The following is a 140,832-nucleotide window of genomic DNA, read 5'->3' on the forward strand; positions in this document are numbered from 1 at the left end:
GGGGCTCTGAGAACACACTGAGCCTTGGGCACTGCAGGAGATCGGCTCCAGGGCTTTATTATTATTAAAGGGGAATTCCACCCTCGAAAGTTAGTGGACATGGAGAGTCTTGGGTAATGAAGGGATAGATGGAGAGAAAGAAAAAGAAACAGCCCATTTCCTCGGCTTCAGCTTTCTCGTGGCCGAGTCACAGCTGTGCAGTCACCTGAAGGAACCCACGTGTGGACTTTGTCTTAGCAAGAGAAGCGTCCCCTCGGAAGGTGGCGAGGTCAAATAGGTTTCAGACCAGTGGACCCCCATTTCCCTCTCCCCACCTCTCCTTCATTTACTCTCTAGCCTGTGAAGTTTCCTGTCGCCCCGAGCAGCGTAACCGTGAGCTGCAACTCCACGGCCTCCTCCACCATGCGGGATGTAAGGTCACCGATAGGCAAATCACAAAGCTGCTTATTGTGTCAACAGTGTCCTCGATATCCGAAAGAGAACTTAGACCTTGAAGACCGGGAGCGAATGGGGTGCTGGCTCTGAAAATGGATCCAAGGGAATCGTAGAGCCTTTAGGGCAGTGGTTCTCAACCTTTCTAATCCCGTGACCCCGCAATACAGTTCCTCATGTTGCGGTGACCCCAAGCCAAAAAATAATTTTGGTAGCTACTTCATAACTGTAATTTTGCTACAGTTATGATTCGGAATGTAAATACCTGATATGCGTTATGTATTTTCCAATGGCTTTGGGCGACCCCATCGGGGTCGCGACCCACAGGTTGAGAACCGCTGCTTTAGGGGGCAGGATATTTAATGACCCCATGGGACTGAGAGGGGTGAATGAAAGCAGTAACCACCACTGCCCAGTCCAGTGTCTGGCTACAAGAATACCAGGATGTCGCTCAGCGATTGGCCAGGAAAAATTTAGGAGCTGGTGTTTCCAATTGGAATTGACATGTTACTTGGGACTGCCACCTACGAAACTCCCCAGGCTCAGTGGCAAATGAAACAGAGCTGCATTTCCTATGGTTTTTACCAAGCTGCTTACAGGGCGTGGGGGGTAAAGTTCTGGACACCAAAGTCCCCACGGGCTCCTCTGCTATCTTCAGACTAGGGGCGAATGAACCTTATATATATATAGATCTTGTTAATCGTCTACAAAATGCCATCTCCAGACAAAGAGACAGTACTCAATGTCCTCGTGCTCCAACTGGCACGAGAAACTGCCAATGAAGATTGTCAGAAAGTCTTCGCCCCTTTGCGACGACAAAACCCTAACCCAGCGCAGATGACTCACACTTGTCAAAATGTAGGGACTGAATGACATCGAGCCCAGGTCCCTGCTGCCAGAAACTTGTTATTGCTGTGGCCAAGAAGGACGTTTTCAGGAAGATTGCAGGCGGAGCCTCATGGCCCCTGTGTAGTGTGCCTTTTGTGTGTGCCCCGAGGGGCTAACTAACACTTAACCTGAAAATTCCTTCTAAAGCCGATTGTAAAAAATCATGATGATCAGTTGCTATTTCTTGTTGTGTTCAGAATAATTGTGTTAATACAAACGACCAGGACCAGTTAAAACTGGACTTAATACTCTAACTAGGATAATATTAATTTGGCTTATAAACAAACAAACCAAAGGGTACGTTTAGGAAGAAAAAAAAATATTTTGGTAAAATCCATTAACACACAGTTGTGAATATCAGAAATTAGACTGGATCTTGAATTTTTTTCTGATTTTCTTGAATATTTTGGGCAGAAGGCTCCTGTTATCACTGTTACATCTTTTGAAAGTATAAGTTTATTTCACTGTTTTGTTTGATGACAAAATTGCAACATACCCTTACCCCTAGGTTAGCAATTTGACTGGATCCTGCCACTCAGGGCCAACTAACACATCCCGGGACAACACAGGAGAGAGGGTTAGGCCGTTGCTTGGCTGCTATAAAATGCCTCTGGGCTGCAGTAAGTCCAGATGAGGAAATGTTCAAACAAAACAGTTGTTCTTTCAAAACAGTGAAAAAACCTGTTTCTAAAGGTCATGAAATATGTTCATAAAAGTATAAATCTGAAATTGCTAATTATTGATATTAACTTAGTCCTCACTGAAAGTTAAGGTTTTTGGAAATCGAGAATTCTGATTAATTGGAAAGAAATTGGATGTTTTTTTTTTGTTTGTTTGTTTTTTTGTATTTTTCTGAAGATGGAAACGGGGAGAGACAGTCAGACAGACTCCCGCATGAGCTCGACCGGCATCCACGTGGCACGCCCACCAGGGGCGGTGCTCTGCCCACCAGGGGGAGATGCTCTGCCCCTCCTGGGCATCGCTCTGCTGTGACCAGAGCCACTCTAGCACCTGGGGCAGAGGCCAAGGAGCCATCCCCAGCGCCCGGGCCATCTTTGCTCCAATGGAGCCTTGGCTGCAGGAGGGGAAGAGAGAGACAGAGAGGAAGGAGAGGGGGAGGGGTGAAGAAGCAGATGGGCGCTTCTCCTGTGTGCCCTGGCCGGGAATCGAACCCGGGACTTCTGCACGCCAGGCCGACGCTCTACCACTGAGCCAACCGGCCAGGGCTTTGGATGTTTTTTAAATGGTAAATGGTATAAGGTATGGAGGCATTTTTGAAAGGAGAAGGAAGAAAGTAAATCGTTCTGAAAGCTGGTTATTTCTGAATAGAGAAGAAGGGTTGTGCGGGTTGCAGAAGGTTTGTGCAGAGGGAAGAAACAGAAAGAGAAGGAACTGGGAAAGTGAACAGAGGTGAGAAAAGGAGAGGAAGGAAAGGACTTTAGAAGAAGGATTGTCCTGATAGGAAAACAAAAAGGAACTTGGGACATTTTTGAGGGTCTCAGGAGCTTGAGGGATTCACCCAAACTTACAGGTACCGTAGAAAGAGCCTTTTAAAGCATCAACAGCACAAACAGAAAAGGGGGAGTCAGGAGGAGACTTGCCCCACAAGAACAATTGTATAAGGCTTTTTGTACTCTTAATTTTTTTTTTCTGTGTGGCAGAGACAGAGAGAGTCAGAGAGAGGGACAGATAGGGACAGACAGACAGGAAGGGAGAGAGATGAGAAACATCAATTCTTCGTTGCGGTTCCTTAGTTGTTCATTGATTGCTTTCTCATATGTGCCTTGACCATGGGGCTACAGCAGACTGAGTGACCCCTTGCTCGAGCCAGCGACCTTAGGTCCAAGCTGGTGAGCCTTGATCAAACCAGATGAGCCTGCGCTCAAGCTGGCGACCTTGGGGTCTCGAACCTGGGTCCTCTGCATCCCAGTCCTATGTTCTATCCACTGTGCCACCACCTGGTCAGGCTGTACTCTTAATTGTTTGAACATTTTTCTCATCTGGACTTACTGCAGCCCAGAGGCATTTTATACCAGCCAAGCCTCTCTCTTGTGTTGTACCGGGATGTGTTAGTTGGCCCTGGGTGGCAGGATCCAGTCAAATTGCTAACCTGGGGGTGAGGGTATGTTGCAATTTTCTCATCAACAGCTCCTCTTTGGATACCAGCAGGGAACATAAAACCTCATCATAAGTTGGCATCAGCCCCTAGGAAGAACTGGGTTCTAGAGATCCAGAAACTGATAGAGAGTCCACCTCCGGGAATGACCTGAAAAAGAGGAGGAGACCTAACTGGCTCCCAAGCACTCAGGGAGCGCCTGACATCACCCGGGGCACTTGGAAGCATCTGACCAGGCCTGCTGAGGAACCGCAGAACACAGGCACGCCTGTGACCGCCGAAAACCCTTTTCCACGTGTGCCCTTCACCTTCCACGGCAACCTCTGCCACCTGTAGAAGAAATGTCCTCCCGGACGTATTGAAGATTTGAATCGTTAGTAGACAGCTCAGACAAAAACCAGGGTGATGTAGAGGCCCTGAGTAGGAACACGGAACAGGCTCAGAGCTCAGTATACGCCATGCGGTCTCTGATGAGTCACTGTCTCGGCGACAAGTGCCTCATGCGAGGAACGAGAGCAAAATGACCGTGACAGGGCAATATATATAGTTTTTTTAAAAAAGAAACGTAAGGTTGGTTTGGCCTACAAAAATAAATCAGTGCAATTCATCACAAGAGAGAAAAATCAAATGGTTCGCTTGATAGATGCCAAATTCAACATTCACTTATGTTAAAAATGAGAATTGAAGGGAAATTCCTTAATTTATAATTATTTAATGGGTGAAATGTTGAAAGCTTTCCAACTGGGATGTCTTGATGGCCCCATCCAGTCAACATTGTGCCCAAAGTCTCTTCCATGCAAAACGATGGGAAAAAAGTAATGAAGCTCTCAGTATTGTGTTTGTGGAAATTTCCAAATAATTAGAATTAATCAGTGAATTTAACAAGATTGCTAGCTATAAGGACAATATACAAAAATAGATTTTAATACTATATATTAATAGAAAATGAAATGAAAATAAAATATAGATGCCTTGATGACCATGTTGAATGAAGAAATCAGATACAAAGAATACATGTTGAATAATTCCATCTATATAACGTTCAGATAGATGCAGAAATAAACGATAGCTTTAGAAATTAGGATAGTAGTTCATCTTGGGGGATGGGGAGAGGTTGGAAGTGTGAGTGGAGGTCTAAGGGGACATGGGCAATGTTTCATTTTTTTGACCTTGGCTGTGGTTCCCTGAGTGTTTCTTTGGGATAAGTTGTTGAGTTGTACCTGTCTGTTTCTACAGTTTTCTGTATGAGAATCATTTAAAAAGTTTCTGAAGGGAATCATTTGGCCAGCTTGAGTGAAGTGATCCACAGAGGTCCGTTGTCAGTAGCCAGATCACAAGAGCCATGTGGTTCACGGGTGGCCTTCTGCAGGGCAGCGGAGTGGGAAGAGGAGGAGAGAGAGCAAGAAGTGTGGGAGAAAGAACAAGAAGTGTGGGAGAGAGAACAAGAAGTGTGGGAGAGAGAACAAGAAGCGTGGGAAAGAGAACAAGAAGTGTGGGAGAGAGAACAAGAAGAAAGCGATCTCTTCTCGCAGGGAGTTTACCCGAAGAATAATGGAGTGCTCTCGCTCCTCTCTCCTCCATACACACACTGAACATCTGCATTTCTCAAAAACATTGGCCTGGCCTACCTGGGCACTCACTCAAAGTCAGGGTTCCAAAGGCTTGGGAGGAACTTGGCCTCTTTTCTTTTTTCTCCCCTTCCCTTCCCTTCCCTTCCCTTCCCTTCCCTTCCCTTCCCTTCCCTTCCCTTCCCTTCCCTTCCCTTCCCTTCCCTTCCCTTCCTTGGTTCCTTCCTTCCTTCCTTTCATAAACAATAGTTTAACTGAACAGTATTTCCCCTGCATGAACACAGGATATGATAAAATAAAACAGAAGCCCGACCAGAGGGTACAGTGGTTGGTGTGTGGACCTGGCTTGCTGGGAAGGCCTTGGATGATTCCAGAGGAGGAAGGATGAGCTGCCTTGAGGAGAGAATGTAGTGAGAGGAGAGGAGGGGCCAGCGAGGTGTGTTGGAAGCAGTGTTAGCTCTGCGGTCTTGAAACATTTCTGAGGGACGGACCGCAGTGGGGGAGACAGGAGTCAAGGAGAGGGATCAGGAGCCCAGGGCCCTCCCGTGGCCATGGGATGAAAAGAATGCGTGAGCACAGAGGCAGGATGAAGGAACACAGTATGTTTGGGCACCGGATTGCACGTCGTGAATGAAGCAGAAGAGGTAATTGGAAAGGACACACAGATACCGACCAAGAGCAGTTGAGAGCCTGGGCCCGCCCCCGCCAGACACGGGGGCGAGAGGAGCACCACAGGGAGGGGCCTTCAGAGAGGAAGGGGAAGACATGAAGGAGGGGCGGGACAGACAAGCGGAGAGAAGCTCTTTGATTGCCGAGTTTCCCTGGCAAGGGGGGCAACATGGGCAACAGTGCTGTTGGTTCAGAGCTATGCCCCCCCCAAAGCTTCTCCCTAATCCCCCACAAACACCACAGAGCTCCAGGGACTTCAAGTCTCTTTTTAAGAGGGTCAACCAGGTGACCAGACATTAAAAGTCTCTTCCCAAATGTCTTTTTTTTTTTTTCCTGGAAATGAATACTCTTTGCTCAGGATAAAGATCTGCCTGGGGATCAAGAAAAGGGGGTGCCTGCCCCCCAACCTTCCTCTCCCTCTCAACGTGAACACACAAGAGGTTGGGGATGAGGGGCCCTTGCCCTGGACAGAACCCTGGGCCCGTTCTCGCCCGCTGTGCAGCCCGGGAGTGTAGCTTCAGGAATAACACACACTTCAGGAGTAAATGTGTGTAAGAAAGTAATCTGACTTTGGGTGAGGGGTATGCAACACAATCAATGTCAAAATACCCTGGAGATATTTTCTCTGAACCTCTGTACCCTGATTGATTTGTGTCACCCCATTAAAATGAATAAAATAAAATAGCCTGACCTGTGGTGGCGCAGTGGATAAAGCGTCGACCTGGAATGCTGAGGTCGCTGGTTCGAAACCTGCACTTGTCTGGTCAAGGCACATATGGGAGTTGATGCTTCCTGCTCCTCCCCCCTTTCTCTCTCTCTCTCTCTCTCTCTCTCTCTCTCTCTCCTCTCTAAAAAAAATATGAATAAATGAAATAAAATAAAAAGGAGTAAATGGCACAGCCACGAGCAAGCACCTTCTAAAGGGGCCGGAGCTGGTGCTACCTTCACTTGTGGTTTGGGTCGAACCCAAGTAGAGGGAGGGGGAGCAGGAGAGGATCCAGAGCTGGGAGGGGCGGGGGAGGGAAGTGAAGGGGGCGTCCCTGGACAGGCCCGGGCTGCTAAGGACCCCTGTAGAGACACTCACGACCTGGGCTGGCCACTAGTCCACTAAGATGAGAGCATCTCTGGCCTTGAGAGGGGGGTGCTCTAGGGCTTGGGGGGCCCTGGCTCCTGTGCTCGCAGCTCAGCACAGGGGTTTCCCTGGTGGGCTCTCTCCTTATCTTCGCAAGCTGATGAGGGCTCCAGGGAGGAGAGAGGCCTTTCTGTGGAAGTCGGTTCCCACGTCCTCGCAGCAGAGTGCTGGGGGCTGGGGGTGATCAGGGAGCCCCCACCTCAGCCTTTCCCACCCACTCCCTGCTGCTGTCCTCACGTCGTCTCTCCTCAGGCCGCTGGACAGGCAGGTGCTGCTGTGCAGGGCGGGGCAAGGCAGGGCGGGGGCCACTTCTCAACTCTCCCTGGGCTCTGGGTTTCCTCTCTTCCAGGTGCCAAGCCCTACCCAGGCACCTCTCCTCCCCCCTCCCCCCCCACTGTCCCGCCCCCACCCCAGGGTTCTTCGGGCCTGCAGGAACTGGTGTGTGTGTGTGTGTGTGTGTGTGTGTGTGTGTGTGTGTGTTTAGGGGTGCTGCCAGGAGCGCCTATTGGTCCACAGGGTGGGGCAAGCCCCGTGAGGCCATCAAGCCCTAGATAAAGGGATGCAGAGCAGGCGCAGGTGGCAGAGGCTTCGTTTGCTGAAGTCACCGCAGGACCCCAGACATGAAGCTTATCTTCCCTGCTCTGCTGTCCCTCTTGGCCATTGGTGAGTGCACGTACCCTGGGATGCGCCTCACCAACTGGGCGACATGGTCCTTGCGCCCAACGGGGCAGGGGCCCCCTGTCACTGGGCCCCACGGTGGTCGACACTGTCCCTGAGCTCTGCGGACACCCAGCCCCCAGCCGAGGCCGTAGCTGGTCGGCCCCGCCCACCCGTTGGGGGAGGAGCGGGAGCCAGCGCTTCTAAGCTAGTTGGGGAAGCCCAGAGCTGCGCGGACCTTCCCAGACTAACAATTGTGAATTCTGGGGTCAGACTCTGGACAGCCTCTGTTCTGTCTCCAACTGTCCCAGGCTGCGGCTGACCTCAGGTGAGGGAGGCCGTGTGTCCTCTTGGGAGCTCTGGGCTGGCTGCTGCCCGAGGTGGAGGCGGACCCAGCCGCCCTACCTGGCTAAACAATTGTGAATTCTGTACCCAAACATCTGAAGTAATTTCTGGGGTCTCTGAGGGCGCTCCGCAGTGATGGCCATTAGTAATGTAAGGGAATGAGGGCGGGGCTTGCTCAGAGCAGGGCGGGTCCCAGGAGCCAGCAGCCAAATGGGCAGTGGCAGGCAGTTCTGCTGCAGCCAGGTGCCGTCTCCTCCTGTCCTGGGACATCTGCTGGGAGAGGTGGTTAGAGAGCAGCAGTGAGCTTATGTCCCCAAGCCTAGGAAGCATGGTGCCGCCCCTGTCCCTGTCTCCTGGTCCCCTTCTCCACATTCCTTTCTGTGGGTGCTGGCATCCCTCTCCTCCCTAAGGCGGGATTGATCATGGCCTGGACCGACAGCTCCGGACCAGCTTCCCTCTGCTCCCTGATGTGTGGCCTGCCGGGCCCACAGCACAGGGCTGGGGCCACCTGGGAGAGGCCAAGAGGCCGGAAGCCTTGCTTTCCCGGAGGTGGTCATGGATGGAGGTCCAGGGGTCTGACTCAGAGTTGCACCCATTTTCACTTGATAGGGAGTGTGTTGATTCTTTATATTAATTTAGGGAGAGTTACCATCTTAACAATATTAAGTCTTATAAAGCTTGAGCATAAATGCCTCCCCGTTTATTTAGGTCTTTAATTTCCTTTAACAAGCGTTTAGAGTTTTCAGTGTGTAAGTCTTGCATTTTTTTCTGTTAAATATTTTTCTATTATTATGTATAGAATTATATTTTCATTTTGTTTTCAGACCATGCCATGCTTGTTTGCAAAAATATACTTAGCTTTTATACATTAATCTTGTATCCCATTAGCTTGTTGAACTTATTAGTTCTAACAGCATTTTGTGGACTCCCTAGGATTTTCTACTGAGAGGATCCTGTTGTCTGCAAGTCAAGACCATTTAACTTCTTCTTTTTCTGTCCGAATGTCATCTTTTTGTTTTTGGTTTTCCCTTATTGTTGTGGTTAGGCCCTCCAGTACTGTGTTGACTAGAAGAAGTAAGAGTGAACGTCCTCGCATTGTTCGTAATCTTGGGAGAGAACATTCAGTCTTTCACCATTTTAATATCATGTTCGCCATAGGTTTTTCTTAAATACCCTTTACCAGGCGTCTAAGTGGTCTGTAAGAGCTGTGAGCAAATGGGGTCCAGCCTTCTCCCTAACGGCACAGATTCTAGCAACAGAGGCAGGCTTGGCAGGAGAATCAGTCTTTCTGATACAGTGAGTGGTGGTTACGCAGGCACACGGACCCGCCTGGTACACCAGCTCCTGCAGCTACTGACAAGGAGCCAGGTGTGTTCTCCTCCGTTCCTGAGGCATCCCCTGGGAGGAGGCTTGTAGACACAGCAATCTGGAGGGACCCGGGTTCTAGGCTGGACTTCCCCGCTGCTGCGCAGTCAATCACTCAGCCTCCTCAAGAGCCAGTGTCCACACGAGGAGCAAGAATCCTTTCTTTCTTGCCTACCTTCCAAGTTCAAGTGGGACAAGACAGGTGAAAGAACTCCATAAACGGACGCAAGGAGTCGTCATTTTTCTAGTGTCAGTCACAGGAAGGAAAAGAAGCCAGAGGTTCCGAACGGCTCCTCTAATTTATTGAGAATCACAGCCCTCTGGCCAGGTCAGAGCGCTTATCAGGCCGGGGAGACACCTCCGCCTGCAGAGAGAGGCCTGCCTTGGCCACACAGTGGGGAGGGCCGGCGAGGAGCAGACAGAGACGGAGTCTGGAAGACTGCGTCCGAGGATGAGGCAGTCTCCTCCGTGCCCAGTGGTCGAACATTTACTTCTTGGCGTTTCTCCCAGGACTATGTCTGGCTGCCCCTAGGAATAGTGTTCGGTGGTGCACCGTATCAGAAGCAGAGTCAAGGAAATGCTCCAAATTCCAAAGAAACCTGCGAAAAGTGCGTGGCCCTCCTATCTCCTGCGTAAGAAGGAACTCCTACACTGAATGTATCCAGGCCGTCGCGGTAAGTCAGCGCCATAGGTTGAGTAAGACCAAACTGAGTGAAAGGGAAGGGAAGGGAAGGGAAGGGAAGGGGAGGGGAGGGGAAGGAAGGGGAGGGGAGGGGAAGGGAAGGGAAGGGGAGGGGAGGGGAGGGAAGGGGAGGAAGGAAAGGGGAAGGAAAGGGAAGGGAAAGGGAGGGGAGGGGAGGGAGGGGAAGGTAAGGTAAGGGAAGGGGAGGGGAGGGGAGGGAAGGGGAGGGGAGGGGAGGGGAAGGAAGGGGAGGAAAGAAAGGGAAGTGAGGGAAGGGAAGGTAAGGGAAAGGAAGGAAAGGAAGGAAAGGGAAAGGAGGGAAGGGTAGGGAAGGGGAGGGAGGGAAAAGAAGGGAAAGGAAAGGAAAGGAGGGGAGGGGAGGGGAGGGGAAGGGAAGGGGAGGGGAGGGGAGGGAAGGAAGGAAAGGGGAAGGAAGGGAAGGGGAAGGGAGGGGAGGGGATGGGAGGGAGGGGAGGGGAAGGGAAGGGAAGGGAGGGGAGGGGAAGGAAGGGGAGGAAAGAAAGGGAAGTGAGGGAAGGGAAGGGAAGGGAAAAGAGGGAAGGGAAGGGAAGGGGAGGGGAGGGGAGGGAGGGAAAAGAAGGGAAGGGAAAGGAAGGGAGGGGAGGGGAGGGGAGGGAAAGGAAGGGTGTAGAATAAAACAAACAAAAAGCGTGCTCTCCCCTCCTCCCTCTGCTTTCCCTCCTGAGCACTGGCCAGGCAGGGCAGTCCTCTCTCACAGGACACCATGCTATGTGGAATGCAGAAATTAACATTCCAAAGTGGAGAGACCATGTGTGGGGAAACTGGGATCTCAACATACATTGTTGATAACGACTGTGCAAAAATGACACAGGCACAGTCATGTTGGGTGGATATGTAACACTGGCAAATGTCAAGGTTGCTCTGAAAGGTCAAGTCTCCAGAAGATCATGACCTCTAAGCCCGGAGAGAAGTTAGCTCAGCCGGTCAGAGGCACCACATCGCATTGTGGGGACGTGCCAGGGCGGCGGGCGTGAGAAAGACGTCTGTTTGAGAAACTTTCAGAGAGAGAAAAGAGAATCATGACTTTTGGATGATTTCAGATTCTCTTTGTTTGTTGGGATATAAAAGCTACTGAAATAATTTTTACTGATTCACCCAACAACTCTGTTCTCTGTGTCACAGTTGTGTGTACTTGACTCTAGCACAGAGCGGGTAATCTGTGTGCACATTTTCAGTAAGATCTAGGTTATTGGAACAGTACTTAGGGGGAAAAGTCTAGTTTGAGCAATGTTTTAGGATATTATTTTAGAACTATGGCCTGTGGACAAACAGCACCAGCAGTTCTTGCTGGTTTAAAACAGTGATTCCAGGCAGTAGTTGGTTGGCTCAGTGGATAGATTGTCAGCCTGGCGTATGGATGTCCCAGGTTTGATTCTCGGTCAGGGCACACAGGAGAAGTGACCACCTGCTTCTCTCCTCCTCTCCCCCTTCTCTCCCTCTTCCCTCAGCCAGTGACTCGATTGGCTCAATCGTCTACCCTGGGTACTGAGGATAGCTCATTGGTGCCAGCATCAGCCTCAGGCATTAAAAATAGCTCCGTATTCAAGCATCAGCCTCAGACAAGGGTTGCCAGGTGGATCCTGGTCCGGGCACATGCAGGAATCTGTCTCACTATCTCCCCTCCTCTCATTTAAAAAATGCTGATTCCTGAGTCCTTGTCTGACCTATTCAACCCAAATATCTGTGAATGAGGTCACAAGATCTGCCTTTTTAACCACAGTCCCATTTGAAATCAGTTTCACATACCATGCATCAAAATAAAATTGGGGTTGATTAAATGGTTAAAAGGCAAGCATGTATTATTGAAAAACTAGAAGAGAGATTAATTAGCTGAACTATAGCACAAAGAAATCTCTCAGCCTTTAAGCAACGAACTAAATGAAGTAAACTGGCAGATCTAAAGACACAAAAAAACTAATTCATAACCACTAGAAACATTTAAACAAAAATTTAGAAAGCACCAGAGTGACTATGCACCAGTTCTAACAAGAGATTACAATTCACCTTCTATTTAGAACTAATTCAAATGGGTAAGACATGTAGGATCAAGCAAGAAAAATGATGTCAATGGCGTAGTCATAAGCAGAATCCAAAATTAATAAAAATATTTTCCCTGGATAGTCAGAGAAAACCAAACCTAAGAAATTTGTTAGCACTTAACACTTTCTCTCTTTTTTTTTTTTTTTTTTTCATTTTTCTGAAGCTGGAAACAGGGAGAGACAGTCAGACAGACTCCCGCATGCGCCCGACCGGGATCCACCCGGCACGCCCACCATGGGGCGACGCTCTGCCCACCAGGGGGCGATGCTCTGCCCATCCTGGGCGTCGCCATATTGCGACCAGAGCCACTCTAGCGCCTGGGGCAGAGGCCAAGGAGCCATCCCCAGCGCCCGGGCCATCTTTGCTCCAATGGAGCCTTGGCTGCGGGAGGGGAAGAGAGAGACAGAGAGGAAAGCGCGGCGGAGGGGTGGAGAAGCAAATGGGCGCTTCTCCTGTGTGCCCTGGCCGGGAATCGAACCCGGGTCCTCCGCACGCTAGGCCGACGCTCTACCGCTGAGCCAACCGGCCAGGGCAACACTTTCTAAAGTAATAACTCCATAACGTGGAAGCCGCTCCTGCTGGCGAGCCTATAGTGAAATGACCACCACGTTCACTAGCTTTCTAAATGAGCATCAGAACCTTCTGGAAAGCCGAGCGTCAGCAGCAGCCAGGGCCATGAACATGCTCCCTGTCTAGGTGATCGCATCCTCTGATGCCCATCCCATGGCGACAGGCCATCAGAAGGGAAAAAAAGCTACAAGGACACAGCTACCCACAAAAGCACAGTTTTAACAGCAAAAGTGTCAGAAATAACCCAAGTGCTGAACATTTGGGGGAATTCTTTAATAGCTTATAGAACAGCCACATAATAAGAAGATATTATGACGTCCGTAAAATCCATAAAAGGCGCTACTGCAGTAAGGGCACGAACAGGTGTAAGGTTTAGATGACAAAACCGTCCACAGGGTACTATCCGTACTAGACCGCAAATACAAGAGTTACGTGAGCACGTGAGGATACATGATAGGCAGAAGAGGACGACCGTGGGCTTGTTACTTAGAGATAGCTGAATAATGAAAACGTCTATCCAGTAAAAAAGAGCTTAAAAGAGATCAATACAGAGCAAGAGCAGTGAAGAAAGCAGATAACTTTAAATTCAGATTGCGTGAAGGGTGTGTGCTCAGCAGAGTTCTACAGGGTGGTGTAAAAGAAGGCTTCAAGTTGTTCCGTATGAGAAATAATTCAATAGCTCATAAACCATAATAGAAGAGTAAACTCCGTGTTTCACGCACTCACAGCTTGTAAAAAGAAGTCACACGAGAAAGAGTCAGAGACCCAACCTCAAGAGTTAAAGCAGTTGGGCTGGTGGCTGTGGTCCCAAAAGAGGGACCCTTGGCTTGTGCCATTTGTCACAGGACATGAGCGGACACAATCAGAAACGGGCCCTTTTGAAGATCCTCCCAGCCGCAGACCCTTCTGCCGTCCTGAAATCCGCTTGCCTGGGTTAGGGCGGGGTTCCTTCTGAAGCTGATCTGGCCGCTTTGCTTGCAGTCGAAGAGGGCAGACGCCGTGACCCTGGATGGCGGCCAAGTGTATGAGGCCGGCCTAGACCCGTACAGACTGAGACCCGTAGCGGCAGAGATCTACGGGACCAACGCACGTGAGTTCTCCCTGGGGACCCAGAGCTGGGGTGGCCGTGGCCTGGGCCCTGGGCTCCGTGGAGTCAGAGTGGATGAGTCGCAGAGGTGGGGGTCTCGGACGTCATGGCACTTGAAGGGGACGGAGTCCTTGGTGCTTTGGGGCCAGAGGCTGACCCACTGGGGGAGAGGAATCAGGACAGCTCTGCGCCAGAAGAAACTGCAGCACGTAGGTCCGCCTCCCACCAGGGGCTGTCTTTCTCTCCTGGGTCCAGGCCAAGAGCATCTGATTCCGTCTGCCCCTTTGCAGAGCCCCAGACCCAGTATTATGCTGTGGCCGTAGTGAGGAAGGACAGCAACTTCCAGCTGAACGAGACACGAGGCGTGAGGTCCTGCCACACGGGCTTGAACAGGTCCGCCGGGTGGAACATGCCGATAGGCACACTTCGTCCGTACCTGAACTGGGCGGGGCCGCCCGAGCCCCTTCAGGAAGGTGAGTGGGCGGGGGGAGTGTAGGGAGGGGTCTCAGACAGGGCTTTCCACTCCTGTTCACACACAGCTGCCGCGGGATCACACAGGGCAATGTGCAGGTGACGTCCAGGTGGAGACGAGGTTAACCTGCGTGGTTCGCTGTGCCACGGGCCCTCGGGAGCTGGTCTCTGAGCTCCGAACCTCCCCACCAAGGCGACACACCTGGCAGGGGTGGAGAGAGGGGCTGCCCACGGGAGGCGTGCGGCTGTGGCCGGGGCTGCCTCACACTCTGGTCCGTTTCTCTGCATCCCATAGCTGTGGCCAACTACTTCTCTGCGAGCTGTGTCCCCTGTGTGGATGGGACACAGTACCCCAACCTGTGTCACCTGTGTGCGGGGACAGGGGAAGATAAGTGCGCCTGCTCCTCCGCGGAACCCTACTTTGGCCTCTCCGGTGCCCTCAAGTGAGTGACACTGTCCTCCTCTCCCTGGTGGCCAAGCGCCAAAGGTCCTCCGGCCAGGGGGCTTTTTCTCTGGTCCCAAATAGAGCTCAGCCAGGAGGGACCAGAGAGGAGGCCCAGTCCTCCTACTGCCAGGTGGACAGAGAGACTGGGTATAAGGAGGGTGGTGGCTTTGCCCAGCGCGTGCTCCCGTCACCTCTACCCCAGCCTGATCAGCAGTCCCTTTGCAGCGTACCCTGTGTCTCCCCAGAAAACCCTGGATCTGGCTTTACCCTTGTGTTGTCCTGATTCCACCTGCTGACCTCTGTCCCCTCCCTTATTACAGATGAGTGGGGTGTCCAGGCTGACGTTGGTCTGGGCTACCAGGGCCTCCGATCTCCCTCCCCCACCCCCACACCACAGCTGGGAGACAGCGAGCCCCGCCTGGTTGGCCCCCTGTGTCCCCTCTGCCCCTAAGCTGAGGCTGATTCTGCTCCCCTACCCCATCTGCCTCCTGGACTCAGGCATTTTTGCAGAGGGAGGCCTCCCCGCTTCTCTGCCAGCCCAGGGCATTTGTCCACTCAGTCCTGAAGGGAAGAGCCACACGGTCGAGACTGCTGTAGAGTCTTCCAAACTTTTTTTTTTTTTTTTTTTGTATTTTTCCTGAAGTTAGAAGCTGGGAGGCAGTCAGACAGACTCCCACATGCGCCCGACTGGGATCCACCTGGCACGCCCACCAGGGGGCGATGCTCTGTCCATCTGGGGTCTTGCTCCATTGCCGCTGGAGCCACTCTAGCGCCTGAGGCGGAGGCCATGGAGCTGTCCTCAGCACCCGGGCCAACGTTGCTTCAATGGAGCCTTGGCTGCAGGAGGGGAAGAGAGAGACAGAGAGGAAGGAGAGGGGGAGGGGTGGAGAAGCAGATGGGCGCTTCTCCTGTGTGCCCTGGTGGGAATTGAACCCAGGACTTCCACACATCAGGCCGACGCTCTACCGCTGAGCCAACTGGTCAGGGCAAGTCTTCCAAGCTCTTTTTTACATCAGATTTTGCCCTTTCAGCTCTTAAAGCAAAAGGTGGCGGCCTCTGGCCAACATCCTCCTCAGAATCTGCCTAGGGGTGGCCCCTGCCGCCTTCTCAGCCGGGGTGTCCCAAAGCCTCTGAGCCCTGCCCTCCGCGCAGCGGACGCCCCCGGGAGACAAGCCCTGCTCCATGGGGACGCGCTGGGGAGAGGCTGCGCTGTGCTGACCCTCCGCTCCTTCTCGTTTCACAGGTGTCTGAGGGACGGGGCCGGAGACGTGGCCTTTGTCAAGGGGGCGATGGTGTTTGGTAAGAGCCCAGAGAAAAGCCACGAGATTGCCTCCTTTCATTCTATTTTCTCCTAATTCTGAAGATTAAGCTAATTAGATTCCTCGGTTCCTGGCACACTATTATCAAGGTTCCCTACAGGGTACACCTCTTGTTTTATGTAATTTCATGGTTTAAATCGTTTTCGTTAAAGCTCCTGTGCCTGCTCTGCCTTTCTCTTCCCCCTCACAGACGCCGTGCCAAGGTACCTGACACGTGTCCTCCGAGATGTATGTGGTCTTGTAAACGTCCAGTGCTGGTTCTAAGCTCACAGAACGTTTGCTGAGCACTGGAGACTGCATTACTGAGCACCAGAAACCTTGCTGGGGCCACGGTTTTCCACCCAGCATGTTGTGTTAGAGATTTCTCTGCTGTTGCACAAAGGTCTAGCTCACTGGTTCTAACGGCCGAGGATGCTCCGTGGAACAGGTGCACCAGATTCTACTTATCTGTCGCCCTAGTGATGGGCCAGGTCATCCTGTCTGTCCCTCTACCCCACACAGCTCCGTGACTCACGCCTTTATGTGTGTCCTCTTACTGTCTGGCTGGAGGAGGACAGCAAGAGGGACAACATACTGAAGCACAGTAGCTGGGTATGCACAGGCTGAACACATTCTACCCAGGACCACTGGGGACAGACCCACGCCATTCCCTGCAAGACCTCCAGGGCCGGGCCCACCACGCTCAGCCAGGGCCTCCAGGGCCTCCAGGGCCTCCAGGGCCGGGCCCACTGCGCTCAGCCAGGGCCTCCAGGGCCTCCAGGGCCTCCAGGGCCTCCAGGGCCGGGCCCACTGCGCTCAGCCAGGGCCTCCAGGGCCTCCAGGGCCTCCAGGGCCAGGCCCACCACGCTCAGCCAGGGCCTCCAGGGCCAGGCCCACCACTCTCAGCCAGGGCCTCCAGGGCCTCCAGGGCCGGGCCCACTGCGCTCAGCCAGGGCCTCCAGGGCCTCCAGGGCCTCCAGGGCCTCCAGGGCCGGGCCCACCACATTCCATCCATTTTTATTCTTTTTAGGGATGGGTTAAGGCAGTATCCCCTGGCTGGTCTCTGGGTTTGTCTCCACCATGTGACCCTTTTCTAAGTGGGGTTTCCATGGAAACACATGGGGTCTGGCTGAGCTTCCTTGGCTCACCAGCACCAGGGCAGGTGTACGATCTAGTTAGAACATCCCTGGGCTGGGCCCCAAGGCTTTCTGGGCACTGTCTACCTTTCCGAGTGTCTGGAGCAATCCACTGTCTTTCTTTCTGACTCTCCAGGTGTGCCAGCTGTGTAAGATGTCTCCTCCGTCTCAGATTCCGGGGGGAGGGGACCTCCAGTGCATGTTTACTGGCTGGAGTGGGCTCATCTGGTTCCTGCGACCCTCTCTTCTCTTCTCTCCTCTTCTCTTCTCTTCTCTTCTCTTCTCTTCTCTTCTCTTCTCTTTTCTTCCCCAGAGGACCTGCCAGACAAGGCTGAGAGGGACCAGTTTGAGCTGCTCTGCCCAGACAATACTCGGAGGCCAGTGGATGAGTTCAAGGATTGCCACCTGGTCCGGATCCCTTCTCATGCTGTTATGGCCCGAAGTGTAGACGGCATGGAGGACTTGATCTGGAAGCTTCTCAGCAGGGCGCAGGTATCTGCCCACAGTCCTCCCAGCTGCTTGCATTTGGGGCTGGAGGTTCCTTCCTCCCTTAACTTCCCGCCTCTCCAGAGGCCTCCCTGTAGTCCCATCGCTCAGGCGTGTCTGGGCTCAGTGGACTGATGCCCAGGCTGTCCTCTAGACAGCAGGAGCTAGGAAGGCCCTCCGGTATACTGACTGATGGTGTCTCACGGGCTGGAGAGGAGCAGGGTGGACAGGGCAGTATTCTCGGGGCTCTAGGGTGCTTGGACCCCAGCAGTACTCTACAGATGAAGCCATGACTGAGCTGTGTCACAGAAATGGCTTGAGTCCCTTGCGGGAGGAAGTCAGCCAACGTTCCCGCTCTCAGAACCAGCCCTCAGTTCCTGATACTCCTTTTCAACGTTGTGTGTTTGTTTCTTCCTTATTTTCCACCGACACCGTCAATTCTATCTTTCCTCAATTAGGAGCACTTTGGAAGAGGCAAGTCATCATCATTCCAGCTCTTCAGCTCCCCTCCCGGGCAGAAGGACCTGCTGTTCAAAGATAATACCCTCGGGTTTTTGAGGGTCCCCTCGCAGGTAGATGCTGGGATGTACCTCGGTGCCAACTTCGTTACTGCTGTCAAGAACCTGGAGAGAAGTGAGTGAGGGCTGGCCGGTGAGGGTGGGGGGCCGTGGCTGGGTCTACTGGGGGGAGCCGTGGCTGGGTGGCCGGTGAGGATGGGGAGCTGTGGTGGGTTCACTGGGGAGGGCGCCACACACCCCCTCCAGCGCAGGCCGCGGGGCCCTGCCCGGTAGTGGCCACTTCCTCACGTCCCAGCCATTGGAAGTCTTTGCTGGGGTAGGTTTGATGCAGGTGCAAGTGTTCTCTGTCAACCAAGTGAGGGCATTCTAACACGTGGGAGGGATTCCAAAGGAATGTATCAGCTAAGTGATTAATGCTGCCACATGTCCCTGTGTATACCGGGCTCCCAGCCCTGACGGAAAAATCAATTTGCCTCCTATGAAGTGAGAAATATGACCACGAGCCCAGAGAGCCAGGCCCCTCCCGGGTAAAGCCAGAGGCCTGGTGGCACACTGCCCCATGCCTGGGCTCGGGTCTTGGCTGCGGATGCCTCAGTGTGTCCGCTCAGCCGCGGGTCTTCCTCTGGGCTTGCGCTGGGGTCTGGGCGAACCCAGAGGTTGCACTGCTGTTCCTGGTGGTGACTGCTGGCCTTACGGAAGGTCAGAGCTGCGTTCAGGGTCCCCTGGGGCCATCTCCTGGGGGTTGTCACTGTCTCTGTGTTCTGGAGCTTTTATCCCGCGGGGCTGAGATATTAGACAAGTCATTACACTAAGGACTGAAGGGTGGATTAGAAGCCAGGAGAAGAATGTGACTGAGAAACAACGGGCGGCACCCCCGTCTGGGACGGGGTTGAGCGCTGGCACTGGAGGGGACGAGGCGCAGGTGCCAGACGGAACTCTTCCATCTAGAAGTAGGTCCGGTCGGTATCCACGGGAGGGAGCGCGCTGGCCGCGGAGCCGGCGAAGCCCCGGGGTGTCCTTGGCCGGGCTCAGTGCCCCTGCTGACTGCTGTGTCCCCCTGCGCAGCCGCAGTGGAAGTGGAGGAGCGGCGCTCGCGGGTCGTGTGGTGCGCGGTGGGCCCAGACGAGCAGCGCAAGTGCCAGCAATGGAGCAGCCAGAGCCCCGAGACAGTGGCCTGTGCCGCCGCCGCCACCCCCGAGGAGTGCATCACCCTGGTCATGGTAGGGAGCCTGTGCCGCGTGCGGGTGGGGCAGCAGCCTCCATAGAAGACCCCAGGTCGTGGGCACCTGCTTAGAAGTGATTGGGTGCTAAGAGGCCCTTTGGTGACATCAGGCAGGGTGGGTTCCGGGCGGGATCCCTGGAGGCCGGCGCACAGTGTGCAAACAGGCCACAGCTTTCTGTTAAAGAATTGTTCATCGTGGGCTTGCAACTCCTCTGGTTATAAGAAAAACTCACGATTTTTGCAGGCCATTTGGAAATATAGAAAGGAATGTTGTAAAATAAATAATAAAAACCAGTTGTGACCTCACACGGGAGAAACGACAGCTAAAGTTTGGGGAATTCCCGGCCCCAGAATGTCTGGGTGCATCCAGGCATGGGCTGGCCAGTTAGGTGGGTTGAGTCCTTTTTACTTAATAGTATATCATGGCCATTTCCCCAGGTGAATACATAGTCTTTGAAAACACTTGTGAAACAATAATATCAAGGTATCTTTTTATGGGGCTGTGGCTTGGTCATGACCCTGTTCTTTTTGTGCCCTGATTTTGTTATTATCAATAACCCTGTGATGCACACTCTTGCACGGAAACCTTCCTACACAGCTCCAGTTATTTTTAATACTGTTGTAAAGTAATTATTTCTGGGCCAAAGAAAGAGCTTGGGGTCTGGGTGAAGGCGTGTTCCCGTGCTGGAGCCTGGGCTCGCTCATCCTGATGGTGAGCCAGTTTAATTAGAATTGTTTTGCTCGTTTGTTGACCAACTTCTGTGTAGCCCTTCCAGTGTAGTCAGCTGGCCCCATCTGTCTCCCAAGTGAGTGAGGCCCGTGCAGGAGGGTGGTCCTGAGAGTGCTCGGAGTGCAGGGAGGGTTTTGCTCAGAGGACAGAGGGTGAGCGTAGCCCGGGCCTGGCCTTTGCAACGGATGGGACAGCGGGAAAGGCACGTGGCGCTGGCGGCAGATGAATCACGCATGTGGTGGTGCTTCCTTTGGGTGTTCAGTTCAAACCCTCCCTGCCTCTTTCTGCTACGTCCCTGGGGCAACTGGCATACAGCCATGCTCGCAGAGAGCTGTGAGGACAGGCGGGACATGAAACGTCCTCGCTGGGGTGCAGGAGAATTGCTTTGTCTTTGCAGAAAGGAGAAGCCGACGCCCTGAGTTTGGACGGAGGATTAGTCTACATTGCGGGTGAATGTGGTTTGGTGCCTGTCCTGGCAGAGAGCCAGAGTAAGTGAGGGGAGCGTCCTCTGTGGTCTGTACCGCTGGGCTACGGGGTGGGGGTATGGAGGAGTCACCCACTTGGTGGGTCAGGGTGGGGACACTGAGAAGGATGGATACATTCAAACAGGAGAATCGGAATGGGCTGCGTGCTGAGACCAGACAAAGCACACAGTGGTTTCCTCTGCCAGTATCTGATTTCTGCCCTCTGTTCGCCACTTGCAATATTACACTTAGGTGCCTTCTGAGCCCATGGAAAACAAATATCTAATGTTCACAACTACCAATAACAGGAAGAAGAAAATTTTTTTTAAAAGGATGAAATAGTGGATTCTTTTTGTTTTGATATGAGAGAGGTGGGAAGAGAGAGAGAGAGAGAGAGAGAGAGAGTAGGAAGAGAGAGACTAGAAGCATCAACTCATAGTTGCAGCGCCTTAATTGTTCATTGATTGCTTCTCATATGAGTCTTGACCTGGGGCTCCAGCTGAGCCAGTGACCCCTTGCTCAATCCTGCAACCTTGGGCTCAAGCCCGCGATGTTGGAATCCTGTCAGTGATCCCGTGCTCAAGCTGGTGACCCTGCGTTCAAGCCAGCGAGCTTGGAGTCTCAAATCTGGGACCTCAGCATCCCGAGTGGATGCTCTATCTACTGTGCTACCCCGGTCAGGCCATAGTGGATTCATAAACACATTCTCCACATATGCAGCATGTTAGTCCGATGCTTTTGGCATAATTGTTATATGTTTGGCATGGACAGCACACAGGGTGGTGTCTTCAAAGAGGCCAACCAGACAGGCCTCCCTGGCCTCCTGGGAAGCACCAAGAGCTACACTCTGGAAGCACACAGCTATTTTGGACTCCTGAGCGATTTTTTTTTTGTACCAGGTGTTGGAAGGGAAGTTTGCGAATCGGAAGGTCAGGGGACTCCTGATGACTTCTCATTTCACAAAGGGCCGCTGTACCAGGCCTGTAAGGATGGGGTTTCTTCACCCCTCCAGCAGAGGGCGCACTCTTGGGAGCCGCTTTGGTAGCCAGTTCCTTCCTGCCAGTTTGTGGGCAGTCGCTTTGTACGAGTGCCATGGTACAGAGACCTCTTTACTTCTCCCCCTTCTCCTCTGGCCGGACCTCGGGCAGCTAGAGGAGGCGCTGGCGTCGGAGAGCGACGGCGGCTCTGCACACAATCGTTCCTCTGAATTTTATAAAAGATTCTGTAACGTATAATATACATACAGAAAAGTGCACATATAAGTGTACGACTCAGTGACATTTCACAAACTGGAGTATCCCCAGGCACCAGTGCCCAGATGACGACACAATACGTGTCACACGTTCCTTTGTGTCCTCCCTTCGCCGGCCCCCTTCCTCCAGCAAGGGCAATAATGACTCCTGACTTCCAAGGGCGCCACTGAGCAGTCCTGCCTGTTTTTGAGCTTTTATGTAAAAGCAGCTGCCCACCCCGTGCTGTTTCATGCGTCTTGCTCAGTGTTATATGTTCGCTGTTCCTCCATACAGGGCGTGGTTGTAGAACACGGTCTTGTGGTATGGTTTCGGTTGCGTGGCTGGACCACTGGTATTTATCCGTTCTATTGTGCTGGGCACCTGGGTAATTTCCAGGTGGCGGCTGTTGTTGTGGACAGTGCTGCTATGAACATCTGTGTCTGTGCTTTTTGGTGAACACACGGATGTGTCACTGTTGTCTGGAGCTGCTGGGACAGTCTCTTCAAGTTTGATTCTGCATTGTAGAGATTTAAAAGTTTGTGACTTCTCAGTGAATCTGAGTGTTTCGTGACGTTTTGATTGTTTTTACTGTTTCAGAATCCAAAGAAAACAGTAACTCAGATTGTGTGGACAGACCGGTGGAAGGTGAGTTGGAATCGGTCGGGTTCAGGGTCAAGGGTCAGCCCTTGTTGCTGGAGGATGAGGTGGCAGGAACTTAAAAACAGCAACTCACAGAAAGCGGTGCAGCCAAAGTTCTTCTGAAGCTGTGGATCATTCATAGGTCATTACAACTGATGTTTAGATGGATCTTCACGCTTGGCAGCGAGAGAGAGCTTTCAGAGTTCCTCAATGCGTCCTGGCCACGTGGAAGGAGGGGTGTTACATCCCCGTCTCCTATGGAAACAGCAGCTCAGAGTCTCCCAAAGTGTCCCGGGTCTCCCCCACAGGTGTAGACAGCGATGATGTGCAGCTTCTGTTGCTTGTGCAAACCCCGTGCTCTGCACGCCAGCCCCCCTGCCCCCCCCCCCCCGAGTCTGTCTGTGCCACCCCAGTGAGCCTCTCCCAGCGCAGGACCCAGCCCGGGGCAGGTCTTGGAGACACCCTTGCATCCAGACAGCCCTTAGCCCGGTGGCCGCCATTGCTCTGTCTGACCCAGTGCGTACTGCAGTTGGTGATTGATACACTGTTGGGGTCACGTGAGATGTTCAGCGTTTGTGGCTTTAGTAGCTCACATCTAAAGATGAATTGCTGGTTTATAACTCAGAAACAGTGTGTGGCTGGTCAAGGACAGTCCCCAGCAATCGCTTAAAGGGCCAGCTTTTCTTCCTGTCTCATTTCATAGCCCAAGTTAATCTCACCTTCACATAGGACAGCAGCTTTTCTGGTCTGTCTAAGAGCACGGTGCCTGGGGAAGTCGTTGCCGATGGTGCTTCTTGACCTCTGGGCTGAGGTGCAGACAGCTGCACTAGAGTCCTTACGCCAGGCCTGCTGGAGACTAAGACCGGCTCTTCTGTCACCCAAGGGTATCGTGCTGTGGCGGTGGTCAAGACATCCAATACGGGTTTCACCTGGAATTCTGTGCTAGGCAAGAAGTCCTGCCACACTGGTGTGGACAGGACTGCCGGCTGGAACATCCCCATGGGCCTGCTCCTCAACCGGACAGGTTCCTGCAAATTTGGTAAGGAGCCCTAAGGGAGGAGGGCGGCCATCTTGGGGGGTGGACAGATAAGGTTCCACGGGGCGGGGTGGGGCGGCACCCACGGCCTTTGTTGGTGTAAGCAAGTTCTCCCCCTGGCTGCCCCTCAGTGTTGGTGCCTGAAGCGATTCTCTGCACTGTTGCCCATGTCCTGTCCAGCCCGCTCGGCGGAAAAACACAGGACTGTCAGTCTGTTTCTTCACTCTAAGAATGGACGCGGGCTCTGAGAAGTACACATGGTATTTATTGCCTCCTGGAGCTCCAAATAGAAATTCCACACAGGTGCGGGCTTCCTAATTTGGGAAAAGGCACCTGCCTGTCTCATGAAAGGTGACTTCTGTTACTCAGCAGAACTGACTTCTCAGTCCGCCCTGCACAGGAAGCAGAATAAGCCCTCAAGGCTTCTGGCTTCACCTGCTCTGGGGCCTTCTCTCCCCGCTACATCCCATGCTCACCCCCGTGCATAAGCCACGCCCTGCCTGCCGTGGGCCTGGAGGCGCGGAGGTGTGTGGCGTGTCCTCACCCTGGCTCACCCCCGTGCATAAGCCACGCCCTGCCTGCCGTGGGCCTGGTGGCGCGGAGGTGTGTGGCGTGTCCTCACCGTGGCTCACCAGCTGTGCAGGCGTCCCCTCGGGATGCCTCTCACGGGCTCTGCTCGTCACCGCAGTGCACCCCATTGTCTCTCCCTCCAACCCCGTGGGCTGACTCGGAGCCGTGGGGAGGCTGCCAGGCCCACAGTGGGACGCCCCCCAGTCCCCGTCCACCCCGAGGTGGCCTGTGGCGCGGCTCACCCGGGGCAGGTGCTGCGCGAATCTGTCTGATTACGGGGCTCCTGGCTCATCGAGGTGGGGCTTTCTTGTCACCTCCGCTTCTTCTCTCCTGAACACATACGGACCCGGGTTCACTCCTTACTGTGGGCTACGTCACACGACGGGGTAGTTCAGATTTGGTTCAACGACGAGGACAGACACCCCCAAGTAGTGGAGGTTTGAACAAGACAGACGTTGATTTCTGTCGCCTGTGAGTGAAGCGCAGAGGTGGGTCGTGCAGAGCTGGCAGGAGGACTACCTGGTGTCAGCCACCCAGGCTTCAGCCATCTGGCTGCCCTGACCTAGGCGGCTTCCACGCTCACAGTCGCCTCAGAGGCTCGTGTCATGGGGGTCAGCGCCCGTGCCTGCATTCCATGTGCAGAATGAAGGAAGAGAAGGGGCAAAGGGCACGTGCCACCTGCCTTTTAGGGATGTTCCCAAGATGCTGGCACCCAACACTCCCACTCAGCTTTCCCTGGCCAGTACCTCGCCACACGGCTGCGCTCGCCACAGGGCATCAGCGAGGCTGGGGACCCGGTGCCCAGGTACAAAGCCGGAGTCCTCTCACTGAGGGAAAGGGGAAGTCAGGTCCTGGAGTGGACAGCCGTCAGGTCGTGCTGCAGGTGGCCTAGTGCATCAGTGTGGCCCCTCAGCTCGAGGCTGTGACGATAGGACCCTCTGGCAGGCAGACTCTCTCCCTCAACCCCAGCCAGCCTTCCTGCCAACGCCCACAGTCTGAAGCCTTTCCTGATTTCTGGTGGGCCCGGGATTGGTCCTAACACCTCACTACTTGTGACAGTGACTGTGTTCTCTCTATCCTGGGCAAGAGAATGAAACTAAACCAGGCTGTGTCCCGTGCTGAGTGAAGGCCGCTTATGATAACTCAGGTGAGAAGAGCTGACTCCCTATGGTCCTTCCCTACAGACGAATACTTCAGTGAAAGCTGTGCTCCCGGGTCAGACCCGAGCTCCAGTCTCTGCGCTCTGTGTATTGGCGATGACTCGGGCCAAGACAAGTGTGTCCCCAACAATAATGAGAGATACTTCGGCTATACTGGGGCGTTCAGGTGAGTGCTGCAGTCATAGGATAGGGCCTGGTGGCTCACCCTCCACCATCCTGGCACTGCGTTCCTAAGGGGAATGTGGCCGGCCACAGCAGAGCCGGGGGTTCCCTTGGGGGTCTGCCAATGGACGGCTCCGTCGAGGGCTCCACTCACCACACTCACCACCCCAGAAAGTGGAGGCTCACAGTGGCTGTCTGACCTCAGCTCTGCTGGGCTCCTTGTCGCCGGGAGCCAAAGTCACCTCCGTGTGCCTCACTGTCTTCGTCCTCAAAACCAAATGGATAGGGCATGGGGTCTTCAGTCCTCTCTACAATGCATTTTTATGGGGAAGAACCTTTTTCATAACTACTGCCCTCTCCCCCACTCTAGGTCATGGCGTTTTACATTTCACTTTTTGATGTTGGCCTTAGAAATAGCAAAGAGAAAGAGCAGCGTTGTGGTTTTACTCTCCACTGGTGAAGTGAGAAATAACCACAAAATAGGTTTCCAGCATTATAACCACTTAGTTATTTGCAGTGATTACTCACAACTGCGCGTTGCAATCTCATTCATTAGAACTGATTTTCTGTGATACTTACTATACACTAGGGGTTTGACAGGCACCGAGTCCTCTCTCCCCATCCCTTTTTCTCCATTCACCAAGGATACGTTTCACCACCAGATGGCATCATGGAACTGAGACAGATGATAGAGCAAATATAAAGCATCACTGTCTTCTGATTTTTAGAATTTGTCCCTATTTTTGATTCTTGGTATGTGACTTACATTTCTCGAAAGCTTCATATTTGAGCTTTCAACAATTTATTTTTGGCTACTTTTTTATTCATTGAGAGGAGGGGAGGCAGAAACAGACACCCATATGCGCTCTGACTGGGATCCACCCGGCATGCCCACTAGGGGGTGATGCTTTGCCCATCTAGCGGGGGTTGCTTCGTTGCTCATCAATGAAGCTCTTCTTTGTGCCTGAGGCGGAGGCCATGGAGCCATCCTGAGTGCCTGGGGCCAAATTGCTCCAATGGAGCCATGACTGCAAAAGTTGGAGAGAGAGAGAGAGAGAGAGAGAGAAGAGAGAAAGGAAGAGGGGGGGCACGAGGGGAGGGGTGGAGAAGCAGATGGGCACTTCTCCTGTGTGCCCTGACTGGGAATTGAACCCAGGACATCCATACCCTGGGCCAATGCTCTACCACTGAGCCAACGGGCCAGGGCCATTATTGGCTTCTTAATTCTGAGATAATAAGCTCTAGAAGTTTTATAAGGTGTCTTAGACTAACAGATTGACACAAAGAATATTTTGTGAAAGGTAAATAAATCAGATATTTCTCTCTAAATTTACAGAGATTTAACAGTGAATGAAAAAAAAAAAACTCTTTAGGAAAAATTAGTCTTGGGTTTTGTCAAATGCAAAATGCTTTGAGCCCTGACTGGGTAGCTCAGTTGGTTAAAATGTCACTGTGATATGCTAAGGTTGCAGGTTCAACCCCAGGTCAGGGCACAGACAAGAAACAACCAATGAGTACATGAATGAGTGAAGCAACAAGTTAGTGTTTCTTTCTCTCCCTCTCCCTCTCTAAAAATCAATTAAAAAATGCCTTGAACACTAGTTTCTCGAAACCTTTTTAAGTTAAAGAAACCAAAAATAATATTATAAAGCTATTTTATTATTATTTTATTTATTTTTTTACAGGGAAAGAGAGAAAGTCAGAGAGAGGGATAGACAGGGACAGACAGACAGACAGGAACGGAGAGAGATGAGAAGCATCGATCATCATCAGTTTTTCGTTGCGACCCCTTAGTTGTTCATTGATTGCTTTCTCATATGTGCCTTGACCATGGGCCTTCAGCAGACCAAGTAACCCCTTGCTCGATCCAGCAACCTTGGGTTCAAGCTAGTGAGCTTTTTCTCAAACCAGATGAGCCTGTGCTCAAGCTGGCAACTTCAGGGTCTTGAACCTGGGTCCTCTGCATCCCAGTCCGATGCTCTATCCACTGCGCCACCGCCTGGTCAGGTTTATAAAGCTATTTTAAAAAAATCTCCAGTGTTCTGAAGCTTCATAGTGATATTTCTTTATGTGAGTTTTCTTTTTCATTTATTGGCGTGGACACCTGGGGGTCCCTTTTGTCTGGAAACTCAAGTTGTTCAGTTCTGGGAAATTTTACTTCATTATTTCTTTGATGATTCCCATACTGTGTCCCCCCCCCCCCCCCCGATTTCTCTTTAAACTTGAATTATTTTTTTTTTTTTTTTTTTTTTCTTTGAAGCTGGAAACAGAGAGAGACAGTCAGACAGACTCCCGCATGCGCCCAACCGGGATCCACCCGGCACGCCCACCATGGGCGACGCTCTGCCCACCAGGGGGCGATGCTCTGCCCATCCTGGGCGTCGCCATGTTGCGACCAGAGCCACTCTAGCGCCTGGGGCAGAGGCCACAGAGCCATCCCCAGCGCCCGGGCCATCTCTGCTCCAATGGAGCCTCGGCTGTGGGAGGGGACGAGAGAGACAGAGAGGAAAGCGCGGCGGAGGGGTGGAGAAGCAAATGGGCGCTTCTCCTGTGTGCCCTGGCCAGGAATCGAACCCGGGTCCTCCGCACGCTAGGCCGACGCTCTACTGCTGAGCCAACCGGCCAGGGCCTTGAATTCTTAAATTATAGCCTCTCCTGAATTATCACATAATTTTCTAACTATTTATTTATTTTTTATTATTTGCTTCTCTTTACTTTTTAGTGTCTCGGATATTTGCTCAAATATTATAGACCTTATGTTATTTTAAAGAATCTTGGTAATTATTATTTTTTACTTTCTAAAAATTCTTTTCTGTAGTCTGGCTGTTCCTTTTCAGATCTGCTTGTTTCGTGAATGCAGCACCCTCTTTTAGCTCTTTAATGATATTCATCGTAGCTTAAACGAAAGTTTTCTTCTCTCTCCTCTATTGTCTCTGCACCCTCTGAACGTCATTGCTCTGGTTTCTATGCCTTCTGATATTTCCCCAACTACCCACGCTCTCTGGCTGCTGGTCCACATGGAAGAGAGAAGCACCAGAGTTGACTGTTCGCTCTGCATCAGGTGACGTGTCGTGGAGAGTATGGGTCTCAGGCTGGGGCGATCGGTTTGTGTCGTTGCACTGTGGGGCATCTAACTATTGGAACTTCTGCGCATTTTCTCTGGGTTGATCAGATTCTCCTCTCTACTTCTTGGGAGCCTGAGAGAGAGAGAGGTAAGGGGCTATGATTTAACCTTCCAAGATAAAGGTTTTTCACTCCTTTCCTTGATTTCTGTGTTGAGCCTTTGCCCTCAGCTGTGATTGTTTCTCTCGCCCATAAGGTTGTCCAGGGTCAATCTCCCTGCATGGGCTTGGAGGGCACCCTGATCGCATCCAGTCTTCCTGGTCTCAGTCACTTTCACTGGTGTTTCCGGCTTTTGAGCCTGTTTGGAGTTTGCAGTGCTCACGGGCTTGCCTCCGGGTCCCCCCACTTCCAGCTGTGTTACAGCTTTTGATTGCCCTGCTGGGTCCATCACTGCTCACCATTTTCTCTCTCACATCCAGATGTTCTCATTTTTTCTCTTCTCTCTTTCTCTCTGTGCGTCCCTCTCTCTCACGGGTTTATAGCTTAAAAAAAAAATCTCATAGGCATCATTGTATTGGGATTTTAGAAGGAAAGAAGCTACACATATGTGTTCAGTCTTCTATTTTAAATCCCAAATTCCTGGAAATATTTGTCTTTATCAATTTTTCATGTTTACTTCAACGCTTCAGATTTTGGAATGTATATTGCAAATATTTACGAAAACGCTCCTAGTTTCTCTTCCCAGGCAACGTTTATTTTCTGGAATATTTTAGGTGCATGGCTGAGAATGCTGGAGACGTTGCGTTTGTGAAAGATTCCATTGTCCTGGAGAACACTGACGGTGAGTGACGATGCTCCCCTGACCCTTCAGGGCAGAGTCTCTGGCATCATAACACTTCCTAGTATTTATAAGAGCAGCTGGGAAGATACATGGTCTTCCAGACATTTGATTAAGTTAATTTTTGTTATTTTTTTCTCCTTCTTTTGCAAGGGAGAGAAGGAGAGAAGAGAGACAGAGTCCCACATGTGCCCCAACCGGGCTCCACCTGGCAACCCCATATCGTGCCAATGCTCTGCCCATCTGGGGCCGTGCTTGCAACCAAGCTATTTTTAGTGCCTGAGGTGGAAGCTCCATGGAGCCATCCTCAGCACCTGGGACTGATGTGCTCAAACCAATTGAGCTGTGGGTGCGGGAGGGAAGAGAAAGAGAGAGAGAGAGAAGGGAGAAGGGAAGGGGGAGAGAAGCAGATGGTTGCTTCTCCTGTGTGCCCCTGACTGGGAATTGAACCAGGGACATCTATATGCTGGGCCAACACTCTACCACTGAGCCAACCGGTCAGGGCCAATTTCTGTTAATTTTTTTACTTTGGTATGCATACATGGTAATGTCTATAGGTGTCACATTGCTTTTGAAACCAACCTCTCTCTCTCTCTCTCTATCTAACACACACACACACACACACACACACACACACACACACACACTTCTGCAATACTCAGTAGCAAATGTTCCCTCATTTTGTCTAGACAACCACAGAAGCAGACCATCTGCCCAGGCCAGCCTATGGGAGACTGAATGTAGATGATACTACAAAAAAAACCCAAATCAAACATATGCAAATAAAATTTCCCTTTAGAAAAGGAACTAAGGGCCTTCTTCTAGCCCCATGTGAGTCCCTGTCTGGAAACTCGTTGGGAGTAAAGGGGTACAAAAATCAGAGGCAGATGCAAATGGCGGAGCTAAACAATCAGTCGATGTTGAATAGTCACTCTCGCCTCTGATCTCTAGGTGAAAACCATAACGACTAAATTGAAGACTCCCAGCTGCGCCCCTCAGCCCCCCAGGCCTCCCCCTCAGCAGGCGCCTTGCCATCTCGTGCCCTGAGAACTGCCCCCTCCCCCCGCCTCCCTCCTTCAGAGATATCAACAGTCACAGCCGCTCCTGCCTCCTCCCGTCCAGGGAGAGGGGCTGAGGTCAGACATGGAAATTTGGAATGACCTCAACATCAGATGGACAAAGCCAGGAGAACGGAGGGAGGGCGGGGAGGGGACAGGAGAGAGGGGGGGGCCTGAGCACTGAGCCTGCATTTGCACGCACGCCGACGTGCATAGAATTCCATTTGGAAATTGACGAACCATTCATCTAAGAGCTTTCCAGAGACCAGATGTCAAATTTGATTTTAAACGGCCGTAGGATTTCACAACTGTATTTTATTGGAACTGACCGAATATCTTTGAGAAACCCATCGAAGTTTCTTCTTTTCTCTGGTTACACAAAGAACATTTGAATATGAAAGGGAAGAGGAAACAATTTCGTTTGGAACATAAACCAGCTATTCTTTTTATGGCACAGATGGGGGCGTTTTCTTCTTAGAAACTAAAAAATGTAACAGCTTTATTGAGAGACAGTTCACATATTATAAATTCATCCATTCAGAGTGTAAAATTCAGCGGTCTCTTCTACAACTGCCAGCACAGTCCAGTCTCAGCAGGCTCACACACCTGCATAAAGAAACCCCGCAGCCAGACAAGCACTCAGCCTGGCCAACACCTTGACAGGCACACAGTAAAAAACACCACCCCCCCATCCCCAAAACAGAAAAACAGCCTTTGTAGCTGGGAGCGGTCACTCCCCCACTCCCCGGAGCTGGCTGTCGTCCATCCACTCTCTGTCTCCCTACATCTGCCTATGCTGGACATTTCACATGAGTGGAATCCTCCACTGTGTGGCCTTTTGTGACCAGCTTTTTTCTCTGAGCATCACGTTTCCAGGGTCCATCCTCAGCCCAGCATGTATCCGGGCTTCGCTCCTTTCTGTGGCTGGATTCTGTTTCGCTGTATGGATGCGGCGGTGACGTGGGCTAGGCCTGAAGCTCGCGTGGCTTGTGCGGTGACAATGTTTTCTGCTCTCTCCTTCACGTCACCGCAACCCCAGCGCGCGCATTTCAGGAGGCCAGTGGATGGTGACGCCCACCCAGAAGGACCCTTTGACCGACGCCACCTCCTTCTCTCCCCAGGAAGGGGCACTGCAGAGTGGACGCGGGACCTGAAGCTGGAGGACTTCGAGCTGCTGTGCCCTGACGGCACCCGGAAGCCTGTGACTGAGGCTGCCAGCTGCCACCTGTCTGTGGCCCCAAACCACGCGGTGGTGTCTCGGAATGACAAGGCAGGGCACCTGGAGCGAGTGCTGCTTGATCAACAGGTACAGACCACCGGGGCCTCCTCTCCTTTCCCAGCTGCACGGGCTTCTGCCCTGCGGGGCAACCACAGAGCCCGGTCAGCCGGCCTATCCCAGACCTTTCTTCCAGTCCCTCTGCTCGAAGCTGATGGTGACAGGATTAGCTTCATGCTGCAAGGCTGCCCAGAGTCTCGATAAGGACAACAGAGGTTTCAGTCCTGGGATTTCTGGGACTGACCTAACTTCTGCCCTGAGTCTCCTGCTCCGGGCTTGTGCTCACTGGCCAGCTCGCACGTGGCTATTCTTCTTGTCCCTTCTTTTGTTCTTCAGGCCAATGAGGGCGCCCGTTGAGCCTTCCTCCCACAACTAGGTAGAGTGGCGTACACAGTGCTCCCCGCGTCTGGGCCAGCCACCGGGCAGCGTCCTACACAAGGCCGCTGTCCTCGCCATCTCTACAAACAGCACACTCAGACCTGTAGCTTTAAGGCTGTTTCTGAGCTGTGGAACGAAGGAAGTCCTACCATTTCCTTAAAGTCTGTGGCCCTCTGTTAGTAAGCACTTCCAGTTTTGTGTTGAAACCTCACGTTTCCAGGTGTGCTGCAAAGATAGGGGCCCCGGGATGGTACCGACGGGCGCTGTACGTGGCATTTACGGAGCCCTCACTGTGGCACACGCCCCCTGGTGCTGGTAGGAGGCCTGCCCTCACCGAGGTGTTTGGTGGAGCAGCTCAGCCCTGCAGGAGCTCTGGGCACGGAGGAGGAGCTACGGCCAGCGGAGCCGGCAGGGACGAGTTTCGAGGCGCACTGCCCCCCTGGGACAGCTGGCTGGTTGGCATGCTGCTAGCGATCAGCTTTGGGGCAGATCATAAAACTCCTCAGCTGTCCCTTAGTCACCGCTAACACATTCAAAAGAAGGAGGCCGCAGACTAAGAAGGAAGGAGAGATGGTGGGAGGTGAGGTCAGAGTGACCAAGGGCCTGGGCACTGCCACCTGGGTGGAGCCCGGGCACCAGGAGGGCGTGGCACCGGGGACAGTCGGCCAAGTCAGTGGAACGACTCCAGAACTTAGCTCCTTTTGACTCATGTTTGTCACAGGACTGACCCTGGAGGGAAAAAGAAATATCCTTAGCCCCCCTGATCCATAAACCCTCCTGCCTCCCTCGGATCCTCACTTGCTGTCTGTCCCTCCGACACAGGCTAGGTTTGGGAGAAACGGACGTGAGTGCCCAGGCACCTTTTGCTTGTTCCAGTCCGACACCAAAAACCTCCTGTTCAACGACAACACTGAGTGTCTGGCCAGACTCCACGGCAAAAACAGTTACAAGTCATATCTGGGAGCAGAGTATGTCACGGCCGTGTCTAACCTGCAGAAGTGCTCCAGCTCCCGTAAGTGGTCCGTGGGTAGCATCTCTGAGAAACCACCATGGCTGAGGGTCCAGGTGGGAGGGCCAAGCAGCATTCTAGGAAGGCACAGGGGGATACAAATAATAAGGTAATGTAATAGCTCTGTGCCTCAGGAAATGACAACCGCCTTGATGAGGTGAAAGGTTAGAGAATAAAATAGGGCAGTACAGAATATGCTGAATTTTATCGTTCTGATGGAGTTTTTAGAAACTGATCATTTTATTCAGTAAAATGAAATATGTGTTTATGTATGTATGTATACACATGTATATACATACATTTATTCACATACAGACATATATATACATGTATTGAGAAATGACCAATTCTGGTTTCTAGACAGTTACCTTAAATATCAACTATAGAAAATACAAATGCTCAAAAAACACTTCAGGCCTGACCAGGCAGTGGCGCAGTGGATGGAGCGTCGGACTGGGATGAGGAGGACCCAGGTTCGAGACCCTGAGGTCGCCAGCTTGAGCACTGGCTCATCTGGTTTGAGCAAGGCTCACCAGCTTGGACCCAAGTTCGCTGGCTTCAGCAAGGGGTTACTCATTCTGCTGAAGGGCCACAGTCAAGGCACATATGAGAAAGCAATCAATGAACCACTAAGATGTTGCAACGAAAAACTGATGATTGATGCTTCTCATCTCTCTCTGTTCCTGTCTGTCTGTCCCTACCTATCCCTCTCTCTGACTCTATGTCTCTGTAAAAAGAAAAACCAAAAAACACTTCAGCCAGAAAAATATGCTGACAATAACTCAATCCTTTACAAATATTTGGAAGACATCGCAGGGTATTGTAAGGCTCGAGGTGGTGGTTCTGAGAGGCTAGCATGCACGACCTCCCCAGTGTCCCCGGGTCATCCGGACATTGGATATGGGGGCAGTGGTCCAGGGATGGGGGTAAGGCCAAGAATCTCCATCCCTGAACTCTGGCAATTTTGCCCTCGGGGGGGGGGACACTTGGCAATGCCTGGAGAGATTTCTGATTCTCATAAGTTAGGGGGGGAGGGTGCTGCTGGTGCCTGTGGGCAGAAGCCAGAGATTCTACTAGAGACAGCACGGAACAGCTCTCACAATAGGGAATTTCCTGGCCGCACACGCGGTGCCGAGGCAGGGAAGCCTTCTCTCTATCAGCTGAAGTCTCGGAGGACCGTGCTGTTGGCGCTTTTCGGACGACACTTGGAGAAACCAGCTGTCGGGTGGTTCTTGCAAGCTGCCAGCCCACGATGGCATAGACTTGCATATCCCTGGCGGGCAGGGCCTGTCTGCCCGGGCTGAGCCCTCGGCATTTAACACAGTGACTCATTTGTGAAGGCACAAAGTGAACACTATTGCACACAGAGCTGCATGAAGATGACATGTTCATTGTTCACGTTCCAGAAGTCAGGGGACCATCACTGTCAGTCGGAGACAGTCTGGGTGGGGGGGCTGGTCACTCAGGCCGGAGCAGAGTCACCCAGGTTGGAGGGGGCCAGGGCTGCCAGGTGCTTCCTGGGGCCGTGGGGAAACGTGAGTGGAGCCAGCAGGAACTTACGGTGCTGGGAGAGTGGGGGAAGAGTCTGTGTTAGTATCCTCCTTGATTGATGTATTGATGAGACAAGAAGTCACTGTCTGACCCTCCTGCTTTGTTGTGTCCCACAGCCCTTCTGGAAGCCTGCGCCTTCCTGAGGAGGTAAACCCAGAAGATGGCCCGGGTGCCCCCAGCGACCCTCAGCCCCCACTGTCCCCCACCCAGCGCCCGGCCCGCCGGGGCCTCCTTCTTCCTTCCTGAGGGGGCAGTTTGCTAGTCACACCTGTTGTCACAATTCCCCGCTGTCACCTTAGCAAGAAATAAAGCCGGAAGTGCTGTTGATTTCCATGCCTCGTGAAGCATCGTTCATCCTCTCTAGAATTTTATGCTGAAATCTCGTGTCTGACCACATACCTGTGCAGCTGGGCCTCTCCGCCCCCGTGTTTAGCTCCAAACCCTCCTCTCTCCTGCAGTCTCGGGTGTGAGGCCAGATGTTCTGGAGTCTGCGGACTGGCCAGTAACCGTTCTCCCCACGGACAGGTGGTTCGAAGACATAGCTGCGTGTCTGTGTGGGCCAGTGTGAGAGTGTGTGCGTGTGTGCGCATGTGCGTGCGTGTGTGCATGTGCGTGAGTGAGTGCATGTGCGTGAGTGAGTGCATGTGCGTGAGTGCATGTGTGTGTTCCCAGGGAAGGGGGAGGGGACAGAGAATAGGAATCAAGGGGTCAGCGAGAGAAACCGACGTGGAGAAGACCAGCGAGCATTGGGACTTTAAGGGAGCAGCAGCAGCACTGTAAATGTGCACACACAGGCACCACAGGACCTGAAACACCTTCGTCCCTTCTGGGCTCTCATCCTCTGCTTAACCTCCAGTCACTAGTGCCCTCTGCCCCCTTCTCAGCCACATCCTCACCCGCGGTCTAAGCAGCTGCCCTCACTGTCTTCAGCGGGTGGGAGGGTGGGGGGGGGTCACTCTTGCACTCTCTCCTCCCCCACTGTAACTGGAGTCAAACCGCTGCTCTCCTGGCCGGCGGTGCGGTTCTGGAGGACACCCCTGCCTGCCCCCGCACTGCCACGCCCCGCGGGGCCTTCAGATCTCTCCACTCCGAGCCCTTTGCCGCTTGCTCTGGGGGGGGGAGGGTGCGGTTCTGGAGGACACCCCTGCCTGCCCCCGCACTGCCACGCCCCGGGTGCCTTCAGATCTCTCCACTCCGAGCCCTTTGCTGCTCGCTCTGGGGGGGGGGGGCGGTGCGGTTCTGGAGGACACCCCTGCCAGCCAGCACTGCCACGCCCCGGGGGCCTTCAGATCTCTCCACTCCGAGCCCTTTGCCGATTCTCCTGTTGACCACACAGTCCTTCTTGAAACCCTGTTCTCTCAGCGTCCAAACCTCCCCCCCTCTCACCTCCTTTCTCTGCATTATTGGGGGTCCTTTAAGGTGTCGCCGTGCTCTTCTGCTCCAGGTTAGCCTGTTCTCTAACCCTGGGAGGAACACCGGGGCAGGGTCTGCGCGCGCGCGGGGAGGCGCGTGGAGAGAGGACCGCAGCCCCGGGAAGGAGAGGCTGGTAGAGGGCAGTCATGGGGAGCAGCCGGGACTGGGGGGGAGACGTCAGGGGAGACTGGGCCCCGGACCCAGGGGCTCTGAGAACACACTGAGCCTTGGGCACTGCAGGAGATCGGCTCCAGGGCTTTATTATCTGAATTTTAAAGGGGAATTCCACCCTCGAAAGTTAGTGGACATGGAGACTCTTGGGTAATGAAGGGATAGATGGAGAGAAAGAAAAAGAAAAAGCCCATTTCCTCGGCTTCAGCTTTCTCGTGGCCACAGTCACAGCTGTGCAGTAACCTGAAGGAACCCACGTGTGGACTTTGTCTTAGCAAGAGAAGCGTCCCCTCGGAAGGCGGCGAGGTCAAATAGGTTTCAGACCAGTGGACCCCCCATTTCCCTCTCCCCACCTCACCTTCATTTACTCTCCAGCCTGTGAAGTTTCCTGTCGCCCCGAGCAGCGTAACCGTGAGCTGCAACTCCACGGCCTCCTCCACCATGCGGGATGTAAGGTCACCGATAGGCAAATCACAAAGCTGCTTATTGTGTCAACAGTGTCCTCGATATCCGAAAGAGAACTTAGACCTTGAAGACCCGGAGCAAATGGGGTGCTGGCTCTGAAAATGGATCCAAGGGAATCGTAGAGCCTTTAGGGCAGTGGTTCTCAACCTTTCTAACCCCATGACCCCGCAATACAGTTCCTCATGTTGCGGTGACCCCAAGCCAAAAAATAATTTTGGTAGCTACTTCATAACTGTAATTTGCTATAGTTATGATTCGGAATGTAAATACCTGATATGCGTTATGTATTTTCGGATGGCTTTAGGCGACCCCACCGGGGTCGCAACCCACAGGTTGAGAACTGCTGCTTTAGGGGCGGGATATTTAATGACCCCATGGGACTGAGAGGGGTGAATGAAAGCAGTAACCACCACTGCCCAGTCCAGTGTCTGGCTACAAGAATACCAGGATGCCGCTCAGCGATTGGCCAGGAAAAATTTAGGAGCTGGTGTTTCCAATTGGAATTGACATGTTACTTGGGACTGCCACCTACGAAACTCCCCAGGCTCAGTGGCAAATGAAACAGAGCTGCATTTCCTATGGTTTTTACCAAGCTGCTTACAGGGCGTGGGGGGTAAAGTTCTGGACACCAAAGTCCCCACGGGCTCCTCTGCTATCTTCAGACAAGGGGCGAATGAACCTTATATATATATAGATCTTGTTAATTGTCTACAAAATGCCATCTCCAGACAAAGAGACAGTACTCAATGTCCTCGCGTTCCAACTGGCACGAGAAAATGCCAATGAAGATTGTCAGAAAGTCTTCGCCCTTTGCGACGACAAAACCCTAACCTAGCAAAGATGACTCACACTTGTCAAAATGTAGGGACTGAATGACATCGAGCCCAGGTCCCTGCTGCCAGAAACTTGTTATCGCTGTGGCCAAGAAGGACGTTTTCAGGAAGATTGCAGGCGGAGCCTTATGGCCCCTGTGTAGTGTGCCTTTTGTGTGTGCCCCGAGGGGCTAACTAACACTTAACCTGAAAATTCCTTATAAAGCCGATTGTAAGAAATCATGATGATCAGTTGCTATTTCTGGTTGTGTTCAGAATAATTGTGTTAATACAAACGACCAGGACCAGTTAAAACTGGACTTAATACTCTAACTAGGATAATATTAATTTGGCTTAAAAACAAACAAACCAAAGGGTACGTTTAGGAAGAAAAAAAAATATTTTGGTAAAATCCATTAACACACAGTTGTGAATATCAGAAATTAGACTGGATCTTGAATTTTTTTCTGATTTTCTTGAATGTTTTGGGCAGAAGGCTCCTGTTATCACTGTTACATCTTTTGAAAGTATAAGTTTATTTCACTGTTTTGTTTGATGACAAAATTGCAACATACCCTTACCCCTAGGTTAGCAATTTGACTGGATCCTGCCACTCAGGGCCAACTAACACATCCCGGGACAACACAGGAGAGAGGGTTAGGCCGTTGCTTGGCGTGTATAAAATGCCTCTGGGCTGCAGTAAGTCCAGATGAGGAAATGTTCAAACAAAACAGTTGTTCTTTCAAAACAGTGAAAAAACCTGTTTCTAAAGGTCATGAAATATGTTCATAAAAGTATAAATCTGAAATTGCTAATTATTGATATTAACTTAGTCCTCACTGAAAGTTAAGGTTTCTGGAAATCGAGAATTCTGATTAATTGGAAAGAAATTGGATGTTTTTTTTTTTGTTTGTTTGTTTTTTTGTATTTTTCTGAAGATGGAAACGGGGAGAGACAGTCAGACAGACTCCCGCATGCGCCCGACCGGCATCCACGTGGCACGCCCACCAGGGGCGGTGCTCTGCCCACCAGGGGGAGATGCTCTGCCCCTCCTGGGCATCGCTCTGCTGTGACCAGAGCCACTCTAGCGCCTGGGGCAGAGGCCAAGGAGCCATCCCCAGCGCCCGGGCCATCTTTGCTCCAATGGAGCCTTGGCTGCAGGAGGGGAAGAGAGAGACAGAGAGGAAGGAGAGGGGAGGGGTGAAGAAGCAGATGGGCGCTTCCCCTGTGTGCCCTGGCCGGGAATCGAACCCGGGACTTCTGCACGCCAGGCCGACGCTCTACCACTGAGCCAACCGGCCAGGGCCTTGGATGTTTTTTTAATGGTAAATGGTATAAGGTATGGAGGCATTTTTGAAAGGAAAAGGAAGAAAGTAAATCGTTCTGAAAGCTGGTTATTTCTGAATAGAGAAGAAGGGTTGTGCGGGTTGCAGAAGGTTTGTGCAGAGGGAAGAAACAAAAAGAGAAGGAACTGGGAAAGTGAACAGAGGTGAGAAAAGGAGAGGAAGGAAAGGACTTTAGAAGAAGGATTGTCCTGATAGGAAAACAAAAAGGAACTTAGGACATTTTTGAGGGTCTCAGGAGCTTGAGGGATTCACCCAAACTTACAGGTACCGTAGAAAGAGCCTTTTAAAGCATCAACAGCACAAACAGAAAAGGGGGAGTCAGGAGGAGACTTGCCCCACAAGAACAACTGTATAAGGCTTTTTGTACTCTTAATTTTTTTTTTCTGTGTGGCAGAGACAGAGCGAGTCAGAAAGCGGGACAGATAGGGACAGACAGACAGGAAGGGAGAGAGATGAGAAACATCAATTCTTCGTTGCGGTTCCTTAGTTGTTCATTGATTGCTTTCTCATATGTGCCTTGACCATGGGGCTCCAGCAGACTGAGTGACCCCTTGCTCGAGCCAGTGACCCTGGGTCCAAGCTGGTGAGCCTTGATCAAACCAGATGAGCCTGCGCTCAAGCTGGTGACCTTGGGGTCTCGAACCTCGGTCCTCTGCGTCCCAGTCCTATGTTCTATCCACTGTGCCACCACCTGGTCAGGCTGTACTCTTAATTGTTTGAACATTTTTCTCATCTGGACTTACTGCAGCCCAGAGGCATTTTATACCAGCCAAGCCTCTCTCTTGTGTTGTACCGGGATGTGTTAGTTGGCCCTGAGTGGCAGGATCCAGTCAAATTGCTAACCTGGGGGTGAGGGTATGTTGCAATTTTCTCACCAACAGCTCCTCTTTGGATACCAGCAGGGAACATAAAACCTCATCATAAGTTGGCATCAGCCCCTAGGAAGAACTCGGTTCTAGAGATCCAGAAACTGATAGAGAGTCCACCTCCGGGAATGACCTGAAAAAGAGGAGGAGACCTAACTGGCTCCCAAGCACTCAGGGAGCGCCTGACATCACCCGGGGCACTTGGAAGCATCTGACCAGGCCTGCTGAGGAACCGCAGAACACAGGCACGCCTGTGACCGCCGAAAACCCTTTTCCACGTGTGCCCTTCACCTTCCACTGCAACCTCTGCCGCCTGTAGAAGAAATGTCCTCCCGGACCTATTGAAGATTTGAATCGTTAGTAGACAGCTCAGACAAAAACGAGGGTGATGTAGAGGCCCTGAGTAGGAACACGGAACAGGCTCAGAGCTCAGTGTACGCCATGCGGTCTCTGATGAGTCACTGTCTCGGCGACAAGTGCCTCATGCGAGGAACGAGAGCAAAATGACCGTGACAGGGCAATATATATAGTTTTTTTAAAAAAGAAACGTAAGGTTGGTTTGGCCTACAAAAATAAATCAGTGCAATTCATCACAAGAGAGAAAAATCAAATGGTTCGCTTGATAGATGCCAAATTCAACATTCACTTATGTTAAAAATGAGAATTGAAGGGAAATTCCTTAATTTATAATTATTTAATGGGTGAAATGTTGAAAGCTTTCCAACTGGGATGTCTTGATCCAGCCAACATTGTGCCCAAAGTCTCTTCCATGCAAAACGATGGGAAAAAAGTAATGAAGCTCTCTGTATTGTCTTTGTGGAAATATCCAAATAATTAGAATTAATCAGCGAATTTAACAAGATTGCTAGCTATAAGGACAATATACAAAAATAGATTTTAATACTATATATTAATAGAAAATGAAATGAAAATAAAATATAGATGCCTTGATGACCATGTTGAATGAAGAAATCAGATACAAAGAATACATGTTGAATAATTCCATCTATATAACGTTCAGATAGATGCAGAAATAAACGATAGCTTTAGAAATTAGGATAGTAGTTCATCTTGTGGGATGGGGAGAGGTTGGAAGTGTGAGTGGAGGTCTAAGGGGACATGGGCAATGTTTTATTTTTTTGACCTTGGCTGTGGTTCCCTGAGTGTTTCTTTGGGAGAAGTTGTTGAGTTGTACCTGTCTGTTTCTACAGTTTTCTGTATGAGAATCATTTAAAAAGTTTCTGAAGAGAATTATTTGGCCAGCTTGAGTGAAGTGATCCACAGAGGTCTGTTGTCAGTAGCCAGATCACAAGAGCCATGTGGTTCACGGGTGGCCTTCTGCAGGGCAGCGGAGTGGGAAGAGGAGGAGAGAGAACAAGAAGTGTGGGAGAGAGAACAAGAAGTGTGGGAGAGAGAACAAGAAGTGTGGGAGAGAGAACAAGAAGTGTGGGAGAGAGAACAAGAAGTGTGGGAGAGAGAACAAGAAGAAAGCGATCTCATCTCTCAGGGAGTTTACCCGAAGAATAATGGAGTGCTCTCTCTCCTCTCTCCTCCATACACACACTTAACATCTCCATTTCTCAAAAACATTGGCCTGGCCTACCTGGGCACTCACTCAAAGTCACGGTTCCAAAGGCTTGGGAGGAACTTGGCCTCTTTTCTTTTTTCTCCCCTTCCCTTCCCTTCCTTGGTTCCTTCCTTCCTTCCTTTCATAAACAATAGTTTAACTGAACAGTATTTCCCCTGCATGAACACAGGATATGATAAAATAAAACAGAAGCCCGACCAGAGGGTACAGTGGTTGGTGTGTGGACCTGGCTTGCTGGGAAGGCCTTGGATGATTCCAGAGGAAGGATGAGCTGCCTCGAGGACAGAATGTAGTGAGAGGAGAGGAGGGGCCAGCGAGGTGTGTTGGAAGCAGTGTTAGCTCTGCGGTCTTGAAACATTTCTGAGGGACGGACCGCAGTGGGGGAGACAGGAGTCAAGGAGAGGGATCAGGAGCCCAGGGCCCTCCCGTGGCCTTGGGATGAAAAGAATGCGTGAGCACAGAGGCAGGATGAAGGAACACAGTATGTTTGGGCACCGGATTGCACGTCGTGAGTGAAGCAGAAGAGGTAATTGGAAAGGACACACAGATACCGACCGAGAGCAGCCGAGAGCCTGGGCCCGCCCCGGCCAGACACGGGGGCGAGAGGAGCACCACAGGGAGGGGCCTTCAGAGAGGAAGGGGAAGACATGAAGGAGGGGCGGGACAGACAAGCGGAGAGAAGCTCTTTGATTGCCGAGTTTCCCTGGCAAGGGGGGCAACATGGGCAACAGTGCTGTTGGTTCAGAGCTATGCCCCCCCCAAAGCTTCTCCTTATCCCCCACAAACACCACAGAGCTCCAGGGACTTCAAGTCTCTTTTTAAGAGGGTCAACCAGGTGACCAGACATTAAAAGTCTCTTCCCAAATGTCTTTTTTTTTCTCCTGGAAATGAATACTCTTTGCTCAGGATAAAGATCTGCCTGGGGATCAAGAAAAGGGGGTGCCTGCCCCCCAACCTTCCTCTCCCTCTCAACGTGAACACACAAGAGGTTGGGGATGAGGGGCCCTTGCCCTGGACAGAACCCTGGGCCTGTTCTCACCCGCTGTGCAGCCCGGGAGTGTAGCGTCAGGAATAACACACACTTCAGGAGTAAATGTGTGTAAGAAAGTAATCTGACTTTGGGCGAGGGGTATGCAACATAATCAATGTCAAAATACCCTGGAGATATTTTCTCTGAACCTCTGTACCCTGATTGATCTGTGTCACCCCATTAAAATGAATAAAATAAAATAGCCTGACCTGTGGTGGCGCAGTGGATAAAGCGTCGACCTGGAATGCTGAGGTCGCTGGTTCGAAACCTGCACTTGTCTGGTCAAGGCACATATGGGAGTTGATGCTTCCTGCTCCTCCCCCCTTTCTCTCTCTCTCTCTCTCTCTCTCTCTCTCTCTCCTCTCTAAAAAAAATATGAATAAATGAAATAAAATAAAAAGGAGTAAATGGCACAGCCACGAGCAAGCACCTTCTAAAGGGGCCGGAGCTGGTGCTACCTTCACTTCTGGTTTGGGTCGAACCCAAGTAGAGGGAGGGGGAGCAGGAGAGGATCCAGAGCTGGGAGGGGCGGGGGAGGGAAGTGAAGGTGCGTCCCTGGACAGGCCCGGGCTGCTAAGGACCCCTGTAGAGACACTCACGACCTGGGCTGGCCACTAGTCCACTAAGATGAGAGCATCTCTGGCCTTGAGAGGGGGGTGCTCTAGGGCTTGGGGGACCCTGGCTCCTGTGCTCGCAGCTCAGCACAGGGGTTTCCCTGGTGGGCTCTCTCCTTATCTTCGCAAGCTGATGAGGGCTCCAGGGAGGAGAGAGGCCTTTCTGTGGAAGTCGGTTCCCACGTCCTCGCAGCAGAGTGCTGGGGGCTGGGGGTGATCAGGGAGCCCCCACCTCAGCCTTTCCCACCCACTCCCTGCTGCTGTCCTCACGTCGTCTCTCCTCAGGCCGCTGGACAGGCAGGTGCTGCTGTGCAGGGCGGGGCAAGGCAGGGCGGGGGCCACTTCTCAACTCTCCCTGGGCTCTGGGTTTCCTCTCTTCCAGGTGCCAAGCCCTACCCAGGCACCTCTCCTCCCCCCTCCCCCCCACTGTCCCGCCCCCACCCCAGGGTTCTTCGGGCCTGCAGGAACTGGTGTGTGTGTGTGTGTGTGTGTGTGTGTGTGTCTGTGTGTGTGTGTGTTTAGGGGTGCTGCCAGGAGCGCCTATTGGTCCACAGGGTGGGGCAAGCCCCGTGAGGCCATCAAGCCCTAGATAAAGGGATGCAGAGCAGGCGCAGGTGGCAGAGGCTTCGTTTGCTGAAGTCACCGCAGGACCCCAGACATGAAGCTTATCTTCCCTGCTCTGCTGTCCCTCTTGGCCATTGGTGAGTGCACGTACCCTGGGATGCGCCTCACCAACTGGGCGACATGGTCCTTGCGCCCAACGGGGCAGGGGCCCCCTGTCACTGGGCCCCACGGTGGTCGACACTGTCCCTGAGCTCTGCGGACACCCAGCCCCCAGCCAGGGCAGTCGCAGGCCGGCCCCGCCCACCGGTTGGGGGAGGAGCGGGAGCCAGCGCTTCTAAGCTAGTTGGGGAAGCCCAGAGCTGCGCGGACCTTCCCAGACTAACAATTGTGAATTCTGGGGTCAGACTCTGGACAGCCTCTGTTCTGTCTCCAACTGTCCCAGGCTGCGGCTGACCTCAGGTGAGGGAGGCCGTGTGTCCTCTTGGGAGCTCTGGGCTGGCTGCTGCCCGAGGTGGAGGCGGACCCAGCCGCCCTACCTGGCTAAACAATTGTGAATTCTGTACCCAAACATCTGAAGTAATTTCTGGGGTCTCTGAGGGCGCTCCGCAGTGATGGCCATTAGTAATGTAAGGGAATGAGGGCGGGGCTTGCTCAGAGCAGGGCGGGTCCCAGGAGCCAGCAGCAAAAGGGCAGTGGCGGGCAGTTCTGCTGCAGCCAGGTGCCTTCTCCTCCTGTCCTGGGACATCTGCTGGGAGAGGTGGTTAGAGAGCAGCAGTGAGCTTATGTCCCCAAGCCTAGGTAGCATGGTTCCGGCCCTGCCCCTGTCTCCTGGTCCCCTTCCCCATTCCTTTCTGTGGGTGCTGGCATCCCTCTCCTCCCTAAGGCAGGATTGAGCATGGCCTGGACTGACAGCTCCGGACCACTTTCCCTCTGCTCCCTGATGTGCGGCCTGCCGGGCCCACAGCACAGGGCTGGGGCCACCTGGGAGAGGCCAAGAGGCCGGAAGCCTTGCTTTCCCGGAGGTGGTCATGGATGGAGGTCCAGGGGTCTGACTCAGAGTTGCACCCATTTTCACTTGATAGGGAGTGTGTTGATTCTTTATATTAATTTAGGGAGAGTTACCATCTTAACAATATTAAGTCTTATAAAGCTTGAGCATAAATGCCTCCCCGTTTATTTAGATCTTTAATTTCCTTTAACAAGCATTTACAGTTTGCAGTGTGCAAGTCTTGCATTTTTTTCCGTTAAATATTTTTCTATTATTATGTATAGAATTATATTTTCATTTTGTTTTCAGACCATGCCATGCTTGTTTGCAAAAATATACTTAGCTTTTATACATTGATCTTGTATCCCATTAGCTTGTTGAACTTATTAGTTCTAACAGCATTTTGTGGACTCCCTAGGATTTTCTACTGAGAGGATCCTGTTGTCTGCAAGTCAAGACCATTTAACTTCTTCTTTTTCTGTCCGAATGTCATCTTTTTGTTTTTGGTTTTCCCTTATTGTTGTGGTTAGGCCCTCCAGTACTGTGTTGACTAGAAGAAGTAAGAGTGAACGTCCTCGCATTGTTCGTAATCTTGGGGGAGAACATTCAGTCTTTCACCATTTTAATATCATGTTCGCCATAGGTTTTTCTTAAATACCCTTTACCAGGCGTCCAAGTGGTCTGTAAGAGCTGTGAGCAAATGGGGTCCAGCCTTCTCCCTAACGGCACAGATTCTAGCAACAGAGGCAGGCTTGGCAGGAGAATCAGTCTTTCTGATACAGTGAACGGTGGTTATGCAGGCACACTGACCCGCTTGGTACACCAGCTCCTGCAGCTACTGACAAGGAGCCAGGTGTGTTCTCCTCCGTTCCGAGGCATCCCCTGGGAGGAGGCTTGTAGACACAGCAATCTGGAGGGACCCGGGTTCTAGGCTGGACTTCCCCGCTGCTGCGCAGTCAATCACTCAGCCTCCTCAAGAGCCAGTGTCCACACGAGGAGCAAGAATCCTTTCTTTCTTGCCTACCTTCCAAGTTCAAGTGGGACAAGACAGGTGAAAGAACTCCATAAACGGACGTAAGGAGTCGTCATTTTTCTAGTGTCAGTCACAGGAAGGAAAAGAAGCCAGAGGTTCCGAACGGCTCCTCTAATTTATTGAGAATCACAGCCCTCTGGCCAGGTCAGAGCGCTTATCAGGCCGGGGAGACACCTCCGCCTGCAGAGAGAGGCCTGCCTTGGCCACACAGTGGGGAGGGCCGGCGAGGAGCAGACAGAGACGGAGTCTGGAAGACTGCGTCCGAGGATGAGGCAGTCTCCTCCGTGCCCAGTGGTCGAACACTTACTTCTTGGCGTTTCTCCCAGGACTATGTCTGGCTGCCCCTAGGAATAGTGTTCGGTGGTGCACCGTATCAGAAGCAGAGTCAAGGAAATGCTCCAAATTCCAAAGAAACCTGCGAAAAGTGCGTGGCCCTCCTATCTCCTGCGTGAGGAGAAACTCCTACACTGAATGTATCCGGGCCGTTGCGGTAAGTCAGCGCCATAGGTTGAGTAAGACCAAACTGAGTGAAAGGGAAGGGAAGGGAAGGGGAGGGGAGGGGAGGGGAGGAAGGAGAGGGGAGGGAAGGGAAGGGAAGGGGAGGGGAGGGGAGGAAGGGGAGGGGAGGGGAAGGAAGGAAAAGAAGGGAAGGGAAAGGAGGGAAGGGAAGGGAAGGAAGGGGAGGGGAAGGAAGGGAAAGGAAGGGAAGGGAAGGGAGGGAAGGGGAGGAAGGGGAGGGGAAGGGAAGGGAAGGGGAGGGGAGGGGAGGGAAGGGAAGGGAAGGGAAGGGAGGGGAGGGGAATGAAAGGAAGGGAAGGGAAGGGAGGGAAGGGGAGGGAAGGGGAGGAAAGGGAAAGGAGGGAAGGGAAAGGAAGGGAGGGGAGGGGAGGGAAAGGAAGGGTGTAGAATAAAACAAACAAAAAGCGTGCTCTCCCCTCCTCCCTCTGCTTTCCCTCCTGAGCACTGGCCCGGTAGGGCAGTCCTCTCTCACAGGACACCATGCTATGTGGAATGCAGAAATTAACATTCCAAAGTGGAGAGACCATGTGTGGGGAAACTGGGATCTCAACATACATTGTTGATAACGACTGTGCAAAAATGACACAGGCACAGTCATGTTGGGTGGATATGTAACACTGGCAAATGTCAAGGTTGCTCTGAAAGGTAAAGTTTCCAGAAGATCATGACCTCTAAGCCCGGAGAGAAGTTAGCTCAGCCGGTCAGAGGCACCACATCGCATTGTGGGGACGTGCCAGGGCGGCGGGCGTGAGAAAGACGTCTGTTTGAGAAATTTTCAGAGAGAGAAAAGAGAATCATGACTTTTGGATGCTTTCAGATTCTCTTTGTTTGTTGGGATATAAAAGCTACTGAAATAATTTTTACTGATTCACCCAACAACTATGTTCTCTGTGTCACAGTTGTGTGTACTTGACTCTAGCACAGAGCGGGTAATCTGTGTGCACATTTTCAGTAAGATCTAGGTTATTGGAACAGTACTTAGGGGGAAAAGTCTAGTTTGAGCAATGTTTTAGGATATTATTTTAGAACTATGGCCTGTGGACAAACAGCACCAGCAGTTCTTGCTGGTTTAAAACAGTGATTCCAGGCAGTAGTTGGTTGGCTCAGTGGATAGATTGTCAGCCTGGCGTATGGATGTCCCAGGTTTGATTCTCGGTCAGGGCACACAGGAGAAGTGACCACCTGCTTCTCTCCTCCTCTCCTCCTTCTCTCCTTCTTCCCTCAGCCAGTAACTCGATTGGCTCGATCGTCTACCCTGGGTACTGAGCTCATTGGTGCCAGCATCAGCCTCAGGCATTAAAAATAGCTCCGTACTCGAGCATCAGCCCCAACAAGGGTTGCCAGGTGGATCCCGGTCCAGGCACATGTGGGAGTCTGTATCACTATCTTCCCTCCTCTTACTTAAAAAATGTTGATTCCTGAGTCCTTGTCTGACCTATTCAACCCAAATATCTGTGAATGAGGTCACAAAATCTGCCTTTTTAACCACCGTCCCATTTGAAATCAGTTTCACATACCATGCATCAAAATAAAATTGGGGTTGATTAAATGGTTAAAAGGCAAACATGGCCTGACCAGGTGGTGGCGCAGTGGATAGAGCGTCAGACTGGGATGCTGAGGACCCATGTGCGAGACCCCAAGGTCGCCAGCTTGAGCACAGGCTCATCTGGTTTGAGCAAATCTCACCAGCTTGGACCCAAGGTCACTGGCTCAAGCAAGGGGTTACTCGGTCTGCTGAAGGCCCGCGGTCAAGGCACATATGAGAAAGCAATCAATGAACAACTAAGGTGTTGCAATGAAAAACTAATGATTGATGCTTCTCATCTCTCCGTTCCTGTCTGTCTGTCCCTGTCTATCCCTCTCTCTGACTCTCTCTCTGTCTCTGTAAAAAAACAAAACAAAACAAACAAAAAAAAGGCAAGCATGTATTATTGAAAAACTAGAGGAGAGATTAATTAGCAGAACTATAGCATAAAGAAATCTCTCAGCCTTTAAGCAATGAACTAAATGAAGTAAACTGGCAGATCTAAAAATACAAAAAAATTAATTCATAACCACTAGAAACATTTAAACAAAAATTTAGAAAGCACTAGAGTAACTATGCACCAGTTCTAACAAGAGATTACAATTCACCTTCTATTTAGAACCAATTCAAATGGGTAAGAAATGTAGGATCACGCAAGAAAAATGATGTCAATGGCGTAGTCATAAGCAGAATCCAAAATTAATAAAAATATTTTTCCTGGATAGTCAGAGAAAACCAAACCTAAGAAATTTGTTAGCACTTACACTTTCTTTTTTAAAAAATTTTTTTTTATTTATTCATTTTTTTTAGAGAGGAGAGGGAGAGACAGAGAGAGAGAGAGAGAGAGAGAGACAGAGAGAGAAGGGGGGAGGAGGTGGAAGCATCAACTCCCATATGTGCCTTGACCAGGCAAGCCCAGGGTTTCGAACCGGCGAACTCAGCATTTCCAGGTCGTCGCTTTATCCACTGCACCGCCACAGGTCAGGCCAGCACTTACACTTTCTAAAGTAATAACACCATAACGTGGAAGCCGATCCTGCTGGTGAGCCTATAGTGAAATGACCACCACGTTCACTAGCTTTCTAAATGAGTGTCAGAACCTTCTGGAAAGCCGAGCGTCAGCACAGCCAGGGCCATGAACATGCTCCCTGTCTAGGTGATCGCCTCCTCTGATGCCCATCCCATGGCAACAGGCCATCAGAAGGGAAAAAAGCTACAAGGACACAGCTACCCATAAAAGCGCAGTTTTAACAGCAAAAGTGTCAGAAATAACCCAAGTGCTGAACATTTGGGGGAATTCTTTAATAGCTTATAGAATAGGCACATAATAAGAAGATGTTATGACGTCAGTAAAATCCATAAAAGGCGCTACTGCAGTAAGGACATGAACAGGTGTAAGGTTTAGATGACGAAACCTTCCACAGGGTACTATCCGTACTAGACCGCAAATACAAGAATTAGGTGAGCACGTGAGAATATGGGATAGGCAGAAGAGGACGACCGTGGGCTTGTTACTTAAAGATAGCTGAATAATGAAAATGTCTATCCAATAAAAAAGAGCTTAAAAGAGATCAATACAGAGCAAGAGCAGTGAAGAAAGCGGACAACTTTAAATTCAAATTGCGTGAAGGGTGTGTGCTCAGCAGAGTTCTACAGGGTGGGGTAAAAGAAGGCTTCAAGTTGTTCCGTATGAGAAATAATTCAATAACTCATAAACCATAATAGAAGAGTAAACTCCGTGTTTCTTTTTTTTTTTTTTTCATTTTTCTGAAGTTGGAAACGGGGAGAGACAGTCAGACAGACTCCCGCATGCGCCCGACCGGGATCCACCCGGCACGCCCACCAGGGGGCAACGCTCTGCCTACCAGGGGGCGATGCTCTGCCCATCCTGGGCGTCGCCATATTGCGACCAGAGCCACTCTAGCGCCTGGGGCAGAGGCCACAGAGCCATCCCCAGCGCCCGGGCCATCTTTGCTCCAATGGAGCCTTGGCTGCGGGAGGGGAAGAGAGAGACAGAGAGGAAAGTGCGGCGGAGGGGTGGAGAAGCAAATGGGCGCTTCTCCTGTGTGCCCTGGCCGGGAATCGAACCCGGGTCCTCCGCACGCTAGGCCGACGCTCTACCGCTGAGCCAACCGGCCAGGGCTAAACTCCGTGTTTCACACACTCACAGCTGTAAAAAGAAGTCACACGAGAAAGAGTCAGAGACCCAACCTCAAGAGTTAAAGCAGTTGGGCTGGTGGCTGTGGTCCCAATTTGTCACAGGACATGAGCGGACACAATCAGAAACGGGCCCTTTTGAAGATCCTCCCAGCCGCAGACCCTTCTGCCATCCTGAAATCCACTTGCCTGGGTTAGGGCGGGGTATCATCTGAAGCTGATCTGGCCGCTTTGCTTGCAGTCGAAGAGGGCAGACGCCGTGACCCTGGATGGCGGCCAAGTGTATGAGGCCGGCCTAGACCCGTACAGACTGAGACCCGTAGCGGCAGAGATCTACGGGACCAACGCACGTGAGTTCTCCCTGGGGACCCAGAGCTGGGGTGGCCGTGGCCTGGGCCCTGGGCTCCGTGGAGTCAGAGTGGATGAGTCGCAGAGGTGGGGGTCTCGGATGTCATGGCACTTGAAGGGGACGGAGTCCTTGGTGCTTTGGGGCCAGAGGCTGACCCACTGGGGGAGAGGAATCAGGACAGCTCTGCACCAGAAGAAACTGCAGCACGTAGGTCCGCCTCCCACCAGGGGCTGTCTTTCTCTCCTGGGTCCAGGCCAAGAGCATCTGATTCCGTCTGCCCCTTTGCAGAGCCCCAGACCCAGTATTATGCCGTGGCCGTAGTGAGGAAGGACAGCAACTTCCAGCTGAACGAGACACGAGGCGTGAGGTCCTGCCACACGGGCTTGAACAGGTCCGCCGGGTGGAACATGCCAATAGGCACACTTCGTCCGTACCTGAACTGGGCGGGGCCACCCGATCCCCTTCAGGAAGGTGAGCGGGCGGTGGGGGGGAGTGTAGGGAGGGGTCTCAGACCGGGCTTTCCACTCCTGTTCACACACAGCTGCCGCGGGATCACACAGGGCAATGTGCAGGTGACGTCCAGGTGGGGACGAGGTTAACCTGCGTGGTTCGCTGTGCCACGGGCCCTCGGGAGCTGGTCTCTGAGCTCCGAACCTCCCCACCAAGGCGACACATCTGGCAGGGGTGGAGAGAGGGGCTGCCCACGGGAGGCGTGCGGCTGTGGCCGGGGCTGCCTCACACTCTGGTCCGTTTCTCTGCATCCCATAGCTGTGGCCAACTACTTCTCTGCGAGCTGTGTCCCCTGTGTGGATGGGACACAGTACCCCAACCTGTGTCACCTGTGTGCGGGGACAGGGGAAGATAAGTGCGCCTGCTCCTCCGCGGAACCCTACTTTGGCCTCTCCGGTGCCCTCAAGTGAGTTACACTGTCCTCCTCTCCCTGGTGGCCAAGCGCCAAAGGTCCTCAGGCCAGGGGGCTTTTTCTCTGGTCCCAAATAGAGCTCAGCCAGTAGCTGCCATGCGGACAGAGAGACTGGGTGTAAGGAGGGTGGTGGCTTTGCCCAGCGCGTGCTCCCGTCACCTCTACCCCAGCCTGATCAGCAGTCCCTTTGCAGCGTACCCCGTGTCTCCCCAGAGAACCCTGGATCTGGCTTTACCCTTGTGTTGTCCTGATTCCACCTGCTGACCTCTGTCCCCTCCCTTATTACAGATGAGTGGGGTGTCCAGGCTGACGTTGGTCTGGGCTACCAGGGCCTCCGATCTCCCTCCCCCACCCCCACACCACAGCTGGGAGACAGCGAGCCCCGCCTGGTTGGCCCCCTGTGTCCCCTCTGCCCCTAAGCTGAGGCTGATTCTGCTCCCCTACCCCATCTGCCTCCTGGACTCAGGCATTTTTGCAGAGGGAGGCCTCCCCGCTTCTCTGCCAGCCCAGGGCATTTGTCCACTCAGTCCTGAAGGGAAGCGCCACATGGCCGAGACTGCTGTAGAGTCTTCCAAACTTTTTTTTTTTTTTTTTTTTGTATTTTTCCTGAAGTTAGAAGCTGGGAGGCAGTCAGACAGACTCCCACATGCGCCCGACTGGGATCCACCTGGCACGCCCACCAGGGGGCAATGCTCTGTCCATCTGGGGTCTTGCTCCATTGCAGCTGGAGCCACTCTAGCGCCTGAGGCGGAGGCCATGGAGCTGTCCTCAGCGCCCGGGCCAACTTTGCTCCAATGGAGCCTTGGCTGCAGGAGGAAAGAGAGAGACAGAGAGAAAGGAGAGGGGGAAGGGTGGAGAAGCAGATGGGTGCTTCTCCTGTGTGCCCTGGCTGGGAATTGAACCCAGGACTTCCACACATCGGGCCGACGCTCTACCGCTGAGCCAACTGGCCAGGGCAAGTCTTCCAAGCTCTTTATTACATCAGACTTTGCCCTTTCAGCTCTTAAAGCAAAAGGTGGCGGCCTCTGGCCAACATCCTCCTCAGAATCTGCCTAGGGGTGGCCCCTGCCACCTTCTCAGCCGGGGTGTCCCAAAGCCTCTGAGCCCTGCCCTCCAAGCAGCGGACGCCCCCAGGAGACAAGCCCTGCTCCATGGGGACGTGCTGGGGAGAGGCCGCGCTGTGCTGACCCTCCGCTCCTTCTCGTTTCACAGGTGTCTGAGGGACGGGGCCGGAGACGTGGCCTTTGTCAAGGGGGCGATGGTGTTTGGTAAGAGCCCAGAGAAGAGCCACGGGATTGCCTCCTTTCATTCTATTTTCTCCTAATTCTGAAGATTAAGCTAATTAGATTCCTCGGTTCCTAGCACACTATTATCAAGGTTCCCTACAGGGCACACTTCTTGTTTTATGTAATTTCATGGTTTAAATAGTTTTCTTTAAAGCTCCTGTGCCTGCTCTGCCTTTCTCTTCCCCCTCACAGACGCTGTGCCAAGGTACCTGTCCTCCGAAATGTATGTGGTCTTGTAAACGTCCAGTGCTGGTTCTAAGCTCACAGAACGTTTGCTGAGCACTGGAGACCGCATTACTGAGCATGTTAGAAACCTTGCTGCGGCCACGGTTTTCCACCCAGCATGTTGTGTTAGAGATTTCTCTGCTGTTGCACAAAGGTCTAGCTCACTGGTTCTAACGGCCGAGGATGCTCCGTGGAACAGGTGCACCAGATTCTACTTATCTGTCGCCCTAGTGATGGGCCAGGTCATCCTGTCTGTCCCTCTACCCCACACAGCTCCGTGACTCACGCCTTTATGTGTGTCCTCTTACTGTCTGGCTGGAGGAGGACAGCAAGAGGGACAACATACTGAAGCACAGTAGCTGGGTATGCACAGGCTGAACACATTCTACCCAGGACCACTGGGGACAGACCCACGCCATTCCCTGCAAGACCTCCAGGGCCGGGCCCACCACGCTCAGCCAGGGCCTCCAGGGCCTCCAGGGCTGGGCCCACCGCCCTCAGCCAGGGCCTCCAGGGCCTCCAGGGCCCACCACTCTCAGCCAGGGCCTCCGGGGCCAGGCCCACCATGCTCAGCCAGGGCCTCCGGGGCCAGGCCCACCATGCTCAGCCAGGGCCTCCAGGGCCAGGCCCACCATGCTCAGCCAGGGCCTCCAGGGCCAGGCTCACCACACTCAGCCAGGGCCTCCAGGGCCAGGCCCACCACGCTCAGCCAGGGCCTCCAGGGCCTCAGGGCCGGGCCCACCACGCTCAGCCAGGGCCTCCGGGGCCTCCAGGGCCGGGCCCACCACACTCAGCCAGGGCCTCCAGGGCCAGGCCCACCACGCTCAGCCAGGGCCTCCAGGGCCAGGCCCACCACACTCAGCCAGGGCCTCCAGGGCCAGGCCCACCACACTCAGCCAGGGCCTCCAGGGCCTCCAGGGCCGGGCCCACCATGCTCAGCCAGGGCCTCCAGGGCCTCCAGGGCCGGGCCCACCACACTCAGCCAGGGCCTCCGGGGCCGGGCCCACCACGCTCAGCCAGGGCCTCCGGGGCCAGGCCCACCACACTCAGCCAGGGCCTCCAGGGCCGGGCCCACCACGCTCAGCCAGGGCCTCCAGGGCCTCAGGGCCGGGCCCACCACGCTCAGCCAGGGCCTCCAGGGCCTCCAGGGCTGGGCCCACCACACTCAGCCAGGGCCTCCAGGGCCAGGCCCACCACACTCAGCCAGGGCCTCCAGGGCCTCCAGGGCTGGGCCCACCGCGCTCAGCCAGGGCCTCCAGGGCCTCCAGGGCCGGGCCCACCATGCTCAGCCAGGGCCTCCAGGGCTGGGCCCACCACGCTCAGCCAGGGCCTCCAGGGCCGGGCCCACCATGCTCAGCCAGGGCCTCCAGGGCCTCCAGGGCCGGGCCCACCATGCTCAGCCAGGGCCTCCAGGGCTGGGCCCACCACGCTCAGCCAGGGCCTCCAGGGCCGGGCCCACCACGCTCAGCCAGGGCCTCCAGGGCCGGGCCCACCACGCTCAGCCAGGGCCTCCGGGGCCGGGCCCACAGGCCCACCACGCTCAGCCAGGGCCTCCAGGGCCTCCAGGGCCTCCGGGGCTGGGCCCACCGCGCTCAGCCAGGGCCTCCAGGGCCTCCAGGGCCTCCAGGGCCGGGCCCACAGGCCCACCACGCTCAGCCAGGGTCTCCAGGGCCGGGCCCACCACATTCCAACCATTTTTATTCTTTTTAGGGATGGGTTAAGGCAGTACCCCCTGGCTGGTCTCTGGGTTTGTCTCCACCATGTGACCCTTTTCTAAGTGGGGTTTCCATGGAAACACATGGGGTCTGGCTCAGCTTCCTTGGCTCACCAGCACCAGGGCAGGTGTACGATCTAGTTAGAACATCCCTGGGCTGGGCCCCAAGGCTTTCTGGGCACTGTCTACCTTTCCGAGTGTCTGGAGCAATCCACTGTCTTTCTTTCTGACTCTCCAGGTGTGCCAGCTGTGTAAGATGTCTCAGATTCCGGGGGGAGGGGACCTCCAGTGCATGTTTACTGGCTGGAGTGGGCTCATCTGGTTCCTGCGACCCTCTCTTCTCTTCTCTTCCCCAGAGGACCTGCCAGACAAGGCTGAGAGGGACCAGTTTGAGCTGCTCTGCCCAGACAATACTCGGAGGCCAGTGGATGAGTTCAAGGATTGCCACCTGGTCCGGATCCCTTCTCATGCTGTTATGGCCCGAAGTGTAGACGGCAAGGAGGACTTGATCTGGAAGCTTCTCAGCAAGGCGCAGGTATCCGCGCCCACAGTCCTCCCAGCTGCTTGCATTTGGGGCTGGAGGTTCCTTCCTCCCTTAACTTCCCGCCTCTCCAGAGGCCTCCCTGTAGTCCCATCGCACAGGCGTGTCTGGGCTCAGTGGACTGATGCCCAGGCTGTCCTCTAGACAGCAGGAGCTAGGAAGGCCCTCAGGTATACTGACTGATGGTGTCTCACGGGCTGGAGAGGAGCAGGGTGGACAGGGCAATATTCTCGGGGCTCTAGGGTGCTTGGACCCCAGCAGTACTCTAAAGATGAAGCCATGACTGAGCTGTGTCACAGAAATGGCTTGAGTCCCTTGCAGGAGGAAGTCAGCCAACGTTCCCGCTCTCAGAACCAGCCCTCAGTTCCTGATACTCCTTTTCAACGTTGTGTGTTTGTTTCTTCCTTATTTTCCACCGACACCGTCAATTCTATCTTTCCTCAATTAGGAGCGCTTTGGAAGAGGCAAGTCATCATCATTCCAGCTCTTCAGCTCCCCTCCCGGGCAGAAGGACCTGCTGTTCAAAGATAATACCCTCGGGTTTTTGAGGGTCCCCTCGCAGGTAGATGCTGGGATGTACCTCGGTGCCAACTTCGTTACTGCTGTCAAGAACCTGGAGAGAAGTGAGTGAGGGCTGGCCGGTCAGGGAGGGGGGCCGTGGCTGGGAGGCCGGTGAGGGAGGGCGGCCGTGGCTGGGTGGCCGGTGAGGGTGGGGGGCCATGGCTGGGTCTGCTGGTGGGAGCCGTGGCTGGGTGGCTGGTGAGGGTGGGGGGCCATGGTTGTGTGGCCGGTGAGGGTGGGGGGCCATGGCTGGGTGGCCGGTGAGGGTGGGGGGCCGTGGTTGTGTGGCCGGTGAGGGTGGGGCGCTGTGGCTGGGTGGCCGGTGAGGATGGTGCACTGTGGCTTGGTGGCCGCTGCAGGCAGGGTGCCGTGGCTGGGTCTACTGGGGGGAGCCGTGGCTGGGTGACCGGTGAGAATGGGGAGCTGTGGTGGGTTCACTGGGGAGGGCGCCACACACCCCCTCCAGCGCAGGCCGCGGGGCCCTGCCCGGTAGTGGCCACTTCCTCACGTCCCAGCCATTGGAAGTCTTTGCTGGGGTAGGTTTGATGCAGGTGCAAGTGTTCTCTGTCAACCAAGTGAGGGCATTCTAACACGTGGGAGGGATTCCAAAGGAATGTATCAGCTAAGTGATTAATGCTGCCACATGTCCCTGTGTATACCGGGCTCCCAGCCCTGACGGAAAAATCAATTTGCCTCCTATGAAGTGAGAAATATGACCACGAGCCCAGAGATCCAGGCCCCTCCCGGGGTGAAGCCAGAGGCCTGGTGGCACACTGCCCCATGCCTGGGCTCGGGTCTTGGCTGCGGATGCCTCAGTGTGTCCGCTCAGCCGCGGGTCTTCCTCTGGGCTTGCGCTGGGGTCTGGGCGAACCCAGAGGTTGCACTGCTGCTGGCCTTACGGAAGGTCAGAGCTGCGTTCAGGGTCCCCTGGGGCCATCTCCTGGGGGCTGTCACTGTCTCTGTGCTCTGGAGCTTTTATCCCGCGGGGCTGAGATATTAGACAAGTCATTACACTAAGGACTGAAGGGTGGATTAGAAGCCAGGAGAAGAATGTGACTGAGAAACAGCAGGCGGCACCCCCGTCTGGCACGGGGTTGAGCGCTGGCGCTGGAGGGGACGAGGCGCAGGTGCCAGACGGAACTCTTCCATCTAGAAGTAGGTCCGGTTGGTATCCACGGGCGGGCCCAGCAGGGAGCGCGCTGGCCGCGGAGCCGGCGAAGCCCCGGGTGTCCTTGGCCAGGTTCAGTGCCCCTGCTGACTGCTGTGTCCCCCTGCGCAGCGGCAGTGGAAGTGGAGGAGCGGCGCTCGCGGGTCGTGTGGTGCGCGGTGGGCCCAGACGAGCAGCGCAAGTGCCAGCAATGGAGCAGCCAGAGCCCCGAGACAGTGGCCTGTGCCACTGCCACCACCCCCGAGGAGTGCATCACCCTGGTCATGGTAGGGAGCCTGTGCCGTGTGCGGGCGGGGCAGTCGCCTCCATAGAAGACCCCAGGTCGTGGGCACCTGCTTAGAAGTGATTGGGTGCTAAGAGGCCCTTTGGTGACATCAGGCAGGGTGGGTCCCGGGCGGGATCCCTGGAGGCCAGCGCACAGTGTGCAAACAGGCCACAGCTTTCTGTTAAAGAATTGTTCATCGTGGGCTTGCAACTCCTCTGGTTATAAGAAAAACTCACGATTTTTTGCAGGTCACTTGGAAATATAGAAAGGAATGTTGTAAAATAAATAATAAAAACCAGTTGTGACCTCACATGAGAGAAACCACAGCTAAAGTTTGGGTAATTCCCGACCCCAGGATGTCTGGGTACATCCAGGCATGGGCTGGCCAGTTAGGTGGGTTGAGTCCTTTTTACTTAATAGTATATCATGGCCATTTCTCCAGGTGAATACATAGTCTTTGAAAACGCTTGTGAAACAATAATATCAAGGTATCTTTTTATGGGGCTGTGGCTTGGTCATGACCCTGTTCTTCTTTGTGCCCTGATTTTGTTATTATCAATAACCCTGTGATGCACACCCTTGCACAGAAACCTTCCTACACATCTCCAGTTATTTTTAATACTGTTGTAAAGGAATTATTTCTGGACCAAAGAAAGAGCCTGGGGTCTGGGTGAAGGCGTGTTTCCATGCTGGAGCCTGGGCTCGCTCATCCTGATGGTGAGCCAGTTTAATTAGAATTTTTTTGCTCGTTTGTTGACCGACTGCTGTGGAGCCCTTCGAGTGTAGTCAGCTGGCCCCATCTGTCTCCCGAGTGAGTGAGGCCCGTGCAGGAGGGTGGTCCTGAGAGTGCTCGGAGTGTAGGGAGGGTTTTGCTCGGAGGACAGAGGGTGAGCGTGGCCTGGGCCTGGCCTTTGCAACGGATGGGACGGCAGGAAAGGCACGTGGCGCTGGCGGCAGATGAATCGCGCATGTGGTGGTGCTTCCTTTGGGTGTTCAGTTCAAACCCTCCCTGCCTCTTTCTGCTACGTCCCTGGGGCAGCTGGCATACAGCCATGCTCGCAGAGAGCTGTGAGGACAGGCGGGACACAAAACGTCCTCACTGGGGTGCAGGAGAGTTGCTTTGTCTTTGCAGAAAGGAGAAGCCGACGCCCTGAGTTTGGACGGAGGATTAGTCTACATTGCGGGTGAATGTGGTTTGGTGCCTGTCCTGGCAGAGAGCCAGAGTAAGTGAGGGGAGCGTCCTCTGTGGTCTGTACCCCTGGGCCACGGGGTGGGGGTATGGAGGAGTCACCCACTTGGTGGGTCAGGGTGGGGACACTGAGAAGGATGGATACATTCAAACAGGAGAATCGGAAGGAGCTGCGTGCTGAGACCAGACAAAGCACACAGTGGTTTCCTCTGCCAGTATCTGATTTCTGCCCTCTGTTCGCCACTTGCAATATTACACTTAGGTGCCTTCTGAGCCCATGGAAAACAAATATCTAATGTTCACAACTACCAATAACAGGAAGAAGAAAATTTTTTTTAAAAGGATGAAATAGTGGATTCTTTTTGTTTTGATACGAGAGAGGTGGGAAGAGCGAGAGAGAGAGAGAGAGAGAGAGAGAGAGAGAGAAGAAAGAGAGAGACTAGAAGCATCAATTCATAGTTGCAGCGCCTTAGTTGTTCATTGATTGCTTCTCATATGGGTCTTGACCTGGGGCTCCAGCCGAGCCAGTGACCCCTTGCTCAATCCTGCAACCTTGGGCTCAAGCCCGCGATGTTGGAATCATGTCAGTGATCCCGTGCTCAAGCTGGTGACCCTGCGTTCAAGCCAGCGAGCTTGGAGTCTCAAATCCGGGACCTCAGCGTCCCGAGTGGATGCTCTATCTACTGTGCTACCCCGGTCAGGCCATAGTGGATTCATAAACACATTCTCCACATATGCAGCATGTTAGTCTGATGCTTTTGGCATAATTGTTATATGTTTGGCATGGACAGCACACAGGGTGGTGTCTTCAAAGAGGCCAACCAGACAGGCCTCCCTGGCCTCCTGGGAAGCACCAAGAGCTACACTCTGGAAGCACACATCTATTTTGGACTACTGAGCGATTTTTTTTTTTGTACCAGGTGTTGGAAGGGAAGTTTGCAAATCGGAAGGTCAGGGGACTCCTGATGACTTCTCATTTCACAAAGGGCCGCTGTACCAGGCCTGTAAGGATGGGGTTTCTTCACCCCTCCAGCAGAGGGCGCACTCTTGGGAGCCGCTTTGGTAGCCAGTTCCTTCCGGCCAGTTTGTGGGCAGTCGCTTTGTAGGAGTGCCATGGTACAGAGACCTCTTTACTTCTCCCCCTTCTCCTCTGGCCGGACCTCGGGCAGCTAGAGGAGGCGCTGGCGTCGGAGAGCGACGGCGGCTCTGCACACAATCGTTCCTCTGAATTTTATAAAAGACTCTGTAACGTATAATATACATACAGAAAAGTGCACATAAGTGTACGACTCAGTGACATTTCACAAACTGGAGCATCCCCAGGCACCAGTGCCCAGATGACGACACAACATGTGTCACACGTCCCTTTGTGTCCTCCCTTTGCCGGCCCCCTTCCTCCAGCAAGGGTAATAATGACTCCTGACTTCCAAGGACACCACTGAGCAGTCCTGCCTGTTTTTGAGCTTTTATGTAAAAGCAGCTGCCCACCACGTGCTGTTTCATGCGTCTTGCTCAGTGTTATATGCTCACTATTCCTCCATACAGGGCGTGGTTGTAGAACACGGTCTTGTGGTATGGTTTCGGTTGCGTGGCTGGACCACTGGTATTTATCCGTTCTATTGTGCTGGGCACCTGGGTAATTTCCAGGTGGCGGCTGTTGTTGTGGACAGTGCTGCTATGAACATCTGTGTCTGTGCTTTTTGGTGAACACACGGATGTGTCACTGTTGTCTGGAGCTGCTGGGACAGTCTCTTCGAGTTTGATTCTGCATTGTAGAGATTTAAAAGTTTGTGACTTCTCAGTGAATCTGAGTGTTTCGTGACGTTTTGATTGTTTTTACTGTTTCAGAATCCAAAGAAAACAGTAACTCAGATTGTGTGGACCGACCGGTGGAAGGTGAGTTGGAATCGGTCGGGTTCAGGGTCAAGGGTCAGCCCTTGTTGCTGGAGGATGAGGTGGCAGGAACTAAAAACAGCAACTCACAGAAAGCGGTGCAGCCAAAGTTCTTCTGAAGCTGCGGATCATTCAGAGGTCATTATAACTGATGTTTAGATGGATCTTCACGCTTGGCAGCGAGAGAGCTTTCAGAGTTCCTCAGTGCGTCCTGGCCACGTGGAAGGAGAGGTGTTACATCCCCGTCTCCTATGGAAACAGCAGCTCAGAGTCTCCCAAAGTGTCCCGGGTCTCCCCCACAGGTGTAGACAGCGATGATGTACAGCTTCTGTTGCTTGTGCAAACCCCGTGCTCTGCACGCCAGCCCCACCTGCCCCCCCGAGTCTGTCTGTGCCACCACAGTGAGCCTCTCCCAGCGCAGGACCCAGCCCGGGGCAGGTCTTGGAGACACCCTTGCATCTAGACAGCCCTTAGCCCGGTGGCCGTCATTGCTCTGACCCCGTGCGTATTGCAGTTGGTGATCGATACACTGTTGGGGTCACGTGAGATGTTCAGCGTTTGTGGCTTTAGTAGCTCACATCTAAAGATGAATTGCTGGTTTATAACTCAGAAACAGTGTGTGGCTGGTCAAGGGGATACTCCCCAGCAATTGCTTAAAAGGCCAGCTTTTCTTCCTGTCTCATTTCATAGCCCAAGTTAATCTCACCTTCACATAGGACAGCAGCTTTTCTGGTCTATCTAAGACACGGTGCCTGGGGAAGTCGTTTCTGATGGTGCTTCTTGACCTTTGGGCTGAGGTGCAGACAGCTGCACTAGAGTCCTTACGCCAGGCCCGCTGGAGACTAAGACCGGCTCTTCTGTCACCCAAGGGTATCGTGCTGTGGCGGTGGTCAAGACGTCCAATACGGGTTTCACCTGGAATTCTGTGCTAGGCAAGAAGTCCTGCCACACTGGTGTGGACAGGACTGCCGGCTGGAACATCCCCATGGGCCTGCTCCTCAACCGGACAGGTTCCTGCAAATTTGGTAAGGAGCCCTAAGGGAGGAGGGCGGCCATCTTGGGGGGTGGACAGATAAGGTTCCACGGGGTGGGGGGGGCACCCACGGCCTTTGTTGGTGTAAGCAAGTTCTCCCCCTGGCTGCCCCTCAGTGTTGGTGCCTGAAGCGATTCTCTGCACTGTTGCCCATGTCCTGTCCAGCCCGCTCGGCGGAAAAACACAGGACTGTCAGTCTGTTTCTTCGCTCTAAGAGTGGGTGCGGGCTCTGAGAAGTACACATGGTATTTATTGCCTCCTGGAGCTCCAAATAGAAATTCCACACAGGTGCGGGCTTCCTAATTTGGGAAAAGGCACCTGCCTGTCTCATGAAAGGTGACTTCTGTTACTCAGCAGAACTGACTTCTCAGTCCGCCCTGCACAGGAAGCAGAATAAGCCCTCAAGGCTTCTGGCTTCACCTGCTCTGGGGCCTTCTCTCCCCGCTACATCCCATGCTCACCCCCGTGCATAAGCCACGCCCTGCCTGCCGTGGGCCTGGTGGCGCGGAGGTGTGTGGCGTGTCCTCACCCTGGCTCACCGGCTGTGCAGGCGTCCCCTCGGGCTGCCTCTCACGGGCTCTGCTCGTCACCGCAGTGCACCCCGTTGTCTCTCCCTCCAACCCCGTGGGCTGACTCGGAGCCGTGGGGAGGCTGCCAGGCCCACAGTGGGACGCCCCCCAGTCCCCGTCCACCCCGAGGTGGCCTGTGGCGCGGCTCACCTGGGGCAGGTGCTGAGCGAACCCGTCTGATTACGGGGCTCCTGGCTCATCAAGGCGGGTCTTTCTTGTCACCTTTGCTTCTTCTCTCCTGAACACATACGGACACGTGTTCACTCCTTACTGTGGGCTACGTCACACGACGGGGTAGTTCAGATTTGGTTCAACGACGAGGACAGACACCCCCAAGTAGTGGAGGTTTGAACAAGACAGACGTTGATTTCTGTCGCCTGTGAGTGAAGCGCAGAGGTGGGTCGTGCAGAGCTGGCAGGAGGACTACCTGGTGTCAGCCACCCAGGCTTCAGACATCTGGCTGCCCTGTGAGCGGCTTCCACGCTCACAGTCGCCTCAGAGGCTCGTGTCATGGGGGTCAGCGCCCGTGACTGCATTCCATGTGCAGAATGAAGGAAGAGAAGGGGCAAAGGGCACGTGCCACCTGCCTTTTAGGGATGTTCCCAAGATGCTGGCACCCAACACTCCCACTCAGCTTTCCCTGGCCAGGACCTCGCCACACGGCTGCGCTCGCCACAGGGCATCAGCGAGGCTGGGGACCCGGTGCCCAGGTACAAAGCCGGAGTCCTCTCACTGAGGGAAAGGGGAAGTCAGGTCCTGGAGTGGACAGCCGTCAGGTCGTGCTGCAGGTGGCCTAGTGCATCAGCTGAGGTGGCACAGCCCCTCAGCTCCAGGCTGTGACGATAGGACCCTCTGGGCAGGCAGACTCTCTCCCTCAGCCCCAGCCAGCCTTCCTGCCAACGCCCACAGTCTGAAGCCTTTCCTGATTTCTGGTGGGCCCGGGATTGGTCCTAACACCTCACTACTTGTGACAGTGACTGTGTTCTCTCTATCCTGGGCAAGAGAATGAAACTAAACCAGGCTGTGTCCCGTGCTGGGTGAAGGCCGCTTATGATAACTCAGGTGAGTAGAGCTGATTCCCCATGGTCCTTCCCTACAGATGAATACTTCAGTGAAAGCTGTGCTCCCGGGTCAGACCCGAGCTCCAGTCTCTGCGCTCTGTGTATTGGCGACGACTCGGGCCAAGACAAGTGTGTCCCCAACAATAATGAGAGATACTTCGGGTATACTGGGGCGTTCAGGTGAGTGCTGCAGTCATAGGATAGGGCCTGGTGGCTCACCCTCCACCATCCTGGCACTGCGTTCCTAAAGGGCCAGACGTGGCCGGCCACAGCAGAGCCGGGGGTTCCCTTGGGGGTCTGCCAATGGACGGCTCCGTTGAGGGCTCCACTCACCACACTCACCACCCCAGAAAGTGGAGGCTCACAGTGGCTGTCTGACCTCAGCTCTGCTGGGCTCCTTGTCGTCGGGAGCCAAAGTCACCTCCATGTGCCTCACTGTCTTCGTCCTCAAAACCAAATGGATAGGGCATGGGGTCTTCAGTCCTCTCTACAATGCATTTTTATGGGGAAGAACCTTTTTCATAACTACCGCCCTCTCGCTCACTCTAGGTCATGGCGTTTTACATTTCACTTTTTGATGTTGGCCTTAGAAATAGCAAAGAGAAAGAGCAGCATTGTGGTTTTACTCTCCACTGGTGAAGTGAGAAATAACCACAAAATAGGTTTCCAGCATTATAACCACTTAGTTATTTGCAGTGATTATTCACAACTGCGCGTTGCAATCTCATTCATTAGAATTGATTTTCCGTGATACTTACTATACACTAGGGGTTTGACAGGCACAGCGTCCTCTCTCCCCCTCCCTTTTTCTCCGTTCTCCAAGGATACGTTTCACCACCAGATGGCATCATGGAACTGAGACAGATGATAGAGCAAATATAAAGCATCACTGTCTTCTGATTTTTCGAATTTGTCCCTATTTTTGATTCTTGGTATGTGACTTACAGTTCTCAAAAGCTTCATATTTGAGCTTTCAACAATTTATTTTTGGCTACTTTTTTATTCATTGAGAGGAGAGGAGGCAGAGACAGACACCCATATACACTCTGACTGGGATCCACCCGGCATGCCCACTAGGGGGTGATGCTCTGCCCATCTAGCGGGGGTTGCTTCGTTGCTCAGCAATGAAGCTCTTCTTTGTGCCTGAGGCGGAGGCCATGGAGCCATCCTGAGTGCCTGGGGCCAAATCGCTCCAATGGAGCCACAACTGCAAAAGTGGAAGAGAGAGAGAGAGAGAGAGAGAGAGAGAGAGAGAGAGAGAGAGGCAGAGAAGAAAGAGAGGAAGGGGGGGGCAAAAAGGGAGAGTTGGAGAAGCAGATGGGCACTTCTCCTGTGTGCCCTGACTGGGAATTGAACCCAGGACATCCATACCCTGGGCCAATGCTCTACCACTGAGCCAACGGGCCAGGGCCATTATTGGCTTCTTAATTCTGAGATAATAAGCTCTAGAAGTTTTATAAGGTGTCTTAGACTAACAGATTGACACAAAGAATATTTTGTGAAAGGTAAATAAATCAGATATTTCTCTCTAAATTTACAGAGATTTAACAGTGAATGAAAAAAAAACTCTTCAGGAAAAATTAGTCTTGGGTTTTGTCAAATGCAAAATGCTTTGAGCCCTGACTGGATAGCTCAGTTGGTTAAAATGTCACCGTGATATGCTAAGGTTGCAGGTTCAACCCCAGGTGAGGGCACATACAAGAAACAACCAATGAGTACATGAATGAGTGAAGCAACAAGTTAGTGTTTTTTTCTCTCCCTCTCCCTCTCTAAAAATCAATTAAAAAATGCCTTGAACACTAGTTTCTCGAAAACTTTTTATGTTAAAGAAACCAAAAATAATATTATAAAGCTATTTTATTATTATTTTATTTGTTTTTTTACAGGGAAAGAGAGAAAGTCAGAGAGAGGGATAGACAGGGACAGACAGACAGACAGGAACGGAGAGATATGAGAAGCATCGATCATCATCAGTTTTTCGTTGCGACACCTTAGTTGTTCATTGATTGCTTTCTCATATGTGCCTTGACCGCAGGCCTTCAGCAGACCAAGTAACCCCTTGCTCGAGCCAGAAACCTTGGGTTCAAGCTGGTGAGCTTCTTCTCAAACCAAATGAGCCTGTGCTCAAGCTGGCAACCTCAGCGTCTCAAACCTGGGTCCTCTGCATCCCAGTCTGATGCTCTATCCACTGCGCCACCGCCTGGTCAGGCTTATAAAGCTATTTTAAAAAAATCTCCAGTGTTCTGAAATGTCACAGTGATATTTCTTTATGTGAGTTTTCTTTTTCATTTATTGGTGTGGACACCTGGTGGTCCCTTTTGTCTGGAAACTCAAGTTGTTCAGTTCTGGGAAATTTTACTTCATTATTTCTTTGATAATTTCCATACTGTGCCCCCCCCCTCCCGATTTCTCTTTAAACTTGAATTCTTAAATTATAGCCTCTCCTGAATTAACACATAATTTTCTAACTATTTATTTTTTATTATTTGCTTCTCTTTACTTTTTAGTGTCTCGGATATTTGCTCAGTTAAATATTATAGACCTTATGTTATTTTAAAGAATCTTGGTGATTATTATTTTTTACTTTTTAAAAACTCTTTTCTGTAGTCTGGCTGTTCCTTTTCAGATCTGCTTGTTTTGTGAATGCAGCACCCTCTTTTAGCTCTTTAATGATATTCATCGTAGCTTAAACGAAAGTTTTCTTCTCTCTCCTCTATTGTCTCTGCACCCTCTAAACGTCATTGCTCTGGTTTCTATGCCTTCTGATATTTCCCCAACTACCCACGCTCTCTGGCTGCTGGTCCACATGGAAGAGAGAAGCACCAGAGTTGACTGTTCGCTCTGCATCAGGTGACGTGTCGTGGAGAGTAGGGGTCTCAGGCTGGGGCGATCGGTTTGTGTCGTTGCACTGTGGGGCATCTAACTATTGGAACTTCTGCGCATTTTCTCTGGGTTGATCAGATTCTCCTCTCTACTTCTTGGGAGCCTGAGAGAGAGAGAGGTAAGGGGCTATGATTTAATCTTCCAAGATAAAGGTTTTTCACTCCTTTCCTTGATTTCTGTGTTGAGCCTTTGCCCTCAGCTGTGATTGTTTCTCTCGCCCATAAGGTTGTCCAGGGTCAATCTCCCTGCATGGGCTTGGAGGGCACCCTGATCGCATCCAGTCTTCCTAGTCTCAGTCACTTTCACTGGTGTTTCCGGCTTTTGAGCCTGTTTGGAGTTCGCAGTGCTCACGGGCTTGCCTCCGGGTCCCCCCACTTCCAGCTGTGTTACAGCTTTTGATTGCCCTGCTGGGTCCATCACTGCTCACCATTTTCTCTCTCACTTCCAGATGTTCTCATTTTTTCTCTTCTCTCTTTCTCTCTGTGCGTCCCTCTCTCTCACGGGTTTATAGCTTAAAAAAAGAATCTCATAGGCATCATTGTATTGGGATTTTAGAAGGAAAGAAGCTACACATATGTGTTCAGTCTTCTATTTTAAATCCCAAATTCCTGGAAATATTTGTTTTTATCAATTTTTCATGTTTACTTCAACGCTTCAGATTTTGGAATGTATATTGCAAATATTTATGAAAACGCTCCTAGTTTCTCTTCCCAGGCAGCGTTTATTTTCTGGAACCTTTTAGGTGCATGGCTGAGAATGCTGGAGATGTTGCGTTTGTGAAAGATTCCATTGTCCTGGAGAACACTGACGGTGAGTGACGATGCTCCCCTGACCCTTCAGGGCAGAGTCTCTGGCATCATAACACTTCCTAGTATTTATAAGAGCAGCTGGGAAGATACATCGTCTTCCAGACTTTTGATTAAGTTAATTTTTGTTATTTTTTTCTCCTTCTTTTGCAAGGGAGAGAAGGAGAGAAGAGAGACAGAGTCCCACATGTGCCCCAACCGGGCTCCACCTGGCAACCCCATATTGTGCCAATGCTCTGCCCATCTGGGGCCGTGCTTGCAACCAAGCTATTTTTAGTGCCTGAGGTAGAAGCTTCATGGAGCCATCCTCAGCACCTGGGACTGATGTGCTCAAACCAGTTGAGCTGTGGGTGTGGGAGGGAAGAGAAAGAGAGAGAGAGAAGGGAGAAGGGAAGGGGGAGAGAAGCCGATGGTTGCTTCTCCTGTGTGCCCTGACTGGGAATTGAACCAGGGACTTCTATATGCTGGGCCAACACTCTACCACTGAGCCAACTTGTCAGGGCCAATTTCTGTTAATTTTTTTACTTTGGTATGCATACATGGTAATGTCTATAGGTGTCACATTGCTTTTGAAACCAACCTCTCTCTCTCTCTCTCTATCTAACACACACACACACACACACACACACACACACACACACACTTCTGCAATACTCAGTAGCAAATGTTCCCTCATTTTGTCTAGACAACCACAGAGGCAGACCATCTGCCCAGGCCAGCCTATGGGAGACTGAATGTAGATGATACTACAAAAAAAACCAAATCAAACATATGCAAATAAAATTTCCCTTTTGAAAAGGAACTAAGGGCCTTCTTCTAGCCCCATGTGAGTCCCTGTCTGGAAACTTGTTAGGAGTAAAGGGGTACAAAAATCAGAGGCAGATGCAAATGGCGGAGCTAAGCGATCAGTCGATGTTGAATAGTCACTCTCGCCTCTGATCTCTAGGTGAAAACCGTAACGACTAAATTGAAGACTCCCAGCTGCGCCCCTCAGCCCCCCAGCCCTCCCCCTCAGCAGGCGCCTTGCCATCTCGTGCCCTGAGAACTGCCCCCTCCCCCCGCCTCCCTCCTTCAGAGATATCAACAGTCACAGCCGCTCCTGCCTCCTCCCGTCCAGGGAGAGGGGCTGAGGTCAGACATGTAAATTTGGAATGACCTCAACATCAGATGGACAAAGCCAGGAGAACGGAGGGAGGGCGGGGAGGGGGCAGGAGAGAAGGGGGGGCCTGAGCACTGAACCTGCATTTGCATGCACGCCGACGTGCATAGAATTCCATTCGGAAATTGACGAACCATTCATCTAAGAGCTTTCCAGAGACCAGATGTCAAATTTGATTTTAAAGGGCCGTAGGATTTCACAACTGTATTTCATTGGAACTGACCGGATATCTTTGAGAAACCCATCGAAGTTTCTTCTCTTCTCTGGTTACACAAAGAACATTTGAATATGAAAGGGAAGAGGAAACAATTTAGTTTGGAACATAAACCAGCTATTCTTTTTATGGCACAGACGGGGGCGTTTTCTCCTTAGAAACTAAAAAATGTATTGAGAGACAGTTCACATATGATAAATTCATCCATTCAGAGTGTAAAATTCAGCGGTCTCTTCTACAACTGCCAGCACAGTCCAGTCTCAGCAGGCTCACACACCTGCATAAAGAAACCCCGCAGCCAGACAAGCACTCAGCCTGGCCAACACCTTGACAGGCACACAGTAAAAAACACCACCCTCCCATCCCCAAAACAGAAAAACAGCCTTTGTAGCTGGGAGCGGTCACTCCCCCACTCCCCGGAGCTGGCTGTCGTCCATCCACTCTCTGTCTCCCTACATCTGCCTATGCTGGACATTTCACATGAGTGGAATCCTCCACTCTGTGGCCTTTTGTGACCAGCTTTTTTCTCTGAGCATCACGTTTCCAGGGTCCATCCTCAGCCTGGCGTGTATCTGGGCTTCGCTCCTTTCTGTGGCTGGATTCTGTTTCGCTGTGTGGATGCGGCGGTGACGTGGGCTAGGCCTGAAGCTCGCGTGGCGTGTGCGGTGACAACGCTTTCTGCTCTCTCCTTCACGTCACTGCAACCCCAGCGCGCGCATTTCAGGAGGCCAGTGGATGGTGACGCCCACCCAGAAGGACCCTTTGACCGACGCCACCTCCTTCTCTCCCCAGGAAGGGGCACTGCAGAGTGGACGCGGGACCTGAAGCTGGAGGACTTCGAGCTGCTGTGCCCAGATGGCACCCGGAAGCCTGTGACTGAGGCTGCCAGCTGCCACCTGTCTGTGGCCCCAAACCACGCGGTGGTGTCTCGGAATGACAAGGCAGGGCACCTGGAGCAAGTGCTGCTTGATCAACAGGTACGGACCACCGGGCCTCCTCTCCTTTCCCAGCTGCGAGGGCTTCTGTCCTGCGGGGCAACCACAGAGCCCGGTCAGCCGGCCTATCCCAGGCCTTTCTTCCAGTCCCTCTGCTCGAAGCTGATGGTGACAGGATTTGCCACATGCTGCAGGGCTGCCCAGAGTCTCGATAAGGACAACGGAGGTTTCAGTCCTGGGATTTCTGGGACTGACCTAACTTCTGCCCTGAGTCTCCTGCCCCGGGCTTGTGCTCACTGGCCAGCTCGCACGTGGCTATTCTTCTTGTCCCTTCTTTTGTTCTTCAGGCCAGTGAGGGCGCCCGTTGAGCCTTCCTCCCACAACTAGGTAGAATGGTGTGCACAGTGCTCCCCGCGTCTGGGCCAGCCACCGGGCAGCGTCCTACACAAGGCCGCTGTCCTCGCCATCTCTACAAACAGCACACTCAGACCTTCTGTAGCTTTAAGGCTGTTTCTGAGCTGTGGAACGAAGGAAGTCCTACCATTTCCTTAAAGTCTGTGGCCCTCTGTTAGTAAGCACTTCCAGTTTTGTGTTAAAACCTCACGTTTCCAGGTGTGCTGCAAAGATAGGGGCCCCGGGATGGTACCGACGGGCGCTATACGTGGCATTTACGGAGCCCTCACTGTGGCACATGCCCCCGGTGCTGGTAGGAGGCCTGCCCTCACCGAGGTGTTTGGTCGAGCAGCTCAGCCCTGTAGGAGCTCTGGGCACGGAGGAGGGGCTACGGCCAGCGGAGCCGGCAGGGATGAGTTTCAAGGCACACTGCCCCCCTGGGACAGCTGGCTGGTTGGCATGCTGCTAGTGATCAGCTTTGGGGCAGATCATAAAATTCCTCAGCTGTCCCTTAGTCACCGCTAACACATTCAAAAGAAGGGGGCCACAGACTAAGAAGGAAGGAGAGATAGTGGGAGGTGAGGTCAGAGTGACCAAGGTTTGGGCACTGCCACCTGGGTGGGGCCTGGGCACCAGGAGGGCGTGGCACCGGGGACAGTCGGCCAAGTCAGTGGAACAACTCCAGAACTCAGCTCCTTTTGGCTCATGTTTGTCCCAGGACTGACCCTGGAGGGGGAAAAAAAATGTCCTTAGCCCCCCCTGATCCATAAACCCTCCTGCCTCCCTCGGATCCTCACTTGCTGTCTGTCCCTCCGACACAGGCTAGGTTTGGGAGAAACGGACATGAGTGCCCAGGCACCTTTTGCTTGTTCCAGTCCGACAACAAAAACCTCCTGTTCAACGACAACACTGAGTGTCTGGCCAGACTCCACGGCAAAAACAATTACAGGTCATATCTGGGAGCAGAGTATGTCACGGCCGTGTCTAACCTGCAGAAGTGCTCCAGCTCCCGTAAGTGGTCCGTGGGTAGCATCTCTGAGAAACCACCATGGCTGAGGGTCCAGGTGGGAGGGCCAAGCAGCATTCTAGGAAGGCACAGGGGGATAAAAATAATAAGGTAATGTAATAGCTCTGTGCCTCAGGAAATGACAATCGCTTTGATGAGGTGAAAGGTTGGAGAATAAAATAGGGCAGTATAGAATATGCTGAATTTTATCGTTCTGATGGTGACCGTCATGCAGTTTTTAGAAACTGATCATTTTATTCAGTAAAATGAAATATGTGTTTATGTATGTATGTATACACATGTATATACATACATTTATTCACATACAGACATATATATACATGTATTGAGAAATGACCAATTCTGGTTTCTAGACAGTTACCTTAAATATCAACTATAGAAAATACAAATGCTCAAAAAACACTTCAGGCCTGACCAGGCAGTGGCGCAGTGGATGGAGCGTCGGACTGGGATGAGGAGGACCCAGGTTCGAGACCCTGAGGTCGCCAGCTTGAGCACTGGCTCATCTGGTTTGAGCAAGGCTCACCAGCTTGGACCCAAGTTCACTGGCTTCAGCAAGGGGTTACTCATTCTGCTGAAGGCCCACAGTCAAGGCACATATGAGAAAGCAATCAATGAACCACTAAGATGTTGCAACGAAAAACCGATGATTGATGCTTCTCATCTCTCTCCGTTCCTGTCTGTCTGTCCCTACCTATCCCTCTCTCTGACTCTATGTCTCTGTAAAAAGAAAAACCAAAAAACACTTTAGCCAGAAAAATATGCTGACAATAACTCAATCCTTTACAAATATTTGGAAGACATCGCAGGGTATTGTAAGGCTCGAGGTGGTGGTTCTGAGAGGCTAGCATGCACGACCTCCCCAGTGTCCCCGGGTCATCCGGACATTGGATATGGGGGCAGTGGTCCAGGGATGGGGGTAAGGCCAAGAATCTCCATCCCTGAACTCTGGCAATTTTGCCCTCGGGGGGGGGGGACACTTGGCAATGCCTGGAGAGATTTCTGATTCTCATAAGTTAGGGGGGGAGGGTGCTGCTGGTGCCTGTGGGCAGAAGCCAGAGATTCTACTAGAGACAGCATGGAACAGCTCCCACAATAGGGAATTTCCTGGCCGCACACGCGGTGCCGAGGCAGGGAAGCCTTCTCTCTATCAGCTGAAGTCTCGGAGGACCGTGCTGTTGGCGCTTTTCGGACGACACTTGGAGAAACCAGCTGTCGGGTGGTTCTTGCAAGCTGCCAGCTGACGATGGCATAGACTTGCACACCCCTGGCGGGCAGGGCCTGTCTGCCCGGGCTGAGCCCTCGGCATTTAACACAGTGACTCATTTGTGAAGGCACAAAGTGAACACTATTGCAAACAGAGCTGCATGAAGATGACATGTTCATTGTTCACGTTCCAGAAGTCAGGGGACCATCACTGTCAGTCGGAGACAGTCTGGGTGGGGGGCTGGTCACTCAGGCCGGAGGGGGCCAGGGCTGCCAGGTGCTTCCTGGGGCCGTGGGGAAACGTGAGTGGAGCCAGCAGGAACTTACGGTGCTGGGAGAGTGGGGGAAGAGTCTGTGTTAGTATCCTCCTTGACTGATGTATTGATGAGACAAGAAGTCACTGTCTGACCCTCCCGCTTTGTTGTGTCCCACAGCCCTTCTGGAAGCCTGCGCCTTCCTGAGGAGGTAAACCCAGAAGATGGCTCAGGTGCCCCCAGCGACCCTCAGCCCCCACTGCCCCCCGCCCAGCGCCTGGCCCGCCGGGGCCTCCTTCTTCCTTCCTGAGGGGGCAGTTTGCTAGTCACACCTGTTGTCACAATTCCCCGCTGTCACCTTAGCAAGAAATAAAACCGGAAGTGCTGTTGATTTCCATGCCTCGTGAAGCATCGTTCATCCTCTCTAGAATTTTATGCTGAAATCTCGTGTCTGACCACATACCCGTGCAGCTGGGCCTCTCTGCCCCCGTGTTTCAGCTCCAAACCCTCCTCTCTCCTGCAGTCTCGGGTGTGAGGCCAGATGGTCTGGAGTCTGCGGACGGGCCAGAAACCGTTCTCCCCACGGACAGGCGGTTCGATGACATAGCTGCGTGTCTGTGTGGGCCAGTGTGAGAGTGTGTGCGTGTGTGCGCATGTGCGTGCGTGTGTGCATGTGCGTGAGTGCATGTGCGTGAGTGAGTGCATGTGCGTGAGTGAGTGCATGTGCGTGTTCCCAGGGCAGGGGGAGGGGACAGAGAATAGGAATCAAGAAGTCAGCGAGAGAAACCGACGTGGAGAAGACCGCGAGCGTTGGGACTTTAAGGGAGCAGCAGCAGCACTGTAAATGTGCACACACAGGCACCACAGGACCTGAAACACCTTCGTCCCTTCTGGGCTCTCATCCTCTGCTTAACCTCCAGTCACTAGTGCCCTCTGCCCCCTTCTCAGCCACATCCTCACCCGCGGTCTAAGCAGCTGCCCTCACTGTCTTCAGCGGGTGGGAGGGTGGGGGGGTCACTCTTGCACTCTCTCCTCCCCCACTGTAACTGGAGTCAAACCGCTGCTCTCCTGGGGGGGGGTGCGGTTCTGGAGGACACCCCTGCCCGCCCCCGCACTGCCACGCCCCGCGGGGCCTTCAGATCTCTCCACTCCGAGCCCTTTGCTGCTCGCTCTGGGGGGGGCGGTGCGGTTCTGGAGGCCACCCCTGCCCGGCCCCCCCCCCCCCGCACTGCCACGCCCCGGGGGGGCCTTCAGATCTCTCCACTCCGAGCCCTTTGCCGATTCTCCTGTTGACCACACAGTCCTTCTTGAAACCCTGTTCTCTCAGCGTCCAAACCTCCCCCCCTCTCACCTCCTTTCTCTGCATTATTGGGGGTCCTTTAAGGTGTCGCCGTGCTTTTCTGCTCCAGGTTAGCCTGTTCTCTAACCCTGGGAGGAACACCGGGGCAGGGTCTGCGCGCGCGCGGGGAGGCGCGTGGAGAGAGGACCGCAGCCCCGGGAAGGAGAGGCTGGTAGAGGGCAGTCATGAGGAGCAGCCGGGACTCGGGGGGAGGCGTCAGGGGAGACTGGGCCCGGACCCAGGGGCTCTGAGAACACACTGAGCCTTGGGCACTGCAGGAGATCGGCTCCAGGGCTTTATTATTTAAATTTTAAAGGGGAATTCCACCCTCGAAAGTTAGTGGACATGGAGACTCTTGAGTAATGAAGGGATAGATGGAGAGAAAGAAAAAAAAAAAAAAAGCCCATTTCCTCGGCTTCAGCTTTCTCGTGGCCACAGTCACAGCTGTGCTGTCACCGGAAGGAACCCACGTGTGGACTTTGTCTTAGCAAGAGAAGCGTCCTCTCGGAAGGCGGCTGAGATTGTGTCCCACAGCCGGGGGTGGGGACTGAGCCAACAGCTGTGTCCAGCGTGAAATCCCTCAGGCGCCTCCATGACTTCCTGCGGAGGTTAGGAACGTGCGTGGGAGGCCCCGCAGCCGCGCGGATGCTCCTTCTCCGTCCACCGCACGCCCAGGCCATGCGGTTCACACCGCTGACCCGCCACCGGGCCTGTGGTCCTGCAGTCTTTCCTTCTGACGCCGGCCTGACTGCAGGCTCAGCTCCCACGTCCCCAGACCCCAAGGTCCTATTGTCTTCGGGGACCCCTCGCGCCTTGCATTCCGCGCTGTCCCCAGTCTGGCGTCTCCGTCCCACCAACGGCTCAGTGGACTCCTCCTTCGCCCCCGGAAACCCCCTCTGCCCCCGAGGATGGTCCCTGGGGAAGAGTCTGCCTCCTGCCGTGTGTCCCGGTGGAGAATGACCCCCAGCACATTCAGGAATGGCATCTGAGCTTCCTGCGCTCAGACCTTTGCCCTCAGAAACCCCACATGACACGCTCGCTTGGCCTAGGGCTCTGCGTTAGGCTCCTCGTCTAAAAGGTTGAATTTGTAAGAGCAGTTGTGCTACTTCAACTGCAAAGCACAAACACACGGCCCAACCAAAGCCAGAACAACAGTCTTCGCTTCCTGTTTCCTCCTCACTGAGTTGGGAGAGATCCTGAGGGGGCCATTTCCTGGCCATCCCCCCCAATATCTCAAATTATTTCACTTGATATATATATTTTCTCCTCCACCCTCAGCTATCAGAGAAAGGGGGAGAAGGAAGACGAGGCGTAGAGAGCATGACCCTCAGGGTGAGAACATCTTGTCCCAGCAGGCTGTGCTCCGAGGGACATGGACAAGCAGAGGCCGGGAGACCCCGGGGGAGGGGGACACCAGCCATTCCCCCCACGCTGGCCTTCTCGCCGCCTGCTGCCTCCAGGAATGGGCGGTTAGGCCCGCTGTCCAGAGCTGAGAAGGAAGCCAAAGACGGTTGAGAGGCGTTCCCTTTTTTCTGAGCCCCCACCTGGTCAGAGGAAGCCACGACTTCCTCGTCTTCCCTGACGAGGAATTCACCTTCTACTCATTTATGTGTCAAGAGTCTTCCGACAAACCAAACCGCCGAGACTCCCAAGGACAGCTTCACGGGCAAAGACCCGGCCCGTGTGTGCCCACGCCCACGCCCACGCCCACGCAGGACGCGGCAGTGCAGTGGCTCAGGGGACGTGCATTAGAAGGAGCAGCTGCAAAGCGTTTCATGGGGCCCGGTCGGACAGCACTCAGAGGACGGCCTTGCCGGTCCAGATAGGGCCCCTGGGAAAAGCCCGAGCCAGGTGCCCCTTTCCCGGGGTATGCTTGCAGGGATGGTGGCCTGGGGAGCAGTGTGGGCTGCATTTCAGCCCCTGTGTGCCCCCTCATCTCGGTGCCACAGGCAGGGCTGGACCACAGCTGCATAGGGCACCACAGAAGCAGAACACTGACCAGGGGCGGGGGAGTCTCGACCCCACCCTTCCGTCTCCCAGTGACGCCTGGGGTATTTCACAACCTCTCTTGCACTGATGCTACTTCCCCACGCGGAGGACCACACAGCAGTTTCCAAAACTGGGCTCCCCGTGGGAGAATCATTCACGTTGCACCTTGGCCAATGCTTTATCTCGTTGCATTGTCAGTGACTCTTCCCGGTCCAGAATGACTTCATCCCCCCCTATTCCAGGCCCACAGCTTTAGGACCATTTTGGGGTCATGCCCTTAACATAGTTTATCTGTCTAATGGGGACTCTAAGTGGTATGGGTATAATGAGTCTGAAATCTTTTTATGTGTGTGTAGGATCAAGAAAATGAGTAAGCGTACAGATGTTTTGGGGACCTAGAGTAACTGCGAAAGAAGGAAGTTGGAAATAGGTAACGGGGAAAGCAAGGCAGAGCCTGCAGGTGAACTGGAATGGGAAGTATTAGTGCAGACTCATAATTTGGGTACAATCAATATTTTTTCATAATACAGGCCTACTGATGAGAAGGATGAAATTCTTCTTGGGGGGGGGACGACAAATTTTTGCTTAATTGGGGTTCAAAATTAGTCTTCTTTTTTTTTTTATTTATTCAATTTTTTAGAGAGGGGGAGAGAGAGAGAGAGAGAGAGAGAGAGAGAGAGAGAGGAGAGACAGAGAGAGAGAGAAGGGGGGGAGGAGCTGGAAGCATCAACTCCCATATGTGCCTTGACCAGGCAAGCCCAGGGTTTCGAACCGGCGACCTCAGCATTTCCAGGTTGACGCTTTATCCACTGGGCCACCACAGGTCAGGCAAAATTAGTCTTCTTTATTGTTAAAATTGATTGCAAATGTTCATCGGTTAATACTGATCCATGATGAAATTTTACAAATTTCATTCCTGAAATGTCTTTTCTGATAGAGGCTGCCTGATACTGGATATCCGTCTGCAAGCATATAATTTTAATTGTGCACGGTTATCACTTGGAAGAACTGTCTTGAATCGCATCAGATTATTCTTCTCCTGATATTTACCTTTGAGTGTGGCATGTCATTAGATTGTACCCTATTTCCAACTGAGGATAAGATGGATTTCTTCTTGCCCTGGCTGGTGGCTCAGTGGGTGGAGCCTGGCCTATGGACATTCTGGGTTTGATCCCTGGTCAGGGCACACAGGAGAAGCGACCATCTGCTACGCCCCCCAACCTCTCTCCTTCTTCTCTCCCTCTTCCCCTCCCACAGCCAGTGGCTTGATTGGTTCTAGCATGGCCCTGAATGCTGAGGATAGCTCAGTTGGAGCGTATGAGCCTCAGGCACTAAAAATAGCTTGGAAATTAAGCATTATCCCCAGATGGGGTTGCTGGGTGGATCCCAGTTGGGGTGCATGTTGGAGACTGCCTCACTATCTTCCCTCCTCTCACCTAAAAAAAAAAAGATGGATTTCTTGCACAAATTGACTTTGAAATATGGAAATCTCTTTTGTTCTTGAGTTGAGGTCTGAGAAACACCTGGGCCTGTAGTTTGAGCTCAGAAAATACAGCTAATACAAATTTTTATAAAAATAGAGATCTCATTTACATTAACTTTTATTGTATGGGAAATGTGGCTTGACATTTCTTGTGATTCAAATATTAATTGCCAAGTCACTTTTATTATAGTATATGTTTTATAGGTAAGTGCAATTTTGCCTTGTAATTCTAGGTTGAGGTTAGTAAGAAACATAATCAATTTTGCAGAAAAATCTAATTGTCAGAGCCATTCAGTGTTTTGTAAGATAGATAAGGACAGCCCTTCTTGTTCAAAAAAATTTCAACCGGAGCCCATACCTCAAAAGATCATAATAGAATGACTTACCATTGCTAAGCCATCAAAGTACTATAGGGTGAATTAGGATATTAAATTTTTATTTCTGGGAAAAAAATCCACGGAACTGATGATGTCTAAGTCCATGAGAGCAAATGAAGTTCATGTTTACACTGCTGTTTAATGTGCATCATGAATTAAAATATTTTCCACAGAACACCAGTAATGAATTATCACAGATGTTAAACATCTTCCATTTTCAAAAACTCTGTAAATTTCTCCAACTAAGTAAGCCTTTTCCTGCTTACCACATATTGGTTGTAGCACATCTCAGCAGATTCCAGTTTAGGTTGTTCTGAATTAGCATTTTCCCAATTTCTTTGAAAATATTTTCACCTGTTACTATTCCATGCAGATGAATTATGGAAGCTCTTCACACCCTTCAAACTCGCCGTTGACTCCTCAAAGCAGCAACAATTGACAGCATCTGTAACATCTGTCAACCCATCAAAAGAGAAGAAAAATGATTCGAAACCATTTGCTTTATTTTTAAAAATTGATTATTGGTATCATTCCCAGTATCCTCAACTCTTCAAACAACTGCTGTCGATGAAAAGCTAACAGACTTCAGTGAGTTTATTTTCTCTGGACACATTAATTTTTTTCCTGCTTCAATCAAACGTAATTCAATTAACTCAGCATGGTTAAAATGGCTTTCCTTGCTTGGCTAACCAATGAATGAGACACTCAGAAACTAACTTTGCTTCATTAGTACTTATGTTATGAGAGTGAGACTATTTACATAACCTTTAAAACCATGAAAAACAACACTATGTTTTGCATATGGGTTACCTACCATAAGAAACAAAAAAAACTGTGGCAGAGAGGGAGGGAGCAGATCTACGAGACACCTGGGAGGTGCTTCTCCTGCTCAGAGACACAACATGTGGGTCCCTGGGGAAGCAGGCCCTAGCAGAAGGTCCCTAGCAGAAGCTAGGCCTTGGCCCTGGGCAGGGAGGGACCAGTCCTCCGCATCCCCAGGCATTCGGTGGGGTCTGAGGCCAGGAGCGCTCTCCCGTGGGCGTGTGTTGCTGGCCTTGCCAGCTGAAAACAGTTTCTGATGGTCTCTACTGACAGGAGGAGAGAAAATAGTTGTCCACTGCACAGCAGGTGTCAGGGTTGAAATGCTGATTTGCCCCAGCAATGAAACCACATCTGAAACCGTCCTGCAACTGAAGTCCCCACCTGGTTAAGTTTACAGGGGGATCCACTGGCATTCTCCAAGATCCACCTGCCTTCGGCACAAACCACGTTGTCAGCCGTTTGAATAGGGATGAGGTAGCAATGACCCTGCTTCCTCTTTTAAGTTCTTGCGGGGACCCAGCAGACAGGCAGTGGTGTTTTTGTTTAGCATTTTGTCAGGTAGAGGCAGTTCCAAAGGCTTCCACCTGACCTTTACCGTCATGACTGCCTCATCCCACAGGCTTGCGAATCAATGTGAGGATTCTGTCAGTTGCTGAGAGTGTCTATTCTGGAAAGGGGGAAAGAGCTGTTGGGTGGGTTCAGGGACCCCCTGGGCCCACTGCGAGACAGACCTGCGCGACAGCTCCAGTGATGACCCCATCTCCAGCAGCCCTGCGAGGTGAGGGCCTGACCCCAGTTGCTTGAGGCTCAGGGAGACCAGATGGCTTGTGTTAAGTCCCACAGGAAGAGACAGACACCCCTTCCCAGCCCCTGAGGGGCAGTGGCCTCCAGGGAAGTGACCCATCCCCCTGCTGGTAGCTAAAGGCCAAACTCCAATCAAGGGGTTCAGAGTCTGACATTTGGATCAAAGATTTTCTTCTGTTTGATGTGCCATAGATAGCTCTTTGGAGAATTTGTTTTTCTCGGTGTCTATAAATGGGCAGCTGAGGAGAACAGCAGTTACAGGACGCGCCCTCCCCAGCCCTTTGGACCGTTGGGGAAATTCAGCGCGGTGGTATGCAGGACCTCACTCTGCCCCACTGACTGCGACCGACCGGGGAGGAAGTGCTGGGGGCTGGCACGGAGTGGGGGGGGAGGAGGAGGGGAGAGTGGGGGGTAGGGGAGGAGGGGTGGGGGGGTGGGCCTGGGGGGGGGGGAGAAAGAGCGCTGATGTCAGAAAGCGAGCAGTCTCCCATCCAAGTACTAACCAGGCCCGACCCTGCCTGGCCTGTGGTGGTGCAGTGGATAAAGCATCGACCTGGAAATGCTGAGGCCGCTGGTTCGAAACCCTGGGCTTGCCTGGTCAAGACACATATGGGAGTTGATGCTTCCAGCTCCTCCCCCTCTCCTCTCTCTCTCTCCTTCTCCTCTCTAAAATGAATAAATAAATAAAATTAAAAAAAAAAAAAAAAAAAAAAAGAAAGCGAGCAATAAGCCCGGATTGTGACGTGGCAGCCGTGTGACTTAAGTCCCCACTTTTCTAAAATGAGGCTGATGAGACTCAGCATTTTCTGTAAGACCGTTAGGTGGTGCAGATAAGACGCCTATGAAGGCTCCTTGTGAAGGCTGAAGCTCTGTTGAAAGGCAGGGTTGGGTGTGGGAGCCTCCGACCAGGGAAGGGTGAGCAGTTCCTAGGAGGTGAGATAACACGGGCTCATGCGACCACATCGCACTTGAAAAAAAAAAGGAAAAGACGAGACTATTTGTTGCGTAATGGGAGTTTAAATTTAACTGGGTATCCTGTATTGTTTTTTTTTTTCAACTTCAAATGTTATTGCTTTTTCACTCACTATATTAATCGTGTTTCCTGTTTTTAAATTTGTTCCATCTGTGCCCACAAACAGATAGATGGAAGGTGAGTTGAAGCTTGTTCATGAGGTTTCAAATGTTCTCTCAAATGTCCCAAGCCAGAATTACCTTGACATGGTGGGAAATTTTTTGCATTAGGAGATGATTTATAGTTAAAGCGGAAACACTGTCTGTTTTCCTTGAATACATTAGCTGCCTTCTCTTTTCACTGGTTGTTAGTTTCATAATGCAATAGTTTGTAAAGCAGCAGCACATGTTATTTTACCTTTAGGATAACTGTTTTCTTATTCTGACATGAAAGGAAGACCTCACTGAATTATTAACGTTCTCACTATTTACCTGACGCAACTACCACAGCCCACATTGCACTATAGTTGGATTGTCCATCAGGAAGTTTTGATTTGCAGTAACCATTTCACGCTCAGTTGCTGTAAGAGTTCGTCAATCCTTATTCTCTACACACTCTATGTATCCATTCTGAAAATTCCAACAGGATTTGTTCTTTGAGTTCATCGCTGTTGTCTGTAGACATATGCAAATGATGTCATTTTCTCTGAGATTCTGTCCCCCATGTGGTAGGAGAAGTGAGTGGAGAATCCAGACCCACTTGCATAAATTTTTGGAAATGTCTCTGTCCCTTTTCCTTCTCTTCTTCTTGAACATTATAACCCCCTTTTTATACCTGCTGGGATACTTTCTTCTGAGGTCTCATTTTTGATATGTCATGGTGTCTTTACTTGCTACTTACTGTCACTCTAGAGGAGCCTGGTCTTAGCCTGCTTGGGCTGCCATAACAGCAAACCATGGATTGAATGGCTTAAACAGCAGAAATTTACTTCTCACAGTACTGGAGGCTGGGAAGTCCCAAGGTTAGATGACAGCATAATCAGGTTCTAGGAAGAGCACTTTTTCTGACTTGCAGATGGCCTCACATGGTGAAGGGAGAATGAGGAAGCCCTCTGGTGTCTCTTCCTATGAGGGCACTAATCCCATCATGAGGGCCCCACCCTCATAACCTCATCTAACTCTAATGACCTCTCAAAGTCCCTATGACCAAATAGCATCACATTGGGGGGGGGTAGAGCTTCAACATATAAATGGGGGTGGTGGTGTCACAATTCACTGGTGGCTTCCCACCAAGATGTGGAGGAGCCAGTGCTTGCTTTGTGTTCCTATGGGGTTTCCCCAGGTGTCACCTCTTCTCCCTCCTCCCTCAGTGACAGAAATGAAAGGTTGTGGTCCCTGGGCAGCCTGTTCCCTTTGTAATCTCTACCTGAGACATGTAATAGAAACCCGGGCACTGGCCTTTCCCAGGTAAACACTAGCTGTGACGTTTTATAGTCACAGGCTGGGGAGGCCTGCAGGATATGTTAGACTGAAAAGAACCAAACATGTATTGTGTTAAATATTTCTAAACCTAATTCATACTTACCATTGCTAAGTAGTAGAAAGAAGTACCAGAAACATGGGAGGCTCACAGGTTGAGGTGTCTGGGGACCTTGGAGGCGTGGAGGCAGCCAAGGTGACCTAGAGGACTCCCCAGAGCACATCGCCTCACCTGTCTTCCCCGGAGCCTCCAGATGGCCGGTTCTGTCAATTATCTGCAAGAAAATGTGCCTTAAATATTGCTTCTATATGAGCGGGTTGCTTCTAATTGGGTTTCTTTTTTTTTTAGATTAAAAAAAAAATTAAGTGAGAGGTGGGGAGGCAGAGACAGACTCCTGCATACGTCCTGACCAGGATTCACTCAGCAAGCCCCCTACCAGGTGATGCTCTGCCCTTCTGAGGCTACTGCTCCGTTGCTTAGCAACCAAGCTATTTCAGTGTCTGTGGCAAGGCCATGGAGCTATCCTCAGTGCCCGGGCCAACTTCACTGAAACCATTTGAGCCATGGCTGTGGGAGGGAAAGAGGGAGATAGAGATGGGGGTGGAGGGGTGGAGAAGCAGATGGTCACGTCTCCTGTGTACCCTGACCAGGAATCGAAGCTGGGACTTTCACATGCTAGCTAGGCCAATGCTTTGCCACTGAGCCAACCGGCCAGGACTCCAACTGGTTTTTTATTTTTTTAAATTATTTTTTATTTTTTCTGTATTTTTCTGAAGCTGGAAACAGGGAGAGACAGTCAGACAGACTCCCTCATGCGCCCAACCGGGATCCACCCAGCACGCCCACCAGGGGGCGACGCTCTGCCCATCAGGGGGCGATGCTCTGCCCCTCCGGGGCGTCGCTCTGTTGCGACCAGAGCCACTCTAGCACCTGGGGCAGAGGCCGAGGAGCCATCCCCAGCGCCCGGGCCATCTTTGCTCCAGTGAAGCCTCGCTGTGGGAGGGGAAGAGAGAGACAGAGAGGAAGGAGAGGGGGAGGGGTGGAGATGCAGATGGGCGCTTCTCCTGTGTGCCTTGGCCGGGAATCGAACCTGGGACTTCTGCACACCAGGCTGACGCTCTACCACTGAGCCAACCGGCCAGGGCTCCAACTGGTTTTAAAAGTACATATTCATTTTATGTGTTTTCTTGTGCAACATTTGGAAGCTTGTCGTGCTGGACACAGCACAGGCTCTGGAGGGAAGGACATCAGGGTCATTCCCCTGCCACTGCCCCATCACTCTCTAGCTGTGGGATCTTAGACACATTCCCGAGCCTCTGTTTCCTTCTCAGAGAAATGAGACTAATTCCACCCACACCATGGAGGAGAAGTGAAGCGTGAAGGAGGTCGCATTTGTAAAAGGCCTAGCACAGCCCCGGAGGCAAACCTGATGTTTGGCAAATATCACCTGACCTCCCCCTTTTCTTCTTGTATGGATTTCATATACAAATGTGTGAAACAGTTCTACAAAAACAGTGCAGCGAGATGAAAAGCAACGTTTATCCTGCTTTCATAAAATTATTTATTTATTAGAGAGAGAGAGAGAAACATTAATTTGTTTTTCTGCTTATCTATGCATTCATTGATTGACCCTTGTGTGTGTCTTGACTGATGATCAAACCTGCAACCTTGGCCTATTGGAATGATACTCTCACCAACTACCTGAACTACCCAGCCAGGGCTATTTTTCCCGCTTTTGAGGGAAGGCGGTTTACAGTTTGGTGGAGAGGTCGTGTTCTTCCTGAGGTGTGTCTCGTGCCGGGTCCTCGGCGGGTCGCAGGGGAGTGTCAGCACACAGACGGCAGAGACAGCAGAGGCGTTTCCGGAACTCCTGGTCGAGCAGCACGCAGAGGAGCAGGTTGACGCAGCAGTGGGTGCTGGCGACGATCCTTGTCACCTGCACGCTCCTGTCCAGGTTGTAGATGCTCCTGCAGTCATGCAGGGCGAAGGAGTTCTTAAAAGTAGCCAGGAAAAGCGCAATGTTGTAGGGAGCCCACATCAGAAGGAAAACCACCATTATGGCGAAGGCAAGCTTGGGAAGGTCATGCTGCTTTTCTCGTGACCTCAGCGTTCTTCTCATTCGCCCGCAGCAAACTGTCAAAACCAACAGGGGGACGAGAAGCCCCACGATGTTCGCCTTTAAGGTCAGGAAACGCTTCCAGAATGCCTCCTGACCTGGCAGGGTATGAGGACTGCCCAAGAAGCACTTGTATCTGTGGCTGTCCATCTGAGATTTGTGGAGCAGGAACTCAGGCAAGGTGACCAGAATGGCTATCACCCACGCCAGGACACTTGCGATGATGCCACAGGGCACCTTCCTGGTGGCCGAGGAAAACCTTCTCGCCTGGAAAGACACCAGGTAGCTCTGCAGAGTCAGAAGGGCGCTGAACAGCACCTCGCCGTGCAGGCCCACGGAGGACAGTGTCATGAGGACAGTACACATGGGGTGGCCCAGAGTCCCCCCGTCGGAGGCAGTGAGAACCCAGAGCAGTAAGGCGAGCGAGAAACACCAATTAGAAACTGCCAAGTTTAGGAAATAGATATGTTCCACCTGTCGGAGCCTTTTAAATTTTACCAGGATAAACATAACCAGGATGTTATCCAGGAGACCCACTAGGGACACCGCGGTGTAGAACTGAGGCCCCAGCGCGGCCCACAGGACTTTGGCGTCATACTGGTGACACTGTTCTGTTTCGCTGATATTCAGATCTCCCTCGATGAGGACGTCATAATCATCCTCGTCTGGTGCCAACGTGTAGGCGGCCATCGGCGGGCTGCCCTGCAGAGAAATGAAGAAGTATTTTACTGCACAGAGCTGCGTGGACCCAGAGGAAGCCACAGACAGGTGAGAGCCCACGCAGGCATGCTTTCCCCCTCCTGGGGTTTAATTTTAGCCAGGGGACGCCTGTAACTCAGAAGGTTGAAAATAAACATTTCTTTAACACGTCCGTCCCTCCCTCCCGGTGAGGTGCTTCCCCGGGTCCATTCGCTTAGCATCAGGCGCCCACTGGTGTGCTAATACCACGGGCAAACACAGGTAAGCAGGACACTTCTTCCAAGAGCTTCCCTCTCCTGGTGGAAACCAGACCTGCCCACTTGAAGACGACGTGTAGGAAACACACAGTTAACGGGAACCAAGGAGCAGTTTCGCAAAATTGGTGTCAGTCATCATTTCTACATTTTGAAAAAGTTTGCTCACCCCTGAAACAGCTTCCTGTGACAGGCTGAGCCGTCTGAGCTCTTCTCTTGAAGGATGTGGACAGATGTTTGCTAAAGCGAAACCATCCGAAGCATCCACAGGGACATAACCGGTTAAATACATAAAGGACTTACCATTGACCGAGATGCGGTGGGAATGGCCCGGGACAGTGGAAAGACCGGCTTCCTTCTGAACAGACTGTCCTGACCCTTAGGGGCATGAGAAACCACTGTTTGTCCCTGATCGCTCTGCCCACCAGTCACAGGTCTCGGGGACTACCCAAAAGGAAGCCACTTGGAAGCTCCCCCAGACCCCCAGCGCGTTTCTTACGCTTGGGAGGGAAAGCAGGAAGTTGTTTTCTCCTCCGCCTCCCCCCGTGCCCGCCTCTGATTTCCCCGTGGCCTTTGCAGAGCCGTCCTCCTGGCTGCCCCAGATAAGGGAACTAAGTCAGAATGCTCCTCGGTGATAGGAGGGAGGGACAGGGAGGCACTTCTGACATGTAGCACCGAGCAGGGCCCCGTGGCAGCAGAGGTGAGCACTGTCACCTGGAAGCACCTGCAGACCCCGGGGCCTGACACTCACCTGCAGCGGCTCATCAGTGCAGGCCGCTCCCGGAATCAAGCCGAGCTTCCAGATCTCGCAGTGAGAAGCCCAGCGACCGGCATGCGCTTGGGTTTTGTCACTTTTGAGAGACGTGTGTGTTTTGGCTGAGGGACAGGGTCTCAGGAGAGGATTTCAGGGCGAAGGCAGCCACAGGGTGATGTCAGTTGGGAAGGGGGGGATGCAGAAACGGGGCCCCAGGGCGGCGAGCCACGGGCTGCGTGAGCACTGACCGGGGAAACAAGGGGTTAGGCAAGCTGTCGGGAGCTGGCGCTGCTCCTGGAGGGAGACCCAGCCCAGGGAAATTCCACAGCGAGGACACGGAGACGTCCAGTCGGGGCTGCAGAGAGTGGGAGGGGAACAAGTTCAAGCCCAGACAAGGCTGGGGTGGGGCCAGGCACAGGAAACTGAGACAAGAGTCCAGATTTGGATGATGGGAGACTCCAGTTGGGGGGTGGGGGTGGAGATGGTTTAGAAGAAGACTGAATTGGGAAGAGAAACTTAAAAAATAACCAAAAACTTTCTATGCACTCCCAGATCAAGCCACTGTACCTGCGACTGACCTCAGTGGGGACATGATTAGTTTAGCATTCTTGTCGCTGGCTGAATGACACCCTGAGAGTGCCAAAGAAGTGTGAGAGGTGGCATTCAATACAGACCACGGACCTGTTAGAACAGAAATAGAAATAAGGAAAGTATTAAGAGAAAGGAAAAATAAACATAAGGAGGGCCCAGACGACCATGTGACTGAGCATTAAATTTAACTCCAAGGGAAAGGCAGGGTGTTCCTCCCCATGCAGAGGGTGGTGCTGTGGGAACTGGGCTGAGACGGTTTCCCAGCAGGCCCTCCCCCTCCCCCGGCGTGGGCGTCTGTGAGTGAGCGAGGGTCCCTGTGCCCTGGGAAGCTCTGCCCACGGGTGGCAGCTGCGGCCCTGGCACCAGCATCAGTCCGTTTTTCCTCCTGGGGCCCCGCCTCCTGCGCAGGGCTGTTTGGAGCCTCGCCAGCCCTCCGCCCCCAGAACGCGGAGTGATCGGGGATGACGGTCGTGGTCCTCTGTTGCCTGACACCCACTGGTCAGTCCCAGGCAAGGGGACGAGAGTCAAGCCCAACACTGAGACTTAAGAAACCCCATGAATATACGCCCTGCACATCGTGTGGTTAAGTGGAGGGAAATTGCAGGCAGGTGCCTCGTATGTGTCACAGAATCATGTGAAATTTGAAGTTGCCCAAAGAAAAACACTTTTGTAAACTCGGGATCACCCTAACTTGCCGATATTAGCATAGCCTTCGCTTTCGGGAGTGTTTGCTTCATGTTGGCTTGCGCCCTAGCTGAGTTCCCAGCGTTCTGCTTATTCACACACAGGCCAAGAGACTCTTCATTTTTTATTGATTGACATATAACATTATGTAAGTTTAAGGTATAGAACCTATTGATTTGATACATTTAGATAGTGGAATGATCGCCACTGTGGCATGAGCTAATACCTCACACAATTATTATTTGTTCTAGTGGTGGGAATAGCTAACCTCTAGCCCCTTAGTAAATGTCATGTTTATAATCCTGTTTTATTGTCTGTAATCACTGCACCTGTGTTAGCTCTCCAAGGCCATGGGATTCTTGAAACTTCTGGTAAGAAGGAAGGGGTGAGAGGCCTGGAGACAGGAGGAAAGTCTCATTTACCATCGGAACATCTGGAACCATAATCGGGTCATTGCCACCTGTGAACCTGTGGACCCTTTGTGGGTCCGAGGTCCTCCGCATCACTGTAGTTCAGCCCCAATTTCAGTCTTCTAAGAAGCTGCTGTGTTAGAACTCCCATTCCCCGGTGCACACAGATCCCCATTTATTCAATTCACTTACTTAACAAATATTTATAGAGTGCCTAGCGTGTGCCCAGCACCGCTCCAGGACAAACAGTGAAGGCTAACATCCGGGCCTTTGGGGAGTTTACATTAATACAGACAAAAGCAAAATGAGCAAGCACGTTGTAGGGGAGCAGGAGAGAAGTTCCTGGGGGAGAACAAAGCAGGGAAGGAAATCAGGGAGGGACCCCCAGGGTGGTTCGGGGGTTCACGCCGTACACAGGATAGTCAGAGAGTGCCTGGCGGGCCAGGAGCAGCAAAGCAGCCGATAATCAATGCTCATTTTCTTAATTCTTTCTTTGCTACTAAGTTCTTCTCTCAGGGCAGTTGGAAAACAGACTGGGTGATGACTTCCGCAGTAATTTCACAGACAATGCAGAAACTGTCTTCACGTTCCATCGGCCCTAAAAGATAAGAGAGGAACTGGACGCTATAGACTGTATCATGGTCCGGGAAGCAAAGGACTCCAGAGTCTCTAGACTCCCTTCCAAGGCTGTGTTAGCCCAAGTCCTTCAAGGTACAGCAGCCAAGATGGGACCTGACAAAAAAGAAATGCATTAGAGAAGACGTCCCTGGCAGAGATTGCGAAGGGAGCCGGGAGAAGCCGGGGACTCCACCAGACCGCGGTGCAGGTCCGACCTACCGTCTGCGGGTGGCTTGCTGGGATCAACCTTTCTGGAACACATATGAACACTTAATGCCTTCATTCTCCCATCCTGCTCGATTTCAGTCAACTTTTCAGGTCACGTACCTTCTCCCGCTTCTCATCACCGTTCTCCTGACACAAAGCCTATTTTATAATAAGCTGTCGTACATCTCCCCCAATTTATTATGCATATCACTTTTGCACCATCATAAAGTAAAAAAACTGTCGGGCCGCTGTAAGTTGGGGACTATCTGTAGAAGAGATTACTTGGGCCTTCAGCCCTCTGACTGCATCAGCTCCCTGACCCCGTCATCTCTGCCCCTGTCTGCCTGATTGCCCCTTGCCTTATTCTAAGACTTGTGCACAAGAATAAGGGGCTTCTATTCACCCAAGTTTCTGCCCCCATCCTATGGACTTAACTGCCCATGCTGACCCCCTCGGGGGCCCGGTATTTCAGCTCATTAACTTCACTGGACTTCGGTATAACTGCGCTAACGTCCACACTCATGGTCAGACTTCCGCTTTGTTAACATTGATCCACCGCCGAACTCATACAATAAAATTGCTCACTTTTCCGATGGCAATTTCTTTGATTTTTTTTCTCACTTCATGTTCTGTTCTTGTAGCTGTTGTTCCCCTTCATCAAGCCCTGCGGCTCTTATCAGATAGGACCCTCCCCTTGGCCCTGGCGGTGGGAACGGCGGCCTGCGTTCACTGGCACTGAGGACTGCACGGTGTGCTGAGACTTCCCCAGACCCCCGCCTAAATCTTTGTTAAGAATCTTCTCACCAAAATCTCCTCAGTCGACTGCCCTACTCGAATGAGCCTCACGTTTTTTAGCAAGACTGCAGGACACACCTCCCTGCCCTGGGAGACAATGGTGTGCGAAGTAGACCTGTTCTCTGCCCTCATGGCATTGACATTCTAGAGGCAGATGGTCAGGTACACGACTGATCCTATATTCTCTAATTCAGGGAGCCACGTGCTATGCGGGGGAAGCGTGTGGGAGCTGTGGACAGTCAGCAGGGCCACCTGGCCCAGCCCAGAGAGCCTGGGGAAGGTTTCCCAGGGTAGCTGTCATCTAAGCTGAAAGTCTCAGCCAGGTGAGGAGTGCATAGACCTCTTCTGTTTCCTCCCAATGTCCTCTATTTCCGTTCCTGGAGGGACCATTTGCTTGTATCTCAGCGAGGGGCTGAGAAAAGGGGAAGGCTTTATTATTTATTGGTATCTTTGGCCAAGTATTGGTGGAGGAGAAAGTCGGAACCAAGAACCAGACTATTTTGAAGTTCTCAGTGAGGGAGTTGTTGGGAAGGGCTCCCCAGAAACGACCTAGAAGGGACCCAATCAGGTCAGGACCCCGCAGAGGGAGCAGCTGACCACAGGGAGTTTCGACTGAGGCCACGCTGATCCGGTGAGGGCCAGTTCTGGAGCTGGCCCTGCAGCACTGTCCCTCACTGAGGGAGGGACCAGGCCTCAGCCACCCCTAGGAGTGGGCACAGCCTGGCAGGCAGGTCCCAGGGGCTCAGGCTGGCTCCCACTGGGGGCTGCAGTAGCCCCATTCCCAGCAGCGGGGAGGGTGGGTGCACTGACTCTGAAGAGGGCACCTGGGCAAAGCCCCCAGTGCCTACTGCACACGCTGAACGGACTGGGTTTCCTGAAAACCTCATTTACCCTAACGACAAGAAACAGAAACTGAAATGTACAAAACCACTGTGTCGCAAGACCACGAGCCCACGTGTGGGGTTGAGCAGAAGGAGTCACATGCACACTGCCCACTCACTGCCCTTGACTGGTCCCTTGGTTACTCACCCGTGGTCATCAGGACCTAAAAAGAAGAGTCGAAGGAGAAGTGGAACATCTCCCACTCCCTGTGTCTTCCTCCAGTTTTTCCTTCTTCTCTTTCTCTTTCTCCTCCCCCATCTAATCCAGCCTTTGCAGGGCTGGGAGGATTGGACGGTCACTGGTTCACTATTAACCATATTTTAAGGAGATCAGAAATTTCCAAGAACAGACATCAAAGGTAATAAACTAGCATCTTCACTTTAAAAATATTCCCTTTAGCAAAATTAAATCACAATATATGTTTAACTGTGCAAGACAGGGCTGGGCTTTGATCCTCAGCCGGGGTGGTTGCTCCCTAGGCCAAGGCCCAGGTGAGCCCCATGCATTAGGGACTGAAGGCTGTGCTCCCCCGGACATAGGGAGGGTCCCTGAGGCCCCTTGGAGGCTCTCCAGCCATTCCTCTAGACTCCAAGGACTTGCTTTGAGCCGGCTGCTGTCTGTGCACCAGGGACTGGGGTACCCATCTCTTTCTCATCTCAGAGGATTCAGCCGCCCCTCTAGAAAGCATCCTTGGAAAGGGCCCAACCTTCTCCCAGGAAACCAGGATTTCAAACCACAAAGGTTGGTCCTGTCCCCTCCGGACAGCCCAGAATTTGGGGACAGAGCTGTGGTTTCCTGGGGGGCGGGGAAATATGTATCTGTGCTCCTTTGCCAGGAGTTGGCCGGAAGAGTTGAGGCCGGGGCCACTCAGGGTCCTGCTCCTCTGCTCGCCCCGAAGACCCACTGAGTGTTTTTCCCGCCCTCATCTTGCTTGGCGTCCCCACAGGCAGCGTTTGACATCGCGGGCATCTCCCCTTCCTCCCAGAGCTCTCTCCTGTGCAGCGGCTCTGGCTGTCCCCCACACACCTCTCCTTCTCCCCTGGGGCTCCTTCCTGTCTGCATTCCTCAGGGTTCTGTCTTGAGCCGTGTGTCCACTGCCTGGGACCCCAGATGTGGCTCTCCGTCCATGTGCTCTGCTGGGCTCAAGGCCAGAGCATCCAGCTTCTCCTGACACTGCGGGCTGGATGAATGTGTGGCCCAGCGGGTCCTGAAAACTGGAGCCATCATCTCAGACCCTGAATCAGGCTGAGGTCCCAGCCTTGATCTCCCTCCTGTAATCCAAGTCCTGATGAGTCATTCAATTCCCAGGTAGCTTCCAAATGTGTTAACGGCTCTCCACTCAGAGCTCTTTACTTTGGCAGAGGCCTAGCTGCCCGCTGCCTGGGGTCTCGCCTCCTCTTCGCTCCCGCCCCCTCCTGTACCTTCTCCACGTGCTAGGCCCGCACACACGTCCCGGGCACGCGCTCAGCCCCGGCCACGCGCACATGACCCGGACACGCGCTTAGCCCCCAGCACGCACTCAGGCCCGGCACGCGCTCAGCCGAGGGCCCGTGAACCCGGCTCCACGCCCCGACCTCACACCTTGCTTAGCGCATCCTCAGCTGTCCTCTACTCACCCGCCTCCGCTCCCATCTCTCCCCCCCACTCTCCCCCTCTCCCCCCACTCTCCTCTCCCTTGAAACTCTCACTGTTCCCCCAAGCTGCCCTCCCTCCGCCCCCCACTTGTTCCCACTGAACTTCCTCCATCTGTGCACAGTCACAAGGTCCCTTGTAATTTCTCCTTGTGTAAGAGACCCTCCGCCCCGTGTCCCGGCAAACGGGATCCCTGAGAAAGATACCTGCAACTGCTGTGTTCTGAGGGCAGCTTGCCAGGTTGGGGACAAGGGGACAGGCCCACTCCTGCTGCGGGAGCCTGAAGGCATCTGGGCCCAGTGGGGTGGAAGTAGTGGAGTGATAGATGGATGGAGACAGAGTGCCCCCTGGGGACAGCCAGAGTCTCCCGTGGTCATGCCAAGAATCCAGAATGTTCTGTGAGTCTGGGGGAAGCGGCAGCAACCTGGGAGGGCCGTGGCCTCAGTGTCCTGGGCGAGGCTGGAGCGGGGTTTCTCAGTCACGGCCCCGCTGACCTGTGGGATGGGACACGTTCTTCTTGGGGTGGGGCCTGTCCTGTGCATTTAGAGTACGAAGCAGCTTCCCTGGCCTCTCCTGAAGTCATGGCAACCAAAATGTCTCCAGACCTGGCCTATGGCTCCCGGAGGAATATTATCCTCTGGTCGCGAGATACACTACTCCGGAAGAATCAACCGTGGCAGGAAGAGAAAAGGGAAAAATAGGTTAGCGTGGGTGCGCCCCACGGAAATGGATTCTGTGCATCTCGAAACTGAGAAACCACGGGGTTGCTCTGAACACGCTGGGAAGGAGGACCTGGGTCAGGATTCTGAAACACGCGGGCCAGAAGGAGGAAAAGCGTTTGGCTGTGACTGTGGTTTCATTTGTGCTTCTGCATTGGGGCCGGATGCGAGCAGGAGGCGTCAGGAGGCTGCGCTGCCCCTTGGTTCTCAGGCTTCGGCTGAGCCATCATTCCTGCCAGGAAGCCGGTCTGACAATCCGGCGCCGCCCCGGCCCCTCGCGCTGGGCTGGGCCTCACCTCACGTGGGTTTGTCTGTTTACCTCTGGGTCCTATCTCTAGGCTCATACATCAGTCCTTCAGCACAGGAACTGGGGCCTGTGGTAACCTTGGCACCGGCACACTAGCCTCTCAATAAGTATTGAGTGAATAGACGAGTAATTTAAAACTGAAATCCCCCGAATTAACGACACTTTCCACTGGGCTGTTATTTACTCTGCCCATGTGAAAGACGGAAGAGAAAGTTTGATGGAGGAGGGCGGTGGGGGTAGGTGGGAAGCAAAAGAGACTTTTTCTTTCTTTCTTTCTTTTTTATTATTTTTTTGGTAATAAATATAAGGCAATTTCCCAAAGGATAGGCAAGCACCTTGTAGAACTGCCTGGTGTCGCTGTCAGCTCGGCCTGCTGTAACTAATTACGACAGACTGGGTGGTCTAAACAACAGATATTTATCTCACACAGTCTAGAGCCTGGGAGTCCAAGGTCAAGGTGGCAGCAGGTCTGGTGTCAGCTGAGGGCCTGCTTCCTGGTTTGCAGATGGCCACCTTCTCTCTGTGTCCTCGCCCGGGAAGAGCAGCGAGAGAACATCTCTCCTGTCTCTTGCGAAAGAGCACTGATCCCACTTGTGAGGGCTCCACCCTCAGGACCTAATCCCCTCCCAAAGGCCCCACCTCCTAAAGCCATCACCTTGGGAGTAAGGATTTCAACATATAAATTTTAGAGGTCACAAACATTTAATTCACAACAGCTGGTGAACAAATACCTGCCTAGCTGTGTGTGAAAACTTGTCCACTCAAGGAGACAGAGAGAGGCGGGAGAAGTGGACAGCTGACATGCGCGTTAGTGAAGGCGCTCTGGGTGCAAGCTGTGGAGGCGGAGCCGGCCTCACCCGGCAGTGAGGGGGAGTGCCGGAGGACTCCTGCGGGTGATCACAGGAGAGAAGGAGTGGCCCAGCGTCTGGCCGCAGCAAAGACATGACCCGGGGACAGCTCTGTGTTGGGACATTGCCTCTGGGTGATTGAGTGTCTTCTCTCCAGGACACTAGCAGCCACTGTGGGGTTCCGTCATGGACATAATTTCTGGCAGCAAGAATCTGACTGGCTCACCTAGATTTCATGGTAGGCAGGTAGCCTCTCTAATTCGTGTCTGCTGCAGAGGCCCTTGAAAGATGTTCAAAGGCCCTTGAGGGGTCATCAGAAGTTGCTGGGGACTCTATAACTGACCTGACTGACAGTCCCTGAACCTACTGATCAATGTTTACATCACAGTAATGGTAACAATGTGCACTCCCCCAGGTGATGTGGAGCAATGGAAGGTCCCCCCTCCCCCCAAAGGGGTCTTGCCAAGGAATCATATCTGCAGCTGGTTAACTACAAGTTACAGAGCATAGAGATTGTTCTCTGTATCTATAGATATGCTTCTGTCTTATTTGTTTGTTTATTTATTTATTTGGGGGGATTTCACCAGTAAGTGAAATACGGGATTTGTCTTTCTCTGTCCAACCTATGTCACTTAGCCCAATACCCTCTGGGTCCATCCATGTTGTTGCAAACAGTAAGACTTCATTCGTTTTTATGGCTGAGTAGTATTCCATCGCATTTCTGTACCACATTTTCCTTATCCATTCAGGGTGCTTGGAGGCTGGGTGAAATGATTAAGGGATTAACAAGTACAAACTGGCAGTTACAGAATAGTCAAGGGGATGTAAAGCATAGGTTAGGGAATACAGTCAATAATATTGTAATAGGCATGTATGGTGTCAGAGGGGTACTAGTTCAGGGGATCACTTTGTAAGTTATATAAATGTCTAACACCTGTGCTATGCCCCTGAAACTAGTGTAATATTGACAGTCAACTGTAATTGAGAAACAAAAATTCACTGCAGAATGATCATTGCCTTGTCCATAGCTGACAAGGACTTCCAGGGGTCCCCAGCTTTTTAGGGATAATGTTTCACTGGATAGAGTTAAAGGGATAGTTCCCAGGAGGAGGAGGAGGAGGAGGAGGAGGCAGGGGTGTGTGTGTGTGTGTGTGTTATATGTGTGTGTGTGTGTGTGTATGTGTAAGAATACTTTCACCTGTCAGTGAAACCTGTATTCACATGTTAAACAGCTCATGCAGCAGCCCCTTTCTACAAGAGCGACATGCTCTGTGGAATTTGAAGTCACAGGCTCAGCTGGGGCACCATACATCCCATCTTTATTCACTTTCCACTTAGAATGGATGAGTCAAAGTATAAGCTAAACCCAGCAACGAACATGAAATACTTAGCGCCTCCAATGCAGATATTTTATATGGTCAATTAAGTCTGGAGTCATGTGCTTCAAAAACCAGCATGCAGGAAGACAACGTTAATGTTCTGTTATGCAAATCAGGACGAGAATCCAGACTCCCTGGCCTTTGTGCCTCCCACTTCCAGCCAGGTGAGTTCTTCCTGGGACAGCAGCCCTGGCTCCCGCACACCCAGCAGGACGGGCTTTAAGCTGAGCTTTTCAGACGTGGCTGTACTTACAATCACCAGGAACTCCTAGGAGTCAGACAACCACAAGCCACAATGCAGACCGCTCCAAGCAGAATCCCTGGAGGTGGGGGTCAGGTGCCACTGTTTGTAAAACGCCCCAGGTGACTGCAGTGGGCAGCCTCGATGTAGTATGGGCCACCTGAATTTCAAGACCCTCTCTTGCTCCCTGCTGACCACCCACATGCGATGGGGAAACGCCGCGACAGAAAACAGGCCTGTCACATCAGAATCTCTGGAGCCAGGGTGGGCTCTGCTCTTCCTTTACAACGTGATGGAGTTGGACCGGCTGATCTTTGCAACCTTTCCGGTTTTGAATTATATGATACTGTAAGAGCAATCAAAACAAGTTGAAACCAGTAAGGGAAAAAGGAGGGGGTGAACGGAAAAGAAACCCACCTACATCCCACTCATGTTTGATTGCTTCCAACACTTGGTTGTTGCCAACAGGTACGTGGAAGGGGCTTTGGCATTTTACAAACTATGGAAAAGCTTTGTCACAAGACATTTTCTGACCATGTTGCAAGATTCTGAGTTCAGCAATCTGTTCAGAGATTGGCAGGGACAGTTGGGACCTTCATTTCACTGCAGGCATCACTGTGCCGTCCATGGATGCTCCTCTTGTTCCTCAGAAATGACAGGAGTGCCAGCAGAGACAAACTTGGAACAGATGAATGGGAAGAATGCCCCAACTTCACTCTCTGTGGCTAAGGCTGCAGGAGGGGTTAGGGGACGGCTTGTCAGTTTCCCAAAGTGGCCACAGGGGGGCAGTATAGCCCAAAGTTCTTAATGCCTTTGATAACCTTTCCATTGACTCGCATTTGAAAGAGACCTACACCTATGCTTAGAAAAAAACAAACAAACAAACTAGTTACCACCTTTAGAAAAAGAAACGAAAGCAAATTCCTGAAACACGGCAGAATTACAATGACACCGAACTTACCATCAAAGTAAAGTGGTAACAACAGGGAGCCAAACATAAGTAAGATGCCTGTGTAACAATGCTTGAAGGAGACGATGGAGGAAAATTGGGCACAGTTTTGATATATATGATCCAAAATAGTCAAGTCTGACGATGCTTTGGGAAAATACAAGCAAGATCTCTGTAGTGAATTTTATTCAAACGCAGAGGAGCTATGGCTATGCGTTCCTGGTTCTGCTTTTTCTGCCTGTGCTCACCCCATGGTTAGGGACGCACTCCCCTAACCTAAGTGGATAGTGACACCGGTAGGCAGGGCGGTTAGGAAGGTCACAGCCTGTGCTCCGGGCTCTCCTCTCTGCTTCTAGCCTCCAGGGTAGCTGGTGGTGTGCCCTGTGTCTTCAGCAGAAAGGTTAACACTGGCAAGTTCGTGTTTGGGAATCTGTCCTTTCCGCCATAGAAACCAATCAACTTGTAAATGTAATCCCTGCAGTGGAAATGCCCATGCATTCTAACTTAGAGCCCTTCGAACTTAAGAACCCCGGGCATACAAGTGTAAACAGAATCTTAATTTATGACTTTGTACCTTATTCCTTCCTGCTAAGGATGTTCATTTCACCCTGGCTTTGACTTGACGCATGAAATGCACACAAATGCCTGCCTTGGCAGGAGCCCCGGGGAGGAGGGTGTCTTCCCCCAGGGGATGGTGAATGGAGTCAGAACCCCAAGAAGAGAGGGCAGTGGGGGGTCCAGGCAACCGAGGAGAGAAGAAACGGGCAGAGGAAGCTAATGGGAGGGGCCTGGTAAGGCTGCAGACACCGTGAGCAGCTATTTCTTCATGTTTATCCTGGAGTCACTTCTTAAGACGGAAAGAAGACAAGAACTGCATGGCTGTTGGCCCTAAAAACTGTCACCTTCCAACCTCCCCATGCAGCTGCCCTCCCTGACCCCTTCCCTCTACTCTAACCCCAGCCCCCTCCCCACCTTCCTGGGCTCATGCTTCCTGTTGAACTAGGGAGATGGAAGGCGGTCCATCAATGTTGTTCGGGAGAAGTTGTCTTAAGAACCAGCTCCAGCTGTCCTTGTCTTCTGCCCGTTTCACGGACCTCCAAGTAGGAGGGTTGCTGGCTCTTCTGCCACCTGCTGGAAGGTGAGAGCACAGCAGGCTGAACACAGGCATGTTCCCACCTATGAAAGGGCACAGATGTCACCTCTACTTGGAGCAATCGTCCTCTCTGAGGATAAGAGACACCTGCTTGGAAATCCACATGGGCACCCCTGTCATCGCTCCAATGACAGCCAGGTTTTGGGGAGGGATTTGAAATGAAAAAAAAAAAAAAAAAAGAGCAACCTTGATAGCAACCAACCTTGTCCTCTTCCACCATATTGTCTCCAACTCAGGACGGCGGGTAGATGAAGCCACGCTGTCACATGTCATCCTCCTTTCCAAACAGACACAGCTGCCAGGTGCTGGAACACACACGGGTTTTCTTCTTCTTTTTTTTTAAACGTGTCAATTTTTTTACTTGAGTCTAGACTCAAAATTGAAATTTAAATGTGCTCAGGGTCAACTGCTCAGAAATTCTACCCTGGAGCCAGCATCTTTTGGTCCAAATTGCTCTGGCAATGTAACCCAGGTACAGGGTCTAGTTTAAAAAAATATGTAAAAGAGGGCCCTGGCCGGTTGGCTCAGTGGTAGAGCGTTGGCCTGGTGTGCGGAAGTCCCAGGTTCGATTCCTGGCCAGGGCACACAGGAGAGGCGCCCATCTGCTTCTCCACCCCTCCCCCTCTCCTTCCTCTCTGTCTCTCTCTTCCCCTCCCGCAGCCGAGGCTCCATTGGAGCAAAAGATGGCCCGGGCGCTGGGGATGGCTCCTTGGCCTCTGCCTCAGGTGCTGGAGTGGCTCTGGTTGCAACAGAGCGACACCCCGGAGGGGCAGAGCATTGCCCCCTGGTGGGCAGAGCATCGCCCCCTGGTGGGCGTGCCGGGTGGATCCCGGTCGGGCGCATGCGGGAGTCTGTCTGACTGCCTTCCCATTTCCAGCTTCAGAAAAATACAAAAAAAAAAATATGTAAAAGAGAACACAATTCTCGGTATGTGTGCGACCTCTTCCCCAACAGCTACTGACAAACCGCTCTCACCATTTTATGAGCTATTCTCTAAATAGACACTTGACTAAAAAGATAAAAATACAACTGATTTATTTTCGAGGGTGGTTTTATTAGGTGCATATTATTTTCCAAGCAATTTGTGACTTTTTATTTACAGAAGAATATCACATACACAGGTAGATCTAGACAAAGACATCAGACTGTCTGCATGGCCCAGAGGCCGGGGGTCGTGTGTGCGCTCTGCCCTCCCAGCAGCCTCCGGGTGGAAGAACAGGCACTTCCAGTCACTTCCCGTTGACAGCCACAACCCTCAGGGTTCAGGTTTCAGAGTCTGAGAAAAAGCAGTAACACCTATTATTTTGACACTTGAGTCTCCGAGTGATTCTCACTCCTTTCTGTTCCCTCACCTGATGTCTACTGCCATGGTCTTAGCTGCCCCCGCATTCGAAACGGCCTCAAATGTGAGCAAAAGAATAGAAGTTAGCAACTGCAGAAAGAAAAAAAAACCCCAAACCACAGCTTTCCCTTTGAAAAGAATGGCTCTTAGTGTTCCCGGACGATGGGTCTGGAGAGGCACCTGGAGGGGGCATCTGAAGGCCCCACGCGCGGCCTGCAACACGGAAGAGGGTAGATTGTACTTCTTGAGGCTTGTGAAGTGGGAGTCAGCCTGTTTCCAAGTGAGCAGGTCTCTTCTCCCCTCCGCCTGCTGGTACAGTCGGCTCCGGAAGGCGGTGCTTAAACGGTGGTGTGCGTGCGGGGGTGGGGGGGGGAGGCTTAGTCACTGGGCTTCCCTCACCTCTGGGCTCAATGCTTATCAAGCTCTGGATTTTCCTTAGCTACGTAGAAAAGTGTCACTGGACCTCGGCCACACGCAGTCACAAACCTCCTGTTTCAAAGCCTCCAGGAGGAGCCAGAGGCCTGAGCTGGGGTCAGAGGGACCCTGTGAGGGCAGGAGCCTCCCTGAGAGACAGCCGGAGTCTGTCTGCACCCGGCCGGCGCTCACAGCACCGACCCACCCTGTCCCACCGGCTCCTCCTGCTTGTCACCTAAACCTCCCCCCCACTCCCTTGCTGGCAGTCTCCTTTAGGGCATCTCCAGTCTGCACGTCTGAAGCCTACGGTTTCCTGGCTCCTCTGTGCCCCTCTCCTTCCACCCAATCTGTCCAGTTCTGCTGACTCTCATCCTCAATGTTGCAGATACACAGCCCTGCCCCGACCTCCTTCCTCCTCGGTCTCAGTGGAGGCCTCCTCACCCTCACCTGCTGGGGGCTGGCCTCCCCGCCCTACATGCTCCCTTTTCCAGGCCGTCCTTAGGGCAGGGATGAGCCTTCCGCAGCACCGGCCAGGGCCCTGCCCTGCTCTGGCCTCGGGTGGGCAGTGCTGTCCGGTCCCTGTAACGCCGAACGCCGCCGACCTCCTGCCCCAGCCCGCCTGCCCCAGCCCGCCTGCCCCAGCCCGCCGGCCGCCCGTCTTGGCCGGCGCAGCCCCCGCGGCCAGAGCACAGCTCCCCTCTTCCATCAGCGGCGGACCCCCTCCCACCGCCTCACTGAAGAACCTTCCCCAGCTCATCCCAGGCCCCAGGCCCCAGGGCTCACCTGGTCCCGAGCGGCTGCGGAACTCGTTATCCCACCTTGCAGGGGAGCTCACACGAGGAAGATGCCCTTTCGAAACCGATCCCGTTCGGGCCTCTTCTCCCCACGGCCAGACAACAACCCGGTCTGAACACATTTACAGCCCGTACGTTGCCTCGGGCAGGCAAGAAATTGTACAATACATTTCTTGATTCATTTTGTTATTCCCGGTCAGGTAACCGAACTCAAGAATCAGTGATTCTCTGGAGACTTTTTTTTTATTTTTTTATAATGACCTTTGGCAGTGAAGGGAGAGCTGGCCAATTGTCGCTGCACGTGGACGGGAGGTGACAAGGCGGCCGTTTCATCCACAGGTTTCCATTCGCTGTTCTAGAATCAATGGGCGTGAACCAGCTACTGTACAGCCGATGCCCACGAGAGGGGTGGATCTTCGACCCTCTGGGACAGTAACTTCCTTTTATTTAAGAATAGCCGCTCCCACCCCCAGTCTGTGTCTGAAGACCGCGTCCGGGGGGGGGAGTGTCACAAGCCGGCGGAGGACTCCTGCTCCCCGGTGGAGCGAGTGTAGACGGAGCTGCAGCGCTCGGGCGCCTCCCGCTGGAAGACCAGACAGTGCTTGCACAGGCGCCGGGCGATGTGCTTTCGGAAGAAGGCCGCCAGGTAGCTCCTGAACTTCTCCCCGACGAAAGCATAGATGGCGGGGTTGACACAGCAGTGAGTCATGGCCAGCGTCTCCGTCGCCTGCATGGCGTAGTCCAGACTGTTAGAGCTGCTGCAATTATTCAGGCCGAGGAATTTCTGGAAGGTGTTCAGGAGAAGGACGATGATGTAAGGAGCCCAGAAGAGAAAGTAAACGATCATGATGACGAAGATCAGCCTCACGGCCCTGTGCCTCTTCCTCTCGTTTCGACACCGAAGCAGCGTCTTCAGGATGCCCGAGTAGCAGACGGCCATGACCAGCAGCGGCAGGACCAGGCCCAAGATGACCATCTTTAACGTCTGGAAGTTCTTCCAGAAGTCATACTGACTGGTTGGGTAATGAGGGCTGCAGGTATAACGAGAACCCTCTCTTTGGGATTTGGTGAAGATGATTCCCGGGAGGGAGGCGAACACGGCCACCACCCAGGTGGCCCCACTGGTCACCACCCCAAACGTGACCGTTCTGGCTTTTAAAGCAAACACAGCGTGGACGATCGCCAGGTACCTATCAATTGTCAAGAGGATGATGAAGAAGATTCCAGAGAAGAAGCCGATAAAATAGAGCCCCGTCAAAAGCCGACATCCTTCGTTGCCGAAGACCCACTGGTCTGCTGCATAGTAAGCCCAGAACGGGACGGTGAGAAGGAAGAGCAGGTCGGAGATGGCCAAGTTGAGCAGGTAGATGTCAGTCATGCTCTTCAGCTTTTTGCAGGTTATGAGGATGAGGACGACCAGCAGGTTGCCCACGAAACCGGAGAGGAACACCAGGGAGTAGAGCGGAGGCAGGAGCTTGGCTGCGATTTCTTTCACGTTGACTTTGTGGCAGGGCTCGGACAACACATAGTCAATGTAATCAATGGTGGTTGACATTTGAGACTCCATCTTGCTCAACTCTGTGCATAAGGAAACGGTGATCTTAATGTAAAGTCTTAGAATGGACCCAGCGGTCCACCGTGAATTCAAAGCATCATATACATGAACAGGTCCTTAAAATCGATCGAGTTCTACATTTAACTAAGCTGCTGTTTTTAGGACCAAACAATAAACTTTTGTGGCAGAGGGAAGGCTTGCTGCTAACTTCCCCGCTCACTCCCTCTGTTGGGAAAGTTCACAACAGCATCGCCTCACTGAATACTATAAAATCTGATGTTCCATAGCCATGTGAGAGCGAATGAAGCCTTGATAACCATTTCAAGAAACTGAGTCAGTCAGACAGAGAGAGCAGGCTGATAGCTGTTGGGGTGTGGGGGGGGGGTTGGGTGAGGGAGGTGGAGGGATAGAGCAAAAAAGGACCACCCCCCAAAAAAATAAAAACCTCATGGACCTGAAACAAAAAAAAGAAATTGAGTCAGACATCATCTGCCTGACATTGTCTTACAGTCTGCGGTGAAGGTGTCATTCCCTGGAGGGGACTCGCATGAGCATCACAGAGGGCGTGCTACCATCCACAGTTCCCGAGGGCATGATGTGTGCTGACCATTTCCTAAGCTTCACATCCGCTTATTCAACTGAGCCTCAGGGTGACCCAGTGAGGCAGGTCACATTATTGTCCCCCTTTTGCAGATCAGGACCTCAAAGCCCAGAGAAGATGAAGAACGTATCCAAAGACACACAGCTAGGAAGCCACTGGTTTTGAACACAGGCAGCCTCCACTCATCCACCCTGTCATCCTGTCTCTCACTTCTCGGCGGGAGGACTGAAGGGCAGGACCATCAGCCTGGAGCCTCGACGTGGCCACAATGAAATGGGCTGATGCCGGGTCCCCCAAGAAGGTCAGAGGAGCCAACACCCAATTGTAAAATCCAGACCACCATTGGCCCTTTGCCTCTGAGGTCTGTGTTTATATTATAGTGTGCTATGATGAAGAGATCGCCCCATCTATAAGAAATGGCCAAGTGGAAAATGTTCTGTCTACCACCAGACTTTCTGGGTTAGCTCAGTCCCTTCACAACCCACTGGCTTGCCCCCGTTATTGAAGTTCCACTTCTGAGCTGAGAATTTGCTCTGATTAATTTTAGGCAGCTGGGAGAAGAACCCAGAAAATTTCCCCTTTAAATTCTGAGCCAGGAAAAAAAAAAAAAAAAAAAAAAGAAAGTTCATGCACTAAAATGTGCCACGGAACTTATATATTAGAGGGGGATTTTATTTGATATTTGAAACTTGATATGAGTTAGGACTATTTTTAGTCTTCCTCTTTTTTAGGTGGGGGGTAGGAATCAAAAGAACTCAACTTCAGACCCAGCTTCTGGCTGGGTGCGTACTCAAGGACTTCCTAATAGCTTTCCTAATCAGAAGCTAATCTCCACCGGGAATTTGGCCAAGAATCCCCTCTCTGAAAAAAAAAAAAAAATCTTTCTTTTGAAAGATGAAGGCTTTTAAAGAAATGATATTGTTCCTTTAACATCTTTCATTCATCAGCGTGTTCCGTACCTTTGATGTTATCACAGTCTGAAACTCATTCTAAATTCGAACCCTTTCCTCATCAGAAAGATTGTATTTTAAGATAGTTCTATGAGCACCCGGTACTTGTTTAATGTCTTTGCTGGGCTTCCTGTAAAGGCTGCGCTTATACAGAAGCTGAGCTAACTCACAGGCAAAGCGGCCGAGGGGTGACTTACCCGGGAGTGTCTTGTGAGGAAGACGGATGTCTCAGCTCCTCTGACCAGCTCAGCTGTGCAAGTCAAACATATAGCAGCGTGCAAGTTTCTCTAAAAAGGGGGAGGAGTTTTAATGAACACGTATTGCAGGGCCAAAAAAAAAAAAAAAAAAAAAAAAAATCTGTGAACAGTTCTCTTTTTCTTTTAAATTGAGCTATAAATAGGCTGGAGAATTAGATCCCTGGCCTGTCAGTTAGTTTATTCATGGGCTTTCCCGGTTACACTATTCTCTTTTGATTCTCTGCTCATCCAACTTACCGAGAGTCGGTCAAGAAAATAGAAAGAATCGAAGGATATTAGAACTAGAACGCCCTTATTTTACTAAAAATAAAAAATAAAAAAAATTCTGCTGTCCAAGAGGGAAATGATTCGGACAAGACCACTGGGCTTATCAGGGGTGAGGCTAAAAGGGTGAGAAATTCTGATCCTCTGTTTGTTGTCAGGGAAAGCCAGCTCAGCAACCTTGCAGCTGGGAGAGGGAGACCTCATATTAATCCGCGCTCGCTGTCACCCGCCCTTCTCCCGAACCCCCTGCCTGCTGCAACTCACACATTCACTCACCACCTGATGCGATTGTTCTGTTAACTGAAGCTGGGTGTCTGAAGCGGCCCACCTTTCCCTCGGGTGTCGAGTGGGGCACGTCACAACCCACTGTCCCTCGACCTATTTTCCCTATTAACAGGCAGCCCTCCGCCCGCGCAGGCAGCGGTGGGTGCCTGGGCCCTGCCTGGTCTACGTATGGGTGGCGGGAGTTCTCGCTCCAAGGGCGCGGTCTATCTGGAGCTAGGAGAGATTTTCAGCTCGGAATGGGCAACGGGTGCCGGAAGGACAGGGTCAGTTCAGGATTGTACGGCGTTACTAGAGGCGGTCACATCAAGCTTTCTTTGATGGTTGGTGAATTGTATCTAAAAACCTCACTTGTTGACAACGGAGCCGCTTCTTGAGCCGCAAGCGCGCCCTCTAGGGGTTTCCCTTCCCTCCGCTCTAGACTTAAGACGTACTGGCTTGTGACCTAAGGGAAGGCACGGGAGACCCCACACCTGGGGAGAAAGCCTAACACAGGGGCTGAGCAAGTGACCTCTGCAGTCAGGTGGCCTGAGCTCGAAGCTTGGCCCTCCCCTCAGCTTTCTCATCTGTGCAGTGGGCCGAACAGCAGTAGCTGCTTCATGGGTTTGTTGGGAGGGTGATGTGAGGTATTCACGACCAGAATCTAGCACGTCATGTCCGCTTGAGAAACCCCAAACACTTCGTTGCTCATTGAGTGGCTCTTTCGTGGAGATATGTGTTTGATAAAATGGGATCCCTGGGGTCCTTGAACAGAGCTGCTTAGTATCAGCAAACGAGAAGCCGAGAGGGTGAAACTGGCCCTAGTGCCCAGAGAACAAGAGGGGACGACGGCTGGGGAGCCCGGAACGCAGAGAGATGGCCCCGCAGCCAAGACCCGCCCCATAGAGGCACACACGTTCGGGTCCCTGTGGAGCCCATCATCCCCACCAGGACAGAGAAGCACACAGAGCAGGTTCCGGGTCATCCTGCACGTGCAGGTCCGGAGGCGATGGTTAAGAACCGGACTCCGCAGCCATGTTGCCGGCTTTAAACCCCAGCTGCAGTATTTGCTGTTTGATTTGAAAAAGTTACTGAAACTCTCCAGGCCTTTGTTTTCTTATATGTGAAATGGGGCAAAAAAAGCAACAACAAAAAACCAATTTCCACAAAAACCCAATCACCCAAACCTACATGATAGGTCTGTGGTCAAGATCAAATGATACACAGACCCATAGATACAGAGAACAAACTGACGGTTGCCAAAGGGGCGGGGCTGGGGGGAGGGGAATAAAAAAAGGAGGGAACATTCTAGGTGGCCTGTAGTTTTTCAGTAGGGCTTAGAAAAATAATGTTAATGTCTGTCAGTTATATTGTACTTATTATGTGCCAGGGGGTAGTGGGGGGGAGGAATCAAATGATATAACCAGTGTAGAGCCTTTTGCAGATATCTACCCTCTGTGGGTTATTTAAGCAGTGAAATATAGAAAGAGTTCACAAAATGGGTAGCAAATACATTCATATAAAATGCCGCAGAAAGTAGGGAACAGTTTTGGTTGTTGGAGGAGCAGCCTTGCGTGTGGTACTACGCTTGTGTAGACCTCTCCGAGGCTGCCGGACAAACACTGCATTTCTGTAGGAGATGGTGGTGGTTAGGCCCTGTCCCAGGCACAGCTGGGGCTTTGCCGGGTGTCTGTGTCCCAATGGGGAGGCTGAACGCAGGACGGCATGCTCACCCCCAGAGGGCAGTGTGGAGCAATGGAGCCGGCTCAGAGTCACCCAGGCCGTGTGGCCCGCTTGCTGTGTGCTCTTGGCAGGAGACTTTTCCTCTCGGAGCTTCCGTTTCCTCGTCTGTCCAGTGATATCTCAGACCCCGGGGGTCCGGAAGGCCGCTCCCACTTAAATATAAGTGACTCCATGGCCACGTTGATTTGGAAAATCGGTATTGTATGGGAATAGGGTGAAGGTGCACAGGCGGAAACAGGAATCACAGCTTAGCAGGGTATCTGACCCGCTCCCAGGTTTCTGGGTCCAGAGGTGAGTTCAGGCCACCTCTTGGGATCGGGGTTCACCGCCAGGATGCACAAGGAGGTGCGAACCCGCGGGACCTCCTTCAGCGTTTCGTCAATGGAACATTGTTCTGGATACAACATGGACACCCAGTTGGCAGTGTATCGTGCTGTGACCGCGGCTCCGTGACCGCGGCTCCTGGTCTCTGCTTCCCGTTTTACTTAGCCCCTCCCACTCTTCAGGGCTCTCATTCTCATTTGTGTGGCGTTCAGTTTCCCTCCAGAAACGATCTTGTCGCTGGCTAGTCACTCTCGACTCCATGTCCATATTGGAGGATGTCTCCTGCCAGCCCTCCTTAATTAATTTATTTTTACAGGAACAGAGAGAGAGTCAGAGAGAGGGATAGATAGGGACAGACAGACAGGAACGGAGAGAGATGAGAAGCATCAATCATCAGTTTCTCATTGCGACACCTTAGTTGTTCATTAGTTGCTTTCTCATATGTGCCTTGACTGGGGGGCTACAGCAGACCGAGGAACCCCTTGCTCGAGCCAGCGACCCTGGGAACAAGCTAGCGAGCTTTTTGCTCAAGCCAGATGAGCCCGTGCTCAAGCTGGAGAGCTCGGGGTCTCGAACCTGGGTCCTTCCGCATCCTAGTCCGACGCTCTATCTACTGTGCCACCGCCTGGTCAGGCCTGCCAGCCCTCCTTTTGGGACACTGGCCAGTCCTTTAACAGCTGCTCTACATCTGGACATTGCCCCCAAGTGCCAAGGGTTGCTTCACTCTCCTCGCCCACGCCATCTCGGGCCTTATTCTCAGAGCGTCCCCAGCAGGGCGCAGGGAACATCCAGTCCCCTCCTTTGATTCAAAGGGCCACCTGCGTGAGCACAGGGGACTAAGACTGTCTCACGGCAGGTCCGGGAATGTGCCTGGGTCTCGAGTTGACTCAGTCTAGGCTAATGTCAGTCAACAGTGAGACAGGCTGTTAAAATAGCAAATGCATCCTTTAGTTTTTAAACAAATGTCAGATTACAAAACCAGCACGTGCTCCTTGTATGAAGTTAGGAAAAACAGAAAAATAGAAAGTGGGGAGAACATGAGGCATATTCTCACAATCTCAAAACAATCCCTCTCAACGTATGGCGTGTTTTAATCCAAGTCTTTTCTGATATAGACTTTCTGATGAATTGTCCTCACATTTACACGTTCTGCGTGCTGCTCCTATTCCTTTAACACTAAGGATGACACCATAGGCATTTCCTCACATTATTAAAAATTTTATAGTTCTTAAACTTATTTTTATCAAGGTATAATTTACCTGCAGCAAAGCACACTTATCCTAGGCGTACGGCTCGCGCTATGTAACAACCACCCAGACCGAGATGACAGGGAATAGCCCTGTCACCCCCAAAGGTGCCCTCGTGCCCCCCCAGGGGTTCGAAGTTCTTGTCCTTTCACTCCGTGTAAGTAGCATCACAGACTCTGGTGCCCTTCATGTCTGGATTCTTTCGTTCAACAGAACACCCCGGCTATATTCGACAGAGCCCTCTTGTCAGACAGCTGGGCTTGTCCCCTGGTTCACTAATACGGGCAGCATATTCCAAGTGTTGCTATCAGTGCTCTGATATCCCCACCAAAGAAGAAGCTCCCAGTGTCCCGAAAGTCACCTTCACCAGGAGAGCCAGAGGCCCCATGGTCCTGGAATAAAAAAGAAGAAACCTTCTTCACCCCCAGACTTGTGCCACACTTTGTCACCTGTACGCCTCAGCAATGATGCTGGGGTCCTATGTCTCCTCTCCCATCACCCTTCACCTTCTGCCTCAGAAACCTATCAGAGCAAGCAGGGTTCGGAGGTCACCATGCTGTCCTCTCTATTCCTGCTGTCTCTGTCATCTAGACCTTTCCCAGGTTAGCCCCTTTCCCCAACCCGTGTTCCTTGTTCCCCACACCTTGTTATCAAACCAAGTGTGTCTTGCGGCCTGTCCACACCTTGTTATCAAACCAAGTGGACACTTGCGACCTGTCCACAGCATCCCCTGGATAGATATGTCCTTGCCTCCCCTGGGAAGTCTACATTTTGGGTACTTTTTTTTTCTTCAAATCACTGCCCATACACAGGGCCAATGCAATCTTAGGTGCGGTAGCCGAAGTGTAATGTTCAGATGAAGGCATATATAATAGGCTCACTGTGATCTTTAATGGGTCAGATCACACCTGCCACTCTCTCTTGAACTCTGTGCATAACAGGATATTATGTGGGACTTCTCCTGTCACCCCAGAACTGGCAACTCGAACCTGAGGCTGAAGGCAGGAAGGTGTCAAGTACTCTGCAGTTCTAAAGAAAACCACTGACACCAGCTCACCCACCTTCCCCAGGGCTCACGAGGGTGACAGGATCAGCCCTGTGCCCTGGTCACCATGTGAACTCCTCCCACTCCTGTCCCTGGAAGGGGACAACTGGGGGGCAGGAAGGGGTTGTAGGACTGGGTGGGGTTGATGGGGAGAAGTGTAGAGGAATCAGGCGAGGGGTCTCGAGGAAATTGTGTGGGGAATGGGGGCTGGTCAGGAGAGGCAAGCACCATATTCCTGGGTGGGGCACCCACTGGGCAGCAGACCAGCCAAGCAGGGGAAGCAGGCATCAGACAGAGGTGATTGGCGGTGAAGGCGGGGCGTGGCACTGAGGCAGCAAGGACGTCCCAAGGCTGCGGGAGCACGAAGGGTCAAGTTCAGACCTACTCCCAAAGCAGCGAAATCTGAAGAAGTTTCCAACCCCAACCCCCCGCCACGCCCAGGGCCAGCCCTCCCGGCTCCCGGCTGCCTTTCAGAGGGCAGCTCACCGGCCAGGTGCCTCTCCTCTCATGGCGAATTTCCCCTCGGTGGCCCTGGGTGGCATTTGCTGCTGGTTAATCTCACCTGAGACCATTTCAATTTGTCAGAGAAATTTTAATAATGGGGGGAAAGCACAAGTGGAAAGATGGGGTCACGAGGGCTTATTCCCAGGAGGCGTCTTGAGACATGCCCTGATGTCCCCTGCTGCTTTGAGTACCACAGACAAGGAGGATGGGGTGGGCTGTGTCAAGCCCCAACACCACTAAAGGTCATCAAGATACCCACCCTGAAGAATGGTATCTTTCCTGACATCAGCTTGACTCAAAAAGCCCGCTCAAATGTCCTTCTCAGAAGAAAGGAGGCTTGAGGCGTCCACTTCTAGAAATGGAGATGGTTGGCACCTTTAGGATGCACTTTCTCCAGTGTTGATAAAGCCCTACTGTAGCTATTGTAACTATGATGCAGAACTGGTCGAGTGAGCCATCTTCTCCCCGGGGCTCTCAGAAAAACCTGACGTCCACCCTTGCTCTGTGCTCTGCAGAGCGCGTTGTGATTTACAAACACCCCGCTCTCTACTCTCCACCATCAGGAGAGTTACTTGAGGACACAGGTGTAACACCCATTCTTACGTCCTTGACGCAGTCTGGCACCTGGTAGATGCCTAGATATGTTTGTCACACCTGAATGCCATGATAGAAAAACATGGCTGCAATTGCCAAATTTTATGCATGGAGCCTTTATATACCATATGTATTAGTTAGTTTCTGTGTTTCTTAGCAAACAACCCCTACAACTCAGGGGCTCAGAACACACCTCTTGCTCTGAGGACACGTGGCTGCCATGTGGCTGGAGACCTGGCTGTGCTGTCTGTGTCTTCTCACTTGCTTGTCAGGACGCCCCGGGGGAAGGAGTCCAGGTCTGGAGGGGTCTGCCTGTGTCTGAGCAGGGACAGCTGGAGGCTCTGCCCAACCAGAGGGTGAGGCAGGTGTCACTTCTGCCCACTTCCCAGTGGTCGAGCCACCTGTGAATAGGGTGGGGGTGTCCCGCCCGTCGGGCACATGCCGGTCACACGGCAAGGACAGGCATGTGTAATCACTCAGGGGAAGGAGCGAAAAGTTGTGATAATCTATCACACCACAGTCTCACAAAACAGGCAGTTTTAAAAATTTTATTTTATTGTGGTAAGAGCACTTGATAGGAGCTCTACTCTCGTCACAGAATTTTGAATGTACAGTACAGTGTTGCTATGAATAGGCGCAATGTTGTAAAGTAGACATTTAGAACTGACTCTTCTTGTATAACTGAAATTTTAGGCACGTTGATAAATGAGTGAAGAAAATGTGATAGATACATAAAAATGGACTATTATTCAGCCTTAAAAAAGGAGGAAATACAACATGTGACAACACGGATGAACCCGGAGGACAGTACGCTAAGTGAAACAGGCAAGTCGCAGAAGGACCATACTACCTGATTCCACTTTGATGAGATACTGGAAAGAGTCAAACTCACAGCTGAAAAGGATGGAATGGTGGTTACCAGAGTTGTTGGGGGCAGGAATAAATGGGGGGAGGGGTGTCTGATCAACAGGTTTTTTAAAAAAAACAACAATATAGTTATAGCATTGATTCATTTTCCAAGTCATAACATACACATTTCATCATCAAAACAAAACTGAATGCATTCATTGGGGTAATACAACACCGACGGGGAGGCATGCCCTCCTCCGTACACTTCTTGCTCAGACCTTCTCCAGCCGTGAAGCAGGGAAGTCGAACCACAGTAACCTCCAGCTTCCGCCCACCAGGTCCCCACAGCCCCGTGTTCCTTGCGTGCCTCAGGTCAGACACGCCCTGGGTAGCATGAATGCACGGTCTTCACTTGGTTCAACGCTGCCAGAAAGTGATCACCGTTTCCAGGCTCCCGGGACCTGGGGGAGTCTTCAAGGCCAAATACAGGTGAGAGACGGGGATAAGGGCCAGGACTTGCCGGGCCGAACAAACCAACCCTTTGCGTTCATCCTCATCCGGGCTCAGCCACGCTCATCCCCCCTCCTCTCTGCACGCGAGCCGACCGCACTCACCCTCATTCTTCCCACCCACAACTGTCGTGCTGGGTACTTGATTAAAGAGAATGATAGACTCAGAGCGTGAGCGAAGACATGGGGAAGACCAGGAAAAGATTGTAAGGACAGGCAGCGTGATGTTTTCCAGGAACTGAGATGAGCTTGCTGCAGGGGCGAAGTCTCTGTATACTTACAGTTGTTCTGGAATATTTCCCAAGCACACATTGGCTGTACAAGGAGTGACACAAAGTCTGTCTTGGGACAAGCAACTCCGAGGTTCCTGGGCACTTGCTTGAGAGACGTGCAGGCATGCAGACTTCAACACACCCTCGAGACTTATCATATATCGATGGCTATCTCCCTTTTAAAAATAACAAGCAACCTGCTGCTCAGTTACAAACCAGCCGAGACTTCCTGCTCCCCGGTGGAAGGGGTGTATGCTGAACTCACTCGATCAGCTGTCTCCCGGTAGAAAATGGGGCATTGTTTGCAGAGGTGTTTGGCAATGTGCTTTCGGAAAAACACAGAGAGGTACCGTCTGAACTTCTCCCCGACGAAGGCGTAGATGATGGGGTTGATGCAACAGTGCATCATCCCCAGGGTCTCGGTCACATGCGTGGCTTTGTCCAGTTGGCCAGTGGCCTGACAGTTACTCAGGCCAAAGAACTCCTGGAAGGTGTTCAGGAGAAGGACGATGTTGTAGGGAGCCCAGAAGAGAAAGTAAATGATCATGATCGCAAAGATCAGCCTCACGGCCCTGTGCCTCTTCCTCTCGTTTCGACACCGAAGCAGCGTCTTCAGGATTCCTGAGTAGCAGACGACCATGACCAGCAGCGGCAGGACCAGGCTCAAGATGGTCCTCATTATTGTATGGAAGTTCTTCCACCCTAAGGGAAAATAAGGGCCGCAGGAGCACACATAGCCTTCATTTTGGGATTTGGTGAAGATGATTCCCGGGAGGGAGGCGAACACGGCCACCACCCAGGTGGCCCCACTGGTCACCACCCCAAACGTGACCGTTCTGGCTTTTAAAGCAAACACAGCATGGACGATCGCCAGGTACCTATCAATTGTCAAGAGGATGATGAAGAAGATCCCCCCAAAATAACCAATGTGATACATCCCCGTGAATACTTTACACATCGCGGTCCCCGAGACCCATCCGTTCGCGGTACAGTAAATCCACACCGGGAAAGTCAGAAGGAAGAGCAGGTCCGAGACGGCCAAGTTGAGCAGGTAGATGTCAGTCATGCTCTTCAGCTTTTTGCAGTTGATCAGGATGAGGACGACCAGCAGGTTGCCCACGAAACCGGAGAGGAACACCAGGGAGTAGAGCGGAGGCAGGAGCTTGGCTGCGATTTGTCCCACGTCCTCTTTATTGCAGGGTACACCGCCCTCGTAGTCGAAATTGGTGGTGGGGTATTCATCATCCCCCTTGATGTTTGTGGTCAGCACAGAATGAGACGTGGACAGCGTGTTGGGGCTGAGCTGGGGTAACGTGTCATCGCCACCCATCCTCCTCCGTCCTGCAAACAGGGAACAAGACGATAACGCACAACATAGCTGCTGCGATTCCTGGCCTTAAAAACACTCTTGCTTCTCCTCCCCTCTTAAGCACTGTCCAGACTTTGTCTTGGCTTTGTAGCCACCCCCTTGAATGCTTGCATGCTAGTTTATCACTTCCCTTTATTCCTAGCGGCAGAGGTCAGGCATCTTGCCAACTACCACTGGCCAGCACTCTTGGCCTTGCCAGAGAGCCCAACTCTCATTCTAAGGTGAACATACTAGACACTTGCTTTCTCCACCTCCTCTGCAGGTGACCTGTTCCTGGATGGTAATCTAGAAGGAGATTTTGTTACAGGGGCATCCTGTCTTACCACTTCTTATGACTTTTCTCCTTCCTTCCTTCCTTCCTTCCTTCCTTCCTTCCTTCCTTCCTTCCTTCCTTCCTTCCTTCCTTCCTTCCTTCCTTCTTTCCTTCCTCCCTCCTTCCCTCCCTCCCTCCCTTCCTTCCCTTTTTTCTTTTTTATTAAGTGGGGGGGGGGGGGGAGGCAGAGAGACAGACTCCTTCCTGCATGCACTCCGACCAGGATCCACCCAGTAAGCCCTTTACCGGGGCAATGCTCTCCCCATCAGGGGCAGCTGCTTCATTGCTCAGCAACCGAGCTCTTTTAGCACCTGAGGCAAGGCATGGAGCCATCCTCAGAGCCCAGGGTCAACTTTGCTTGAGCCATTTGAGCCATGGCTGCAGGAAGGGGAGAGAGAGAGAGAAAGAGAGAAAAAGGGGAGGAGGGTGGAGAAGCAGATGATCGTTTCTTCCGTGTGCCCTGACTGAGAATCAAACCCAGGACTTCCATACACCGGGTTGACGCTCTGCCGCTGAGCCAACCGGCCAGGGCCATGATTTTTCTTCACTGGTGTCTCCTCCTGCTGCTCACACTGTAAGAGTCCTCAGGCACCATCCTTGGCTCTGACCTCTTTACCTTTTTTCTCTTCATTCTCACTCCAGAATTCTTCTTGAGTTGTGTCACCTAATCACAGGGTTCTAAGCCCCCTGAATGCTAATGCCTCCCAAAGCTCTGTCTTCCAGTACCATCGTTGAACTCCTACACTTCGAGTGGAATTTTCCATTGCTTACTGCGTATCTCCCGTTGGATTTATTCATTTAGCCAGGATTTATCGGGCGCCTACTGGAAGCCATGCTCTGTCTGAAGCGCTAAAGCCACGACAATGAGCAAAGTGGGCATCATACAGGCACCTCAGTTCAGCTGACCTCACACTGAACGGCCCCAGAAACTTGCTTCGACCCGTGGCTTCCTTATCGTGGCTACTGTCCTTTACTCCAGTACCCAAGAAGCAGAATTTGCCATTATCCAGATCCCGTTCACTTGAGAAGATTAGGAATCAGGTCTTGGGAGCCAGACAGACCTAGATTTAAATCCTGCCTCCAGTTTACAAGTGGTGTAATTTGGGACTAAAGTATTCGTGTATAAAATATTAACTCTGCTGAGCTGCCTCGAAGACTCCTGGGGACAGGGACTTCGTGCAGCCCCGGGTGGAGGACACAGTCTGTATTGTTACTAGGTGTCCCATGACCTTTTCCTCACAAACACCTCCAAGCCTCATCCCCCCGAACCTCTTTCAGCTGCCACTTCCTCACTTTGTACGCATCTCTCTTCGGCTTTGTTGTGGCCTCTCCTTTGCTCGACGCTTGCTCCTGGCCCTGCTCCCTTTCTCTTCTCTAAAACTGAAACTGGCTCATGCCCCTCTCAGCCTAAAGCCTCCAGGAGCCCCACCATGCATCTATGATGGGACTTCAGAGGTCATGCCCAGGTTATTTACTCACTTTTCCCAGCTCACTTCTCAGTTTCATCTCGAATCCCTTCTCAAATCCCAGACCCTGTGCTCCGGACATAGCCATCTTCTCTCCATTCTTTCCAGACTCACCGTCTCCTTCATGCTGCCATGGTCTGATATATGCTTTTGCTCCTGCCTATGAGGGCTGGTGAGCTCCTATCCACCCTTCACTACCCCCTGCTCAAATCCCCCTTCTCTGAGCAGCCTCCTCTATCAAATCACTCTTCTCATTGCATAACACAGCGCATGCCTCTCAGTAAGCACCACACTCTCTTCTACACATTGTGCGCAAGAACTATACCCTGTTTCTGTCTCCAGTTCTCGTGATGATGGCACCTGGCTGGCGTGGGCACCAATAAAAGTATGACATCTGGCATCGTTAGGCTCGATTCTCAAGAATTCATTTCTTCCGGTAGTGACTGTGAAGTTTTTTTTTTTTTTTTTTTTTTAATCTATGTACACATCTTATCTTTCTATATATGTACACATGCTTTAATTTCTATTGTGACCGATACATTTCACAGGTCTGACATTTCACATCACTGAGCTCGATTCTTGAGATAGACAGCACCTAAACAAGACCTCTGACTGGGTTTGGGAAACAAATGTACCCACCTAAAGAATTGCGACTATAAGCGTGAATCGAGTGCTTCTTAAGCTCCAGGTGCTATGCGAAATACTTTGCATACATGAATAAATTTATAATCGTTGCAACACATTTGTGAGATAACTCTGCATTTTACAAGTGAAGAAATGCAAGCGTGGATAGATGAAGTGACTTTTCCAAACTCACAAAACAAGTAATTGGCTGAGCTGGAATGGGGACCACGGGCTATTCAATTTCAAAGGCCCTGGGGCATTTCCATCTCCAGGCTCTGAGAGCAGAGGTGAGTATAGAAGAACAGGTAACAGATTTTCTAGGTATTCTTCCACGCCTCCGAATAATCCGCAGAGGATGCCCCACCCATGCATGTACAGGTCCCCAGCACATGGTGGCTACTAAGTAAACATCCATTGAAAGAGTAAGTAACAGAGAACCAGCAGGCTGCAAGTGGTTGAGAAACAGAGTGTTCTACTGTAGACTAGACGCCCAGGTAACCCAGTGGGAGACCTCATAAAAGTGAAGGTTTGGGGGGATCCTAGCACACAACCCCTTAACTGCCGCAAGCTCTTCGGCAGTTCTGTTTAATCAGGGCGTCGTTTCCTCATTTGTATGGGAAAGTGTGGACTGGAGCCCCGGTACTCAGCGCTGGGCTCGGTATCACACAGGAAGCCTGCCAGTTAGAGATATACAAGCCCAGAGCCTCCCTCTGATGATGCGGATTGGGGGGGAGGGGGCCCGAGGGGGCGAGCTGCCCCGACCCCTTTCTCCTGCGTTCCCTGCGCTTTGCTCTGTACCTGCTCTGGCCCCTCAAACGCCGGCACCTCCTCTTCCTTCCCTCTCTCCTGTCCCTCCAGCTCACTTAGCTCCTACCACAGCGGACGCCCAGCGGGGTGGCTGAAACTCATCGGTCTAGGTGTCACTTTCAGGTGTCAGGACACGTCATCCCAAATCAATGAAAAGCTGCCCTTTCAGAGCAGAATTCCCTCCCTTCAGCCTCGGGAATCTCCTCAGCGGAGGCAAGAGGCACGTGTTGGTTCAGAGCCTGGACTGTCACATGGAGGGGCTGGGAGGGGAGAACATTCTGGGTCTGAAGTTCCAGCTCTGGAAAGCCCGTGGGAGTTGGGAGGGAGAGAGCGAGAGGAGCAGCAGCTGAAACAAACACCTGATCGCCCTCACTTTCTTTGTTCTTCTTTCTCAGCATAGTCTCTGCGAGCTCCTAAGACTGCTCCCGAGGGGTGGTCTCCCCTGCTTTGCACTTCCTCATCGTCATCAGGGTCTCTCTGGACACTTCTGGTGCGGACACCCCCCCACCCCACCCCTCTCTCCCACCTTTCTTATCCCCAAGTCCCTGGGGTATGCAGACCCTCAGAGAGCTCCCAGTCCCTCAGCTGCCAAGTTGAGATGCTCTGAGCCTTTGATGCATAAAGTGATGAAAAAAAAAAGCACCCACGACTCACCAACGGATGGCTTCTCCCGAGTGGCACTGGTTTGTCAGGCTTCTCAGCAACCGAACCAAGCAGTTCTGGAGGTGGGAACTTGGTGTGCAGAGAAGTAGGAAATAAAGTTTCCTACAGAAGGAGAAGGCGGGGATATAAGAGTAAGGGTAAAGGTTTGAGAAAAAAAAAAAAAAAGAAAAAAAAAAAGAATGCTCCAGTTCTTCTTTTCCAGCCAGGAACACTGTACACTAGGTTGAGGTCTCCAGCACAGGATTAATTTTGAAATCTTGCTTATGCAACCTGGAGAGTGAGTCAGGCAACACCCTGCACATCTGCTCCTCTAACGGCTCTGGGCTTCTTTATCTTGTGGGTCTCTATATCTAGAAATCTACTCTCATTTGCCAGTGACAATTTGCATGAAACAAGCACAACTGAACTTCGTTTTCCAGAGGATAAACGCGGACGGAGCTGTTGGTGATGGTGGAGGAGATATAATGAGGGTTTGCGTGACAGTGTGCCCTGATTTCAGTGGCGTCACAGATTTAGGATCAGGTTAGAAATGTCGTTAAACGGAGGTTTTTAACGAAAGGGAATGATTAATGATCTTTTATGTCAGGGATGTCTTTAGTAAGAAGGGCCTCAGTTATTATAAGTCTTACTCCTCAGAAAGAAGTGTTGTATATTTGCTGATTTGGCCTTGGGTGATTGATGGGCACACTATGTAATAAACAGTTCAAATGTTTGCCTGAAACCTATGTGTTCTTGTGGACAAATGTCACCCCATTAAATTTAATCTTTAAAGAATAATTTGTTTTTTGTTTTTTTTTTTTTAGAAAAAGAACAAAGTGTTGTTGAAAGAAAACAGCATTGAGTTTCTGGGAACAGGGCGGAGTAGGAAGAACCGGGAATCTCTCTCCCCCACTCAGACAGCAATTTTACTGGGAGGATCAGACGGATTTAACTCTTTTGGAGCTCGTGGGTGTGTTGAAGGCTCCTAACTTTCAGGGGTAGGCTTGAATGACATACTGCAGTTCAGTTCGGTCAATTTCAGCTGTAAGTACAATAGCAGCCACCCATCTTTCACATCCAGTCTTCAGGCAGCCTTGCCCAAGGTCCCGGAGCAGTTGGTACACAGCTTGCAGGAGCCAGGGTGGGCAAAAATTGGACCCTGTTCTTTAAATATCAGAGATCTGCACTCTGATCACTGGTTACTGCTTCTGATCTCAGAGTTTCAGACAAAGAGGCAAGCAGCCATTGCTGTTGCATTTCCCCCCATTGCTGCAAACCCCTCCTCCTCTAGCTGAAGTGACTTTCAGGAGATTTAAAGAGCCAGTGCCCTTTATTTTTCTCTCTATTGTCTTTTTTCCCTTTTGGGAGCCAACCATTAAACAGAAGAATATTTAAAAACAACTGCACTTCTGGGGAAAATTAGAAAGTGACTACATACACCCAGGGAAAGGCACCGGCTCAGAAAAGACCTGAGAAGACCTTAATTTCACACCTGAGGTGGAGCCTTGGCACAGACATAGCTTATAAAAATTAAAAAATAAACAAAAAATGATCAAAACCTGAAGAAGAGGGAAAATCTGATTTCCAGAGTTGCCACATTACTAGATTCAGATGTTCAGTTTTCAACAACAGCAACAACATTGCAAGGTAGACAAAGGAACAGGGAAGTGTGGCCTATTCAAAGGGGGGAAAAAGGGAAAAAAATGTAAAAAACGGGTAAAAAAATAAATCAACAGAAACTGTTCCTGAAAAAGATCTGATGGCAAATTTAGTAAACAAGGACTAAAACAATGGCTTAAAGATGCTCAAGGAACTAAAGGAAGATGTGGAGTCAAGAAAACTAGGCATGAACATAATGGAAATATTGATAAAATGGTAGACAACCTAAAAAGAAACCAAAAAGAAATTCTGGAGCTGAAAAATATAAAAACTAAAATAAGAAATTTGCTACAGGGATTCAAAAGCAGATTTGATCATACAGAAGAAAGGCTTAACAAACTTGTAGATAGAATAATGGAAATTATTGAGTCTGAAGAACAGAAAGAAAGGTTGAAGAAAAGTGAACAGAGATGAGGAAATATACAGGAGTCCAAGGAGAAAAGAGAGAGAATGAGACAAAGAGAATATCTGAAGGAATAATGGCTGAAAACTGCCCAAACCTGAAAAAAAAAGAAAAAAAAAGAAACGTGAATATAAACATTTGAGAAGCTCAATGAACTCCAAGAAAGATAAACTCAAAGAGGCTCACACTAAGACAAATTATAATCAGACTTTAAAGAGACAAAGACACACAGAAAACTTGAAGCCGCAACAGAGTAACCGCTCATTGCATAGAGTAGTTCCTCATTAAGATTAGCAGTATATTTTTCATCAGAATCTTGGAAGGCCAGAAGGCCATAGGTTGATATATTTAAAGTGCTAACAGAAAAAAATTGTCAACTAAGAATCCTATATCTGGCAAAACTGTCCAAGAGTAAGAGAGAAATTAGGATATTCTTAGATAAACAAAAGCTGTGGAAACTTGTTACTACTAGACCTGCCCTGAGAGAATGCTCAGGGTCATGAGGTACCCAGTGACTAGCAGCAAAATTGGGAGCTTTACGTCCTATGCTTCAAGGGTTATAGAGTAAACAATATCCCTGGAGTCCTGTTGAGAACTAGAGTTGAGAGTTAAAGGTTGAAGGACTCAGCCACTACTAGAATACTGTTGACACAGGAGAAAAGCAGGAATTGAAAGTATCCTAACTTTTGGCTCCCACTCTGATCTCCTGCCAGTGCCTGCAAGTGACTGACCCCAACAGGCAGAGGGAGCAGTGGGGAGTCTAGGTGATGTAGCCCATAGACATTGCTTCCTGGGGCTCAGAGTGGATCTGGGGGAGAATGGCGAATAACCACACAACTACAGAGTCAATAAATTTGTCCATTTGTTCCCACCTGGTCCATGTAGATAGTTAGGAAATTTGGAATCTGGGTAAGTGCATCTGAAAATTCTTTATATACATGAACAGAGTTAGGAAAGATGCTTTTTCATAAGTTTGAGACCCCCCCCCCCCATCTACCTGTGGCACAGGGTTTGCAGTCCCTGAAGTTCTCAGTCTGAAAGAGGAGGAGAGCCCTTTGAGCAGTCTTGGGGGAAAGCATGTGACCAGCCTCCTATCTCTCGTGTGCCTGCTGACTGAGATGGGTCGCTTGCAAAGCAAGGTTGACTCAATTCTTTCATAAATCGATGGAATAAAAATAGTTCATGCTTCCTGAATGAAGGGAAGATACAGACCTCCACCAGCCACAAGAAGTTTAAAATCCTTGTTTATTTGTATTTTGAAGGCCAGCAGCTGAGCTGGGGGGTTAGACCATTGAAGCTGAAAGTTAGGTTTGTTCTAAGAACCTCTCTGCCCCTCCATGGATGGCAATACTCAACTAAATGAAAACACAGGAAAGAGCATGGCTGAAGAGAATTGCTGTCTAAGCAAGAAGACAGGCAAGGTTTATTAACTATACTTCCATGTCCCTTGTAACTTCTTATATGATGGATTTTTTTTTCAGTTGACACCTTCAGAAGATAAATTCTTGCTTTCTTTCTTTTTTTTTTTTCCAATACAGATGCTTTTGGTGATTGTGGTTTCTATGGTTTGCATGCTTCCTGTGACCTACTAAAATAGATGAGTGAGTTCTAGGATTTTACATCTTCAGTTTGGGTTAGAAACAATGATCTGGACGAATATGATGCCTATAGGAAAAGTACAGTTATGAAAAAGCATGCTTTCATAATAAAAATAATGCAAACCATCACCACTGTTTTTGTTGCATGTGACAAAATAACACAACAGTACATACAGTCACAGCAACAAAGCTCAGAAACTGCAAATGATTTTTGAAAAGGCAGTGTGAAATAACAGAAGTCAGGTAGGATTCTCTCCGGCATCCTCCCAGTTTATCTCCATCTCCAAGTGAACCCAAACCAGACAAGAATATGTAATGAAAAATACAAATAAAAATGGCATCAGCAATAGTCTTATAGCTTTATTAACTGAGAATGTTGAGGTAGCAGTCTGGAAGTTTCTATACCTTCAGGCCTTAAACTTTGGGGAAATAGAGGTCAAGTCAGGATTTTTAATACATTCACTTGCTGAAAAGCCTTCTCAAGTAAGGGTGTCGTTTGAACCCTGCAGTAGGAAGATAATCCTGTGTTCTTCCATAGCCCAGATGTTTTAAATTGCTCTGTGACTAGACTTAGATCTCAGTTTAGATGTCTCAGGAGTGACCTGTTCTGGGAAGGAAGCCTTGGCTGGGGTGGGTCAGGACAGAGTGTTTGCCAGGCATTTTCAGGTAATCTCAGGACATGACAGTCGTGGCCTGGGGCTGTTCTGGGAAGGGAGAAGCTAGAATTCACTCTTACCACCATTATCTGCCATCCTCTCTCCTTCCCCTGCCCGAGGCAGGTGAGTAGGAGGAGGAAGGCGTGAGGACCAGCAGGATGCGGTTTCATGCATGGCACGGGGGCCATAGGCGGACACTTCTGACGTCACGTACCATTTGCGTGTGGCTTCTGAGGTGTCCCAGAGGGGGCACAATACTGTAGCCCACTGCAAGCAACCCACATAGTGCTCTTTTTTTTGGGTACAGGTGTCATGGGGAGAAACCCAGGAAGCTGGCTGTGGCAAATTGTTCTTCCTAAACTGGTTCTTTCCCCACCACCAAGAACTTATGATTTCTGCAAAGCCAATAGTAGCTGGCCACATCTCCCACTAGCCAGATTTTAATTGGAGGACATAACTGAGGCCGCATCCCGGGTGGGCAACAGGAGATGGAAGATAGTGGAGGAGAATTTAACCACGTCTGGCTAGTGGGAGATGTGGCCAGCTACTATTGGCTTTGCAGAAATCATAAATTCTTGGTGGTGGGGAAAGAACCAGATTAGGAAGAACAATTCATTTGTACATGCAGATATATATTTTAAAATAATGCATGTTAAAAACAAAAGTCTGTTCTTTTATAAGACAACAAAGTTGACAAACCTCTACCTAAACTAAGAAAAAAGAAAAGACAAAAGTGACTAAAATCAGATAAAAATGGGGATATTACTACTGACTTTACAGAAATAAAGAAGATAAAAGAATACTATGAATAAGATCCACCTAAAAATTTAATAATGGATGAAATGAAAAATTCCTAGAAACACACAAATTACAAAAACCCACTCAAAAAGAAATTTAAAATAGAAAAAAATTTGTAGAAAATAAAGAGATTGAATCAGAAACTAAAAACCTCCCAACAGAAAAACGTCCAGGCCTCACTGGTAAGTGCCACCAAACATTTAAAGAAAAATGAATATCAACCCTTCTCAAACTCTTCCTAAAAATAGAAGAGGAGGGGAATATTTTCTAACTCATTCTCTGAAACCAGCATTACCTGAGAGCAAACCCAGACAAAGACACCACAGAGAACTACAGACCAATATTCCTTATAAATACAAATGCAAGACTCTCAGCAAAATGCTAGCAAACTTAACCTAACAGTACACTAAAAAGGATTAGACATTATGGCCAAGTGGGCTTTATCTAAAGAATGCAAGGGTGGTTCAATATAAGAAAATCAACCATGTAACACACAACATTAAAAGAGTGAAGGACAGAAAAATATGATCATTTTGCTTGACACAGGAGGAGCATTGGACAAAATCCAACATCCTTTCATAACAAAAACACTAAAAAAAAATAGGAATGTGAGGAAATTTTCTTAGCATGATAAAGGATATTTGTGAAGCCCCACAGCTAACATCATACTTAATGATAAAAGACTAAAACCTTTTCAGAATCCTAAGATCAGGAATGAAATAAATATCTCCAGTTTCACCACTTCTTGTCAGCGCTTTATTGGAAGTTTTGGCCAGAGCCAACAGGCAAGGCAAGAAAATAAATGGCATCCAAATTAGAAAAGAAGAAGTAAAACTACCCCCATTCACCGATGACACGATCTTATAGATAGAAAACCCAAGAATCCATAAGAAATCTACTAGAACTAATAAATTTGGAAAAGTTGCAGAAAATAAACCAATGTACAAAAACTAGTTGTGGTTTTACGCACCAGCAAAGAAGGAATCCAAAAAGGAAATTAAGTAAACAATTCCATTCATAATAGCAGGAAAAGGAATTAAATGATAGGAATACATTAACCAAAGAGGTGAAAGACTTGTATACTAAAACTATAAAATATAACCAAAAGAAATTCAAGAACACCTAAATAAATGGAAGAATAGTACATGTTCCTAAATTGGAAAACTTAGAATGGTTGAAATGGCAACATTGCCCAAAGCTGTCTAATGGATTTAATTCAATCCCTATCAAAATTCCAATGGCCTTTTGCAGAAATAGAAAAGGGAATTTCCAGGGACCCTGAAGAGCCAAAACAGTCTTAAAACAACAACTTCAGAGTACTTAAACTTCCTGATTTCCAAAACTTGCTACAAGTCTACAGTAATAAAAGCAGTGCAATGCTACCATTGGAAGAGGTATATAGATCAGTGGAATAGAATCGAGAGACCAGAAATAAACCCCAACATCTATTGCCAATTGATTTTCAACAAGGATGCCAAGACCATTGAATGGGGAAAGAATATTCTCTTCCACAAATAGTGATGGGACAACTGGATATCCACATAGAAAAGAATGAAGTTGGACCCTTACCTCACACCGCATACAAAAATTAACTCAGAACGGATCAATGATGGAATGATAAGAGCTAAAACAATACAATTCTTAGACAAAAATAAAGAAGTAAATCTTTAAGACCTTTGATTTGAAATGACTTCTTAGGTATGACACCAAAAGCATGATTAATACAGGAAAAGAAAAAGATAAATTGGACTTGATCAAAATTAAAGATCTTTATGCATTGAAAGACATTACCAATAAAGTGAAAAGGAAATATTTTTAAATCCTGTGACTGCTAAGGGTCTAGTATTCAAACATTGTAAAGAATGCCTAAATCTCCACATGTGAAGGAATTCTGTTGCTGGTGGGAATGTATAATGGTGCATCAGATGTGGAAACCAGTCCCACAGTTCCTTAGGAAAACGAAACAGAATCATCGTATGACCCTGCAATTCCAGTCCTAGATATCTAGCCCCCAAAGCTGAGAACAGATAATCAAATACTGCTACACTAGTGTACAGAACACTACAGTAGCCAAACGATGCAGACAACTCAAATGTTCATCAGTGGATGAATGGATAAACAAAGTTTGGTCTGTGCAATTATTCATAAAAAGAAACAAAAGGCTGATACATGCTGCAATGTGGGTGAGCCCCAAAAACATCATGTTAAGGGAAGGAAAGGACATCAGAAGTTGCATATTGTGTGACTCTGTACGGAACACCCAGAATAAGTAAATCTATAGAGTCAGAAAGCAACCTGGTGGTAGCTGGGGTTGAGGGAGGGAAGAACGGGGAGTGACAGCTTAATGGGTACAGGGTGTTATTTTGGGGTGATGAAATGTTTGAAAGTTGATCGAGGTGGTGGTTGCAGAACATCATGAAAGTCCATCTCCCCCATTTCCCTCGATTTATAGGTTTGCTTTTGTTGTTATTGTTTGTATGGCATTGAAGTCATACCATACGTGTATGTATAATTTTGTACCTTTTAGTCTTTCCACTAAACAGAATAAATTTTTTCCATGTTTCAAATTCTTCATAAACACAATTTTAATGGCTGCACACTGGTTAAATGATAAAATAGTTTATTTATTTATTTATTCATTCAACAAATGAATATGCCGAGACTGAACCGGTTTAGGCCGCCCAATGGGCATAAAAAGTTAAATAAAATATATCTAGACATTTATTAAATTCTTATAGGCTCTGTTCTAGTGCTTCACATATAATGAACACACTCAATCTTTATAACAACTCTATGAGCTCAATACTATTATTAGGCCCAATTTTTGAAAGAGAAACCCAAGCACGAAGAGACTTAGAGTTTCTCCTGAGGTCAACTCGGTGCTGAGCCAAGCTGGCTCTACCCATCACTCTTACCACGGCACAGAGCGTTCCAGGCAGAGAGAGCCGCACAGCTGAAGGTCGGAAAATAGAAAAGAGCTAGTCAGAAAAACTATGTGTGAGTTAAAAAACCTTTTTTTTTTTTTTGTAAATTTAAATATACAGAAGGATTCAAATAATAATGACAGAATGCCTGTGTACCTTCTGCCCAACTTTAGCAATGATATTTTGCCATATTCACTCTATTTTTAAGAAGCAAACATTTGGAGCTACAATGGAAATGACCTGCGGACCTGCCCCTAGTCCCCGTTCATCTCTCTCATTCTCTTGCCTTCCCAGTGTCAATGCTGTTCTGAATTGAATGTTCATCCTTCTCATGCATGATTTACTTATTTTTGCTATATTGGTAGTATTGTTTTATGTGTTTTAAAATAAGAAGTGATATACTGCTTGTGTCATTTGTAATTTTATGATTTAAATATTTATCTCACTCGTATTATTGTCTTTTGGGGGCAAATTATTAAAAGTAGGAGCACTATCTCAAATAATATGTTCACCTAAAGTAGAGAAGCCCAGTAATCAGACCATGGTTGCGATGGTCCTGGTGCAGAAGGTTTTCATCTGGTGAAATGAAACACCAACTACCTCATGCAATTTTTCAAAGCATAAATACACCACACTTAAAAAATTTTTTTCTCTTGTTGATGGAGATATTCAATTGATTTCAGTTTTTCACTATTTAAACAATGCAACAACAAACCCTCTTTAGATATTGAGCAGAATTTCTCTAGACTCTATGCCTAGAAATGCCATTGTAGTCATTGGGGATGAGGCTAAACTGCTAGGTTGGTTTATGGAAGTCACGGATGACCTTGAACGATAACTTCAAGAACTTTCAGGTCCTGAGGAAGAAAAGAATAGTTTTAATCCCCAAACTGCCTTAAATGAGTTGGTGTTTTGATAAGGTAGATCTGATGGATGGGGGTAGTAGAGATTCAGACCAGAGAAACCTACATGGTGACTGAGTGGGGACGCCATTACAAGAGGACCTGGTGGGAAGTAATCGAAGAGAAGGTGATGGAGCGGAAAGGACCTGCGAACGTCGAGGAGAGAGCTGGCGGGGAAAGGGATGGCATGGTCTGTGCGTCATCAGCTGGGAGTGGCAGTGAAGACATTTGGTTCAGAACTTTGATTCTTATTCATTTGCCACACCAGCTTGATCAGTCTTCAAATTAGGGATGTGTAGAGCCTTGCTATACACAGTGTGGTCCACAGACTGATAGCATCAACATCACCTGGGAGCGTGTTAGAAAACCATTGGTTTATAGAGAAAGAGGTTTCTGTAGTAGACGGGGCACTAGATATGCAGTGGAGAACATGGCTTATGGGTCCAGTGCTGCCCCCTAATGATCTGGGTGACTAAGTACAATCCATGCAGACTTCCTGGGCAGGCAGGCTCTGGAGATAGCATACATTTGGATTCCAGCTCTTCCGTCCCACCTGGTGAGGTCATATGTAGGCCTCAGATTATGGGGGCTCCTAGTATTATTTCTTTATCTGTACAATGACACATAGACCTGGCAGTCTGTGCTTTTATAAATGCTCTGAAAAGTTACCCTGTTGACACCATTTTGTCTAGAGCTGATAAGTGCTAAGTTTTATCTAAGAGTACCTTGGGGGTAACTATGCTGATTTTCAAAGCAGAGGACTTAGTTACAGTTTTGGCTCTTTTCTCTCGAGACCTGCCAAGCCAGCAATCAGTTACCCTCCTTGAACCTCACCTTGGAAGTCATAAAATAGTTCCATCAGAACCTGGCTTCCTAGTTTCACAGAGATATTAATAGAACGCCCCCGCTCCCCACCAATAAAAAAGAATGCAGGTTAAAAGCTCTTTTGTAAATCATGATGTACATGCTATTATTCTGCTGTTATAAGGAATAAAAGGAATATTACATCTTATACTAGTGATTCTCCAACCTTGGTGCATCAGAATTCTCTGCTGGGTTTTTATGAAGACCAACCTTTACCCACGGTGTTCCTGATACCATAGGTCTGGGGTGAGGAAAAGAATGCAAATTTCTGATAGGTTCCCAGGTGAGGCTGCTGCCTGGGGACCTCGCTCTGAGAACCACGGACTTAGTTAGATGTAAACTTAGTGCTGAGAAAACCTCAATGGAGAGATGCCAAGTCGACAGAATGAATACGTCATATTGATCCGGGGTCCAGTGAATAGGGCACAGGACAGATGTCAGAAAGTCACTTTCCAACCTGTCTCTGACCCTAGTTAACTTTGTGACCCTGAGAGAGCTTCAGAGGCCTCCTTGTCTCAGTTTCCCTCCCTGCGATGGGAGGGATGGGCATTCTTGAGAACAGCTCTTTCAGCTCCAACACACCACTGGTCAAAAATCTGCCCAGCTCTCCAGTTCAGATGATTTGAATTCTCAACTCTAACAGTGCAGAGACTTATTTTTCTTAGAACTGTTTCCCATTGACTATTTTTCCCCTTTTTTTGGATGGAGTATCAGGGAAGAAGGGGAAGCTTCTAGACTTTCTTTGTAAAAAATATTCAATTTCCATTCCTCTTTTTTTTTTTTGTAACTAAGGATTTATCTTCCTCTTTTGTTTTTTGGTCCGGAGCCCTGCCTTTTCTAAAATGTTTCAGTTCCCTCTCTCATATTTTTAGACCAACTCAATATTTTTTTCAACAGGGTAGGTGCAAGGGTATTTTTTGCATAGCTCTTTAGGGGTCAGGACCCAGAAGAAGAAGACCCTTTCTGGAATAGACATGAAGTAGGTCCTCAAATATCTTCAAGGCTTCTGGCTCTAAGTATATTTTGTTTGTTTTTGGCTTACACTCAAGCTGGAGGGCTGGAATCTTCCTGGAAGCCACTCATGAGAGTAAGGGCAAAACCATTTTATTCAGTGATGTTCAGTCAACTCCAATAATGACTTTTTGCCTCTCCTAGTGTTTTGCTTTATTTTTCATTCTTTTGTGAACTATTGAACACTTATGAAAAAATACAAGTATATGCAGACAATACCTTATGCCCACCAGATACTTCTCTCTCTCTCTCTTTCTTTTCTGACCTCTTAGTATTATTGCTAATTAAATTTATAAAATGGTTTCTTACTTAGCAAATGTCTGAATTTCTTTCACCCCCAGAATAAATTTAAATCAATTTCAGACTGTTGAAAACTCAAAGCTTTCCCTCTAAGATTAGGAAGAGATAAGGATGCCTAATTTTAGCACTTCAACTCAGCCTAGTACTTGAAGTCATAGCCAGAGCAATTAAGCAAGAAAAGAATATTAAAGACATTGAAACTGGAAAGAGAGAAGTAAAATTATCCTGTTGTAGATGAGATGATATTGTATGTAGAAAACCCTAATGATTCCTCAAAAAAAAATCTGTTATAACTAATAAATGAATTCAGCAAAGTGGTAGGATACAAAATAAATACACAAAAACTAGTTGCAGTAAAAAAAAAAAGACTTTACTAATTTTGCAGAGAGAGGAGGGGGATGAAGTGAGAATTATTGACTCATAGTTACTTCACTTTTGTTGTTTGCTTGTTGCTTGTCGTATGTGCCTTGACCAGGCAAGCCTAGAGCTTCAAACCAGTGACCTTAGTGTTCCATATTGACATTCCATCCACTGTGCCACCACAGGCCAGGCCAAAAATCAGTTGCATTTTTATACAGTAAGTGAGCAAACCAAAAAGAAAGTTAAGAAAATAATTTTATTCACAGGAACAGCAAAAAGAGTAAAATATTTAGGAATAAACTTGACCAAGGAAGTGAAAGACTTGTAAACTGGAGCTACAATGCACTTAAAAAAAGACAAAAATAAATGGAAAAATAGTTTGTGTTCATAGATTGAAACACTAAATATTGTGTTAAAATGTTAAAACTGACTAAAGTGACTTACACATTCAATGCAATCCTCATAAAATATCCCAATAAATGTTGATTTTTAGAAACAGAAAAGTCCACCCTAAAATTTATATAGAATTTCAAAAGACCCTAAATAGCCGAAATAATCCTGACAGAGAACAAAATAGAAGTCTCACATTACCTAATTTTCAATTTAAGTAAAGTTACAGTAATCAAAAACAGTGGTTCTGCCATAAAGACAAACATTTAAATCAATGGAATAGCATGGAGAGCTCAGAAACAAACCCTCACATATATGGTCAAATGACTGTTGACAAGACACCAAGACCATTCAGTGGGGAAAGGACAGTATTTTTAAATCTGGTGTCGGGAAAACTAGATATCTACATGTCCAAGAATAAAAATGAACAGTTATCTCACATCACATAAAAAATTAACTCAAAATAAGTCAAAGACCTAAATGCAAGAGTTAAAACTATAAAACTCTTAGAAGAAAAACAGGGGAAAAACTTCATAACATTAAATTTGGGCAGTGACTTCTTGGGTCTGACACTAAGGCACAGGTGACGAAAGAAAAAAATAGGCAAATTGGACTTCATCAAGATTAAAGCTTTTTTTTTTCTCCATCAAAGAACATTCTCAACAGAATGAAAAAGCAATCCACTGAATGAAAAAAAATTATGAATTATATATCTGATAAGGGATTAGTATAATATATAAAGTACTAGTACAACTCAACAACAAAATACTGAATAACTCTATTTAAAAATGGACTTGAATAGATATATTTCCAAAGAAGAAAAGGGCCAGTAACCCTATAAAAAGGGTTACTATCCTACACCACTAAGCATTAGAAAAATGCAAATCAGAATGCAAATACCACTATCAACCTATTTGAATGATATTATTATTTGAAAAAAAAAATCCCCAGAAAATAACAAGGATGTGGAGAAATGGGAACACTTTGCTTTGCTGGTGGGAATGTAAAATGCTGTAGCCACTGTGGAAAACAGTGTGACAATTCCTCAAACAGATAAATATGAATTACCACATGATCCAGCAATTCCACTTCAAGAATTGAAAACATATTCCCCGATGCCCAAATCGATGTGTTTACATCCATGTAGCATAGCCAATGGTAGAAGCAACCCGGTGTTCATTAACCAAGAAACGGATAAACAAAGTGTGGTCTGTCCATACAATGGGATATTATTCTGCCTTAAAAAAGAAGGCAATTCTGACACATGCTACAACGTGGGTGAACTTTGAAGTTGTGCTAAAATGAAATAAGCCAGTCATGAAAGGACACATATGGGACTCTACTTATATGAGGTTCTTAGAATAGTGAAATTCGTAGATGCAGAACGTAGCACAGTGGTTGCCAGGGGCTGGGAGGAGGGGCAGTGGGGAGCTAGTGCTTAATGGGTCCAGAGTTACAGCTGAGCAGGATAAGACGGTTCTGGAGGTAGACAGTGGTGATGGTTGCACAACAATGTGAATGTACTTAATACCACTGGGTTAAAATGATCAATTTTATGTTATGTTTCTTTTACCACAATAAAAAGAAATGTGTCTCATACTGAATTCCATCACCTCATGAGCTTGTAAAGCTGGGCGTGATCATCTGGTTATCGGGGGGCAAGCCCGCCCCCATGTTACAGTGGAAGAGACCTAAGCCCTGACAAATGGCACAACTTGGTCGAGGCTGCAGAGCCGTCAGTGGCACAGCCAGGTTGTGACAGTCTTCTTTCTATCACACTGCACTCAGCTCCTAAGTGGCTTCCCCAACGAGCCACCTTGCACTTGATTCTGCTGCCCCTAGTCCCACCCTTCCCTTATCGCACATCCCCTGTAAAACCTCCAGATTGAGCACGTGAGATGAAAGTTCAGATGTGTTTTCCCCTGATTAAAATCTTCCATGCCACTCCCTTGCGCTCTCTGATGTGATTAAAATCAAAATTTCTAGTGTGGCATAGCAGACCTGAGAGCTGGCCCTCTGCCTCCTCACCCTGCTCCAGTTGCAGCAAAACCCACCCATTCTGTAGTTAATTCTCCGAAGGCATCAGCCAGCTTCCCAGTGTCTCCTGCCCAGTGCCTTTCCCCACCTCACCTACCTACAAGACACCGTTTCAAATGTCCTCTCCTCCAGGCAGCCTCCTGGGTGCCCTGTCCAGGATCAGCCCCACCCATGTTGATGGCAACACTGTACGGAGCAAGACTCCTCTCACCTCCCGCCATCACTGCCTTTGCACCCTGCATCGCTGGACCACGAGCGTCCAGAGGACAGTCTCTGATCTGGTTAACGGGCAGTCATGGCTGTGTGCTAGCCCCCGTCAAGGAACTGCTCAACAACACAGGTGCTCAGGCCTCTCCCTAGACCTGCTGAGTCAGATTCCAGCGAAGGGCGCAGCACATTTGGGGGACATTGAACGGCCAACTTCAGGGACTGGTAGGTTTATACTATAGGAAAATGGGAGCAAGGCCAGAAACTAGAGAAGGTTGGCACCAGGGGAGGATGTGGTCCAGAGGAGAGCCGCCTGAAGGGTGCACTCTAAGGTGGTGAGACTGGGGCAGTAGGCAGTATGACCCGGGAGGGGTGGGGGCTGTGGGCAGAGGGTTGGATGAGGATAGTAAGAGCTGCTTCATATTTGTATTCCGGCTGCCTAATAATGGGGCTGGATACAACACAGGTGCTCAATAAAGGAATGAACGAATCAGTGCATCAGTGAACTGGAATCATGACAGAAGGAATGGAGTGGACAATTTTGTCCTCGATTTCATCTCAACTGCAGACAGTGAGCTCAAGAGTCAATGCAAGATTTCCATTAGCATTGTTTACAATTCGACTTTTATTCTTCCTAGCATCTAAGACTGTGCTCATTATATTCTTCTGCTCAACAGTGCTGACAGGATTGGAATGCACGCACACACCCACACACACACACACACCCACTCACCCACCTACCCCCCCCACGCCCATACCCCACACACCACACACACACACACACACACCCACTCACCCACCTACCCCCCCACGCCCATACCCCACACACCACACACACACACACACACACCCACCCACCTACCCCCCCCCACACACCCATACCCCACACACCACACACACACACACACACACACACACCCACTCACCCACCTACCCCCCCCCACGCCCATACCCCACACACCACACACACACACACACACACCCACTCACCCACCTACCCCCCCACGCCCATACCCCACACACCACACACACACACACACACACCCACCCACCTACCCCCCCCGCCCCACGCCCATACCCCACACACCACACACACACACACACACACACACCCACCTACCCCCGCCCCACACACACCCATACCCCACACACCACACAAACACACACACACACCCACCTACCCCCGCCCCACATACACCCATACCCCCCCCCCCCCCCCCAGCCTCCAGCATCGATAGTGATTGCCTCTGAGCTCGGCAGATTTCTGCTCCACTTCCCCTGCTTCTCTGAGTCAGCTCCAGGGAGGGAGGAGTCATGCTTTTTCCTGGACACACATACATTTTCTGTAGGTCAAGGAGGAGTTGGAGTTTCGAGGTTAGCGGTGTTGAAACCAGTGCTTCTCAATCTTCAGTGTGCGCACGAGTCCGCTGGAGATCTTGTTAGAATGCTGACTCCGCATCAGCAGGTCTGGGAAAGGCCTGAGATCCGCATTTATAACAGACAACAGGGCAAGAATTACAGTTCTGCAGAGAGCTTTTCAAGTGGTATTTCTGGTGAATGAAAGGATTCCCCAGGAAGCCAAGAGGTTGAGTCCCCAGGCTGCCTGTAGCACCATCTTGTTGACACCAATAGACTGGATAAGAATCATTTTCTAAGACGGTGCAACATGAAAAAGGTTGCAGCGCACTGCACGAAAGCACTGGGTCTGCTGGTTGGGTAGGTGTTAGAATATCTGGGGAACTTGGTAAACCTACAAAGGCCTGTACCTTATCCTACATCAAGGAACCCACTCTTCTAGATTATTCTGATACCAAAGTGTGAGGACCCCTGCACGAATAGATGACTTTAGTAGCCGTAGGTAATGTAATAAGGTCTAGGCTGTAGGAAGAGAGCAAAGCAACTGACCTACTTGTGAGGAATAGAGAATCTCACTTGTCCCCAAGCTTTATTGAGGTATAATTGACAGATAAGTTGGGGGGGGGGCTTATTTTTGTTCATTCATTCAGTTATGCATTAGGTCGTTCAACAAACACACTGATTTAGGCATGGTTTTGAACACAGGGATCCTGGGAGCACAGAGATAAGTCTGACGTGAATTCTGCTCTCAAGAAGTTTACAGTTTAGTGAGAAGACAGGTGCTAAAACAGGTCTCTGGAGCAGCTCTTCTGGGTCAGTGGCTAGGCTACCAAGATGAATAAAACAGAATCCTGTCCCCTAGAAACTCCTAGGCTAGGTGCAGAAAGGAAACCTGTAAAGTTTAGTGTGCTGGGCTTCCTTGGAGTCCTGGGTAATACAGCTCAGACAAGACAAGGACTCGGCTGACTCACAGATTCTTGACATTGATGCCTAGTGGGTCACTGTGGAAATCGGATGGGAACTCATTCAAGGCAGCTATCTCTCACAGATATTTTTAAGTGCCTAATTGATACTATTTTCTCCTGTTGCATCCCAGCTATGTCCCATCCATAATCATAATCCACATCCCACAGGAAACTGGAAGGTGGTAGGATTTTGACGCTTAATCTTAACAGGGTTCCACCTTCTTCTTTTGACATTCCGTGGCCAACAATAGCACCAGTGTTTTCTGCAACTGATCTAGTGCCAATGCTTGATATTTCAAATCCATGGAGGAGTCACAGAGTTTACAAACCAGAGATGCATATCTTGCTTTTCCTCATTAGAAGCATGCAACTTGTTTTCGAGCAGAAATGAGTCACTTCCCTACCTCTGCTTTGATGTTAAAGTCCAGAACAACATGGCAAAAGTCAGGATTGTGAGAAAAGTTTGGCTGATAAGACTCAGGTGACTACAGCTGCAGTTGTTCTGTAACCAGCCCAGTAGGAAGGTCCTGCACCTGAAATATAAGGTCTACCGGAAAGTTCTGTCCGTTTCTATCACAACAAGTTTCGACACGTAAGCACATGTTTATTTGGCGTATGTGTGCCTGTCTATTTTTATCACTTAATGCATACATACTGACGTAGCAAATTAACTAAAACAAAGTTGATTCACGTTAGTCTTATGTGTGAAGCGATAGTGTACCCATGGCTACTGCTAAAATGCATTTACGCCACTGTAATTTTTACAAATTTCAACAAGGAAGAAATGCTACAGAAGCATGTCTGTTGCATCCACCATATTCCCCGGACTTAGCACCCTCCGACTATCACTTGTTTTTGTCCTTACAAAATTTTTTGAAGGGCAAAAAATTCAAAAATGAAGAAGATATCAAACAAGCACTAGTTCAATTTTTCACATCGAAAGATAAAACATTTTTCAAAAATAGGATATACAAATTGCCCTCATGCTGGCAAGAAATCATTAATAATAATGGCAATTATATTATTTAATAAAGTTTATTGATGGTAAGAAAAATTTGTATTTTGTTTTATTCCAAAAATGGACAGAACTTTCCGGTAGACCTTAATATAATGTGTTTAAGTCTTATTAAATTGTCCCACCATATATAATTAAGTTAAAAGAGGAAATTGTCATCTCCCAACCTCAGGAATGAGGACACACGTCTGTTAGACTTTCATTAAAGCATTACCACCAAGCATTGAGATAGCTGACATTTTCAAAAAAAGGATGAAACCATTGCATTTGTGAGTACCAAGGACACTGTCTCACACACTCTTTCTCTTTACATTTAAACTTTTCTCTTGGCCCTAGGCACAAAACCCAAAGCAAATTCCTCCATCTTCTCCCAGACCAAGCTCCCTTTGTCCCCTTGCTTTTTCTCTAAAGTAATTCATAAAATTTTTAAAAATTTATTTATTATTTATTTATTTAATTGTGTTTACATAGATTCTAGGGTCACCCTGAATGCATCCCCCCTCTCCCGTATTCCCCTCAACATCTCCCTTGTCCCCCTCCCTACAGCACCCTCCCCCCACTTCCCTTCAGGCTTATCCCACCCTATCACCCCCTTTCCCTCTGTCCTCTTTTCCTCTGGTCCCTTTGATCCCTCCTCTGTCTCCATTCCGTTCCTCAGTTCTCATTGTTTCTTGGATTCCTTAATTGAGTGAGGTCATATGATATTTTTCTTTCTCTGCCTGGCTTATTTCACTTAACATAATAGTTTCCAGGTCCATCCATGTTGTTGCAAAAGTGTAATATTTCCTTCTTTTTCATGGCCCCATAGTATTCCATTGTGTATATGTACCTTTAATATGTGCCTTTTAATCCACTCGTCCACTGACGGACACTTGGGTTGTTTCCAGATCTTCGCAATTGTGAACAATGCTGCCATAAAAATGTGGATGCATTTTTTTTTTCAGTCAGTGATATGGTGTTCTTGGGATATATTCCTAAAAGTGGTATGGCTGGGTTAAAAGGCAGATCCATTTTTAATTTTTTGAGGGATCTCCATACTGTTTTCCTCAGTGGCTGCACCAGTCTGCATTCCTACCAGCAGTGCAGGAGGGTTCCCTTTTCTCCACATCCTCGCCAATACCTATTGTGTGTTGTTTTGTTAATGAGCGCCATTCTTTTTTTTTTTCATTTTTTCTGAAGCTGGAAACAGGGAGAGACAGTCAGACAGACTCCCGCACGCGCCCGACCGGGATCCACCCGGCACGCCCACCAGGGGTGGTGCTCTGCCCCCCAGGGGGCGATGCTCTGCCCATCCTGGGCGTCGCCATATTGCGACCAGAGCCACTCTAGCGCCTGAGGCAGAGGCCACAGAGCCATGCCCAGTGCCCGGGCCATCTTTGCTCCAATGGAGCCTTGGCTGCGGGAGGGGAAGAGAGAGACAGAGAGGAAAGCGCGGCGGAGGGGTGGAGAAGCAAATGGGCGAATGAGCGCCATTCTGACTGGTGTGAGGTGGTATCTCATTGTGGTTTTAATTGCATTTCTCTAATGATTAGTGATGTTGAACATTTTTTCATCTATTGGCCATTTGTATGTCCTCTTTGGAGAAACGTCTCTTCATTTCTTTTGCCCATTTTTTTTTTTGATTGGACTGTATCTTCCTGGTGTTGAGTTTTATGAGTTCTTTATAAATTTTGGTTATTAACTCCTTATCAGACATATTGTCGAATATGTTCTCCCACTCTGTGGTTTGTTTTTTTACTCTGTTCATATTGTCTTTAGCTGCACAAAAGCTTTTTAGTTTGATATAGTCCCATTTGTTTATCCTGTTTTTTATTTCACTTGCCTGTGGAGATAAATCGGCAAATATATTGCTGCATGAGATGTCGGAGAGCTTACTGCCTATGTTTTCTTCTAAGATGCTTATGGTTTCACGACTTACATTTAAATCTTTTATCCATTTTGAGTTTATTTTTGTGAATGGTGTAAGTTGGTGGTCTAGTTTCATTTTTTTGCAGGTAGCTGTCCAATTTTCCCAACACCATTTGTTGAAGAGGCTGTCTTTACTCCATTTATGCTCTTACCTCCTTTGTCAAATACCAGTTGTCCATAAAAGTGTGGGTTTATTTCTGGGTTCTTTGTTCTGTTCCATTGATCTATATCAGGGGTCTCAAACTCGCGGCCCGCGGGCTGCATGCGGCCCGCCCACCAATTTTGTGCAGCCGCAGACTGGCCCGCGGATTAATCCAAGAAGTTTGATTAGTCTGCGGGCCGCACAAAATTGGTGGGTGGGCCGCATGGCCGCAAGTTTGAGACCCCTGTGCCTGTTCTTATGCCAATACCAGGCTGTTTTGAGTACAATGGCCTTGTAGTATAACTTGATATCAGAAAGTGTGATACCTCCCACTCTATTCTTCTTTTTCAAGATTGCTGATGCTATTCATTTTCTTTTTTGGTTCATATGAATTTTTGGATAATGTGTTCTATATGTTTGAAGTATATCATTGGTATTTTAATTGGTATTGCACTGAATTTATAAATTGCTCTGGGTAATATGGACATGTTAATGATGTTTATTCTTCCTAACCACAAACACAGTTTATGCTTCCACTTGTTTGTATCTTCCTTGATTTCTTTTATTAATGTTTTATAATTTTCCAAGTATAAGTCTTTAACCTCATTGGTTAAATTTACTCCTAGATACTTTATTTATTTATTTTTTGCAACAGTGAAGGGGATTGCTTCCTTAATTTCTCTTTCTGACAGTTCATTGTTGGTGTATAAAAATGCCTCTAATTTCTGTGTATTAATTTTATATCCTGCCACTTTGCTGAATTCATTTATCAGGTCAAGTAGTTTTTTTGACTGAGACTTTAGGGTTTTCTATATACAGTATCATATCATCTGCAAATAATGATAGTTTTACTTCTTCTTTTCCAATTTGGATGCCTTTTATTTCTTCTTCTTGTCTGATTGCTGTAGCTAGGACTTCCAGTACTATGTTGAATAAGAGTGGTGAAAGGGGGCACCCCTGTCTTGTTATTTATCTTAAGGGGATTGCTTTTAACTTTTGCCCATTGATTAAGATGTTGGCAGTGGGTTTGTCATAGATGGCCTTTATCACATAGACATATGTTCCTTGTATTTCCACTTTGCTGAGAGTTTTGATCATGAATGGGTGCTGTATTTTATCAAATGCTTTTTCTGCATTTATTGAAATTATCGTGTGGTTTTTCTCCTTTTTTTTTTATGTGATGAATCACATTGATTGATTTACAAATATTGTATCATCCTTGCCTCCTCAGAATGAATCCCACTTGATCATGATGTATGATTTTTTTCATGTATTGCTGGATCTGGTTTGCTAATATTTTGTTGAGGATTTTAGCATCTAAATTCATCAGGGATATTGGCCTATAATTTTCTTTCTTTGTGTTGTCTTTGCCTGGTTTTGGAACCAGAATTATGCTTGTCTCATAAAAGGAGGCTAGAAGTCTTCCTTCCTCTTGAAATTTTTGAAATAGCTTGAGAAGGATAAGAATTAGTTCTTTGAATATTTGGCAGAATTCCCCTGTGAACCATCTGGCCCAGGGCTTTGTTTTTTGGGAATTTTTTAATATCTGTTTCGATCTCATTTGTTGTAATCGGTCTGTTTAGGTTTTCTGATTCTTCCAGATTGATTTTTGAAAGATTATATGTTTCAAGGAATTTTTCCATTTCACCTAGATTGTCTAATTTTTTGGCATACAGTTCTTTATAGTATTTTCTTACATAGTATTTTCTGTTGTGTTGGTTGTTATTTCTCCATTCTCATTTCTAATTTTATTTATTTGAGTCCTCTCTCTTTTTTTCTTGGTGAGTCTGGTTAAGGGTTCATCAATCTTGTTTACCCTTTCAAAGAACCAGCTCTTGGTTTTATTGATCCTCTGTATTGTTTCTTTAGCCTCTATGTCATTTATTTCCGCTCTGATCTTTATTATTTCCTTCTTTCTACTACCTCTGGGCTTTACTTGCTGTTCTTTTTCTAGTTCTTTTAGATGCAGGGTTAAGTTGTTTATTTGAGCTTTTTCTAGCTTCTTAAAGTATGCCTGTAATGCTATGAACTTCCCTCTCAGTACTGCTTTTGCTGTGTCCCATAAATTTTGAGTTCTTGTGTGCTCATTATTGTTCGTTTCTAGGAATTTTTTTATTTCTTCTTTGATCTCATTGTTAATGCATTCATTATTTAACAACCTGCTATTTAGTTTCCATGTGTTTGAGAATTTTTGAGTTTTTCTATTCTGGTTGATTTCTAGTTTCATGCCATTGTGATAAGAGAAAATGTTTGATATGATTTCAATTGTCTTAAATTTGTTGAGACCACTTTTGTGTCCTAACATGTGGTCTATCCTAGAGAATGTACCATGAGCACTTGAAAAGAATGTATATTCTGCTGCTTTAGGATGAAAGGTTCTGAAGATATCTATTAAATCAAGTTGATCTAGTGTGTCCTTTAAGTCTGCTGTTTCTTTGTTAATTTTCTTTCTTGAGGATCTATCTAGTGATGTTAATGGGGTATTGAAATTCCCTACTATTATAGTGTTGCTATTGATCTCGCCCTTTATATCCATCAAAGTCTGCTTTATATATTTAGGTGCTCCTATATTAGGTGCATAGATATTTATAATGGTTATATCTTCCTTTTGGATTGCTCCCTTTATCATTATGTAGTGACCTTCTTTATCTCTTACTATAGCCTTTGTTTTAAAGTCCATTTTGTCTGATATAAGTATTGCTACCCCAGCTTTTTTTTCATTTCCATTTGCATAAAATATATTCTTCCATCCTTTTACCCTCAGTCTATGTGCATCTTTTGTTTTAAAGTGTGTCTCTTGTAGACAGCATATGTACAGGTCCTGTTTTCTTATCCATGCAGCTATCCTATGTCTTTTGATTTGATCATTTAGTCCATTTACATTTAAGGTTATTATTGATATGTAGTTGTTTATTGCCATTTTATTCTTTAAAGCTGTATTCATCTTTTGCTATATTCTTTTCCCACTTTGATCTGTTTACAACAGGCCCCTTAACATTTCCTGAAGCATTGGTTTGATTGTAATGAATCCCTTGATTTTTTTTTTTTTTTTCTGGGAAGCTTTTTAGTTCTCCTTCAATTTTAAATGATAGCCTTACTGGATAAAGTAGTCTTGGTTGTAGGCTTTTGATCTGCATTACTTTGAATATTTCTTGCCATTCCCTTCTGGCCTCAAGTGTTTCTGTTGAAAAGTCAAATGTCATCCTTATGGGAGCTTCTTTGTTGATGATAGCCTTTTTTTCTCTAGCAGCTTTTAATATTTTCTCTTTATCACTTAATTATGATGTGTCTTGGTGTATGTTTCTTTGGGTTTCTCTTTAATGGAGTTCTCTTTTACTTGTGAGACCCTTCCCTGCATCAATTTGGGGAAGTTTTTAGCTATGACTTGATTGAGTAAAGTTTTTATCCCTTGTTCTTTCTCTTCTTCTTTAGGAACCCCTATGATGTGGATGTTCTTTCTTCATGTTGTCACAGCGCTCTCTTAGAGTTTCCTCAGACTTTTTGAGTCTCTTTTCTTTTCTGCTCTGCTTCCATGCCTTTGTTTATCTTGTCCTCCAACTCGCTTATTCAATCCTCAGCTTCATCCATCCTGCTTTTAATTCCTTCCACTGTGGTCTTCATTTCTGATATTATATTTGTCATCTCTGACTGATTCTTTTTTAATATTTCAATGTTCTTTTTTATACTTGCTATCTATTTATTTAGGTGTTCATAATGACCATCCATTGTTGTTCTAAGATCCCTAAACATCCTAACAATCATTATTTTAAACTCTGCATCCGGTAGTTTGGTTATTTTCATATCACTCAGTTCATTTTCTGGAGGTTTCTCTTGTGGTTTCATTTGGATTGCACTTCTCTGTCTTCTCATTATGTCTGTGTGTTTGGTAATTCATGAAATTATTCAACATTTTCTCCATGTGGTGATGGGTCAGCAAGGGCTGAGCAGAGAGAGAGAGATGCTGTGAGGAGAGAAATCTTGATGCTACCTGTGCCCAAGAAAGATGCTTTCTGATAAAAGTGGCAAGATTTAACAGACCTAGAAGGGCAGCCCAAACACTGGATTGCTTATTTTCTAGAAATGAAAGTCCCAGTTTGGTAGAAGAGGGTAAAGGGGGGATAAATGGCAATGGAAAGAGACTTGACTTGGGATGGTGAACATACAATACAATATATAGATGGTGTAATATAGGACTGTCCACCCGAAACCTATATATGATAATTTTATTAACCAGTGCCATCCTAATAAATTCAATAAAAAAAGAAAAAAATGTCTCAATTTATGCATGGGGTTAGATTGTATTTTATTTATGTTCGTGAATGATTTTGAGCTATTGTTTTCTTATACTGTCTTTGTATGGTTTTGGTATCAGGGTATGATAGAATGAGTGGGGAAGTACTCCCTCCTCTTCAATTTTATGGAAGAGTTTGTTAAGAATTGCTATTATTTCTTCTTTAAATGTCTAGTAGAATTGATGCCATCTGGGTCTAAAGTTTTCTTTGTGGAAGGTTCCCCCCCCACACACAATTTAAATTCTTTTAATACCTATAGGGATATTCAGTTTACTTGTTTCTTTCTAGGTGCATTTTGGTTGTTTGTATCTTTCAAGGAATTTGTTTGTCCAAGTTGCCTAATTTATTGGTATAAAATTGTTCATAGTATTTCCATACTATCTGTAGAATTTGTAGTGATGTTACCTCTCTCATTCTTGATATTGGCAATTTGTCCCTTTTTAATTTTTTTATTGACTATTAATTTATTTTTTAAATTTATTAACTTATTTTTATTTTCTCAAAAAACTAGATTTTCCTTGGCCTTTCTCTGTATTTTTGCCTTTTTTTTATTGTAATGACTTATGCTTTTATCTTTATTATTTTCTCTCTTCTGTTTATTTTGGGTTAAGCTTGTCCTACTATTTCTAGTTTCTTAAGGTGTAGAATTTTTTTCTTTTCTAATATAGGAGTTTAGTTTTATCAATTTCCTTCTAATCATTACCCTAGCTTCATCCCACCAATAGATTGCAATGTAGAGCAAAGCAAAAACTAAATAAAAGCAAAAACATATTATCCTTAAAAGTCCTTAAAAATACTAAAAAGAAAAAAAATCTTGTTTTTTTTGTACTCTGCTCACAATGCTTTAACTAAAGGAACATCCTGTTTTCTCTTCCCACAGAATACTTCTGACACTAAATGTGTGGAGGTTGTTCCTACATCAACCATTTCTGCACTCCAGACACCAACTGAGTATCCTACAATTCATTCTGACCCTTACTACTTAAATTTAGCAGAGACCTCACAGGTTCAGGACTTGGTTCTATTGATACAAAACTGTCTCCCACTTATGACACCAATCGCAATATCACATCTCTCATACTTGTGACTGACCGGCTATAAATTGGGGGAATTCCACAACCTCCTCCTTTGGTTTGATAATTTGCTAAAACAGCTCACAAAACTTGGAAAAGTGGATCACTTACTAGATTACCAGTTATTTATAAAAAACATAACTCAGCAACAGCCAGATGAAAGAGATTCCTAGAGCAAGGCCTGAGGAAGGAGAGTGAAGATTCTGTGCCCTTTCTGGTGGTGCTGCCCTCCTACCCCTCAATGCAGCCACCAATCTATAAGTTCTCTGAGCCTCTTAGACAGGGTTGTTTGGAGGCTTTAGTATGTGGGCATGATTGATTAAGTCATTGACCACTACTGATGGAACTTATTCTCCAGCCCTTTCCCCCCTTCCTAGAGGTGCATGGGAAGGAAGAAAGGGAGTATATGGAGGGGTGAGACAGAAAGTTCCAACCTTCTAACCCAGGGAACCATGGTTGGTTCCTTGACCAATATCCCCCCATCCTTAGAGGCTTACCAAAAGCCAGTTCATCAACATAAACTCAGGTATGGTTGAAAGGCACTTGTAGATAACAAAACATGATCCCCCCCCCCACCTTTAGTATCCCTGAGCTATTTGAAGAATAGAGGGAAAAAATATCCCTTTACTCTTATCACTTAGGGAATTGGAAAGGTTTTAGGAGCTCTGAGCAGGAGCTGGAAAGAAGACCCAACATATTTATTCTTATTACATCACCTTATCGCACAAGTCCAACACAAGGGATGGACAATCAATCTATTGGTAAATACAACATAGTCATTCAGGACTTGAGAGTAGTTGTGTGGTTGGGATGCTACTGGAGGCTGAGATACAGGCCAACCTCTGCTTATCAAGCCGAATGCCAATTGCGGCTCCTTAGAAGGAATTTTTCTAATTTGCCCGAGGGTGCCCTACAGCTGCTCTGCCAGCGTTTCCCTTCACTGTGGAACAGGTCATTGCTTTTTCATTTGGCTGAAGAGGAGGCTGTTGGCTTGCTTTGCAGAGTCTGTGGGACAAAATAAAGAAGTACCTTTATTTTGAGGAGCTGTTATCATATGAGGCTGGATAATAATCTTTGGGCTGTTAATAATCTAGGGCAGTGGTCCCCAACCCCTGGGCCGCGGACCGGTACTGCTCCGTGGGCCATTTGGTACCAGTCTGCAGAGAAAGAATAAATAACTTACATTATTTCCGTTTTATTTATATTTAAGTCTGAACGATGTTTTATTTTTAAAAAATGACCAGATTCCCTCTGTTACATCCGTCTAAGACTCACTCTTGACGCTTGTCTCGGTCACGTGATACATTTATCCGTCCCACCCTAAAGGCCGGTCCCTGAAAATATTTTCTGACATTAAACCGGTCCATGGCCCCAAAATGGTTGGTGACCACTGATCTAGGGTAAATACTTTCTTCTGCTCTGTTGCCTATCTTTTAACTTGATTTATTGTGTCTGACTGTCTTTTTTTATTGCTATGATTTTGCATTTTTATTTAGTAAGGCCTTTTTCATCCCAAAGGAATAAAAATATTCTTCTGTATTTTCTTCTAGGACTTATGGAGTTTAAAATTTTACATTTATATATTTAATCCATCTGGAATTTATTCTTTTATGTATGGTATGAAGAATTTAACTTAATTTCTTTCTGATGTATAACCAATTCAG

The 140,832-nt window shown here is 49.9% G+C and overlaps 5 protein-coding genes and 1 non-coding gene across 12 annotated transcripts; 2 read left to right on the forward strand and 4 right to left on the reverse strand.

Annotated features, from left to right (window-relative positions):
* Positions 1–7,253: 7,253 nt before the first annotated feature.
* LOC136381904 (lactotransferrin-like) lies at positions 7,254–34,633 on the forward strand. The gene is made up of 17 exons (XM_066350465.1): positions 7,254–7,468; positions 9,683–9,846; positions 13,488–13,596; positions 13,884–14,066; positions 14,360–14,507; positions 15,753–15,808; positions 17,257–17,435; positions 17,888–18,062; positions 19,013–19,167; positions 20,297–20,387; positions 22,193–22,240; positions 23,118–23,273; positions 25,025–25,166; positions 28,999–29,066; positions 31,243–31,427; positions 32,598–32,787; positions 34,452–34,633. The coding sequence occupies exons 1-17, from the start codon at positions 7,426–7,428 to the stop codon at positions 34,484–34,486; spliced, it is 2,127 nt and encodes a 708-aa protein (XP_066206562.1). The 5' UTR covers positions 7,254–7,425; the 3' UTR covers positions 34,487–34,633.
* An 8,529-nt stretch (positions 34,634–43,162) lies between these two features.
* Positions 43,163–68,567, forward strand: LOC136381807 (lactotransferrin-like). The gene is made up of 16 exons (XM_066350340.1): positions 43,163–43,341; positions 45,552–45,715; positions 49,668–49,776; positions 50,064–50,246; positions 50,544–50,691; positions 51,910–51,965; positions 54,279–54,457; positions 54,912–55,086; positions 56,304–56,458; positions 57,590–57,680; positions 59,495–59,542; positions 60,409–60,564; positions 62,241–62,382; positions 65,828–65,895; positions 68,057–68,241; positions 68,547–68,567. The coding sequence occupies exons 1-16, from the start codon at positions 43,299–43,301 to the stop codon at positions 68,565–68,567; spliced, it is 1,923 nt and encodes a 640-aa protein (XP_066206437.1). The 5' UTR covers positions 43,163–43,298.
* On the reverse strand, positions 51,579–51,654 carry TRNAI-GAU (transfer RNA isoleucine (anticodon GAU)). The gene has a single exon. It is a non-coding gene; the product is annotated as a tRNA-Ile (tRNA).
* A 13,288-nt stretch (positions 68,568–81,855) lies between the features above and the next one.
* Positions 81,856–84,500, reverse strand: CCRL2 (C-C motif chemokine receptor like 2). 3 transcript variants are annotated; one of them, XM_066350836.1, is made up of 3 exons: positions 84,145–84,500; positions 83,697–83,771; positions 81,856–83,142 (listed from the first exon to the last, which is right to left on the reverse strand). In XM_066350836.1, the coding sequence occupies exons 2-3, from the start codon at positions 83,697–83,699 to the stop codon at positions 82,075–82,077; spliced, it is 1,071 nt and encodes a 356-aa protein (XP_066206933.1). In that variant the 5' UTR covers positions 83,700–83,771; positions 84,145–84,500; the 3' UTR covers positions 81,856–82,074. The 3 variants fall into 3 exon arrangements, with proteins under 3 accessions (XP_066206933.1, XP_066206934.1, XP_066206935.1); XM_066350837.1 differs by lacking the exon at positions 84,145–84,500 and adding an exon at positions 83,893–83,924; XM_066350838.1 differs by lacking the exon at positions 83,697–83,771.
* A 12,112-nt stretch (positions 84,501–96,612) lies between these two features.
* Positions 96,613–101,472, reverse strand: CCR5 (C-C motif chemokine receptor 5). Of its 5 annotated transcripts, XM_066351466.1 has the most exons (5): positions 101,416–101,472; positions 98,102–99,690; positions 97,304–97,447; positions 96,915–96,961; positions 96,613–96,838 (listed from the first exon to the last, which is right to left on the reverse strand). In XM_066351466.1, exon 2 carries the CDS (start codon positions 99,677–99,679, stop codon positions 98,621–98,623), a length of 1,059 nt encoding a protein of 352 aa, XP_066207563.1. In that variant the 5' UTR covers positions 99,680–99,690; positions 101,416–101,472; the 3' UTR covers positions 96,613–96,838; positions 96,915–96,961; positions 97,304–97,447; positions 98,102–98,620. The 5 variants fall into 5 exon arrangements, with proteins under 5 accessions (XP_066207563.1, XP_066207564.1, XP_066207561.1 ...); XM_066351467.1 differs by lacking the exon at positions 96,915–96,961; XM_066351464.1 differs by having other exon boundaries at positions 96,915–97,447.
* A 6,968-nt stretch (positions 101,473–108,440) lies between these two features.
* Positions 108,441–114,632, reverse strand: LOC136382298 (C-C chemokine receptor type 2-like). The gene is made up of 2 exons (XM_066351406.1): positions 114,321–114,632; positions 108,441–110,428 (listed from the first exon to the last, which is right to left on the reverse strand). The coding sequence occupies exon 2, from the start codon at positions 110,415–110,417 to the stop codon at positions 109,296–109,298; it is 1,122 nt and encodes a 373-aa protein (XP_066207503.1). The 5' UTR covers positions 110,418–110,428; positions 114,321–114,632; the 3' UTR covers positions 108,441–109,295.
* Positions 114,633–140,832: the final 26,200 nt, after the last annotated feature.

This window comes from Saccopteryx leptura, chromosome 10, assembly GCF_036850995.1.
Source record: "Saccopteryx leptura isolate mSacLep1 chromosome 10, mSacLep1_pri_phased_curated, whole genome shotgun sequence".
NCBI lineage: Eukaryota > Metazoa > Chordata > Mammalia > Chiroptera > Emballonuridae > Saccopteryx > Saccopteryx leptura.

Excerpts from the sequence above, each read along its gene's own strand:
- LOC136381904 (XM_066350465.1), top strand. The coding sequence starts at position 7,426 with ATGAAGCTTATCTTCCCTGCTCTGCTGTCCCTCTTGGCCATTG. Across the intron at positions 19,168-20,296 it reads AGTGCATCACCCTGGTCATG|AAAGGAGAAGCCGACGCCCT; the intron begins GTAGGGAGCCTG and ends TTGTCTTTGCAG. Across the intron at positions 32,788-34,451 it reads GCAGAAGTGCTCCAGCTCCC|CCCTTCTGGAAGCCTGCGCC; the intron begins GTAAGTGGTCCG and ends TGTGTCCCACAG.
- LOC136381807 (XM_066350340.1), top strand. The coding sequence starts at position 43,299 with ATGAAGCTTATCTTCCCTGCTCTGCTGTCCCTCTTGGCCATTG. Across the intron at positions 55,087-56,303 it reads TGTCAAGAACCTGGAGAGAA|CGGCAGTGGAAGTGGAGGAG; the intron begins GTGAGTGAGGGC and ends CCCCCTGCGCAG. Across the intron at positions 57,681-59,494 it reads TGTCCTGGCAGAGAGCCAGA|AATCCAAAGAAAACAGTAAC; the intron begins GTAAGTGAGGGG and ends TTACTGTTTCAG.
- CCR5 (XM_066351465.1), bottom strand. The coding sequence starts at position 99,679 with ATGGAGTCTCAAATGTCAACCACCATTGATTACATTGACTATGTGTTG.
- LOC136382298 (XM_066351406.1), bottom strand. The coding sequence starts at position 110,417 with ATGGGTGGCGATGACACGTTACCCCAGCTCAGCCCCAACACGCTGTCC.